At 49.2% G+C, this 138,782-nt stretch overlaps 7 protein-coding genes across 19 annotated transcripts in view; 4 read left to right on the top strand and 3 right to left on the bottom strand.

The window, feature by feature from the left end:
- Positions 1-15,536, top strand: part of TIE1 (tyrosine kinase with immunoglobulin like and EGF like domains 1) — an 18,139-nt gene extending 2,603 nt beyond the window's left edge. Inside the window, exons 2-23 of one of the 3 annotated variants that reach the window (XM_081056610.1) lie at positions 438-755; positions 872-982; positions 2,424-2,579; positions 2,743-2,874; positions 3,031-3,171; positions 3,393-3,521; positions 4,327-4,472; positions 4,716-4,860; positions 5,995-6,150; positions 6,331-6,468; positions 6,666-6,962; positions 7,409-7,699; positions 8,019-8,209; positions 10,528-10,738; positions 10,889-10,999; positions 11,212-11,402; positions 12,380-12,493; positions 12,600-12,670; positions 13,688-13,728; positions 13,813-13,909; positions 13,993-14,092; positions 15,065-15,536. In XM_081056610.1, coding sequence (XP_080912736.1) covers positions 438-755; positions 872-982; positions 2,424-2,579; positions 2,743-2,874; positions 3,031-3,171; positions 3,393-3,521; positions 4,327-4,472; positions 4,716-4,860; positions 5,995-6,150; positions 6,331-6,468; positions 6,666-6,962; positions 7,409-7,699; positions 8,019-8,209; positions 10,528-10,738; positions 10,889-10,999; positions 11,212-11,402; positions 12,380-12,493; positions 12,600-12,670; positions 13,688-13,728; positions 13,813-13,909; positions 13,993-14,092; positions 15,065-15,136 — 3,359 coding nt within the window. In that variant the 3' untranslated portion in view covers positions 15,137-15,536. The remainder of the gene's footprint in view (positions 1-437; positions 756-871; positions 983-2,423; positions 2,580-2,742; positions 2,875-3,030; positions 3,172-3,392; positions 3,522-4,326; positions 4,473-4,715; positions 4,861-5,994; positions 6,151-6,330; positions 6,469-6,665; positions 6,963-7,408; positions 7,700-8,018; positions 8,210-10,527; positions 10,739-10,888; positions 11,000-11,211; positions 11,403-12,379; positions 12,494-12,599; positions 12,671-13,687; positions 13,729-13,812; positions 13,910-13,992; positions 14,093-15,064) is intronic. The other 2 variants (XR_013993820.1, XR_013993819.1) reach the window with 2 other exon arrangements.
- Positions 15,537-27,060: 11,524 nt separating this feature from the next.
- Positions 27,061-40,029, top strand: MPL (MPL proto-oncogene, thrombopoietin receptor; the record flags this gene model as incomplete). Of its 2 annotated transcripts, XM_081056682.1 has the most annotated exons (12): positions 27,061-27,181; positions 27,330-27,462; positions 27,754-27,932; positions 28,410-28,708; positions 29,096-29,258; positions 29,489-29,615; positions 33,493-33,674; positions 33,835-33,977; positions 36,352-36,511; positions 36,704-36,800; positions 39,073-39,160; positions 39,368-40,029. In XM_081056682.1, the coding sequence occupies 12 exons, from the start codon at positions 27,103-27,105 to the stop codon at positions 39,653-39,655; spliced, it is 1,938 nt and encodes a 645-aa protein (XP_080912808.1). The 2 variants fall into 2 exon arrangements, with proteins under 2 accessions (XP_080912808.1, XP_080912809.1); XM_081056683.1 differs by lacking the exons at positions 36,352-36,511; positions 36,704-36,800; positions 39,368-40,029 and having other exon boundaries at positions 27,103-27,181; positions 39,073-39,138.
- Positions 40,030-44,142: 4,113 nt separating this feature from the next.
- CDC20 (cell division cycle 20) lies at positions 44,143-48,121 on the top strand. Its single transcript, XM_081057936.1, has 10 exons — positions 44,143-44,615; positions 44,729-44,877; positions 44,960-45,056; positions 45,240-45,368; positions 45,467-45,663; positions 45,763-45,857; positions 46,006-46,234; positions 46,392-46,517; positions 47,416-47,533; positions 47,872-48,121. The coding sequence occupies exons 1-10, from the start codon at positions 44,435-44,437 to the stop codon at positions 48,048-48,050; spliced, it is 1,500 nt and encodes a 499-aa protein (XP_080914062.1). The 5' UTR covers positions 44,143-44,434; the 3' UTR covers positions 48,051-48,121.
- On the bottom strand, positions 47,571-54,829 carry ELOVL1 (ELOVL fatty acid elongase 1). 3 transcript variants are annotated; one of them, XM_081057942.1, is made up of 10 exons: positions 54,459-54,579; positions 54,071-54,229; positions 53,168-53,979; positions 50,452-50,511; positions 50,076-50,266; positions 49,816-49,896; positions 49,624-49,680; positions 49,428-49,533; positions 49,203-49,339; positions 47,571-49,030 (listed from the first exon to the last, which is right to left on the bottom strand). In XM_081057942.1, the coding sequence occupies exons 4-10, from the start codon at positions 50,495-50,497 to the stop codon at positions 48,809-48,811; spliced, it is 840 nt and encodes a 279-aa protein (XP_080914068.1). In that variant the 5' UTR covers positions 50,498-50,511; positions 53,168-53,979; positions 54,071-54,229; positions 54,459-54,579; the 3' UTR covers positions 47,571-48,808. The 3 variants fall into 3 exon arrangements, with proteins under 3 accessions (XP_080914068.1, XP_080914069.1, XP_080914067.1); XM_081057943.1 differs by having other exon boundaries at positions 53,168-53,373; XM_081057941.1 differs by lacking the exons at positions 53,168-53,979; positions 54,071-54,229 and adding an exon at positions 54,691-54,829.
- Positions 54,830-59,417: 4,588 nt separating this feature from the next.
- On the bottom strand, positions 59,418-70,322 carry MED8 (mediator complex subunit 8). Of its 4 annotated transcripts, none has more exons than XM_081057938.1 (8): positions 70,268-70,322; positions 68,804-68,922; positions 67,982-68,126; positions 67,547-67,687; positions 67,268-67,349; positions 66,659-66,907; positions 65,763-65,823; positions 59,418-59,735 (listed from the first exon to the last, which is right to left on the bottom strand). In XM_081057938.1, exons 1-8 carry the CDS (start codon positions 70,271-70,273, stop codon positions 59,564-59,566), a joined length of 975 nt encoding a protein of 324 aa, XP_080914064.1. In that variant the 5' UTR covers positions 70,274-70,322; the 3' UTR covers positions 59,418-59,563. The 4 variants fall into 4 exon arrangements, with proteins under 4 accessions (XP_080914064.1, XP_080914063.1, XP_080914066.1 ...); XM_081057937.1 differs by lacking the exon at positions 70,268-70,322 and adding an exon at positions 70,133-70,247; XM_081057940.1 differs by lacking the exon at positions 59,418-59,735 and adding an exon at positions 64,613-65,254.
- Positions 70,323-70,406: 84 nt separating this feature from the next.
- On the top strand, positions 70,407-119,837 carry SZT2 (SZT2 subunit of KICSTOR complex). 2 transcript variants are annotated; one of them, XM_081055256.1, is made up of 72 exons: positions 70,407-70,505; positions 79,209-79,334; positions 79,630-79,803; positions 80,101-80,271; positions 84,260-84,391; positions 85,136-85,277; positions 85,692-85,798; positions 89,435-89,645; positions 89,839-90,009; positions 90,451-90,685; positions 90,866-90,995; positions 91,779-91,921; positions 92,180-92,332; positions 92,475-92,589; positions 92,768-92,985; positions 93,086-93,301; positions 93,697-93,775; positions 94,018-94,112; positions 94,381-94,549; positions 94,733-94,847; positions 94,960-95,073; positions 95,297-95,461; positions 95,631-95,722; positions 95,960-96,083; positions 96,189-96,368; positions 96,710-96,914; positions 97,168-97,283; positions 97,389-97,635; positions 98,537-98,678; positions 98,831-98,923; positions 99,080-99,158; positions 99,262-99,555; positions 99,724-99,865; positions 100,040-100,147; positions 100,235-100,298; positions 100,525-100,710; positions 101,076-101,243; positions 101,331-101,418; positions 101,541-101,612; positions 101,795-101,996; positions 102,833-102,932; positions 103,645-103,774; positions 105,585-105,737; positions 105,820-105,922; positions 106,012-106,117; positions 106,207-106,318; positions 106,947-107,065; positions 107,178-107,342; positions 107,621-107,705; positions 107,856-108,020; positions 108,108-108,275; positions 108,660-108,793; positions 109,230-109,396; positions 109,521-109,618; positions 109,708-109,840; positions 109,962-110,092; positions 110,223-110,323; positions 110,397-110,573; positions 110,772-111,039; positions 111,126-111,205; positions 111,291-111,416; positions 111,543-111,742; positions 113,574-113,664; positions 113,899-113,979; positions 114,059-114,133; positions 116,412-116,625; positions 116,989-117,142; positions 117,284-117,406; positions 117,504-117,909; positions 118,038-118,154; positions 118,785-118,853; positions 118,956-119,837. In XM_081055256.1, exons 1-72 carry the CDS (start codon positions 70,479-70,481, stop codon positions 119,097-119,099), a joined length of 10,305 nt encoding a protein of 3,434 aa, XP_080911382.1. In that variant the 5' UTR covers positions 70,407-70,478; the 3' UTR covers positions 119,100-119,837. The 2 variants fall into 2 exon arrangements, with proteins under 2 accessions (XP_080911382.1, XP_080911381.1); XM_081055255.1 differs by having other exon boundaries at positions 95,291-95,461.
- Positions 117,228-122,539, bottom strand: HYI (hydroxypyruvate isomerase (putative); the record flags this gene model as incomplete). 4 transcript variants are annotated; one of them, XM_081055259.1, is made up of 8 exons in its annotated part: positions 117,228-118,589; positions 120,097-120,231; positions 120,371-120,440; positions 120,543-120,592; positions 120,682-120,760; positions 120,971-121,085; positions 122,096-122,207; positions 122,285-122,539. In XM_081055259.1, 8 exons carry the CDS (start codon positions 122,481-122,483, stop codon positions 118,567-118,569), a joined length of 783 nt encoding a protein of 260 aa, XP_080911385.1. In that variant the 3' UTR covers positions 117,228-118,566. The 4 variants fall into 4 exon arrangements, with proteins under 4 accessions (XP_080911385.1, XP_080911384.1, XP_080911383.1 ...); XM_081055258.1 differs by lacking the exon at positions 117,228-118,589 and adding an exon at positions 119,831-119,990 and having other exon boundaries at positions 122,285-122,511; XM_081055257.1 differs by lacking the exon at positions 117,228-118,589 and having other exon boundaries at positions 119,867-120,231; positions 122,285-122,511.
- Between the last annotated feature and the right edge of the window lie 16,243 nt (positions 122,540-138,782).

The following is a 138,782-nucleotide window of genomic DNA, read 5'->3' as shown; positions in this document are numbered from 1 at the left end:
AGGGAGGGGTTCCTCCAAGGCACTCTAATGTCCGTGGCTTTCCCAGCCTGCACCCTCGTGGTGGGGAGCAGGGAGAGGGACTTCCCTTGGCAGAGCAGTTTGGGAGACAGATCGGGAAAAGGGGACTAACAGGCAATAAAAAGGAAACGGAGACAGTGAGCATAGATCATTCTTTCCAAAGCTGGGCGGCAAAGGGAAGCCATCTGGCAGGAGAAGGGGAGGGGACCAGGCCAGAGAAGGGGCTTTGTTTTTGTTTTTGTTCTTTTAGGATTGAAGAGGGAAAGGGGCCAGTGCACCGGGAAGGGGAAAGGGGCAGGAAGGGAGGAGGACGGAAATGCCTGCTCAAGTGCAGAGCCTGGAGATGGAATGGAGGGGGAGGGGAACGAGGGGGGAAGTCTGGGGACCCGTCAGATCAGAGGACTGCTGTCCCGTGCCAGGCGCAGCATCGGACCTGACGCTGCTGGCCGACCTGCGCCGCACGGAGCCGCAGCGGTTCTTCCTGACCTGCGTGTCTGGGGAGGCCGGCGCTGGCAGGGGCGCAGACGCCTGGGGCCCGGCTCTGCAGCTGGAGAAGGACGACCGCATCGTGCGCACGCCCCGGCCCTGGCCGCCCCCGCAGTTGGCCCGCAATGGCTCGCAGCGCATCACGCTGCGCGGCTTCTCCAGGCCCTCGGATCTGGTGGGCGTCTTCTCCTGCGTGGGCGGCGCGGGGGCGCGGCGCACGAGCGTCCTCTACGTGCACAACAGCCCAGGAGGTGAGTCTGGCCCACAGGTCCGCAGGGAGAAGAGGGACTGCCCTTGACCTCTGACATCATCTTCCATCCAACCCTTAGTCCTTAACCTCTGACCCCACCCTCCGTCCACCCCGCAGCCCACCTGCTCCCTGACCAGGTCACACACACAGTGAACAAAGGCGACACAGCTGTGCTTTCGGCGCGTGTGTCCAAAGAGAAGCAGACAGATGTGATCTGGAAGAGCAATGGTGAGAGGGGCTCTGGGCTGGTTGGGCAGAGAAACACATAGATCGGACACCTGGACTCCTCCATGGCCATAGGCATCCCCAACTTTGGCCCCTTACACACCTGTCACTCTCATACACCTCTTACTCCCCTGGCCAATCTCCAGGGTCCCCTTTGTTCTGGACCAGGTGCGTGGGAAGCACCTGCATCCATCTCTAGCTCTGAGCTGTCCCCCTACTGTACCCAGAGGACCAGCAGCCTCATGGTTAGCTACCTCCTTCCCTGTCACCCGCAAATCAGCACCATGTTAAGCCCTCATCTTTGACTCTCCTCTGGGACCTAGCAGGTGCCGTCACACAGCCCACACAGCGGGGAGCAGCAGTCCCCAAGGGGAAGAGAACTGGTAACAGAGTCCTGGCACAGATAGGGAAGGTCTAGCCTCTTCTGGAGATCTTTCCAGATGTGTGCTGGGGCCTGGCCAAACTTGGGGAGCTCAGCCACCCTATGGGAGAAAGCTGTTTATTCTGTGGCCCCAAAGAGTCCTGCCTCAGCCCTCAGACCCACAGCCCTTTGCTTTCCTCTTGCGTCCCTCGGATCCTGAGGGAGGAGAACCCTTCCCTTGGGCCAAGGAGTTTGCCTCCTGAGCTCCAGGCCCACTGAACTGATGAGGGATGTGGATAGTCAGGTAGACCTGAGCTCCTTAGAGTCTCTGTTAAGTCCTAGGCAGAGGCAAGCAGCGGGAGGGGCAGGAACAGAGACGCTTGTGTAATATTAGGGGCTGCAGGTCCCTGCCTCTGGGGGCAGAGGCTTCTGGGAGAAATCTCAAAGTACATGACATCTGAACTGCACCCAGAAGGAGGCATTGAAATTAGCCAGATGAAGAAGAGCAAAGACAGAAAGCTCTGAAATACTGTGCAGTTGTTTCTGGAAGAGAAACCAGCCATTCAGGAATTCAGGAATGTTGGGAGGGAGGCAGGGTGTGGAGAGGTATGGGGCCAGAGGGCTATGCAGTGGCCAAACTGGTGCAAACGATGCGCAGGAGTTGGACGTGGTCCTGAGGGCAGTGGAGAACTACTGAAGAGGTTAGGCGGGAGCTGCAGGGGAGTCTGCTGCAGAACAACACACTGGCTGCTGAGTGGAGGGCGCATGGGGACGTAGGAGACTGGAAGCAAAGAGGCTGAGACCTGGGTGGCAGGTGGCAGTAGGTGTGAAGAGAAGAGGATGCTTTAGGAGATGACAGGAGCTAGAATGAGCAGGGCCTGTGATTTACTGAGTGGCTGGTAGAACATGGACAGAGGGTGCTTCCCAGCTGTCTGGCTTGGGTACAAACACTTGAAGGTGCCTTCCCCCAGGTCCAATCACAATGCATGCTGCACACTGATGTGACCTGGGCAGAGGTGAGCAGAGGGAGGGGACACCAGCTCTCACATGGTGCTGAGGCCCCTGACCCACTTATGCCCCCAGGATCCTACTTCTATACCCTGGACAGGCATGAGGCCCAGGATGGGCGGTTCCTGCTGAGGCTCCCAAATGTGCAGCCATCATCAAGCGGCATCTACAGTGCCACCTACCTGGAAGCCAGTCCCCTGGGCAGCGCCTTCTTTCGGCTCATCGTGCGGGGTTAGGGGCAGAGAGCAGAGGTGGTGGGTGGTATGGGAGGCGGGGAGCCCTGTGGGTGCTTCCTGTGGGTCCCTTGGATCCCCTGGGTCCCCAGGGCTGCCCCAGTCCTCAGCAGCAGTGGTGAGGTAGATGAGGGCCAGCTGCTGAACGCGTATTCCTCCAGGATGTAGGGCAGGGCGCTGGGGACCAGGCTGTTCCAAGGAATGTCCAGGTTGCCTGCATGGAGGTGTCTGCCATGACCAGGACGGCGAGTGTGTATGCCCCCCTGGATTCACTGGTACCCGCTGCGAGCAGGGTAAGAAGGGGGAGCTAGGACCTCGGCAGGAAAGGATGCCTAACTCAGGGAATACCCTTAAACCATGGGGATGGAGCTTGGAGGGTGAGAGTGCCAAGTAGGTCCCGGACCCTGGGGCCCAAAAGAGGCCCCTATACCCGTGTGCCCTCTTTCTAGCCTGCAGAGAGGGCCGTTTTGGGCAGAGCTGCCAGGAGCAGTGCCCAAGCACAGCAGGCTGCCGTGGCCTCACCTTCTGCCTCCCAGACCCCTATGGCTGTTCTTGTGGATCTGGCTGGAGAGGAAGCCAGTGCCAGGAAGGTATGCATTAACCCACTCTTCACGGTCCCTGACGCAAAGAGCCAGCCACAAGCTTGACCTGGACCCTTTATTCTGGCCCTAACTTGCACACCAAGCCTTCCACAGTCACCTGCTCACCTGACCAGTGCCCTCTCCACCCAGCCTGTCGTTACCCAGGACGCAGCTGTGCCCTTGTTGCCCCCTGACCTGTGCCTCTCTAACCATACCCTATCTGTTCCCAGCCTGTGCCCCTGGTCATTTTGGGGCTGATTGCCGCCTCCAGTGCCAGTGTCAGAATGGCGGCACGTGTGACCGCTTCAGCGGCTGTGTCTGCCCCTCCGGGTGGCATGGAGTGTACTGTGAGAAGTCAGGTATGAACACAAGGGTCTCAGACCCCTCACGACAAGCCAACCTTCACCAGACACATCTCCCTGTTCATGCTCTAAGTCCTGCCCTGAGGAATCTCATGGTTTGGAAGTTCCCATCACCCAGTCCACACCATCCATTCAGAGATGGGCAGCAGCCCAAAGTGGGTGGGAGGCCAGAGGACGCCCTGAGCAGTCTCTGGACGCCCTGACCAGAAAGGGCTTCTGGGAAGAGACAAGATCTGAGATGGGTTGTGAAAGACGAGAGAGATGGCTGCGGAAAGGGCATTGACCAAGGCTCAGGTACCGGGACAGTGGAGTAAAGGGAGCCTGGGGAGTGGTCAGCGGAGGTCACATCTTGGGGACTTTGAATGGCAGGCCAAATTAAGTTTGCGCTTAATATGATAGGGGCAGGAAGGAGTTATTGGAGAGGCACACAGTGGTCAGATCTGTGTTTGAAAAAGAAGGACTCGAGCTGCTGGGTGGCGGGAGGAACAGGGGACCCCAGATGACTTGTGACAGGGCCACAGTGAGGCCTGAACTTGTTCTGGCCACGAGGCTGAGGCTGATAAGGGCCCGAGTTTCCGTCTGACTGGATCTTAGGAGGTGAGGGTTGCAGGAACTAGACTCTGCCACTGATCAGAACTGGGGCGAGTCTTCGAGGACTCGCACAGGACTTTGCTGGCTTTCAGGCTTGAGTGGGCACATGGCAGTGCCTCCACTGAGATGCATGACACAGGATGAGGGGCACTTTGGTGGTCACGTGTCCGCCCCGTGGCAGCTCCAGGATGAGTGTCCTTTCTTTCCCTAGACCGGATCCCCCAGATCCTGGACATGGCCTCAGAACTGGAGTTCAACTTGGAGACGACGCCCCGGATCAGCTGTGCAGCTGCAGGGAACCCTTTCCCAGTACGAGGCAGCATGGAGCTCCGCAAGCCAGATGGCACCGTCCTCCTGGTCAGCCCCATGACCCTGACCCAGGACCCCTGACTGCCAGCTTCACAGCTGCTCCCTCAGACCCCTGGCCCTTCAGGGTTTCCTTCCAGCTCTACCCACTGGCCTGACCACAGCTCACAGGGGGTCGGACCGATTATTGAAGGGCTGCCTCCTGGTTTCTGTCCCCTCATCGGTCCAGATAGATGTGTATCTGCCACATAGATGTATGTTGTCTGTGGTATGTCCTCTTTCTCTGTCTCTTAGTCCACCAAGGCCATTGTGGAGCCAGATAGGACTACAGCCGAGTTCGAGGTGCCACGCTTGGCTCTCGGGGACAGTGGGATCTGGGAATGCCGTGTCTCCACATCTGGTGGTCAAGACAGCCGGCGCTTCAAGGTCAATGTCAAAGGTCAGTGATGTCCTGGGGCCATGGAAGATGGACAGCAGGCAGAGTGGGCACCAGCCAGTGCTGCTCAGACTGGGCATTGTAACAGGAAAGGCAAGGGCATCTAAGGTCACTCCCAACACCTGGCAAAGACGAAGGGATGTGGTCATCCAGAGGTCTGGACTGGGGGGTGTCAGGGTGGGAGTACTGCTCAGTCCCATCTGGAAAGGACATCCCGTGATCCAGAAATGGGACACCCTCAGGCCTCACCCAGCCTCCTGTCCGGCCATGCTTGCCTACTCCACCCCCCCACATAGACACACAAAGTGGCCTTTAACTCTGCCTGTGGGATGCTGCTTCCCCCCGAGTCACACCACAGTGCACTCAGTGCCAGCACAGGGGAGCTCAGAGGCTGACCCGCAGCGTCCCAGAGGTGCTGCACAGGTGAATGAGGAGGGAGCGGTCAGCACCCGCGTGCTCCGAGCAGAGCATGCCCATCCAGTGCAGGTGTCCCTTCACCTTCTCAGCACCATAAGCCTTGGCTAGTCACATCTCCTGGCTCCTCTTCCCCTCTGTTCCCAGCACTCCCCCTCCCCACATAAGCCCAGACCTCTCTTACTTCCTCTTTCTCACTCTTCCTACCTGTTCACCATCCCCCTCCCACCACTCTGCAGCGCCTGCCACTACCAGGAAATAGAAATGTGGGCCTTGGGCTCCACCTCCAGCCTTTCTCTTCTCACACTCCCCAGGCTTTGGACCCACACAGCCCGGGTTCTAATCCTCACTCAACAGTAAATTCCTAGCTCCATCACATTAAGCAAGTTACTTAGCCTCTCCTAGCTTGTTTCTCTCTGTAAAATGAGGGTATCAGCACTCCCCTGATAGGGTTGCCGGGAAGAGTAAATGAGATGAGCATTTAAAGATGTATCAGAGGGCCACACCCTTGTGCCCCAAGCTGACCAGGGGGCAGAACTCTGTCCTCCTTGGGCCCTGGCCACTCTGGTCATCTGTTGAACTTGGTCTCTTCCCAGCCCAGAAGGTCCCCAGGTCCAAACCGAGACCCCAGGTGTCTTTGTTGGTCAAAGCACAGAATCCTCTCAGGTTTCTGAGGACTGGGTAGGCTTTCTGGGCCAGGCCTTACCCTGAGTCTCCTGGCAGTGCCCCCGGTGCCCCTGACTGCTCCTAGGCTCCTGGCCAAGCAGAGCCGCCAGCTCGTGGTGTCCCCGCTGGTCTCCTTCTCTGGGGACGGACCCATTGCCTCTGTCCGCCTGCACTACCAGCCCCAGGACAGCATGGCCTGGTCTGCCATTGTGGGTGAGTGTGGAGAGAGCTGGGGTGAGATGGGGGCTGGGGCAGGACAGGGGTAATAATAAGGGGAGAAAGGGAGAATGGAGGCGGAGGGAGAGTGGTGTAAGAAGAGAGGGGCTGAGGGAGAATGGCAGCTTCTGGAAGAGGTTGGGACTGAATGATGTATGCTGTGCACCCCACCCCCAGTGGACCCCAGTGAGAACGTGACATTAATGAACCTGAGGCCCAAGACAGGATACAATGTCCGTGTGCAGCTGAGCCGGCCGGGGGAAGGCGGGGAGGGGGCCTGGGGGCCTCCCACCCTCATGACCACAGACTGTCCCGGTGAGAGACCAACAGTCATCCCTTCCTGTCCCCCGAGGGGCTACTGTCCTGTGCACTCAGGGGTTATCATGTCTTGTCCACCCCAGGGTCCCTTGCCTTTCCCACTGGAGGTTGCCCCTCCCTATCCCCTGGGGATCACTGTCCCTTCCAGACCCAAGTACCACTGGGCAATTCTGACCCCTGACCTCTGGCCCCAGAGCCCTTGTTGCAGCCATGGCTGGATAGCTGGCATGTGGAGGGCCCTGACCGGTTGCGACTGAGCTGGTCCTTACCCTCGGCACCTGGGCCACTGGTGGGCGATGGTTTCCTGCTGCGCCTATGGGACGGGTCACGGGGACAGGAGCGGCGGGAGAACATCTCGTCCCCCCAGGCCCGTACCGCCCTCCTGACTGGACTCACGCCTGGCACCCACTACCAGCTGGATGTGCGCCTCTACCACTGTACCCTTTTGGGCCCTGCCTCGCCCCCCGCACGTGTGCTTCTGCCCCCAAGTGGTATGCTCTGGAAGGGGGAATAGGCTTGGAATGAGGGGAGGACAGGGGACTCATGAGACCCGAAAAAACATGAGGGGTTACGGGAGACTGGATGGACATAGAGAGAACCCAGGGCATGTGGAAAAAAATGGGCATAGGAGGACCTAGGGCATCAGGTGGACGCATACACAGGAAGGGCATGGAATGGGGAACACAGGGCATAGGGGGGACATGGGGAGGACCTAGGATACTGGGAGGATCTGGGAGAATAAGGGGAAGCAGAAGTTCAGGGGTGAAGGAGGCCATAGGCAGAGGAATTCAGCCCAGGAGGAAAGGAGGAGGTTGTCAGGTAGCTCCCATTCTGGGGTCCTTAGAGCAGGGGACACCCCTAGAGCAGATCTGTTTGACGCCACAGCTCCATAACTTGGTCCTGTCTAAGCCCTGCCTTCCCATCCCCATCTCCCCAGGGCCCCCTGCCCCCCGACACCTCCATGCCCAGGCTCTCTCAGATTCTGAGATCCAGTTGACGTGGCAATGCCCAGAGGCCCCAGCTGGGCCTATATCCAAGTACATCGTGGAGATGCAGGTGGCTGGGGGCTCAGGAGACCCACTGTGGATGGACGTAGACAGGCCTGAGGAGACAAGCACCACTGTCCGCGGCCTCAATGCCAGCACGCGCTACCTCTTCCGTGTGCGGGCCAGCGTCCAGGGTCCCGGAGACTGGAGCAACATGGTAGAAGAGTCCACCCTGGGCAACGGTGAGAGGGCAAGGTCCATGGGGACTCCTGGGCCCTGCGGTCAGTCTCAGTAAGCCCTCCTGCCATGTGACCCCCTGCCTTGGAGCGAGGGCATCCCACACCCCCATTAACAAGTGACAGGAGCCCTGGTACTCGTCCCCTTCTTGGGATTTGCTAGCCTAGTGCTGGGAAAATCATGTCACCCGCTGGCCCTGGACCTGACAGCCCTGGTGCCTCCCTGATGGTGGGGTCTCTGACCTGTCCCTCTGTGTGATCCCATGGTGGCCTCTGGGTTCCGTACCCTAGGTGTCCCCAGGATCTGCCTATCTTATGTGTCTAGGGCTGCAGAGCGAGGGCCCAGTCCAAGAGATCCGGGCAGCAGAAGAGGGCCTAGATCGGCAGCTGATCCTGGCTGTGGTGGGCTCCGTGTCTGCCACCTGCCTCACCATCCTGGCTGCCCTCTTAACCCTGGTGTGCATCCGCAGGAGCTGCCTGCACCGCAGACGTACCTTCACCTACCAGTCAGGATCGGCAAGTGACCTGTCCCAGCCCCAGATGTGTGCGTGTGTGTGCGTGTTTACAGCACAGGTGTAAGGGCCAAACTCAGTGACACGCAAGGGCGTAACATAATTTTCTTTATTTCACTAGAACTGAACTCAGCCCACGAGCCATTGAGATTAGTGGTGAAATATTTAATATTCCCAGTTCAGAAGAATTCGGTTATGTCCATATTTCACCATGGTCAATTGAGGATTCTCCTCCTCGTCCCTGGGGGTGACCTAAGCCGAGGGAGCATGGTGACATCATGGAGGGGCGCCTGGCTTCATGCTGGCCTGTCCTCACAGGCCCTCCTGGACCTGGGAGCCAGTTTCCATCTGCAATGTCTATGGCTGATGGCCTCAGGCCCTCTGTGGCCTCCTGCCAACAGACCACTCATTCTGGGAGCTCCTCATCCCATCTTCCTTCCTTGCAAATCCCAGGGCCTCCTTGGGGAGATTTAAGTACTCGGGGGTGCTTCCCTGTACCCTGGGGAGGGCAGCATATCCTCTGGCCCTCAGACCCATTGCTACCACCCCTCATACAGCTGTTTCTACCACGCTAGAGCTGCCCGAGGCGTGCAGCCTCATCCATCGCTCCTGCAAACCTGTCCGACTTTTCTGTCCTTTTGTAGTCCATGCCCCTCCCGCCTGTAGGAGCTACTTACTGAAGGGTGGGGGTGGGGTGCTGGCGCATCTTGCGGGACCCAGCATGAGCTCATCTTGTCGCTCCTCCAAGCTCTCTCTCCTACCCATTGCTCCTGTCTCCTCTGAGATCTTCCCCACAGTTGCAACTGATGACCTGAACTCTGTCCTTGGTCCTCACGCCTGGGCTCTTGATACTTACAACCAAGCTTGGGCATGTCAAAAAAAAAACAACACAAAAAAAACCCTCTTTTCTCTCAAGGGCTGGTTCTTGTGATAGAAAGCCTAGTGTCCACAGCTATTGTCTCTGCCATGCCTTTAAAAACTCCCTTCAGAGATTCAATTGGCTTCTTTGTTCAGGCTGGGTTGGCCCTCCCTCTGTGGTCAGCACTTACAGAAGCCACCACTGTGTGGTGGGGGAGGGTAATGGGTACAAATGTTAGGGAAGGAGGTGGGGAAGCAGCCTTTAGCGTATATGTTATGCTGATATTAGTGGTGAAATATTTACTATTCCCAGTTCAGAAGAATTCGGTTATGTCCGTATTTCACCACGGTCAATTCAGGATTCTCCTCCTCGTCCCCCTCGTCATATATCAAGATATACGCCTGCTACATGGGCCTGCGTGTGGGTGTGCACGTGTGTGTGCTGTGTGTGTGTGCACGTGCACATGCCCTGTGGGAACCCCCGTGAGTGTGTCCCTGTGTCCCTGACACACGTCTCCCTCTACATGGACTCCTCCATGCGCTCACGTCTGTGTGGACCTCTGCACGGATGCAGCTGCATGTAGTGCCTCCACTAGAACACACGTGTGCGTGCTGGTGTGTGCCTTCAGCTGTCCGTCTCAGGCAAATCCATGTGACCCGTGTCCCCAACCCTTCCCCATTAAGCTGGGTTCCGGCTCACTTAGGGAGCCCCACCATCAGGACTATCTTAACCCTTCCGCCAGTTCTCATAGTGGCAGCTCCCTTGTCCTGTTCCACTGTTTCCTTTTCCTTCCATTAGCCCTGCCCAAGTGGCCCAGCTCCTACTCAGTCGGGGGAGTGGACATTCCTCTTTGTTAAGATCTTTCCATCGTCAGGCCCCATGGTGGCTTTAGAACTATGTACGGACGCCAAGTGAGTGGACGGTGGCAATCTGTGCTTCGGCTGCTGTGGAGAAGAACCCCCACCTGGCACCCAGCAGCTCTGGGCCTGGCCTGTAGTAGGTGCTCAGGAAACAAACCCTAACCCACTGCCCATTTTCTGGAATCCTTTCCAGAACATCCCTGCTGACAAAAAAGCCTGGTTGTAGGATCAGCTCACTACTTCCCATCACAGCTCGTTCCAATTCTTTTCCGTTTTAAATGTTAGAAGTCTGACCCTCCCATGGACTCAGGCCCTGGCTTCTAGCGACTTTGCCCACTCCTTATTCTCCCATAGCCCCACACCCCTGACCCCCAGGCTGCAGCCTCCATCCGTGAACATCCACCAGATGGCCCACCCATGGCTCCTTCTCCTATGGTTCTGTCTCAGTCTGAGCCCTCTATCTGTGTGTCTGTCCCCAGCTGACCACCAGGCTGCCTCTGTCTCGGTCTCTGTCCATGTGTCTAACTACGCTTTGTCTGACTATCTGTGCCTCACACATGGCTCTCGTGTGAACTTTCTGCCCACTTGTCCTATCCTGTGAAGGGTGAGGAGACCATCCTGCAGTTCAGCTCAGGCACCTTGACACTCACCCGCCGCCCAAAACCACAGCCCGAGCCCCTGAGTTACCCAGTGCTGGAATGGGAGGACATCACCTTTGAGGACCTCATCGGAGAGGGGAACTTTGGCCAAGTCATCCGGGCCATGATCAAGAAGGACGGGCTCAAAATGAATGCAGCCATCAAGATGCTGAAAGGTCCACTGGGATTGACCCCTGACCCTCTCCTTTGTCTCACGGATCCCAGGCCCCACCTGCTCCCTCCAATAACTGACCCCAGTCCTCACCAGCCCATACCCTTTCTCCAGAATCATTTCGGACAAAAATGACACTGGATTCTTTACACAGAGTATGCCTCTGAAAATGACCATCGTGACTTTGCGGGAGAACTGGAAGTTCTGTGCAAATTGGGGCATCACCCCAATATCATCAACCTCTTGGGAGCCTGTGAGAACCGAGGTGAGCCCCCAACTCATCACCGACCCCATCTTTGAAACGCCCATCATCAGCCGTCCCCTCCTCCAGATCAGTAGCTCGCTGGGAGCTTCAGGTTACCTAAACAGCACTACTGATTCTCCTTCACGCTCAGGCTCCCTGTCTACTCCCATTGGGTACCTGCTGCTACCAGGTTGCCTTGGATGTAAACCACCATGTATCTCCCCACCTCGCAGGTTACTTGTATATCGCTATTGAATATGCCCCCTATGGGAACCTGCTAGATTTTCTGCGGAAGAGCCGGGTCCTGGAAACGGACCCAGCTTTTGCCCGAGAACATGGAACGGCCTCCACCCTCAGCTCCCGGCAGCTGCTGCGTTTCGCCAGTGATGCTGCCAATGGCATGCAGTACCTGAGTGAAAAGCAGGTGTGTGCGAGTGTGTGAGTGCAGGGAAGGAAGGTGTGCTAGAGGGAAGAAGGGAGCCCACTGGGCTGACCTCAGGAGAGAAAATCAGCGGCTCTCATGGGACGTGGGATTGAGAACTCGAGAGAGGGACATGACCCCGAGGTGCTGGCTTGGGCGGGCGGGTGAGAGGACAAGAAGCAGGTGTGGAGGAAGTATTGTGTTTGAAGCATCCAGGGGACATCTTGGTGGAGGTGTTGAGTTAGCAGTTGTAGATGGTAGCCTACACCCCTCCTAGAGAGACAACAATCTGCAAGCTGTCACCCTACCGATGGGACACTAATGGTGAGGGAGTGGGTGAGACCCACCAGAAGAGGGTAAAGGGAAGAGCAGAGAGTGGAGGCCCGAGCCCAAGTGCAGAGACACCCTGCCTGAACGAAAAGAGAGAGGGACAGCGGCAGTAGGGAACATGAGACTGAGGAAAGGCATTTTAAAGGTAGTAAAGTTTTGAGTAATTTTAAAAGTGGGGGGGGGCACAGAGGGAAGGGTTGATGGAAAGAGGTCTCTGAAAAAAGTGGAGGGCTAAGTAGGAAGAACTGGCAACTCAAGGGAAAGGGTCGCTCTGGCAACAGAAGGGCCTTCCCCACTCATCAATGAGGGGAGAGAAAAGGTCGGGAGAGAAGGGGTAGGGAGAATGCAAAGAGGGGAAGGTACAATGAGGTCACCAGGGAAAAGCCCACCATTTTCCCAGGAAGAGGGATACACCTGAGCGCGGCCATGGGCAGATCACAGCAAGGAAGGGATGACAGCCAGCACTGTGGTTTTTCTTACACAGGAGTTGCTCACCCAGGAGGAGGCCTGGGTGGGTGGGAAGAAAAGTAAGGGGCTACTAAAGGCATGGAGGGTGGCCACGAAGACTGGGACTGGCCTTGGGGTCAGACCCTTCCCTGGCCCAGGAGTCCTGGGCTCGCTTCTCCTGACCATTCTGACCATGCCTGCAGTTCATCCACAGGGACCTGGCTGCCCGAAATGTGCTGGTCGGAGAGAATCTGGCTTCCAAGATTGCTGACTTTGGCCTTTCTCGTGGGGAGGAAGTTTATGTGAAGAAGACAATGGTAAGTCCCAGGCCTCCCCCTCAGGTTCCATCCCTGGCCCTGCTTCCCAGAACCACCTCACGGGCCCTTTCTCCTCACCCAACCCCTCAAACCTACTGTCTCCCAGGGGCGTCTCCCCGTACGTTGGATGGCCATTGAGTCTCTGAACTACAGTGTCTATACGACCAAGAGTGACGTGTGAGTGTGGGGGTTGGAAGGGGCAAGAGGGTTTGGTCCCCCAAAGATGCACACAGGCATAACTAGGACACATCTCAACATGTCTCAGGTGGTCCAAGGCATGACTTAGATGTCCCTAAGGTGTGTTCCAGGTATGACACAGGTGTGCCTTGGCTATACCTTGGTGATACTTAGCATCATAGTGGGAAGGTAGGGGAGCTAGCTGGAAGGAAGTTTTATCTTAGAAGGCGTTTCAGGGGTAGGATTGAGGTAGGGGTAGTTTAGGGCAGGGTTTGTCTAAGAGACTGGGGGATGCCTTGGAGAAGTCTTGGGGTTCTGGTGAATAATGCCCAGGTGGATGGAGTGATCATTCAAGGAATGCTCTCACCTTCCTCTCTAAAGGGCAGGGTCATCCCCACCTGAGGACCTAACCAGAACATGACCCCCAAGAGTCCTTCTCTGTGCTCCCCACCCCCAGACAACCGTCTTGGCACACTCCTGCCCCTCTCTCTAGCCTGCCCAGCCCTGGCTCTGCCCATTTGTCCCAAGCCCTTTGGCCTGGCCTGCCTACCACATGATTGCTCCCCTGACCACCACTCACTCACTTCCTGCGTCTGCTCCCAAAACCCCTAATTCCCTCCCCCTGCTAGGACTCCCACCCTGGCCTCACCTGACTCTCACATGCACAGAGGCTGTTATAGTATAAGAGCAAGGGCTTTGGGGTCATATTGCCAGGGTTGGAATCCTAGCTTTCACATTTACTAGCTATGTGACCTCGGGTAAGCTAGCTAACCTCTCAATGCCTCAGTGTCTCCTTCTATAAAATGGGGATAATGATCGTACCTATATCATAGGGTTGGTGTGCAGGTTAAATGTATACATTAAATGATCAGTGCCTGGGTTTCAGTGGAATAGAGACAACAGCTGGCCAAGGCTGATGCTTGCAGAGTAGACACATGCAGGGGCTGGGATGGGCTGCACTCCTGGGGTAGGTAGACACTCAACTGCTGGGCCCTCAGTGCACCCTCCTCATTTCAGCTGGTCCTTTGGGGTCCTCCTCTGGGAGATCGTGAGCCTTGGTGAGTCCCCAACCCCCATTCCCCAGGGTGCCCCCACTTCCCCCTCTGGGGCCCTGGGCTAAAGAGCTTTGTCCCCTCCTACAGGGGGCACACCCTACTGTGGCATGACCTGTGCTGAGCTCTATGAGAAGCTGCCTCAGGGCTACCGCATGGAGCAGCCTCGGAACTGTGATGATGAAGTGTGAGTCACTTCAGCCTTGAACCCTGCGACCCCATCAATCCAGTTGGCCCTGACCACTCATCTCAGCAATGCCCTTTCTGCAGGTACGAGCTGATGCGTCAGTGCTGGCGGGACCGTCCATACGAGCGACCCCCCTTTGCCCAGATCGCGCTGCAGCTGGGCCGAATGCTGGAAGCCAGGAAGGTGAGGAGACTGGAGGGGATGAGGACTGGGGCTTCCTAGGCTCATAGGATTGCCCTCTTGTAGGAGCCAGCGGTAGCCTCTGGGTCCCTCTCCCCACCACTAGTTGCCACCACAGCTAGGCCGGGACCCAGGATGCAGCCCCCTTTCCAGCTCTCAATGGATTGGACATTAGGCCCTTCTAAACTTTTCCAAGGCCACTGCTAACCCCAGCAGAAATCCCTCCCGAGGTTCCAGGTCCCAGGTCCCAGACTGCTTGCCTGTCCTCCTCTGCTGGGACCATCAGCCCATTCTCATCAGGAACATCTTTCCTCACCTGGCACAGAGCCAGAGTGCAGTATATGAATGGTCAACTAACCAAATGGATGGATGGATGGATGGATGGTACAGTAACTCAATGAATGAATGAATGAATAGAATTAGTGGATGGATGATACAATCACATGATATGATCATAGGAATACACACAATTAAATAACTGAATCTAATAACCATGTGAATAAATGAATTATCCAATAAAAAGAAATGAAGAAATATGTCAAAATAAATGTAATGCATTTGTAAATGCAAAAAGAGTTCTTCATATGAATTAATGACTAAATAGCTACAGGAATTAGTAAACTATGTTAAGAATGAAAGAATGATCAAATAACCACATAAATGGATAAATCATTAAAAATAGTTTTGTAAATAGATGAGTAAGTGAATGAATGAGTAAGCAAACAATTCATTGGATGAGTACATGAGACACTTCCTATCTAACCGTTGTGTCAGGGGCCTCGCACCTGGGCCCCCAACTGTCTGCTGCCCTTGCCGTTCTGGGCTGGCGAGGGCCCCCCTTGGCTATGGGGCCATCCTGAGTCCCCAGAACAAATCGGTGTCTCTTCACATACCCCAACCACATGGAAGTCAAGGCCCTCCAGGCTCTGGTTACCCTCCTCCCTGAACCCCACTAATTCTTGCTCTGCTCCGCAGGCCTACGTGAACATGTCGCTGTTCGAGAACTTCACTTACGCAGGCATCGATGCTACGGCTGAGGAGGCCTGAGGCGCCGTCCAGCCAGAACCAGGCTCTGCTGGCCAGAGCAAACTGTTCTCCAAGCTGTGACTTCTGATCCTTGTAGCCTCTGACCTGCGCTGCCTCAAGGAATTTTTTTCAACTTGAGGAAGAAAAGAGGAGATCCAGGGATGGGGTGGGCTATGGGGAATTGGGTCTTTCTTCTTGGCAGTCGCTCCCATGCTTCCTGCAGTTACTCTTACAGCTCCCTTCACGTCCTTCCTTCTCATTCAGCTGCCCCACACATGTGCTCCTCTTCTACTGCCCACACTCAAACCCCGACTTCTCTTCCCCCCAAGCCAGCACTCACACCACTAACATGCCCTGTTCGGCTATTGCCTCCTCCCGGCCTCGTAATCAGGAAAAATAAATGCTCTCAGAAGCTCCATCCAATGCCTGCCTTTTACTCTGCCAATCCCAGGGAAAAGTTGAACCAAAGACAGAGAAACTGGACTTTTCAGGAAAAGAAACGCTGTGCCTATTACTGTTGTAGGCAAAACCCCTCTGTTGGGGGTGCGTCTCCATAATGGGAGATGTTCCGGCAGAGCCATTTTACATCTGCACCAGCCCATTTCTGTCATAACGAAAAGCGCAGATTTCCTCTGGTCTCTTCCTTACTCTCCAGCCCCATCACCAACAAGTCTGCCTATAGCTCCAGGGAGCTGCCAGCCTAGCATTTTTTGCTCTGTCCAAACAGTCCCCAGAATCAGCTGTAGCCTAGCCTCGGCTCAAACTGCCACCTCAGCACCAGAGAGATCCGGCCTGTGAGGAGCTCCCACTTTTCCTTAAGTCTCAGCGTGGCCTTTCCTGGCATGCGAGGCACTTTATTGCCCAGCTTGTGGGCACCAAATGAGGAAGGCAGGGGTCAGTCCCATCTTCTGCCAACCTGGTGAGATTCTTTTGCCTTCCTCAGGGTCTCTTGGTGTGCCGGGAGGTGCTCCCTGTCCTGAAAGCCAGTCCCATGTCCTACCCCCTGCTGCCTGGCCTTCAGGTTTGCCTAGTGTCGGAGCCTGCCGACGAGACGAACAGTCCCTGGAAGGGGGAGCGGGAATGAAAAAAGAGACACACACACATATGATGATGCTGCAGGTCTCCAGTGATGCTGGAGGTCTCCAGTGATGCTGGAGCAATGATTTAATCACCTTCACCAATATATATACCCTATGGGTACGTGCAGTTTAACAATAACATGGGTGCATTACCTCAAGCAAAATAAATTTTTAACTTTTACACAGAAACTACAGAATCATCACAAAGTTTCCTAGTCATAATTATTATAGAAAAGAGACTACTAAAATGTCATGATAGCCACCAGTTATCTGTGTCTGGGAAACCGGCCAGTTCCATCCCATTCCTTAGCAACTTGTAAACATTCTCAAGGTTTTTTACCTTAGAAGCTAAGACAAGTTAACTATATATTAGCCAGCTCACAAGGTTTCTGAGAAACAAGAAATCATGGCTCCCCACAGCCTAGCCTTTGGGTGTGTCTGGCCTCTGATTTCTCTCCCACTGGTCCTTAGGAAACACTTGTCTTGCTTCACACATTTTTTTCCAGCGACTAAGATAGGACTGAAGAATACATGGCGCGGTATGGCGTTGTAGTCAAGGGCACACACCCTGCATTCACACAGGCCCGTGTCCGAGTCCCTGCCATATCACTGACTGTCTGTGTGACCTTGGTCAAGTCACTTGACTTCTCTGCAAAATGGGGTTAGTGATAGCTGCGTCACTGTTGTTAGCACTAAATGGGATCACACGGGTACATTTTTCACAGCCTGGTACATAGTAAGTACTCGGTAAGTGTCAGCCAATACCACTTACAAATGCAGGAAGCTGGGGGGAGTGGGGGTAAAGATGGCGTTTATCAAAATCTGTGTTCCAGAAAGAAATCTGTGTTTGTGAATGATGGGTGTGTGGGGCTGAATTTAAGAGGAAACTAACTGGAGTAAATGGGAGGCTGTGTAGGATGAGGGAGATGAGATTTGCTAAAAAGAAATGTCATTTCAGATCCGCTACAGGGTCATTGCCAGGTCCATGATGGGATTAAAACGTCCCTGATGGGGACCGATATATAAACAAAGACGTCCCTGTGGGGTGACAGATATGTAAACAAATAATAAAATAGAAGTGTACGCTATAAGAGAGAGAGGGCACCTGGGTAACACATAGAAAGGAGATGGAGTCAGGAAGCTTTTCCGGAGAAAGTGACCTTTTAATCTGGGCCGTGAAGAAGTGGGGGCTTGCCAGAGGAAAAGCTCCTGGCAGAGGGAAAAGCACCTGTGACGTGGTATGTTCAGGAGCGGCAAAGATTTCCAAGTGTCTGGAACAAAGGAATAACCCAGCTCCGCGAGGGTGATGAACCAGCTCATGCTGGACCTTACAGCAGCGTTAAGGATACGAATCTCTATCCTAAGGGCAGAGAGCAGCCATGGAAGAGCTGGGCACAGGGGTGTGTCATGATCGGATTTGCATTTTTAAAAGGTCACTGTGACTACTGTGTGGAGACTGGATTACAGAGGAGCAAGAGGGAAGGTGGGGAGTATGCCCATGAATTACACACCTTCGATGAAATGGACACATTCTTAGAAAAAGGAACCACCGAAATTGACTAAAGAAAAAATATGCAATCTGAATAGACTTATAACAAAGAGATTAAATTAGTAATTAAAAAACAACAGCAACAACAAAACCAACAACAAAAAGCCCATGCCCAGATGGCTTCACTGGTAAATTCTACCAAACATTTAAATAAGAGTAAATACAAATTCTTCACAAACTCTTCCAAAGAATAGGAGAGAATAGTTCTCACTTTATTCTGTAAGGTCAATATTACCCTGATACTTTGAGCAGAAAAAGACATCACAAGAAAAGAAAACTACAGACCAATATGTCTTATGAATAGGCACACAAAAATTCTCAAGAAAATGCTATCAAACAGAATCTAGCAGCATATAAAAAAGATTATATACCATAATCAAGTGGAATTTATCCCAGAAATGCCAGGTTGGTTTAACATCCAAAAGTCAATAAATGTAACACATATCAACAGCAAAAATAAACAAAAACTACATAATCATCTCAACAGACACCAAAAAAGCATTTTACAAAATCCAAATCCAACACCCTTTCGTGATTAAACATACCGAATAGGAATAGAAGGAATCCTCATTGACTTGATCCAGGACATTTAACAAAAACCCACAGTGAACGTCATAGTGAAAAAGTGAATGCTTTCACCCGAAGAACAGAAACAAGACAAGAATGTCTGTTCTCCCCATTTCTATTCAACACTGTACTGGAGCGTCTAGCCAGGACACTTGGACATGAAAAGAAAACAGCCCAGACTGGAAAGGAAGAAGTAAAACCATATTTTCAGATAACATGATTATGTATATACAAAATCCTAAGGAATCAACTAAAAAACTATTAGAACTAATAAATGAATTCAGCAAGATTGCAGAACACAAGATCAATATTCAAAAAGCAGTTTTCATGGATGGACCTAGAAAACATTATGTTAAGTGAAATAAGTCAGACAGAGAAAGACAAATACCATATGATCTCACTTACATGTGGAATCTAAAGAAAAGAATAAGTGAATGAACTAATCAGAAACAGTCAGAGACATAGAGCAAAAAACTGAGGGTTCCTAGATGGGTGGGAGAGTGGGAATGAGGGGGGAGGTGAGGGGATTAGAAAGCACAATTGGTAACCACAGAATGCCACAGGGATACGAAAGTCAATTTGGGGAATGTAATCAATAATGTTGTAAAGATTGTGTAGGGTATCCGATGGACACTTGCCTCATTAGGGAGACCACCTCAGGGATGATGTAGATGCCTGATCACTGCAGTGTACACCTGAAGCTGAAGCTGAACAATAATGAATGCCAACTGCAAGTTTATATGTTATGTATATAGTTACAAGAAGCGGAGTACAGCATCAGGAATAGAGACAGTGGAAATGTAATGGCTGTGTGATGGCAGAGGGGTAGTGGATGGGGGAGGGGGGTGGACACAGTGTGAGGGATATACATGATAAATATCTAACTATTACATTGTTTTGTGCACCTGAAACTAATTTTTTTTAAAAGCAGTTTTCTTCTAAACACTTGCAATGAAGAATTTGAAAATAAAAATAAGAAAACAATTCCACTTATAGCATTAAAAAGAATAAAATACTTAGGAATAAATTTAACAAATAATGTAAAACTTATACTCTGAAAACCACAAAACATCACTGAAAGAAATTAAAGCAGATCTAAATAAATGCCAAAGCATCTCATGTTCATGAATTGGAAGATTTAGGTGATAATACTTCCCAAGTTGATCTACAGATTCAATGAAATCCTTATCAGAATCCCAAGTGGATTCTTTGTAGAAACTGACAAGCTGATTCTAAAATCCATATGGAATTGTGAGGGACCTAGATATCTAAAACAATTGTGAAAAAGAAGAACAAAGTTTGCAGACTCACACTTCCCAATTTCAAAACTAACCAGAAAGCAACAAAAATCAAGACAGTGTGGTACTGACATAAGGATAAATAAATCAATAGGATAGAATTGAGAGTCCAGAAATAAACCCATGTGTCTATGGTCAACTAATTTGCAACAAAAGTGCCAAGACCATTCAATGGGAAAAGAATAGTCTTCAACAAATGATGCTGGAACAACTGAATAGCCACATGCAAAAGAATGAAGTTGGATCTCTACCCAAACACTAAATACAAAGTTAACTCAAAACTAGGATGAAAGACCTAAATGTAAGATCAAAAATGATAAAACCCTTAAAAAAGAACATAGGGGTAAATTTTCATCACTTCACGTTTGATAATGGATTCTTAGATATGACATCAAAGTACAAGTAACAAAATAAAAAACAGATAAATTGGACTTTATCAAAATTGAAAACTTTTGTGCATCAAAGGACACTATCGAGAAGGTGAAAAGACAACCCACAGAATGGGAGAAAATATTTGCAAATCACGTATCTGATAAGGGACTTGTATCTAAAATACATAAAGAAGTCTTACAACTCAATAATAAAGAGTTAACCCAATTCTTAAATGAGTAAAGGATCTGAATAAATCATTTCTCCATAGAAGATGTACAAATGGCCAATAACCACATGAAAAGATGTTCATGTGACATGGATTAGTCATCAGGGGAATGCAAGTCAAAACCACAAAGAGATACAACTTCATACCCACTAGGATGGCTATAATCAAAAAGCCAGATAATAACAAGTGTCAGAAGGAGAAATCAGAAGCCTCATACACCGCTTGTGGGAACGTAAAATTGTGCACCCTGTCTGGAAAACAGTCTGGCAGTTCCTCAATTCAACACAGAGTTCCCATAAGACCCAGCAATTCCACTCCTAGGTATATAACCAAGGGAAATAAAAACATGTGTCCACACAAAAACTTGGCCACAAATGTTTATAGCAGCATTATTCATGATGTTAAAAAGTGGGAATAACCCAAATGTCTATCAATGGATGAATGGGTAAACAAAATGTAGTATATTCAGTCATTAAAAGGAAATGAAGTATTGCTACACACTATACCACACATGAACATTGAAAATACCATGCTACGTGAAAGAAGCTAGTCACAAATGACTACATGTTATATTTGTATTTCATTTATATGAAATGTCCAGAATAGGCAAATCTATAGAGATAGAAAGTATATTAGTGGCTGCGTAAGGTTGGGAGGAAGTTGGGGGATAGGAGGGCAAACGCTAAAAGACATGGATTTCTTTTGAGGTGATAAAAAAGGTCTAAAAATTGACTGTGGTTGCATACATCTGTGAATATACTAAAAACCACTGAAATGTACACTTTAAGTGGGTGAATTATATCTCAAAAAAGCTATTAAAGAAAGAGAGTGAAGGCAGGAGATCAATGAGAAACTATTCCAGCAGTACATGTGAGAAATGATGGCATGATGGTGAAGTGGAAGAAACACATGGGGGAAAGAATGGACAGGGGTTGAATATAGGAGTGGAAGGAAAGGGCAGAGTCTAGGATGACTGTCAAGCCTCTGTTTAGATGACTGGGTTGACGGAGATACCAGTCGCTAAAAGGACAAAAACAGCTAACACTTACATGGCACTTAATTGCCAGCCACTCTGCCAAGCACTTTGTACATATTTAATAAGTACTATTATTATCATCCCCATTTTACAGAAGAGAAAACAAGCTCAGAGAGGTGAAGTAACTTAGCCAAAGTCTGAGAACTAGTAAATGGCAGAGCTGGGATTCACACTTAGATATTCTGACTTCAGTGTCCCTTCTTAGCCATAATGCTATGCTGCTTCTCTGACACAGTGATAAGGGGTCACACTGGGGTACAATACAACTTCCAAATTCAATACAAATACACCGCTCTCATGCTGCATGCTAGGTCCTGGGCTAAGGGCAGGCCCCAAGGGCACCCTCCTCCAACAGAAGATCCCCACATTTCCACTGTCATCCCATAGTACCCAAAGCCCCACTACAAATGCAACAAACTGCAGGTACAGAGCACCTAGGTACTCAGCCTCACCTACCCCACACACCTGTCTAGCTTCAATTCTCACTGCTTTTCTCTACAGCTATATCCTCACAGGGGGTGGCTTAGGTTGGTCAGGGGTTGCAGCAAGAGACCAGTCCAGCAGCACAAACTTCTTTCCAGAGACATAACAGAAAAGGGAAGAGGAAAGACCAAGACACACCTCTCACAGCCCCATTAGGCAGGCAGCTGGGGAAGGGGAACCTGACCACACTATCCAATAAGCCACACACCAACCCGTCCTGGCCACAGAAACGGAACTCCCACCAGTGCAGCCCTGAGTCATTCCCTCTTGGCCCCCAAGGAAAGACTGATTTCCTGCATGGCCCTCTGGCCAGCTCAGGCTCCTCCCATGGGCTTTGCATCCTCCTATCTAACCCTGGGCCCCCCACTGGGGTGGGGCAGGCTAACGAGAGTCTGGCTGTAATAGGCTCAACCTCATGTTTCCTCAGCAGGACTCCAAAAGGTCTGCCTTGAGGACATTTAGTTTGCATGCATACAACCTGTCGTTCTTCTGAGTCCCCTGAAATGTTGTGCTTCTGTTGAGGTGCTATCATATGTAAACAGCCATGTGATGCCTCCACCTTAGCTAGACAAGATGCGAACCCTGCCATGTGGGGACTGGCGTCTTAACTCACTCCTCCTGGGTAAAAGTTGGGTGGGAGTGGGCCTCCTTCTTGCTCCCTGATTCATTATCCTACCAGCTACCATTAATGAACACGTGATATTTGCCAGCACTGTGCTAACACACGTCTTATTTAATCACACAACGTTTCTGTTAGGTGCCCTTTTCCTTACATTATAGAAGGGAAAATAGAGGCTGAGATGGATTAAATGAGTTGTCTCAAGTCATTATTAAGGAGCAGAGCTGAGATTTGAATTCAGGTCTGTTTGACTCTGAAGTCTGTTCTTTTAACCACTACATGTACACCTCTTAACAAGAATTCTGATTCCTGTATTTTATTCATTTATTTACTATTATATGCCATTGATATCCAATTAAAACAACTCAGTCCTTATTCACATTCTCAGGGAAGTCCACGCCCTCCTCTGTTTTCACTAGGACTCTGCAAGGTTTTACACCCTCATGATCACCTCTCAATCTGAATCCTGCTATGGCTAAATTCTAGATCATCAGGTCACTCACTTTCCATGGCTGCAATCCTTTCTTGACTCCACAGGTAATGGGGAAGGTATTATTTCTCCCTTTGTCCCCAAACCACCATGAATGAATATCAGGTTTTGTGTGTAGGACACCTTTACCGAATGTCCTTACCGAATGTATAAGGAAGCTAAGCATTCACAGAACAGGGTGTAAACTTAAAACTGAGTAGTAGGCATCACGGTTTTAAAATTTTCCTCAGACAGTCCTTCTACTGGAATTTGTCACTGTGATAGCTTTCTTCTCCTCTGGTTGCTGTCTTTCACTTACTTTATCTCTGGAGTTAGCACAGAACGTGCCAAAATTCCCATCAGATTCAGCAGATTTAATTCTCTAATGCCTCCCTATCAAGGCCATGCCCAAATGCTCACCAAGTTCTTTCTGATCACAAAAGAGCTAGGAAGCCTCTGAAAGGAATCTGAAATTGCACTGCTCTTTTTAAATTAGCTCCCCCCACCCCCCAATTACATATAGTTGGGAGATAAGAATAGACTCCTCAAGAAATAGTGACCTGGGGACAGATCTTGAATCACAAAGAAAGTTCCAGCAGGCTAAGGTTTGGAGGGTTCTGTGCCTGGGGAAGCAAGCAAACAAGGCTCTGTGGTAGGGTGGGGGTTGGGTTTGGGAAGTAGTGAAGGGAGCATCACGAGCGAGACACGCCAAGAATGGGAAGATGAAAGGTATGAAAACTTGTGTTTCAGCATCAAGAGATGAGATTTGGTTCAAAGGATCATGTGGACCCATGAAAGGGTTTTAAGCAGAGAAAGAATAAAGGCAAATTTGAAGTTCAGAAAAAGCACTGAGGAAGGAGATACTATCTGTCAACTATCAGAATGGCAAGCTTGAAACAACATTGACAAAGCTGTGGGGAAAATATAGTGCTCTCACACACTGCTAGAAGTATAAATGGAAAACAATTTTGGAGAGAAGTTTGGCAATGTGGGGAGAGATGGGGAGATGGGACTCCAAGTGCCTGGAGCTACTGTTTGGGAGTTTCTGACCAGATAAAAATGCAGGTGTTAGAAATCTGGGAAAAGAGAGAGACAGTTACAGGTTCATGAGAGACAGTTCTCTTCCCAATCACTGTTCAGCGACATCTTGTTGGTAGCTTGAAATTGGCCATGGTGGGGTATTTACACCTCAAGAAGCAGCAAATGCTACAAAACAAGCCTCCTCCTCCCCCACCCAACCCTCAGAGAGTAGTTTAACAGCAGCTTCTACCGGAGCCAATGATCATCCAGCAACCTCTTGAGTTCTCTCAGCAGTGGCTGCACAGAGATCAGACACGGGCTTTTACCTTATAAGCCAAGGCTTCAGCCTTACATCCCAACAGGAAAGCCCAGACCTGCTGACCTGGGCTGGACCTTAAGGAGCCTACTGGACTCTCTGGCCAAAGAGGAGGCAAACCTAAGTGGTTTCCTTCCCCGAAGGCCTATTCCACTTCCTGCTTGATATTCTAAAGACATAAAGGACTGGGGAAGGCACCTCTTCCCAGTTGTGTGGAAGCAGAGAAAAATGGGAAAATGACAAGGACAGGTAGCTGGACCTTTCCGCATGCAGGAGCAGAAAGCCCTCATGTCAACTCTCCCACAGTCATAGAGATAAGCCCCTTGTCTTGTGGGCTCTGCACCCTAAACCACTATTATACTGCCTCCCTGCAGAAGTCACAGGATTTGGTAAAACTCAGATGCAAGGATGGAAGGAGAATGAAGATTTGATAACTGTTAGGCTTCAGGCTTAGATGTCCAGGTGGCCAATGATGAGATGCAAACATAAGAAGAGAAGATCCAAAAGGGTGTATGAGAGTTATTATATCAATAGTTCTGTTTGGGAATTGGTGAGTTGAAGTCCCTTTGGCACAACAAAAAGGGATGTCCAAAAAGTAACTGAGAATTTTAAGTTCAAGAGAGTGATAAAGACTTGGGAGTTACTGCTATGTAGGTGGAATTAAAACCATGAGATCAGAAAGAGAAGAAAGAAAGAAACTGGGAGGAAATGTTACAGGAATAAGAGGAAATGGGGAGAATGTGATACACTGTAGAACCCAAGGAAGGAAAAGAATATCAAATGTTGCAGAAAGGTTGAGTATGATAAGGAGTAAGATGACAGGCACAGTGAGGTTATTGTGGCTGGTCCAGAGTGACGAGGACAGTGATAGGAGATGAGATTTAAGTAGGGTGGGGCTAGGGCAGGCAAGAGCTTGTGTGCCATAAGGAGGTGTCTGGATTTTATCCTAAGTGTGGTAGGAAATCATTAGAGAATTGTAAGCAAGGGAGTGAAGAAATCTGATTTGCACTTGAAACATATCACGCTGTTATGTGAAGGATGGACTGACGTGGGGTAAGAGTGGAGGCAGTTAGGAGACTACTGCAGCGACCCAGACTTGACCTGGAATGGTAGGAGTGGACGTGGTAAAAAGTGTTCAGATTCAGGGTACATTTTGAAAAGCTATCTGATTGAATATAGAATAAGAGAAAGATAGGAACCAAGGAGTACTGAGGGTTTTGGTTTGAACAGTTGAGTAGATGGTGGTGCCATTTACAGAGGTGAGTAAAACTCGAGAAGGAAGAAAACAGGTTTAGGGGTGGGAAACAGAGTTTTATTTTAGCCACCTTGAGTATATAAGATGCTCATTAGACATGCAAACGGAAATGCCAAGTAGGCAGTTGGTGATCCAAACCGTGAACCTGGGGGGAAGGGGGAAATATTAATTTTAAATCATCAGCATATACATAGCATCAAAGCCATGGGCCTATATGAACATTCAAGCTGTGGTTCCTTTCTCATTTGACCTGACAGAGGTCGGTTGGCCCCTGGTTGGGGGCTGGGAGAAGGACCCAAAGTCATCCCCATTGGGCAGAGGAAGCTGGTGGTCCTTTTAACCTGAAAGCAGAACAAGAATCAGGACAAACCTGGCTCAGGGACTTCTTGCAGAGAAACGGTGCCAGAGAAACTAAGACCTCACAGGAGGGCTGAAGGATTTCCATTTCCTCCCTCCTCCCACCTCCCATAATTTTCTCTGTTAGTAACATCAATTCAGGAGGAAGAGAAAAAGGGGATATTGAGGACCCTAGTCTGTAGAGCCAGCAGTAAGAGCTCTAGCAGAGGCCAGGGGGATAAATGTAGGAATTTATGCAGCACGCATTCCCCCCACCCTGCCCACCCACCCAGCAAGAGTCAAAGCTCCTGAGCGTTGGCATAAAAGCCACCCACAGTTACAGCACTCCCGGGGAGGAGACCTGGGCTTCAGGCAAGGGGTCATACCCACTATTCTGATACTAATGTGAAGAAGATGAGCACGAGCTGATGAGCTGAGACCAACCATCCCCTGATTCTGAGCCAACCAGATAAAAATACTGAAGACCAGTGTTTCTCTAACTTTAATATGTATTCAAATTATTTAGGGATTTTGGTAAAACGTAGATTCTGTTTTAGTACATCTGGGGCAGGGCCTAAGATTATGTATTTCCAACAAGCTCCCAGGTAATACTTTTGTTGCTGGTACAGATCACACTTTGGGTAGCAAAGGATTAGAGGCAGCTATTGAGCTACCCACAATGGAGAGGGCATGTCCAGTTCCAGGGAGAATGTGTTCATTGTACACAAAGTCCCAAAACCTATTAAAGTTGAAATGGCCACCATTTTATCATGGCTGTGAGGCAGAAGGTCATTTCGTGGCAGGTTACCCCTTCCAGGAGCATTGCATGGTTGTTAAGCACTTGGGTTCCTAAGCTTTACCTCTTAGTAGGGATGTGATCTGAGGTAAATATTTAACTTCTCTGCATCTCAGTTTCCTCATCTCTATAATGGGAATAATAAGACTATTGTGAGGATTAGGTGAGTCAATAGATACAAAGTGCTTAACACATAGCAGCATAGTAAGTGCTCTCAACAAATGGTGCTATTCTTGTTGATAATGTACCCTTCTACGATAGTTGACATAGACACACATAGAGGCTTAGTCTCCTTTTGGTACATGGTCAAAAATATAAGCCCCATCTCCCTTCCACCAAGGCCTATATCCTCTCTTTCAAATTCCTTCTAGCCTCCTGCCCTGTCCCACTCCCCCTTCTCTGGCCCCTGGCCCCAGTGTGGTCTGCATGGGCCCCACAGGGGCAGAGACAGGGACAGGACGTGGGGCTGTATCTGACAGGAACCTGAGGGGTTGGCCCGGGAGGGGATTGGGGCCCGGCTTCCTGAAGGGAGGATGGGCTAAGGCAGGCACACAGTGCCGGAGAAGATGCCCTCCTGGGGCCTCTTGGTGGTCACCTCCTGCCTCCTCCTGGACCCCCAAAACCTGGCACAAGTCACCAACCAAGGTGAGGTGTGTGGAGGGTGGAGATCACCTATACTCAGAAGAGGGAGTCCTGGGAAGGGTGCAAGGTAGGAGAGTCCCACTGGTCCCCTACTCTTGCCCATAAACATGCCTGGAAGGACCCAGAGCTCAACTCACCAGCTGTTCCTCAGATGCTTCCTTGCTGGCCTCAGACTCAGAGACCCTGAACTGTTTTACTCGAACATTTGAGGACCTCACCTGCTTCTGGGATGAGGAAGAGGCAGCGCCCAGTGGAATATACCAGCTGCTGTACGCCTACCCAGGGTATGTGCTGGGCTGTGCCCCACACCCCTATCTGTCCTGTCCTTGTCTCAGCTGAGCCCTACCCCAGTAGCTTCCCTGCCTTTGGCCCTACCAGACAATTACTCCAAGTACCTGCCCTAAGTAGCCACTTAACGAATAGATGTGCTTTGGAAAAACCCAGCTCCAGGCCTATCCCAGGCACTGAGAAAAAAAGGCAGTAATGGAAATAGAAGGAGGGCTTGGGCCTGCCTGGGTCCTGAGGGCTGGGCATGGTGGCCATGTAGGTAGGATGGACTTCTCCTGTGCCCACAGGGAGGAGCCCCGTGCCTGCCCCCTGAGTTCACAGAGTGTGCCCCCCTTTGGAACCCGATATGTGTGCCAGTTTCCAGCCCAGGATGAAGTTCGCCTCTTCTTTCCACTGCACCTCTGGGTAAAGAACACATTCCTGAACCAGAACCTGAGCCAGCGGGTGCTCTTTGTGGACAGTGTGGGTAAGCGCCCTCCTCCGGTCACCCCGGCCCCTCTATTTGCTGCCCTTGGGCCAGACCCTAGAGTCAGACTGCTCTGTGCTTTTGCAGGACAACACGGATGCCCGCCATTACTAGGCCCCAGAGGTACCTCAAGACCCCCTTAGCATTCCTTCCAGCCTTGGCATCCAGAGCTAGACTTCATTTCACCTCAGAGACACCCTGGTCCTCCCATCACTAACCTATTCATTTACACACACATCCAACAGTCACAGAATATCGAGTGTGTGCCAGGCACTGTGCTAGGTGACAGGATATGGAGACAAGAAGAGATCCCTGCTCTTGAGGAGCACTGAGTCTAGCTAACCTGCCATGAGGTCACTGTTCTCATGAGGAAAAGAGGATGGGATAAGGAGCCTCCCTGTCCCGGCCTCCTCACCCCTCTCTTCAGTCCATGAGGGGAACCATAGACTGTGGCACTCAGAAAGTTCTTGCCCTCAGGCCTGCCAGCTCCCCCCAGTATCATCAAGGCCATGAGTGGGAGCCAGCCAGGGGAGCTTCAGATCAGCTGGGAGGCCCCAGCTCCCGAAATCAGTGGTTTCCTGAGGCACCAACTCCGCTATGGCCCCAAGGATCCCAGGAACTCCACTGGTACCACAGTCATACAGCTGCTGTCCACTGAAACCTGCTGCCCAGCTCTGCGGAGGCCAAACCCAGCCCCAGCTCTGGACGAGCCTGCATGTGCTCAGCCCACGATGTCCCAACAGGATGGACCAGAGCAGACCTCCCCAACTAGAGAAGTATCCTACCCTTCTTGTGCCCCATCTCCTATCTCCTAGAAAAGACAGGCCATACTGTGGGAATTCCAGATGGGATTGGTCCCTGGGGAGTTAGTACGAGTTCTGATTAGTCCTCAGGAACCATGTCTGTTTAGGGATCTCTCACTTAGGTCATTCACACTGACAAAATTGAGAGCTTCAGGCCTGCAAATTAATGGGAATTTTCCTAAAAACCCCTGAACACTACCTGAAATCCACCAACCTGACCCCCAGTCTGTGAACAGATCTATCCCGTAAGGAACTAAGGGTCTCCCCACAGGTATGCTGTGGGGCTTCAAATGTAAGAGATGAAGACTGTCTGGGCTGAGAGACAGAGCTAGATTCTGAGGCTGAGATTCTTCTCCCAAGGCTCCATCTCTGACAGTGATGGATGGAAGCTGCCTCATCTCAGGGCTCCAGCCTGGGAACTCCTACCGGCTCCAGCTGCGCAGCCAACCTGATGGGGTCTCCCTCCGTGGCTCCTGGGGACCCTGGTCCCCCCCTGTAACCATGGACCTGCCTGAGGATGCAGGTGAGTCAATAAAGGAATAGGGAGATAAGAAGGAAATAGGAAGATCTCTAGGGAGGACTGGGCTGGACATGGTCGTTCTTGATGACCTCAAACTGGACAGAGTGAACTATGTTCAGAGAGAAAACAACGAAAAGGAATAAATGTTCCAAGTTATGTATGTAAAGATGATCTGGATACCCTATAGAGTAGGAGCTTGTGGGTCCTGATGGGACTTCCTTCTCTGACTTCAGTGGATATTGGACTGCAATGCTTTACCCGGGACTTGAAGAACGTTACCTGTCAGTGGCAGCAACAGGACCATGCTCGTTCCCAAGGCTTCTTCTATCACAGCAGGCCATGGTGCTGCCCCAGAAACAGGTGAGAGTTGAACTACTGATTGAGCTTAATGTTATGGGAGACACAATATTGAAGAAAGAGGGGAGAGATTGTTCTTGGTCCTCTTCACTCCTCTCCCTGTCACAAAACCAAATGGCCTCCAGGCTCTCATCCTCCAGTGAGTGTTTTATTCTCTCAACCTCTCTCCATTCCCACCGGGAATGCCTTGGTTCAGTTCAGCTTTCATCATGTCACCTGGACCACTGCAACAGCCTATATTCCCATTCGCCTCCACTGTATCCTCCACGCTGCTGACAGAGTGACCTTTGTTAAACTCAAATGTTCCCCTCCACGGATATGTACTGTAATTCCACTGTCTATCAAATCCAATCCAAACTTCGCCTGGTCTGCAAGAATTTCCACCGAACACCTCCCAGATCTGTCGTCCCCACCATATCCAATCTATAACCAAGTCTTGCTGATTTTCCTAACACATATGTCTGACATCTGCCCACCTTTGTTCACCATTATCCCGGTATGGGCCATCATCATCTCTCACTTGGGTCACAGAGAATACTCATTAACTGATCACCTCTTGAATCTTCCAAATCATTCTCCACATAGGAGCTGGAGTAATCTTTTAAAACTGCAAAAATGAACACAACATTCCCTGCTTAAAACTTTTCAATAGCTTTCCATTGATCTTAGGATAAAGAAAAAGAACTCTATCATGGCCTTATTACGTCCTGAAATACTCAGCCCCTACCTATGCCTTCAGCCTCATCCTACACTAACTATACTGCCCTTTGCTCTCCGTGCTCCAGTATGGGCCTTCTCTAGTTCCCTCCTACCTGCCACATTCCCTCCTGCCTCTGCACATGCTGTTTACCCAGCCCTCCTGTCTTTACTTAACTTCTGCTCCCCTTCAGATCTCAACGCAAATGTTACCACCTCCGGGAACCCTCCCCTGACCTTCCAATAGCACTACTATACATCTCTGTGGTACCATGTACCTCTCATTCTTAAAGACTTATCATAGTTACAATTTTACATTTATAGTTTACATGATTATTTAAATGAGTAACAATAAAATTTTCTCCCAGAATTCCAGTTGAAAAAGGCTAATCTTGACTATACATGATCCATGAGGGCAAAGTCAATGTCTGTTCTTACTAACCAACATATTCTCACCTACCATAGTGCCTGGAACATAGTAGGTGCTTATTAAAAAAAATTACTGAAAGAATGAATAGTGGAAAAAAACCACTATTCACAGTTTTAATGTATTCTTCCAGTTTTTCTACGCATTTATATGTATATCTATACATATTTAATTTTCAATATAAATGGGATCACTATATATACACATACATGTGTACACCTATGTGGTTTGTTAACTTACTTTGTTACTTAAAAATATGTCTTGGAGATCATTACAAAAATGTGACTCATTCTGTTTAATAACTGCACAGATTTCCCTAGTATAAGCGGTGCCTTCAATGATTAAAGGGTGGCAAAAAGGAAGTCATTATTTCCTCTACCTGCTCCTCTTCTTATTGTCCTCCATCCTACCATCAGCGCAGTTTCCCAGCATTGAAAAATGGAAATCACCCTGGACTTCTGCCATTCCTACACCTCCAGACCCAATCAGAAACAGTCTTGTCATTTCTACCTCTTCAATAGCCCTCGAACCCATCGTTTTCCCTCTACCCGCACTGCCACAGCCCTTTTTTCAGATCCTTGTCACTTTGCATACGGAAGAGCATAAGTGTCCTAATGGATTTCTCTCCTTCTAGTCCACCCTCACCAATCCTTTCTCACAAGCTGAAGTGAGAGTGATCTTCCAAAAGTACAAGGCTAATTGTGACAATTCCCTGTTTAAAATCTTTAAATGTCTCCATAATTACTACAAGATTAAGTTCCAACTGCTCAGAAAGGCCACAGGATCATCCAAGACCTTGATCTGCTGTCTCACATTCCCCACTCACCACCAGGCCCTCTGTGCTAAAAGCATTCTGCACCACTCAGAATTTCCCCCACAGCCCCATAGCTCTTATCTGTGCCCACGCATGTGCCTGGGGGGCCTGTTTGTCCCCTTTGCCTCCTATTTATAGTCCGAGACTCAGTCTAAGCACTGCCTGTCCAGGAAGTATTCTCTGACCCTCCCAGTCTGGGTTGGATGACCTTCCCTGATACTCCCCAACCAGCCGATGCTCATCATAGAAAAATACCGTCTATTTATTTTTCTGCCTCTCCCACTGAAATGAGAACTCCCTGGAGATTATTCCTCTGTGCATGCATAGGGCCTGGCACATAGTATCAATTATTTGTTGAATAAAGGAGTAAACATATACACGTAAATACATAAAATGATAAATAACTTCAGTAATAGCTAGCCATTTATGGGACATAATCAGGAAGGAGACACAATTCATTTGTTCAATAAATAATTATCAAAGGTGACTGTGTGCCAGGCACTGGGGATAGAATGACAAATAAAACAGAAAAGGCTCCAGCATTGTTGGGGGCTTACATTTTAGAGGGGTGAAAGGATGGGGCAACAAACAAGAAATAAAGGAAAAAGCTTATATGATGGAGACTAAGTGTGAGGATGGGGGGTGCTAATTTAGAGCGAAGGGTTAGAGAAAGCCTCACCCAGGAGGTGACAGGCAAGCTGAGACCTAAGTGGGGAGAAGGAATAAGTCACGAGAAAATCTAGAGTCAGAGCAATCCACAGCAAGGTTAAGCGCAAAGACAGTGCGTTTGGCATACTTGTAGCACAGAAAGAAGGCCTGCTTGGATGAAGGATGGTAAATTGATGTGAGAATTGCAGGAGATGAAAATGGTGAGGTAGGGAGGAACTAAATCATATGGAGACCTCTAAGCCCTGGATTTGAGTTTGGATTTTATTCCAGGTGGGATGGGGAGCTATTAAAGGATTTTAAGCAGAAGAGTGGCATGATGTGATTTACATTTTAAAAAGATATGTTTCTCTGTGAAATTAGAAAGTGGTAAGAGTAGAAGGAGGATCATCAGTTAGAAATTTGCCTCAATCCAGGCAAGAGATAATAGTGGCTTCATCTAATGTGGCAGAGGTCAAGATCAAAATAAATGGACACATTTGTGATATATTCTGGACATTATCTGATCAACATTTTAGAAACAAATTCTGGTAACTGTGTGGAGAACAAATTGAAGGGAGGGGCAAAAATTGAGGCAGGAAAGCCAGTTAGAAGCCTGTTGTAATAATCTAATAGTAAAATAAAATATAGAAGTGACTAAGAAGGCTGCTGTATGAGAACAGATTAAAAACATAAGAATGTTTTCCTACAGAAAAATGAAGTCTCTTTAATCTTTGAAACAATCCCGTGAAGTAGGTATTATTAACCCATTCTATAAATGAGGAAACTGTGGAAGAGAGAAATCAAGTAAGAGAGAAAGAAGTAATTTGCCCGGATTTATATACCACATTCCCCCGAAAATAAGATCTAGCCGGGCCACCAACTCTAATGTGTCTTCTGGAGCAAAAATTAATATAAGACTCGGTCTTATTTTACTATAAGGCAGGGTAATATAATACAATACTGGGTCTTATGTTAATTTTTGCTCCAAAAGACATATTAGTGCTGATGGTCCAGCTAGGTCTTATTTTCGGGGAAACACGGTACCAATAAGCCAAACCTGAACTCTATAGCCTGTGCTATTTTCATGTATCATCTAGCTCCTTTGTTAAGAGGAAAAGGCTGGACACCAAAACAAACTTCAGAAAATAAAACATTATGGCATGAACACAGAGAGAAAGTCCTGGAGGCCCATCCAAGAGAGGAGTTAGATTATAATCCTTGCAGCCCCTGTGGGATGGGGAGTATCAGTCTCCGAGGCAGGCCTGATTCAATGACTCTATGGGGCTGATTCTTAGGGACCCCATCTGGGAAAAGTGTGAAGAGGAGGAGAAAAATCCAGGATTACAGCCCTCCCAGTTCTCCCGCTGCCACTTCAAATCACGAAATGACAGTATTATTCACATCCTGGTGGAGGTGACCACAGCCCAGGGTGCTTTTCACAGCTACCTGGGCTCCCCTTTCTGGATCCACCAGGCTGGTAAGAACTTTCTTCCCTTCTCCTCCCACATAGCTCCTCCCCTACTGCATCTCACCCCATGTCAGAATCACCAACTCTGACAGTTCTGATGCATGGCCCTGGTGGCATGACGTCTCATGCACAGAAGGGCTTAGGCCAGTCCCCGATGACATCCCTGTAGTGCTTATCCCCACTCCAAACCTGCACTGGAGTGAGGTCTCCAGTGGGCAGCTGGAATTGGAATGGCAGCACCCATCATCCTGGGCAGCCCAAGAAACCTGCTATCAGCTCCGATACATAGGAGAAGGCCATCAAGACTGGAAGGTAAGGTCAAGGAACAAACGCCACAGACCCCACCACACAGGGTGTTATCAGGGGTGAAGGTGTCCGTGTCTGGGCATGCATATCTATGTTTATGTGATTCAATGGGTATCTTAACCCCTCTTTGGCGTCTGACACTGCTGACTACTCCCATTTAAAATGTTCTCTTCCCTTTGCCTTTGGGATATCACTCTCTCCTGATTCTCATGCCACCTCTGTGACAAACCTTCCAACTCGTCTTTCTTTGGCTTCTCCTATTCCACTCTTCCCTGATATATTGTGCTTCCCATAGTCCCATCCTAGATTCTTTTCTCCTCTAGATAAATATATATGCTCTCCCTAGGTGAGTGTTTCAACTCCATGGTTTTAACGACCATACATTAACCATCCCAAACTTCCCATAAGGCAAGGAACTTCTATACCATAGGAAAATTACCTAAACTTTTGAAGTTCCAATTTCCTCATTGGTAAAATCAGCAGAGTTACAGTAAAAATTAATTTTATAAATATCTAGCATACTACCTGGCAGATAGAAGGTACACATATGCATTAGTTAAATCTTAGTTTCTTTCTCTACTTTTATTCTCACTTACCACATATACAGTACATACAACTTCTTACCAGATAACTCTACCTAAAAGCCCCCAGGGGCATTTTAGACTCAATGCAGCAGTCCTCTCTTATCTGTGGGGGATACATCCCAAGACTCCCAGTGGATGTCTGAAACCATGGATAGTATTGAACCCTATGTATACTATGTTTTTCCCCACACATACATGTACTATACGTGTTCCCTTTGGCACATTCAAATTGCCAGCATCACTACTCTTGCTCTTTGGAGCCATTATTAAGTAAAATGAGGGTTACTTGAAAACAAGCACCACGATACCTTGACAGTCAAGATAATGGAGACAGCCACTGAGCGACTAACAGAGAGGCAAAGGGATGATTCGTTGTCCAGGTAGGATGGAATGGACTGACGTGAGTGCTCATCATGCTACTCAGAACAGCACACAATTTAAAACTTACCAATTATATATTTCTGTAATTTTCCACTTAATATTTTCGTGATTGACCACAAGTAACTGAAGCGGTGGAAAGCAAAACTGCAGTTAAGAGGGGACTACTATATATTCAAAACTTAACTCATCTACAGTAAAGTGCGCAAATTTTAAGTATACAGTTGATTAATTTGTACATGTGTATACACCCATGTTACCATTATTCAGATCAAAATATAGGTTATTTATAGCACCCCAGAACTTCCTCATGCCCCCTACAGTTACGTACCTCCCTTCCAAGGTAACCACGATTCCAACATTACCACTAAGTTTTGACTGTTGTTAAACTTAATAAAATGGAACCATACAGTATTTCTTCCTCAAACTTACTTCTCTGTTCCCTGTGTCTGACAATGGCACAACCACTCACCCAGTTACCCAAGCATGGAATCCTCCTTGACTTTTCTTCCTTTTCCCTTGTCTCTTCCCCCTGTTGATCAACAAATAAGTTGAGTTTATTGCACTAACAGTCCTCAGATCTCTCCTACCACCGCCTTAGCCTCATCTTTCACCACCAAGCCTACCCACCCATGCTCTTTGCACACTAAACTATTCTGTAGCCCCCAACCAAGCAACTCAGGCAGCACTAAACGCTTTTCAAGCTCCTGATGCCTTACTTAACTCATCATCATAGGAGCACTAATTCCTTGTAATTATTTACTTGTTTGTATGTCTTCCACATTAGACTGGTGAGAGACCATGTTTTATTTACCTTTTTCCTTAGTGCCTAGCCCAATGCTTGGCTTATCACAAGCAGTTCATAAATGCTTGTTAAAGTATTAATAAAGCCTCCTTGCTTGTACAAACGATGCTTGGTCCCTCTGCTTGGAATCTGTCCTTGTACCCCCAGCATCTAGCACAATTCTGGGAATCCGCTGCTGAATGTGTGTCATTTGCAAATGCCTTTGTGGCCCTGAGTATCTGATTGTGTCTGGGGTTTTCATCGCCGGACCTGGAGTTCTGGCTTCTGGAAAGATGTCTGTGTGTCCTGGTCGTGTGAGTGCACCGGGATCTCGGTCGGGGTGTGTCGTGTGTATTTGTACCAGGATGAGCAGGTCACAGCGCAGATGAGGTCTGTGTGTCAGTGAGCGTTTCTCTCGGGGCTGCACATGCCTCGGGCAGGGCGAGGCCGCTCAGGGGGAGGCGCTCTGCGTTCTGTATTCCAAGTTTCCGCCACGATGCGTATTCTGCCAGTGAGCATCTTTGGGGAGAACCCCTGGGATCCAGAGCGGTAGGATTTTGGTCCAACAGGTGCCCGTCCATCGAAGCCCTCGCACGGGCACTGGGAGCCTGACCCCCCGCTCGCTTCTCGGCAGGTACTGGAGCCACCTCTCGGGGCCCAGGGAGAGATCCTGGAGCTACGCCCGCGCTCCCGCTACCGTTTGCAGCTGCGCGCCAGGCTCCATGGGCCCACCTACCAAGGCCCCTGGAGCACTTGGTCAGACCCAGTTAGGGTGGAGACCGCCTCCGAGACAGGTGAGAGCCCGTCGGGGAAAGGCGGTCCGCGGCGGAGCGGAGCGAGGCCCGCCGGGGCAGGGGGCGGGGTCCGGCCGCACCGGTCTGCGGCTGCGCACACGTGCGCGGGGGCCCGGGCTGGCGAGGGCCGGCCGCACCCGGGGCGGAACGCGGGCAGTGGGCGGCCGAGGCCTGACTGTTTTTGTCCCACAGCCTGGATCTCCCTGGTGACCGCTCTGCTCCTCGTGCTGGGCCTCAGCGCCCTCCTGGGCCTGCTGCTGCTGAGGTGGCAGTTTGTTGCGCACTACAGGTACCACTCTGGTCAGGCGGGAGACGGCGGTAGCCAGGGCCGAGCTGGGGGCCTCTAAACAAGCATCCCACGCGCTCTCTCTGGCACGTGGTCTCTAGACAACTTCAGGTCCACCCCGGTGGCTTCAGCCGCTTCCTGGGGGCCGCACCAGCTCCTTACACTCTAACATGCCCGCTAGACTGAACACCTCCAACAGCCTTGGCTCCTCATCTCAATAACAAGGCCAACACAGTTAGGCACCTCACTCCTCATCCAGTCTGGTCTGCTCAGGTTGGTCCACCTCCCAAACCCCGCTCAAAGAATGGCCCCTTTTCTCTAGCCCTACACTACCTGACTGGCTGAAACACTGCCTCTTTCCCCTCCAATCCAGCCTCGCTCAGTCACCAGAAAAATCTTTCTAAAACGCACACATTAATTTATCACTCACCTCCTTAAATCTCATTCTTAGCTCCCCAGGACAGAGTCCACATTCTAGAATGATACGCGAGGCTCCGCAAAATTCCATCCTTCCCCCCGCTGCGCATCCCCCTTGCCAAACTGTTGTTGATTTCCTCCAGGAGTCAAGTGGTTTTACTTCTCACTGCCTTTGCACATAATGTCCTCTCTATCAGGAATATCCTCCCTGAATGACTAATACCCATTTTCCTTTAAATAACTTTCTTCAACTCCTGGGAACCCTTTCCTAACCCTCCCCTATTGCCTTCTCTCTTCGTGCCTCTGTACAGACTTCTGTCATAGTACCAGGAGCATTTTACTAAACAGTGGTACCTTCGTTTTCAAACCTAATCCATTCCGGAAGACCGTTAAAGTTCTGAAACGTTCAAAACCCGAGGCACAGTTTCCCCATAGCAAGTAGTGCAAAATGGATTAATCCGTTCCAGACCTTTAAAATCAATCCTTAAGACTGTAAATTTAGCATGAATTTTACTATCTATGATACCATAGATCCATAAAATTTACGGCCTTTGTAAACTGAAATGTTCATCAGTGGAGATGTTTGAAAACCGAGGTACCACTGGATTTATTTATGTGTGTTCCTATTCCTTACTTGGTCATCTTTAAATCCTCAAGACAGTGCCTGCCAAATAGCATGCCTTTAAATAAACGTTATTAATAAATGACTCATTTATGTGGGAAGTCTAAGACTGAGGAGAAATGTCACTGGATGTTATAAACAGAAGGGATAGAATCCATACCACCTCTGTCCTTCAATTGGTAACATCTCTTAATTCTTGAAGACTCAGCTCAGAAGGCAGCTCCTCCAGGCAGCTTCTTTTGATGGCCAATGGCTAGGTTAGATGCCTCTCTTCTGGGTTCCCATCTCTCTGTGAACATGTCTGTCTTTGAACTTTTAATCTGCTCGTGTATATAAGCAGACTGAAGTGTAGACTCTATGCAGGTAGCAGATCCAACAAAAAAGTCGGGGGGAAATAAGGAGGTAGTGCTGCTGAACCAGACATACTCAGTTGCTTTTCCCTGAATTACCAGATGTTACTCCTCCTCCCCTGGAGAGACATGAGTGAGGTCACAGAAGAGGCCTGAAATGTTGTCCAGCTAAAGTCCCTCCATGTGGAAATATGAACCTAAAGAATTGGCAGTTCTGCCAGCATACCTTAATCCATACTCTTCCCAGATAGATCACCTTCCCTAGTAACTTAATAATAAGCCCCACTGGCTCATTCATTCATTCATTCATTCATCCAGCTAATTTCTTCACCTATGATGGGCCAGACACTCTTCTATACCCTGGAGATACAGGAGTAAGCAAATAGGCAAATTCTTTGCTTTCATGGGGCTCACATTCTAGTGGGGTGAAACAGACAAAAATAAATATACAATAAGTCAAGCGCTATCAAGAAAAATAAAGACGAGCGTGAGATAGAGAGTGATGCGGAAGGGAGATGGTACTATTTTAGACAGGGTAGTCAGGGAAGGCCTCTCTGTCAGAATGGAATTTGAGCAGAGACCTAAATGAAGTGAGGAAATAAATCGAGTGTTCCAGAGAGAAAAGAAAGGGCAAAGACCCCGAAGCAAGAATGTTTGAGGACACTCTGTACCACACCTTTTTTGAACCTCTCCAACACTGACTTCCCTCCCCAACCTGAAGTTTCCTTTTCACCTCTGCAACTCTATCTTATTTTATTGCCTTGACTACACTCTTCCCTCTCTAAGTTTTATTTGCCCACTTCACTGCCTCCCCCACTACCCCACCCGTGTTCTCCCTCCCAACACATTCTCATGACCCAGCCTCCTTCTCTACCTTCTCCCCAAGGAGCCTGAGGCATGCCCTGTGGCCCTCACTGCCGGACCTACACCGGGTCGTAGGCCAGTACCTTAGGGATACCGCAGCTCTGAGTCCGGTGAGTGCACTCCTTCCCCAGTACCCACCACTGTCCCTACCGGAGCTGGATCCTTGCCCCCACAACAAACCTTTTTCAAGGCCCTGACCCTCCAGAATTCCCTGTCTGGGCCTTACCCCTAGCCAAAGCCTCATTCCTGCACAGCCCCGGTCCTCCTCCTACAGGACCTGCTCTAATCCAGACCTCTTTCCCTCCCATCTCTCCCAGCCCAAGGCTGCAGTCTCAAATGCCTGTGAGGAAGTGGAACCCAGCCTCCTTGAAATTCTACCTAAATCCTCAGAGAAGACTCCCTTGCCCCTATGTTCTTCCCAGGCCCAGATGGACTACCGAGGATTGCAGCACTCTTGCCTGGGGACCATGCCCCTGTCTGTGTGCCCACCCATGGCTGAGTCAGGGTCCTACTGTACCACTCACATTGCCAACCACTCCTACTTACCACTAACCTGTTGGCAGGCCCCTCACTCCCAGTACCCTGGACACATCCAAACCCTCTAGACCTTTCTCCCTGGCCTGTCTTCCCACCCCACCCCATCCCCACACTATAAATATCTCAGACCTCTCTTCCATCCCCCTTCTTGACCATCATAGCTGGGCTTCACAACACTGATTTTTCAGTACTGCTGCTGACTCTTTCCTCAGACAATCACTCCCAAGTTCTTGTCTCCAGCGCAGACTTCAACCATAGCACCTGTGATGCCTTATGCAAGTAACTGTTTACACGTCTGTCTCCTTGCTACTAGATTGTGAGTTCCCTTGAGGGCAAGGGCCGTGATTTGTCTTTAGCCACCCCCCCCCTCACCCCCCTCACCCGACACCTAGAGTAATGCTTGGTGCATGGTAGTAGGCCTTCAATAAATGTTTTCTAAATGAATGAAATATTTCTGGATACCACCACCTTAACTTCATGCCAACCTTCCTCATCCTCTAAGCAATTCATATGCAGCAGTAAATGTGCTCAGGCCGTTCTGGCTATGGATTCCCCTGACCCATTCAAATTCTCAAACAAATGTTTTGTTTTGTTTAGTTTTTGTTTTTCTGCTGGCTCTAAACATACCTACTGTATTTTGGCAGAAATCCATGGCATACTCAAACTAGGTATCTTTTTTTTTTTCTTAATTGGGGAACAGTGTGTACTTCCAGGACTTTTTTTCCAAGTCAAGTTGTTGTCCTTTCAATCTTAGTTGTGGAGGGCGCAGCTCAGCTTCAAGTTGTTGTCCTTTCAATCTTAGTTGTGGAGAGTGCCGTTCAGCTTCAAGTTGTTGTCTTTTCAGTCTTAGTTGTGGAGGGCGCAGCTCAGCTCCAGTTCCAGTTGCCATTGCTAGTTGCAGGGGGCGCAGCCCACCATCCCTTGCGGGACTCGGGGGATTGAACTGGCAACCTTGTGGTTGAGAGCCCACTGGCCCATGTGGGAATCGAACAAGCAGCCTTCAGAGTTAGGAGCACGGAGCTCTAACCGCCTGAGCCACCGGGCCGGCCCCTCAAACTAGGTACCTTGATGAGAATTTAATAAAGGGCATATTTCTAAAGATGAGGCAGGATTTAGGAAAACCATCATGGAATAGTGCAGGACCCCAGGGCTAACAACAGCTGGGAGCTGGTTCCACCCCTAGGCGTTAAGGGGTGAGGGGAGAGAGTGGTTACTAGACCTGGAGATAGTAGCTGTAGAGAGGGCTATCTGGCAGGAGCTGTGGCCTTAGACAGAGAGATACAGCCAACCTGGGAGGTTGTGGCAGGGAGAGAGCCAGGGGAATAAATAGCTCAAGCTCACTATTCTCCCATCCTCTGATCTCTATATTAGTTTACTAGTGCTGACAACAAATTACTACAACCTTGGTGGCTTAAACAACAGAAATTGATTGTCTCACAGTGCTGGAGGCTAGGAGATCAAGGTGTGTCAGCACGGTTAGGAAGAATCTGTTCCATGCCTCCTCCCTAGATTCTGGTGGTTTCCTGGCAATCTTTGGTGGTCCTTGGCTTGGTAGAAGCATCACCCTTATCTCTGCCTTCATCTTCATATGGTGCTCTCCCTGTGTATGCCTATGCCTAAATTTCCCCATTTTATAAAGACACCAGTCATTGGACACACACCCAAATGACCTCATGTTAACTAATTACACCTGCGATGAACCTATTGCCAAATCAGGATACACTCTGAAGTATTGGTGCTTAGGAATTAGACATATGAATTTTGGGGAGACACATTTCAAAATATCTTCCCGTTGGTGGAAGCCAAAATAAAGAACAGAGCCCAAGGGAATCCACTGATGCAGGCCCAATGAATCAGCCTCACAGGGTACAGGGCAGGGTAGAGAAGGATGAAAGTTAGGTCTGAATGGGACAAATGGATGACATCTAGTATACTCATTTTTCCCCATAATTCCTTCCCAGTCATCTTTAAGTCTCTGACTCTACGCGTAGGGACTCAAGACGGATTGAAACCCAAACCACTGAACCTCTCACCTTTATACCCACTCAGCCATCATGTCCTGATCACTTCTACTTCTACTTCCTAAATTCCCTCTCCTCTATCTCCACTGAACTACCGTTTCCCTCAAAATAAGACCTAGCTGGACAATCAATTCTAATGCGTCTTTTGGAGCAAAAATCAATGTAGTAAAAATCAATTATAGTAAAATAAGACTGGGTCTAATGTAATATAATATATTAATTTTTGCTCCAAAAGACACATTGGAGCTGATTGTCCGGCTAGGTCTTATTTTTGGGGAAACGCGGTACTACTATAGCCTTCTAATTAATATCTCTGCCTCCAGTCTCTCCCTTTATATCTCTCCAGTCTCAACCTGTATGTTGCCTCCAGATCAATATTCCTATTCATCTCACTCCTGATTTCTTTCTCTTTCACTGTTTCTCTATGCGAGGATTAAAAGTGTTAACACAATGCCAATCATATAGTGAATACTCAGTGTTTATTGAGCTATTTTTATTGTTGGCCCAATTAAGTTGTCCCACCCCCTGAATATCACCTATATTTTATTCCTTCCATGCCCTTTACCTCCCTAGATTCAAGTCCTTCAGGTGGGAGTTCCCATCTAACCAGCTCCTCACCCTCTAATTATCCATCTCTAAAGCCTTGCTCTCCTTCCCTCCAGCCTAAGGGGAAATGATCTATCTTTCCTGAATTGGAAAAGCTCCCTGTGTTTTCTATCCCATTTCTTCCTGGGGAAGTACCCTGGCCCCTTGTTCTACCAGCTGGACCTTGCCTAGCCTCTTTCACTTCCCCTGACTCTTTTGTCTTCACCTTGAAATAGGCACAGGCCTCTTGATGCTAGTATTCCCTCAAGCTCCCATGCACTGACCCTTTCTCACTCCCCGATTTCTCACACAAGTAGCTTGTGCTTGCTGCTTCCACATTCTCCCCACTCTTTTTTCTGCAACCCTTTCAAATGCAACCCAAGCACCCACTCTCCTGATCCCACACTCTCCAGGGTCACTGATGATTTGTGTCTCAATGGCCAAAGCTGACCTCTTCTGTCATCATCCTGCTTGATCATTGTACGCATTAGAATTCCTCCCATTTCAAGGTCCATGTCAGTATAATCTGGCTTCTTTCATTATTCTAAAATATATGAATTCCCTAAGGTTATACCTGTATTTACCCTATCCTTTTTTTTTCTGCAGTCAACCCATACCCAAGAAGCTGCAAACTGCTGGCCATGTCCCACCCTCAGGCATGTTTTGTTAGGCCCTTCCCTGCACAGAAACTCGCACTGATTCTATAAGGCCTAGCAGATAAGGTCCAAACTCCTTAGCTTAACATTTAAGGCCATGATCAGCCTGACTCTAAACTGCATTTTCTATGTTCTCTGGGGTTCAGGGACTCCCCATTTAAAACTCCAGGACATCGAACTCCTTGTTTCCCTAGGTAATTGGAAAGAGAGAACATAAACACTTCAAAATCAAAGATAATACCGATATTAAATTTGGGCTAAGGGCCCAGATTTTTCTCTGTCATCAGAGTTCACTACTTATTATTATTGGCTGTGTGCCTTTGGCCAAGTTTCTAACTTCTTTCCCAGTTTCTTTTCCTATAAAAGGATAGAGTGTCTGTCCGCCTTATGGGAGCAAGGATTCAACTCAATAATGCATGTAAACTGTTTAAACACAGTTGTTAGCAGATAGCCGGTAAATAGTACCCATTGTTATCATTGCTGCTTCAATTCTAAGCATATTCACACAGTTCATTCCAGTCATTGTTAGAGCACTGGATAGAATGGGGGTCAGACCTGGACCCCCAATTTGTGTGCCCTCGGGCACATCCCTTCCCCCGGCCTCCGCTTCTTCATCTGCAAAACACGTTGCCAGGATGGGGAGGGCGCCACTACAGATTAAACTGGTGGGTCTCTAAAATTCCTGACACCTGATCCTTTTTCTTGACTATGTGGAATTCACCTCTCTTTCGGCCTCATTTTCCCTGTTTGTAAAACAACAACAAACAAAACAGGTTTTAAAGACAAACACATGGACTATGTACTTCCTTCCTAGCAGTGTTGCTACAGGCACCACGCAAATAGCAGATGCACCCTAACTACTAGCTCTGGCCTTCTTTCTGTTCCTAAATTTCTCAGCCCTTTCCCCCGTCTCACCCTGGCCCGCCGGCCGGCCACCCGCTGCCTTTCCTTTCTCTAAACGGCTCAAGTGCTTTATTTAGGTCGCTCCACCGAGCTCTGCACTTAGGTATCGTAAACACGATCCACAAACAGGGCTTTCCGTGCAAAGGGCGGGTCAGGGGGAGCGGAGAAATGAATGGAAGCGACTCGGGAAGGCGGAGGCAGCGCAGGCCCCGCCCCCGATGCTCCGCGTCCCTCCCTCTCGCTTTCCGACACGAGTTCTCTGGGACCCGCCTTACGCCTCTCTCTTACCCTTCAAATCACGCTCCACAGCTGGACTCTCGTGAGATCTGTGACTTGCCCCGGAAGACCCGCCCCCAGTGCCACAGAGGCCAATGGGAGAGGGCGACGGTTGCGACGGTTGGGTTTTGAAAGAACCAATGAGTACTCAGAGCGGAGAGTTCAAGAAGCGTAAGCCGGCATTTGTAGGGCCGGTCCGGGATCGGAACCTGCTCCGAGCTGACGGTGTGAAGCAGCTGGGCCCAGCCGAGGTGGGACTGCGGCCGGAGGTGCCGGGCTGAGAGGAGCTGTCGCTGGTGTGGCCCTGACTGCGTGGCCGGCCTTCCCCGAGCCCAGTCGCCTGTCTTCCTCCAGGGTTCGGCAGGAACCCCCTCCGAGGGCCCCTCCCCCCAGGCGCTCGGCTCCCATGGCGCAGTTCGTGTTCGAGAGTGACCTGCAGTCGCTGCTGCAGCTGGACACACCCATCCCCAATGCACCCCCCGCGCGCTGGCAGCGCAAAGCTAAGGAAGCCTCGGGGCCGGGCCCCTCACCCATGCGGGCCGCCAACCGATCCCACAGCGCCGGCAGGACCCCGGGCCGAACTCCCGGTTAGTGGGGCGTGGAGGGACGTGGGCGGGGAGAGGGAACGGCGGGGAGCAGCCTACACGCCCCTCCCTCGGGAACCTGGTCGGACCGTCTGGCTTCCCTCTCCCCGCCCCAGGCAAGTCCAGCTCCAAGGTGCAGACCACTCCCAGCAAACCTGGCGGTGACCGCTATATCCCCCATCGCAGTGCCTCCCAGATGGAAGTGGCCAACTTCCTCCTGAGCAAAGAGAACCACTCTGAAAACAGCCAGACGCCCACTAAGAAGGTACGTGTGGCGGAGGGACTTACGGCAAGGCTGTGTACTTTGCGTAATGCCATCCGGCCTCACCACCTTCCTTGTGTGCCAGGAACATCAGAAAGCCTGGGCTTTGAACCTGAATGGTTTTGATGTGGAGGAAGCCAAGATCCTTCGGCTCAGTGGAAAACCACAAAAAGTCCCAGAGGGTAAGACCTGAAGTTTTTGGCTTTTGGAGAGAGGTGTCAGCCCCAACCCAGGGCTGAGTTGAGATGGCTGTCTGCTCTTCCCACCCAAGACTGGGAGAGAGGAAGTGTTTATCTGGCCTTCCAGGCTGGGGACCGGGAGAGGTGTCATTTCTTCCAGTGTCTAGACTCACCCCGTTGCCACAGGTTACCAGAACAGACTGAAAGTCCTCTATAGCCAGAAGGCCACGCCTGGCTCCACCCGGAAGACCTGCCGCTACATTCCTTCCCTGCCAGACCGTATCTTGGATGCCCCTGAAATCCGGAATGACTACTGTAAGTGCAGCCTGCTCCTTGCTGGGTGAATGGAGAAAAGAGGGCCTGGGACCCGGCAAACAAGGAAGCTCACGCTCTTCTCTTTGCCCCTCTGGCAGACCTGAACCTGGTGGATTGGAGCTCTGGGAATGTATTGGCTGTGGCTTTGGACAACAGTGTGTACTTGTGGAGCGCTAGCTCTGGTGACATCCTGCAGCTGCTGCAGATGGAGCAGCCCGGGGACTATGTATCTTCCGTGTCCTGGATCAAAGAGGGAAACTACCTGGCTGTGGGCACCAGCAGTGCTGAGGTGCAGGTGAGACTTGTCCCTGTGCTACAGCTCTATTGTCCCCCAGCAGGAGGATGTTAATGCCAAGGCCCAATCTCTGACCATAGTGGTCCTCTCTCTCTCTAGCTATGGGACGTGCAACAGCAGAAGCGGCTTCGAAACATGACCAGTCATTCTGCCCGAGTGGGCTCCCTATGTTGGAATAGCTATATCCTGTCCAGGTCAGTGGTTTTTGCTAGTCTGTGTAAAATCAGGCTATAATCTTTGTCCACTCTTCCCAGACTGTACACCTCTGAACTGAAGCAGCTCTGGCCTGCTGGTGGCATTTAGTGCTGCCATAGAACCTGATTCCCTTCTTCCTTCTTGCAGTGGCTCACGCTCTGGCCACATCCATCACCATGATGTTCGTGTAGCAGACCACCATGTGGCCACACTGAGCGGTCACAGCCAGGAAGTGTGTGGGCTACGCTGGGCCCCAGATGGACGACATTTGGCCAGTGGTGGCAATGATAACTTGGTCAATGTGTGGCCTAGTGCCCCTGGAGAGGGTGGCTGGGTTCCCCTGCAGACATTCACCCAGCATCAAGGGGCTGTCAAGGTGAGAATGGGGCTGGGCTGGGGCCTCTGCAGACTCTTACCCAGAACCTGGGAAATATTATGGGGCGATGGGATGGTGGGATTGGACTGAGTTATCTGTGACCACTATAGCTCCTTGTCTGGTGCCTGCTGACCCGCCCCCCTTTAATCCCATCTAGGCTGTAGCTTGGTGTCCCTGGCAGTCCAATATCCTGGCAACTGGAGGGGGCACCAGTGATCGACACATTCGCATCTGGAATGTCTGCTCTGGGGCCTGTCTGAATGCTGTGGATGCCCACTCCCAGGTAGTCTTTTCCCTATTACAGCCTCTTACCCCCAGGTGTATTCTTAGTCTTTCTAGTCTTCCTGTGCCGCCATGTCCCCTCCAGTGGCTTTCCTAACTCTGTACCCTGATGATTTCCACACTTCGAAATCGGCTCTCCAGACCCATATTTCCAATACCCTGTGGCTTATCACCAATCCCGTGTCCTATAGATGGTACCACCCTAATATCTCCCAAGTTAAACTTGTTACTTCCCTTTGCCTCCCTGAAATGTATTCCTCCTCCTCCTCTTATATTACTTGAGACAGAACCTACTCAGAAATCTGAAGAAGCCTCTAGAATCTTTCATCCTCCTCACCGAATCACCAAGCTATATCAGTTTTGCCGCAGAATATCATTTATATGTGTCCCCTCCCTTCAGACTCATCCTCTTCCCAGCAGAAGCCCACTGCACTGGTCTCTGCATTCTTATCTCCTCCTATCTGTCCTATGTACTGTGGTCTGAGTGGCCTTTTATTGTCTTTAAATCCTGCGATGGCTCCCCATCACCTATAGCATATAATCCAAATCCATTAGAATTTGAGGCTCTTGCTGGTTGGTCTCTGCAACCACTCCAGCTTCCTCTCCTTCCCCCGCCCCCATGCCCCCCTGCATCCTTCATTCTGCATTGAGGCTTTGGAGCCAGAATTTAAATTCTGGCTCTGTCACCTACTAACTTGCATGTGATCTCAGGCAACTTGCTGATCTTCCTTTTGCTCGATTCCTCATTTGTGAAATGGATAACAGTTGTAACTCTCAAAAGGATATGGTCATTCAAGTCTGAGTCCGTAGCTCCTGGCAGGGTGCCTCCCACTAGAATGGACTTAGTTCTGATTTGAGTAACGTTGGCTCTGTCGTGCCCAACCATCCCCTCTCCACAGGTGTGCTCCATCCTTTGGTCTTCCCACTACAAGGAACTCATCTCAGGCCATGGCTTCGCCCAGAACCAGCTGGTTATTTGGAAGTACCCAACCATGGCTAAGGTGGCTGAACTCAAAGGTAGGTGCTAAATGACAGAAGCCAGACACAAAAGGCTACATCTTGTATGACTATTTATATGAAATATCCAGAAGAGACAAATGAGGAGTGACTTTCTTTATGGAATGATGAAAGTGCTCTGGAATTATTGTGATGGTTGCACAACTTTGTGAATATATTAAAAATCAATGAATTGTACACTTTAATAAGAAAAATTTTATGGTATGTGAATTATTGAATTATCTCAAAGTTGTTATAAAAGCAAAAACCAAAAAAGGTAGGTGACCCTCAAAACTGGAGGGCTGTATAGTACATTTACATTCATATGTGCTGCTCTCACTTTTTCCCTCATGCCCCAGGTCACACGGCCCGGGTCCTAAGTCTGACCATGAGTCCAGATGGGGCCACGGTCGCATCAGCAGCAGCAGATGAGACCCTACGGCTATGGCGCTGCTTTGAGTTGGACCCTGCACGGCGGCGGGAACGGGAGAAGGCCAGTGCAGCCAAAAGCAGCCTCATCCATCAAGGCATCCGCTGAGGACCAATCATTACCTCAGTTTTTTTTTTTGTTTTTTTTTTATTTTTCTAATAAAGTCATGTCTCCCTCTTATCCTTGTATGACCTCTGTCCCAGTGGCCTTCCCAAGAGGCTCCTCTGTGTGATCAAAGAGCTAGAAACGTCCATCCTGTGGGAGCCTTGACCATCCCTCCTGTTCGTAGACAGAGCTAGCAGGCTTTGTACCCCACCTCCTCCATTCACGCACGTTACACACACAGCCTCAGTGGTGTCCTCTGTCACTTTTAATGAAGACATAGTGAGTGAGCAGCCTTCACAGGCTGTATTCCCAGGCCTCCCACCCACTCTGACCTTTGGCCAAAGAAGCTCCTGCTTTGCTGTGGGGTGGAAAAGGAAGGAGCCTGGGTCCACAGTGACAGATTATTGCTGACCTCTTCATTGTGAGGAAAAAGGCCACAGGACCCTGGTGGGGGCCAGCCCTGAGTGCTCCTCTCCCAAGTTTAAGGCAGGGAGGGGGAAGTAAGTGTCCAGCCCTTTCAGCCCCCAGCTCTAGACTGGCAGAGGGCAATCAGGCCACGTCCCTGGGGCCGGCCTGGAGGAGTGGGTGAGGAACGGAAGCAGTGGTCCCTGTACCAGCTGTGGGGAGGGGAGGGCCTGTCCCCTGCTCAGTCCTGACCACAGAAGCCCTGGTCACAGGTGTAGGTGGGGAGGACAATGACGGATGCTGCCCAAGGTGCAGTCCTGAGGCACTTAGGTGGGCGCCTAGCTAGAGCATGTTTCTCAGTTGGCCTTGATTTTGGTGGTACCTGGAGCTCCATTTTGCTGAGCTGAACGGGGCAGCCGTTTGCCTTTGGTGTAAGAATGATACCAGAAATTGGAGAAGAGCATGAAGAAGATGGTGCCGTACATCCAGATGAGGTGGATGATGACTGGGTACTGGTAGTTACAGCTGGGCATGAAGTAGTACTGGGAGATGTGCAGCGAGACCAGGACGAACTGGATCTAGGACAGAAAGGCAAAGGTCAGAGGGAAGAAGACTGGAAGGAAGGGGGGCGGGGGTAGAGCAAGACTGAACATTGAGTGGGAAGGATGGGGTCAAAGATGAGAGGTTGGATAAAGCATCCAGACTAGGAATGTTGGGGTAATGGTTATAGGCCAGGTCCAGGCCCCTCACCAGCTGGATGGCTGTCATGTGCTTTTTCCACCAAAGGTAGGGTTGAGCCACAGGGCCGAGGGCAGACAATCCATAGTACAAGTACATGACGACATGCACAGAGGAGTTTATCATGGCATGGAAAGAGCCCATTCCTCCTGTGAGGGGCAATGAAGAGGGTCAGGAGAGACGAGCCTCTGCTTCCCAGGGCCTGCCCCTCTTCTCCCAGTGGACTTCACCACTCACCTGGGGCAATTCTTATCCCCCACCACCAGCTCCAGGGAAGCACTGAGTGGTGAAAGACATGTAGGAAGGTCACCTGTCCATCTTTTTTCCGGAGAATAAAGATCACCTGAGAGAAGGGTGGGGAAAGGGGTTTCAGAGCCAGGGCCTCTCACTCCTGCCTCCCCACCCCTAGTTCTCACATTTCATATACTCTCACCGTGTCCATCAACTCAATAAACTTGGAGAAGAGGAAGAGCCACGCCACTCGAACCATCTGCAAGAAGTCAATGCAGCCTTAGAACCCCCACACTACTCCAAGAGCCTCCCTAAACTGGCCCCTGAGCACAGGTCACACCCAACCTGCTCCTGTCCCCAGGCTGCTTATGACCTAGCCCCTGCCCCTACTTACCCTCAGTGCCTCCGGGTTGTTGGAAAAATCCACAGGGTCACAGCGCCAGGTGTAACTACTTAGCCAGCCAGACATCAGGAACTAGGAAGGGATGTGAATTAGACCACCAGAGTTGTCTCCCCCACTCCCCCAATCCCTCCTGTTTTCTAGTTGAAGAGATGGATCTGAGCCTCTCTGGGAGGAAGATGCCATGCTCTGGATCTAGGCCTGCCCCTTTTCCTGCCAACAGGAATTAAAGCCTAGGCATCCCAGGGGCCCACCTCATAGACAATGTAGAGGGACAGTGCCACCAGTGAGAAGTTGTAGACAACCATGAAGCCACGTAGCTGGAAGGGCTTCCGATTGGCCATGATGCGAGGCCCAAGTGAGAGAACGAAGTACACGTAAGTCAGGAGGATGGAGGTCATTAGCAGGGGTGACCCCATCAGAGGGTAGCTCTGGATCCGGGAATCTGTGAATAAGTGCCAAAGGAGTCAGGAGGGTTCCACAGGGTTCAAAGGATCCCCACCAGGTGTACAGATAAGAGGTCAGGTCACAAAGGGTCAAGGGGTGTATAGGGACTTTCCATGAGGAGATAGTCCTAGATTCAGGGATCTCAGGGTCAGAGGGAGGAAGGGCAGGTGCACAGCGTCTTACCTCCGTACTTCATCATCTCCTGGTACAAATTCACAACAGCCTCCATCCTGGCTAAAGACTCTGGGGAGGTAGGAAGGGTGCGTGTCAGCCAGGGCTGACTGTGCCCCCGCCATCCCAGCCCTGACCCACAGACAGGACACAGACCAGACCAGACAACTGCAGATGCTTCATGGCAAAAAAGGACATTAACCGTGAGAGGAAGGAATTGCTGGGGACCAGGGGCAGGAGGAGGCAATTTGGCGGGGGCCTCTGCTTCCCACACATCCTGCCTGCCTGGGAAGGGCTGTTCCGCCCTTCCTCTCCACACCTTCCTCTCCTCTCCTCACTCTCTGCTCTTCTCTGGAGATTTTCACTTCACAACCTCCCCTCCCTTCTTCCTCCACAAGAGAACTCTTCAATTTCGGTCTCTTTCTGGAAAGTCTTATGCTCTCACCAATAGGGAACTCATCTCCACAATGAACCACCTCTCTCCTTTCGTCACCAAAGTCTCAATTCTCCAGCTCTGGGTCCTTCTTCTCTCCTGGGATCCTCTCTCTCCTTCAACCTCTCCTGTCCCATTGTAGGATGCTCATCTCCTGGGACTGTCCCTTCCGGGACTCTCACTCCCAGTCCTTCCTGTCCCTTCCAGGACTCTCCTTTCCCCAGGGTCCCCCCTCCCCTCTGCTGGGACTCTCACTTCTCGGCCCCTCCAGTCCCTTCCGGGACTCTCACCTCCCCGGCCCTCCAGCCCCTTCCTCCCCTCCTCTACTGGGACACTCCTCCTGGGCTCTCACCTCTGTCTCCTCTCTGGTGCGTTCCTCTCACCCTTCCTCTCTGGGAGCCTGGCTCTTTGAGACTCCTGCCCCAGTGGCTCCACCTGTCTGACTAGATCTGGCAGCAGCTCCGCCCTCCAACCACCCCCGCTGCACTGTACATGGGGTGGAGGGTGGGTCCAGGCCACAGGTCAGTGCCTGGAGGAGCAGGACCCACGAGGATTGAGAAAGCCAAGTAAAGCCATACTCAACCACCCACCCACCATAGACCAGCCAGATGGGCTAAGGTTCTAGGTTTTGAGCCACAACCTCTGGGGGCTCCAGCCCCAGCCCAAACCTTGATCCAAAGAGAACTGAAGAAAACCCACACCCAGCATCTTCTAATCTAGCCATAAATTCTCAGTTTGTCCTACTTCAGAATGGGTACAATTACCCTTCTCTCTCAGGGAGGGGCAGGGAAGCCAGTGGCATGTGAGGAGGTGGGGGAGTGGGGGAGGTCTCAGGAATCTTCCCCTCCCTCAGGGAGGGGTCTAATAAGCTAGGCCCTCTCCCCCTCAGAGCCTGAAGGAATGTCGGGGGAGGGCCAGGGGGAGGGCTCACAGCGGCTCCCAGGGAGACAAAAGCTGGCTGGAGGGGAGCCTGGGGCTCTGAGGCAGTCCCAGAGGGACACGGCAGTCCCTGAACAGCCAGGGCAGCAGATGCTCTGTGAGCTGTCTGGAGTCTAGTCAGCCAGGTTCCTTCTCCTCAGAGAACAACCTGTGCAGGTACCGAGTGGAGAACATGCCTGACATCCATGGAGGCTGTACACAGGCCCCTCACACACTATCACTGGGTACACATCTCACAGACGTTCCCCCGGCCCCGTCAACCCCCAACTGCCCCATCACAGTTAGGCCCAAGTCCTCCCATACACCCAGCCTGTCACACAGCTCTCTCCTCCCCACCCCCACCCAATGACAGACTCACCAGTGGCTAGCACACATATGTACACAGAGCCCGCACACCTGCTGGCAGTCACTGCCCTCCTCTGACACACCACCCAAACAAGCTTCCTCGGATTCTGACGTGCGTCGTGCCTAATAACTCAGACTTGCTCCAAACTACATTCACACTGACGAACACACCTGAGACACTCACACATCCTCCCTTACAGGTCCCGTGCAAACGCTGATGCTCACACGCAGGTGTACTCACACATATGTGAGTCAGAGATAAATGCGGTCACATACATAAACTCATACAGCCCACTTAGAGGGGAATGAATACAAAATCACCCATACCACGTGCGGACACACGCCTGCCCTTGGTCATACACACAGATCTCTCTTCACAGATGACAACCATCATTCATTCATTCATTCATTCACAATCGGATTGTTGGTTGCCTATTCTGTGGTAGGGCCTACCCCACAAGGCACAGCATGCGCTTTAACACACAGTTCCTCCCTGACCCATGTGAGTTTGCCAGCTTGTTATCTCTCTCAACCACCACCCCCAAGTTCACCACACACATGCACACACGCATGCACCCTGGAGGTCAGGAGTGGCTCAAGGCTTCTGGAAAGGACCTCTCTCAGAGCTAGAGAATCTGGGTGTGTCTCCGGTAGGGGAGCTCAGTCCCGTCCTTCCTTCCTTTAAGATGGATGGAAGGGAAGAGGAGACAGGCAAAGAAAGGGGGAGGGGAAGAAAGGGAGGGGAGGGGAGAGAAGGGAAGGGCGGGGACAAGAAAGGAGAAGGGTAAGACCAGGAGGTGGTAGAGGAAGGCCTAGGTTTGAGTAAATGGGGGCCGGGACGGGAGGGAGGTTGTCGGAGAGGCCCAGCCCCAGAGAGCTGGGACCTCCCACCCACTCCCCCCAGGAACAGCCTCGCCCACAGCCTGGGCACGAGAGGGCAGGGCTGGGCCGGGCCAGCCAGGCAGGGGGCCCGGGCAAATGGAGCGCCCGCCCAGGACAGTCCAGACTCACCAGTCGGGTGCCAGGCGGGCAGCAATGGAGGGCTCGGAGGGTGCAGGGCCAGAGAGAAGTCCCCAGGGCCAGCCTGCCTGCCACTTCCTCATCTGCTGGGCCGACTTTCTGTCACCAGAGGGGGAGGGGGCGGGCCGGGTGGGGGGGTTGCCTGCTGATTGGGCCTCGGGCTGAGGCAGGAGGGGCCGTCGGTCCCCGACTGGGCTCTGCGGGAGGGGCGGGAGCAGGGGCGGGCCGTCTGATCCCGGGGCAGGAAGCACGCCCAGCCCCGACTCCCCACCCCTTCCCTCCGCATCTCTCAGCCTGCCGCTGTCAGGTGGCGCGGCCTGGCCCGGGCCGCCGGAGTTGCACCCTGCTTCTCCCTGACATTCAGCCCCTGGATGACCTCATTCTGGGTCCTCTGGTGATTAATCCAGCACAGCCAACATATCTTCTGTTTGTGGCAGGCCCACCCAACTTAGGACCCTGGGAAAAGTTCCAAGACTTAGCCCTTCCCTCAAAATAGCCCCTTCTTGGGAGGGTGAGACCGTAGAGATGGGCAGGAGTAGCAGAGAGGTCTCTGTCCGAGGGAGCGGCTGGGCATGGAAGCCCTCTCTACGAGCCCATAAACCTGGATGAGCCCTAGCATTAGGAAGAGCTGAGAGAATTTCTGGCATGGAGGTGGGAAAATAAAGTGGCCTGGGGCAGATACAGTGAGTGAATCACAGTCTACACTGGCCCTCAAGGTAGTGAAAGGGAAAAAGGGAAGTGAAGCTAGCTGTGGCTGAATGTAGCAGGTCTTGAAGGCCAAACGGGGGCAGTTTGATTTTATTCTGGAAGCAGAGGAGAAACAGTGAAGATTTTTTGAGGCTACAATCAGATTTGTATTTTCAAATAGTCATCAAATATTTATTGACCACCTACCATGTGCAAGACTGTGTTAAGTACTGGTGACACATCAATGAACAAGGCAGAGCTGTCCCTCTATGGGTTTGCCATCTAGCTGAATCACTTTCCTCTGGCAGCCAGTATGAAGAGGGCATTGCAGGGAAACCAGTGAGAGAGACAGCCTGGCTTTGGAAACTGATGGGAATGGAGAGGGAGGCAGACACTGTGGAGATTTCCATGAGTCAGCTGGAGAAAACACACACACACACACACACACACACACACACGTCTATCCCGCTTCCCCACCTGCACACACTCATCATGGGTCATCCCATGTACCCACCTGTACCACATTGGCAAATGACATTGCAAGCCCTCAATAAGTGTTGGTTGGCTACATGAATGAACACGCCTAAAGACTCACTTCTTTCTGTTCTTGTCCCGGTTCTGGCAGAAAGCATCTTCAAATATTTGCTATAGACCACCTAGGCCCAGGTCCTAGCAAACGGCACCCCCATGGCAATGGAGTTCCTGTAAAACACAGTCTAGTGGAGAAGACAGACATATAAATGAACAGTTAGAGTAGCACGTGTTGAGTATTCCCATAGAGATAAAACCAGAGGGTTATGGACGCACAGGGGTGGGCGGCACCTTACCTCAAGGTGGGGGTTTGTTCTTGAAGGCTTCACAGAAATGACACCTAGGCTGAGCATTAAAGGACAGCTTCTAGAAAGCAGGGAAAGGCATTCCAGGCAGAGGGAAGCAAGTGTGTGAAGGCATAGCAGCTTGACATGTTGCAGGTTTGGAGAGCTCTAGGTAGTCTGGTGTGGCTCCAGCTCAGAGGGCATATAGGTAAGGGCAGGAAACACAGGCAGGAGTCAGTTTATGAAGAGCCCTGGATGCCATGGTTTGGATTTTGTTGTTTATCTTTTTCAGCCCTGGCTGCACACTAGAATTACCTGGGGAGCTTTTAAAGTATCAATGCCTGGCTCTCACCTCCAGATTGATTCTAATGGTTGTTTTGATGGGAAGAGGCTTAAGTGTGTTTATGTGCTGTGTGGAAGGAAACAATGGGCTCCAGCATACACACTGGAAGGATTAGCCTTTGACTAAGGGGAACTCCTCACAGACTGAAATGTGTGGAAAAGAAGAGTGAGTTTGTCAATGGACTGGGAGGAAACGGAACCATTTGAGACCCGCAGGGAAGTGGTGGAGGGCCTTGGACCGGGTCAGAGAGGTCAGTGAAGGCTCCCCACACGAGGGGCAGGCTGATAAACTGGCGAAACTGGAGGGGTCCAGGCACTCACAGTCTGAAGAAGGATGAAGGTCCGGTGTGGCGGCAAAAGAATATCTGGTCCAACAGCTAAAATTCCCCCTTCTTTATGGAGCTTTTCTGACTAACAGGAAATGAGGTGACAACTTCCTCCAAGTCCCGCCCTGTCTGACTCATTCCTCACTCACTGCTCTCTAATGGGCCGTTCTCCATCCTTTCTCCCCAGAAGGCACTGATTTCCTTTCTCCGAGGGTTTAGTCTGAAAACCACCACCCATATAAGCGCTAACAACTCTATTCCCCTAATTATTTGAGGTTTTATCCGTTTCAGCAAAAAAATTAAAGGAAAGGGGGATCGAAGAAGCAGGAATGGGAATGGGTGAAAAGTGGACTAAGGTATGCCTGTTTGTGAGTGAGTGAGTGAGCAGGGGCATCCGTGGAGGGACTAGAGTACAGGAGACATGGAATCGGCTAAGAACAACAGGAACCGAGGATCTAGGCTGAGGGACGACAGGAGTGGCAGGCAGAGATGAAAGCAGCCTTCTAGGGGCTGTGTCAAGCTTCCCCCATCCCCATCCTGCAAAGGACAAAGGGCACTTTCTGCACAGTGCTCACACAGTGGAGGTGAAAGGAGGGCTGAGTCCACGAGGACAGGCAAGTGAAGATGAGGGTGAAGGATTTGTCAGTTAATCATTCTGCATGTCCCTGGGCCTTAGCCAGCTAGCTGGTGTCTTCTGCCTACGGCTGAGACCTTGGCTGAAGAAACTGAAGCTGGAAAAACATCCGGTCGTCAGAAGGGAGACTGTATGCAAACACTTATCATATCATCCAGAATTTGGGGGTTTGCCTGGACTCCTGAGAGGTCAGAGATAAGAGTGGGTATCGTTCAGTGTTTGCTGAAGTGAACTAAAGAAACTCAGGTCGGAGGAGCAATGATAGAACCTGCAGGAAGAGCTCTGGAGAGAGAAAAAGGGAGGCTTTTGGTTAGTGGACAAATCAGGGGAGGTTATCAAGATGGAGGAAAGAGAGTTAGCAAGATCTGGAAGATGTGCAAGAAGGGTCAAAAGGGGAAAAGAGGAAATGTAGCTTAGTATTCAATACTTTCTCTGGCAAGCCTGGGGCCAGTTGCTTTCCATATGATCTCATGGTTCAATCCTGCAAGGTAAGTACTATTATCACCACTTACCAGATGAAAAACATGGAATAAGAAAAGGTAAAGGATTTTTCTCAAGGTCACATAGCAAGTAAGGTGGAAGCAACATAGGTGTTCCAGGCTGAGAAGAAAGTGTGGACGAAAGGATGAATGGAGGAAAAGTACAGGACAGGTGTAGGGAACTGCAAGTGATTCCGTTTGGCTAACGGATTGGGTGAATGAAAAGCCCACATATGACAGAAGGAAAGTTAAAAAGTAAGTTGGCTCCATATCATGAAGCATTTTGAATGAAAGAATGAGGAATTTCATTTGTATTGGGGGTATCCCAGAAGATTTTTAAGAAAGTGGTTGGTATGGTCCCCATTGTTCTTTACAAAGACAAACTTGGCGACAGTAAGCTATATTGTCAAGAGGAAAAAGAGGGAGACCAACTGAGAGACCAGCTCAGAGGCACAGGTGTAATGCAGTGAAGGCCTGACCTAGAGCAATGAGAGTGAGAAGAAGAAGGGATAGAACAGAAAGAGGACGCAGAACTGACTGCAAAGTTAAGCAGGTAAAGCAGGATGAAGGAAAGGAATACAGTTTTGACATCCTAAGTTCAAGGTAAGACATTCAGCAGGCAATTTGAGACACAGTACTGTAAGTTTAGGAAAAAGGATGGGGCTCAAAAAAAAAACACAAGGATTTTCTATACAGAAGAAACCATACAAAGTGGACCATGGTAGCTCTAGTTTGGGTTGTAGTCATACACTTTCCCATTCCCCTGCTTTCATCTCCTCTAAGGAATTCCTGCCCCACCCCACCTGTCCATTAATCATGGTAGTCTGATGGCACAGAATCCAGGCAAGAACAATTAGAGTTCTTCCACAGGTGAGCTAACTGCTCAAAAGTAGAGAAATGCAGAGGCAGCTGGATGGCTCAGGTGGTTAGAGTGCGAGCTCTGAACAGCAGGGTTGCCCGTTCGATTCCCACATGGGCCAGTGAGCTGCACCCTCCACAACTAGATTGAAAACAACGAGCTGCCGCTGAGCTTCCAGAGAGGCAGCCGGATGGCTCAGCTGGTTAGCGCACGAGCTCTTAACAAACAAGGTTGCCCGTTCAATTCCCCCATGGGATGGTGGGCTGTGCCCCCTGCAACTAAAGATTGAAACAGCAGCTGGACTTGGAGCTGAGCTGCGCGCTCCACAACTAGATTGAAGGACAATGGCTTGACTTGGAGCTGATGAGCCCTGGAGAAACACACTGTTCCCCGATAAAATTTTAAAAAATAAGAGTATAGAAATGCAGAGTTTAGACAACATTGGAGCCCCTGAGCCCGCCTAGAGCCAGTCACTTTTCACTCCATGTCTGCATAATACAAATCAACTGGGTACCCTGTTTTTGGTTACGCTAGTTTAATTGTAACGTGTTGCAATCAAAACAGTCTATATACCATTCAATAGAAATGAGATTGCTCAGGGGAGTAGAGGAAGAGGGAAATAGTAGTTAGCATTTGAGGGCTGACTATATGCCTGAAGAGTCTCATACACCTTTCTAAGAAGCTTGGACTTTTGTCCTGTAGAAAATTAAGATTTAAATTTATTTTAAATATGCTCAGTTGAATGTAGCCTTTGAGGTCAATGCTATCTATAATCCTATATTACAGAGGTGGAAACAAATGCTTGAAAGTGAAGTAACTTGCCTAAGGCCACACAATAGATAAGTGTCCTGGTCAGGATTTGAACTTGTAAGTAAATAAACTGCAATGGCATTACACGTACTATAATGGAGGTGTGTAGAAGGTACAGGAGAGGTATAATTCAAGAATGGTCATGTACAGGAGAGGAGCTAGTACAAACTTTACAGGACTAGGTAACACCTGAACTGGAAGCATGAGTTGTTCAATGGGTGAACAAGGGGGTTGGAGCAGGACAAAGAGGGCAGACATTCCAAGTAGAGGGTAGAGCACGTGCAAGCCATGGAGGTGTGAAACAGCACCTGAGCCCCAGGTATTTCTTCATGGCTATAGGTGAGAGTAGTTATAGTTTAGTGGGAAGAAGTGGAGTTTGCCTTGACAGAACAAGGCCTCAAGGACTGGTGGTAAGTGTGAAGGGAAGAGAGGCATGCGTGGAGCTCTGGTTTGTGATACCCAGTGAATTATACACAGCCACCCATGAAGGCCTGAGCCCCGACCTAGTAAGGACAATCAAGGAGAGAACTGATCACAGCTGCACGGAGAGATCTATGAGTGGTGCAGGCCCCCTTTCGGGACAGAATGTAGGCAGACTAGGGAACCGAGTATTTAGCTGCTTTGGACTTGGAACAGATACAGTATTGGAGGGATGAAAAAGAGCATTTCAGGTGAGGGAGCTTGTCATTTGATCTCAAATGAAAAGCACACAATTTAATAGACCAAACTGGGCTTTAATGGAAGAGTATAGGTGACGACTAAGTGGGAGAAAGAAAATTCACAAAATTAGATTCAAAAGTGACTTGTCATATCAAGCAAGATGGTGTAAACATGTTTCAGTGCCTAGGAACTAAGCAGACACTATGGGGGATGAAATGGGCACAAAGGGTGTTTCCTGCGGCCAAGCTCCTGATATGTGAGCATCGACAAGCTGCAGAGGCAGGAAGCGGTTACCTCCTTAGAGATATTGATCAATCACTGATTTAAGCAACAATTACTGAGAGGAGCATTCTAGACACTACCTTGAAGATAGGTAATATTTGTTGCGCTTCTACTATCGTCAGACACTATTCTAAGCACTTAGTGTATTAATCTATTTAAACTTCACAATAATCCTATGAAGTAGCCATTATTATCATCATCCGCAAGGAGGATGGTAATCTGAGGCACAAAGAAGTAAATAACTTGCCTAAAGGCACATGGCAAGTGGCACAGCTCGGACTTGAACCCAGGCAGTCTGACACTAGAACCTGCTCTTTTAACTCAAACGCTACCTTATACTATCTCTCTAATGTCAACTAAGTAATAATAAGAAGAAGAACAGTGACCATTTCTAGTGTTTCTGATGGGCCGGATGCTGCAGTATGCCAGACACACACATTATCTTACCAAGGATCACACAACTCTCAGGTGGAAGGACACTGGGATCCAAATTCTAACAGTTTAGGGTGCTTGAACTTGGGGGACAACAAAGGGCAGCAAGAGCTAGTTTGTACAAAGTACAAATGTGGAGCATAAAAGAGGAGGTGACTGACCTTACCTGGCGGGAGTGGCACTGAGATGAGAACAGACTGGAAACCTTCCCAGAGGAGTGACTCGTGAGCTGACTTTTGAAGGATGATTGGGTGTTCATCAAACAGAATGATGGGGCAAAGTGTTCCAAGCAGAGGGACCAGTGGGAATAAAGGAATGGAGGCCTGTTACATTCAGGAAACTTCAAGCAGTTTGTACAGCTTGGGAATAGATTGGGTGGCAGGACAACATAGAAGTCAGGTGAAGAAATCAGGGGGCTAGATCACACAGACTCTTATTTGCCTTTCCAGGAAATTTGAGCTGTTTTTCAAGCTTTTCTAGTGAAGTAATGTAATGGCAAAACAACAACAACAACAAAGGGAAAGAAAAAAGTAAATAAATATTCCCAGGGAATCCGGTGACTTCAGACTGCAGCCATGCACCACGTAACAAAGTCTTGGTCGATGACAGACTGTGTGTACAATGATGGTCCCATAAGATTAAAATGGAGCCGAAAAGTTCCTATCGCCTAGTGATGTCGTAGCTGTCATAATGTCGTAGTGCAATGCATTACTCAAATGTTTGTGGTGGTACTGGTGTACAGTGTTTACAAAATCTACAGCTGTGCGGTGTCCTAAGCTTTCACTTTCACTCACCACTCATCCATTGACTCAGCAAGTCCCACTTCTGCAGGCTGCGTTCATGGTAAATGCTCTGTGCAAGTGTACCATTTTTTATCTTTTATACTGTATTTTTACTGTGTCTTTCCTGTGTTTATATACACAAATACTTACCATCGTGTTACAATTGCCTACCATATTTAGTACAGTAACATGTTATGTAGTTTTGCAGTCTAGGAGCAAAAGGCTGTACCATACAGTCCAGCTGTGTAGAGGGCTGTACCATCTAGGTTTGTGTAAGTGCACTCTATGATGTTTACACAACAAAATCACCTAATGACACATTTCTTAGAATATATCCTTGTCATTAAGCAATGCATGTCTATAGTAGAAATTCTTTGAAGTCTATTTTCTCTCAATAATGCATGAATGATAATTTTGCATTCTCTATTTTAAATTATTTACTCTCAAGTAAAATGGATGGTCCAGGATGATTTTATCCTCTCAGTATGCCCGGTACTGCCCCTACCAACCTGCCAGGTACGTGAACCTGTTTGAGAAACATGGGAACTGTCAAAGGGATTTTAATGAAGGGAGTAACGTAGTCAGGCCTGAAATTCAGAAAGAGCTATGTGGCAGCCATGTGGAGGATGAGTTGGAGTGGGCAAGGCTGGACACAGGGAGTCTGAATAATATTTCCAGGGTGAGAGGCCCAGGCCCTAAACTGCAGGGCAGAATGGATGGATATTGGGAAAAGAGAATTGACAGAATTTGGTATCTGATTGGGTATGGTGGCTGGGGACGTGGAGGAGAAAGAGTTTAGAGTGGCTTCCATAGACCTGGCTTGGGTCACACCGACGAAAACTCGAAAAGAAACAGGGTTGGAGGGAAGGATGATTGGATTTAGAGCTGTGGTACCTGTGGATCATACGAGTAGAGATGCCCAAAAGTCATCTGCAGCTCAGCAAAAGAGGTCTAGACTGAAAGTAAAACTGAGTCATGTACCTAAAAGTGGTGATCACAGACAGCAGGAAGAATTGGAAGAAAAGAGGGTTCAAGACAGTCCTGGAAAGTGACAACATTCAAGAAGCAAGCAGAGGGACATAAGGCCAAACACTACAGAGAAGGAATGGTCACAGAAATAGGAGCCATTCCTTCTCCTATTGAGGGGGAAATTGAGAAGGAAATGGTCAGCACCGTTAAACACTGTGGAGATCAAATAAGACGAGGATTGAAAAAAAACACCTGGATTTAGCCATTAGGTTAATGACAGAGTAGTTCTAGAGGAATGGTAGAAGGAGAAGCCCATTGCAGGTGGAAGAGTGAATGGGACTCTTCTGGAAGACACAGTGATTGCAGACTCTTTATTTCAAGAGCATGGCTGTGAGTCAATGATTGGGGGTGTGGGGTCAAGAAAGATTAACATAGAAGAGACACTAAAAGGGCAACAACCAGGGCCATGAAAATGAGGGAAGCCCAGATAAATTAGTAAAAAGAACAAAGATGGTCTCCATGTGGGGTGTGGGCAAGAGAAGAATAATCAAAATGACCACCAACTAGGGAAATTTGCGTGAGAGGAGGGAAGGGAGTGGAATGGCAGAGGGAAAGTAGGAAGGGGAGTAGCCAGGGCTCTTTAGATTGATTCAGCAGGGAAGGTTCTCATCACATGGAAGAAGCATAATTTACTGCTTGTACTGGAGGAGTCTCTCTGCACATATATCTTACGCAAGGGAGAGAGAGGGATGCCTGAGAGTGGAAAAGTGACGTCTAATATACAATACATGTATCTCTGTGGTAACTTACCACCTCTTAGATGACTTTTCATTACAGAACTAGTGCAAGCTAGAAAACAATTTTAGGGTGGTGCTCTAGAAGGGTGTTGGCATGCTAAGTTGCAGGTGACACAGAGGGAACTTTAAGAACAGTCTGTAGGGGTTCGAGGGATTTGGGGACTGATCTAGGAAAAAATTGGCCTATTTTATATCACACAGTCATACAGTGAGGAAAAGAAAAAAGAATCGTTGGTGGAGACTTTGGAGCTAGGAAGGATCACTGGGATCACCCAGGTGGATAAACGGAGGCCCAGGGAAGTCAGGCGCCTTGTCCGTGATGCACTTGTGAAAGATGCCATGTCCAAATGGTAGGTGACACGCTGAGAGCGTGTGAACCCATCAAGAGACCACAATAGGGGTCTAGGAGCTGCCACAGTGACACACAGGAGCTCAAGAACAAGAGAGCGGTTAAAGGGAAGGAGAGAGGAAGTTTGCCTTGTGGGACAGAACACATGTTGAAGTGATGGGGTGCTATGGCCCTGTCAGATGGAGGGTCTGCCTTCTGTTCCAATTAGAAAGCCCCATCTACAGGGTGGCAAATCCCTTCCAAATGTTAGCCCCTGTGTGTTCAAGGCTGTCAAGCCAGAGCCACATCAAGCCTCCAGTTAGGCACGGCGAACCCTCAGGACTGAACCAAAAAAGGGACCAAAGCCTCTGGCCCTACTCCTAGCCTGTCGCTAAACTTCAATCGGCTATCCTCCCCAGTCTGAAGCAAATGGAAGAAAATATACATCCTTTAGTAGTTTCTCTAGACAGTAATCAGAAGTTGACCCAGGGTGGGCATTGGAAGGATTCAGCCTCCGTCCTGCCTGGTGCTGGGATCAGCTCACACGGCTCCTATGTCCACAGGACACAGAGAATACATTGTCCATAAGGAGGATTATTCTGTACAAGAAGCTCAGACAAAGGGAGAGGTTGTTCCCAGCTGCCTGGGGGAGGTAAGAAGGGGGTGGGAAAAGGGACCAGCCTTGCACTAGGGCATTCCTGCCGAGTTCAGCTTCTTTTCTCCAGCAACAGGACAGGAGGTGGGCAATACACCCCCCTCCAGCTCAGTCCTAATGCCAGGACCCATTATTGAGTTGGAAGGAGCATTTAGCTACAACCTATCTATCTTGGCTGTTTCCCAAGAAAGTACAAAGTTAACTGAAGTTAAGTTAGCTAGGTAGGAAAACAAGACACCAGAAAGAGAAAATGGGGCAACTGTGGCAATGAGCAAAGGGAGGTTCAACAATAACATCCCAATCCTGGCCTCGGGGCAGAGCTGGAGAGGGAAAGGTGCTAGGCAATGGGTGTCATGCAGACACTGATTCAGTAAGCTGCCGCCTTCAGCAGGATGAACTCTGTAGCAAGATCTCGAGATTTCACAGCTGCTGCTTCCTTCTCCATCCAAGACATAAACCTGGAAGGCAACAGCCTAATCTCGTCCTTCAGGGGCCCCAAGAGTAGGAGAAAGCAGTTCCCAGGTAAAACAGAGCAGTCAGAAACGGAAGACCATTACCAGAGCGGGGCAAGCAAGCTATCTTTTGCAAATCCTAAATCTGAGCAAGTAAGCAGGTCACGTCTTCTTCAACAAAGGAAACTCCATAATATTGTCTTCTGAGGGAAAGAGAGTTAGGGATGGGAGATACATACTCTCCACTGAGGTGATTACTGGGTTGTGTGTTCCAGAGGATTTGGGGGTGGAGGGTGGGCTTGGAAAGGACAGCATGTGCTCCCAGAGTAAAGAATATAGATGTGAGTGCCTGCAGAATAAGCAGTGTTTGCTTACGGGCACAAGATGTAAGGGAGGTCCTACACTGGGGCAAGAGGACATTTCCGTTCCTGGAGGACAAGGAATCCATTTCAAATAATATGGTGGGAATGAAATCAGTATTAACCTTGGACAACCAAGAAACCTGGGTGTGGTGCCTTTTAAGAGGAAGGCATCTTTTGGTGGAATAAAGAACAGCAGTTGCTAAGAGATGCTCCAGAGATTTTAGCAAAGCACCCTAGGCAATATGACAGCTTTGACATCACCAGTAGGAAGGGACCTGATCAGAAGATAAAGAACACCTGAATGAACTGACAGCAGTGCAGCAGAACCGCTGAAATGGGGGAAAGGTCTGGCATTGCCTCAGAGCTGATGACAGGACTCCCGGGGCTATTGTGCACTATGGTCACTGTGCTTTCTGGGTACCACTGCATGTCCTGACAGAACAGAAATGGATGTGACATCTCAGACCACTCTTCCCGTCCTTTACTGCCACAGTCTGGCAGAATTCTGCCTGGCACTGAACAAATGCCAGAGTACTAGCGTGTGACGAAAGAGAACAGAAACAAAGCAGCTGGAAGGGGTGAGCAGGTTGTCCTCATACCTCTCAGGACTTTTAGATCACAGCTAATCCAAGATAAGACAACTTTTTATGGAGAGCAAATTAGAACTGCCTTGGAGCAACCTTGACAGTCTCTGATACATGATCTCTGACCCCTATAGAGCTCTCTCATAAACTGCTGTGAGATAAGCCTGACACAACGACCATCAAAATTTCAATAACTTTATTCAGAGAAACCCTTTGGTCCACTTCTGCTGACTCAACCCCTGCCCTCACCCACAACGGAATGCTGAGAGAGGCCGCTTAGGCTGGAGACCCAAACTCACTCTGCTCTTAAGCGTTATACAAGCAGGCAGAGTACTGACAGCTGCCCCTTCCCACCATCGATCTGGCACTTATTTGAGCCACAGGCTCTGTGGACTGGAGGAAAGCCGTCCTGGCTGGAGTCCAGGAACTAGGCATATGGGGAGGATAACTAAACCCTGATGAAAGATGGTGTGAGGTGAAATCCCCCTCGCCCTCCAACATAAGAAAAATGAGTCCAGGGAAGGGGCTTTTTCATATGCTAAGAAAAACCTTTTCCCACACAGTCCTGCCTGACAGAGCCACTTCCTGAGAAGCCCCCACCTACTGGATCTTCGACAGCTTCCTCCATCTGTACAGGGTGGGGGAAAGGACAGGAGGCTTTGTGACTGTTTCCCAGGAAAGAGCTGGATTGGCTTCTCAGAGGATGGAGAGCAGAGCAGGCCCAAGCTTCACCAGGGTTACAGGTAGACAGTTTATCTTAGCCCAAAAGCCTCGTCGCCCACAGTGTGGAGAGATGGCCAGGATGGAACCTGGGCAGGAGGGCCTGCAGAGAGTGTGCCTGTCAGGACACAGAGGCTGCCATAGTTTCTGGCAGCACAAAATAAGCACAGGGTTTCAAACAGAACAGAGTGGTCCATGATCTTGTGTCCATCCACTCACCACTGACATGCAGCGGTATCAGATGAGGGTCAGTTCTGGATCGAAGATTAAGGAGGACAGCGGGGAGAAGTGGCTGTAGAAACTATCATTTATTGAATACCCATTACTTCATATACTGTGCTAAGTGTTTTACATTCATTTTCTTATTTCAATCCTCACAAAAACCTTATGAAGTAGGTATCAACATCATTTACAAATAAGAAAACAGGCTCAGAAAAACCAGGTCACTTGCCCAAGGTCACACAGCTCGTCAGTGGAGAGCTGGGGTTTGTCTGTGGCTGAAAGCCCATGTTTTTTATTGTACCCATCTAGGTCAGCTTTGGGCAAAAGGCAATTTCACTGCCCGCCTCTGCCAAGAGCACCTGGGAGTGGAGGGTGCCGGCCACACTCACCGCTGGTAGGGATGCATTGAAGCTGACTTGATGTTGGTTTTTATTCCACTTGGCATTTTCCCTAAAAGGAACATGAAGGAAGACACCTGAAGCATGGTAAGAGTGGCACAATAAATCAGAAATGTGGTCTTCTGCCACCCCTCCATCATCTAAGAATCTCTGTGGCATCTGCCCCTGGGTGACAAAGATCAGTGATGTGGTTCCTCACCAGCTCTCTCCCTAAAGGTGTCAAGGAAGAAAGGACTGATGGGTGGGGGGTAGGTTGGGGGAAGGGTACCGGGAAGGTCAGTCTCCTGCTCATCTATTCCAGGATAAGACAGCAAAACCTGTGTGACCCCCATTTATTGTCACAGGTAAAAGAATATGTTCTCTCTTATTTTAATTGTCCCTTTCCCTACACAGCTTGGAAGAAAATATTTCTTCTAGCTATTTGCATCTGAACTCCTCCAGACTATTCTCATCATTACTAAAAGTGAGCAGGAGACAGGATACAAAGAAAAGGATACAGGTAGCACTGGGAAACTTGCCTGCTTGTCAATTTCCAACCCACCTACCACATAGTTTTAATTAAAGTCTGACCATTGGTTTCTCTAAGAAAAGACTCGGACAACACACCTACTATCCAGAGTAAATAGGACAGAAGGGTAGCTGAGACAGAGGTCTGCGATGGGGGTGGAAGGCCAAAGCAGTTTCTGCAATTCAAAATTGTTGCTCATTCTCTGGTGTTTGTTAAGAGTCTCAAATGAGATTTTACCCCTAAAAATCGTTTTCTGGGTCACAGTCTAAGAGAACAGGAGAAATTCTCCAGCTCTGGGGATGCTGGAGGCTCAGACAATTCAGCTTATTCCCCCTTCCCTGCTTAAGGTCTGCCACCATCTCAATCCCCGCCACCTTACCTGGTTGACCTGCTTGGGCCATTTGTACCCCACTGAGCATTGACTGCTGCTGGTTTGGAGCTCCTGTCATCTGCACCTGCTGTAATCCTGAGGCTCCTGCAAGGATTGTCCCAGTTCCTGGCTGGCCTGTCTGGCCAGGTCCACTGCTGCCTGAAGGTCTCCAATTAGACAGCCCTTTCCCAAAGGCAACAGCTGCCACCAAAGCATTGGTGTCTGCAGGGTTAAAGGTCTGCTTGTTCGGCCGGAGACCTGAAGAAAAAGGTAGGTAAGGACCCTGAGGTATGCCTCTGGCACTGGACTGAACCTAGCAGCAGGAAGAGTAGTCTGAGTACCAGGGCTTGCAGTTCTTACATCAGCAGCATCTAGGCTCCCTGGCAGCCCAGAGGAAGAGCCAGAGGACCCTCACAACTAGCTCAGGATTCTCCATTTTCATTTTGCCCATTTTCTCCACCTGCTCCAGGGCTGGTCTTAAATACAAAAGGCTAACAGAATGGATGTAACCCTTTTCTGAGCAGTTCATTCTTACATCTTTCTTACCAAAACCACTATTCCTATAACACCGATCTTATCCTTCTTTCCTTCTCCACTTTGCCACCGATCCCTCCGTACCTCCACTCTCTGATTCTCGTTCCTCTTTGCTGATTTTCTCTAGAAGGTTTGAGCACATTTTATTCAAGCTCTGGATCTGCTTCTGTAACACACATAAATTGGTTCAGAGATTAGGGCAAGCAAGAAATTATGTGGGGAACTTTTTTCCTTGTGCTCTTCTAGGGGCAACTTACGTGTAACCAACTATACATCCCTACCAGACAGCAATGGTAACGCCTAGCTTCTCATGACGGGACTCGGGGAATGGGGGACGGCAGCAGGACAGTGACTCAGTCCAACCTGAGCTGCATCAGCACCAATGCGGGCAGCATCTGTTGTCAGTTGTTTCTCTTGCTCTTCAACTTCAGGGTCAGGCTTGGTTCTCAGATGGTCGGGGACCACCTCATGGCTGAAAACAGGCACGCGTCCTTCAGTCTGCCGCTGTAAAATACAGATTTTATTGATCCTTCTAGGCACTCCAAGAAGATTCAGTTTGGCCTGACATATAGTTCTTGCCACAGGCAAACCGTGCATTTTCAGGGAAAACACAGCTTAAGACTTACAATATTTAGCTTCCTAGGACACCGAAATGCAGCCGTCACTTTTTATTGCCACACGCTTTTTATTGCCACACACTACGCCACATTCAGAACTTCCAGAATAACCAACCAACAATTGTGCTCTAGGTCATCAAAGAATTTAATTTCCCAAGTTGCAGCCTTCTCCTCCTCTTACCATGAGATCTTCATCACGGTCTGGGGACAACACCAGTGGAATGATGACCTGGTTACGGAACAGTGGTGTCTTTTCATGCTTCAAGACCTTGTTCAGAGTGTTCAACTGTCCAGACAGCAAGGCAAAGCTGTCCAGGACAGAGGGCCTGGTGGTGGTAAGAAGGTGTCAGAATGCTCCAAGTAGCCTCGAAGGGGGTCTTTCAGATTAGGAATACTTGGACTTACCCCAAAAAGACAGCCCATGGCTGGACTGGGTGGGAACCAGACTGGCTTACAGGGATTGTGGGGTTAGGAAAGAGGGGCACGCTTTCAGTTTCTGACACAGATGGAGAAAAAAGGCAGCTCATTATTTGAATGGGGTGAGGACAGTGGCAAAATAGGAGCCATGGCTACACTGTTACCACTGAAAATTCAGAAACTGAGTAAAAGCCTCCTTTCTGGCCTGGAAATAGGATCAACACTTCCAGAAGAGGTTGTACCTAAAGGACTCAGCAACACCTGTGGTAAAAGATCCAGTATGACCACTGCATGCCTACTGCAGTGGGAGGACACACGGAGGGAGGACTTCTTCCCAGAGAAGTCAAAGGGCGAGAATCAAAAGCCAGGAAGAACCTAGGTTGGGAAACTGGGCATTTCTCTACTTCCTTGCCATGGAGGCCCTAAGCTAAACTTCATTTGTTAAACGTTGGGAAAGCCAGCTCTTTCCAAATCAAAAGATGTTTGCAAATTGATAAATGGTTACATCACTGGAGATGTCCCATCCGCCAGGAGGCCTGCCCTGCCACCCATGGAGTCTTCCCCAGATCGCCCTGGCAACCCTTACCAGGTCAGCCGGTCATACTCGTTTTCCAGCTTGTAAATGAAACTCCCCAGTGAGTTCTTTAGATCGGCTACTTGACTCAGCAGTGCATCTAACGATGCCTCCAGCTGCTTCTCCTCCCTCTGCACCAATAGGAACATGTTGGTTATCCCAATGGGTGTAAATACGACACACACAGAAGAAGGCTGGAAAGCCAGGGTGACAGGTGTGCAACACTAGTCAAGTGACATAGGATCTCACCGGCATACGAGAGCCACGTTGTTTTCTACCTGTGGTATTTGGGTTACGGAGAGCCGTCAACCCTTAGACCTTTCAACCCATTCACCTGACCTCAATTCCTCCTACCGACTGACTCTTTCTCTCGTCTCCTCCTAATCCATGCCTGTTTTTTCTCTGGATTAGGTACACTCTATGCTCTCTCATTGAGAAATTTTCACCAGACCTAACACCTGGGTTCCTTATCTTTTGTGTCCCCCTGCAGCATACGTACTCCGCTGCCCTAGAACCTGCCTGGTGAGCCCGGCGGCTCTTGTCAATGGCACACAAGCTCTGGGAACTCTACCTACACACGCAAGGTTCTCAGCGTAGGGCCTTGCACCACACACACACACACACACACACTCACTCACTCTTCATTTGCCCTCAGCATTTGCTGTTTCAACCTCCTCCTCACGAAATTAACCTGCACTCGTTTTACCTGTGCCAGTATTCTTGTGCCCCTTTCACAAACTTAATCAACCTATACACGCTGACTGACCGACTACCAGGCGTAAGAAACTAAACGACAAATGACAAACAGAAAAAAGGCATACGTCCTAAGCACTAGACAGTTGTAAATGCCGGGGGGGGGGGTCTGCAAAGCCATTCCTGTCCGTCTACGGTCTCCAGTTTTGCCTCATTCCTTCACCCTTAACAACCCCAGGCACAGGCTGGGAACGCGTCCTGCAGACACGCCAAGGTGTAGGGCAGGGCCCTTGGTCCTGGACTCTACCCACGGCCTCAGATTCATTAACTTAGCTGTTGGCCACCGCGGCCCCACCATCCCGGCACCCCTCGGGCTTCTCTCCAACTACCGATGCCCTCTGACGTCTGCATCCCGCAGCTCGCAGCCCGGGCCGGGTCCTGAGCCAGTCGGCCCCTTTCCTGAGCTGCCTTCCTTGGATTGCATCTCAGCCTTCCCCAATCACAACCTGATCCTTCCCCACACGCCAGCACTCAGTCAGAGCTGCCTTCTCCCTCCCGACGTAGCCGCAGTCTCTGTCTCCTGTCAGCGGGGCTCCCAACCCATCTCTCAGCTCCGCCTCTCCCTCTCCAGTAGGCCTCGTCCCTCACCCCACTGTCCCCAGCCATCAGCCGCGGGCTCTGCCCCTTCCTCTCAGCCCCAACTCCATGTCTCTTCGGCTTGCTCCCTCTCGGCCCCGTTACTCGAACTTAGCTGGCGATCAGCAGTCCCGGCCGGGCTCTCACCTGCATAGCGGCGGCAGTAGCGGCCGCAACGACCTCCTCTACCGGTTTCCAAGTCGGCGAGTCACTGTGACAGGGCTTCGCCCACCAATCAGAGAGCTCAGAACTCGGCCCGCCCATTGACTTCCGGCTCCTGCGGGGTGCGAGGTAGCCGGGTCAGGGGTCACGAGTGGAACGCCGTCTCTGGCCTGGGCCGGCGCAGGAGGGCTGTGTGATGGCCTCGGAGCGCCCGGAGCCGGAGGTGAGGGGCGGGCGGGCGCAGCGCTGGTTCCTGAGATCCGAGGGGGCGGGTACGGCGGCCACGCGCTGCCGTGGCCTCCTCCGGGTCTGGGGGCGACCTGCACGTGTAGTCTGGGCCGGGGACCGGCCCAGCTTCTAAGGCCCGACATTGAACCTCCCCGTGGTCCGCAGTTTCTTCGGGGGGTTTGAGGAGAGACCCGTCGCTTTGTTTTGTTTACTGAAACTTCATGCACGTCCCCGACTCTAGGGCTCTCGGGTTCTTTGACCGAATAATGGTATTAACAAAAACTGTATTTTGATTTTTCTGTTGCAGTTTCGGCGGGCAACAGGGCAATATATACTTGGCCGGTTTCTGCATTTCTCCAAACATTGTAGTCCCATAAACAGCATGAATTAATTTAGTTCTAGCGCTCATGCTGTGGGAAAGCAGCTTTGGTTTCCTGAAAAATATTTTTGACCCGGAGTGAAGCCTCGTTCCAATATTGGCGCTGCTATTTAGCTATCTGTGCAACTTTGAGCAAGTTTTGACTTCCCAGAGCCTGTTTCCTTCATAAAATGCCTATCTTATGGTGTGTTGTGAGGATCGCATGTGTTCAACCAGAAAAGGCACATGAGGTATCCATCAGGTGCGAAGGGACCACGCAAGGAATTTCATATACATTGTGTTATTCGTACTTGTGCAAGGACGGTGGCAGTAGCAATTCTCATTTACAGATAAGGAAACTGAAAAGTGAAAGAGGATACGTACCTTACCTAAGTGCTACTCAGCTGGGGAGTAGCAAGAGTTTTGGAGTTGGAAGTTCTGAGCATAATATCGCTGAGATTCGGAAGGAACATCACTAGGAGAGGTGTCCAGTATTACAAGAGAATATATGAATACGTGGGAAGGGTGAGGGGTGTATACAATGACACAAATAGTGGTTATTACTTATTGAATGTTTACCGCGTACCATTCTAAGCACTTCACCAATACTAACTAATGTGCTCAACCCCTATGAAGTAGGCACTATTATCATCCCCATTTTTCAGTTGTGGAAACTGAGGCACACAGATTCAGAGCAATAAAAATACAGCTAGTAAGTAGTAGAGCCAGGACTCCGAAACGGGTGGCCTGGCTCCAGATCTTGTGTTCGTAACCATAATGGTTGTAATGTAAATAAGAAAGTAGGTATGGGATAGTAAATTTCCAGTTCATTGGGATTTGATATGACGAGGCCCAAGATTAAGTAAGAAACTATGTCTTGTTTAAAATAATCAGACCTGTTCACAGGGATGGTAGAATAGCCCATGCATCAGAAATATCAGTATTGAGAAAAACCATTTGGAGTTCTGTTTTGCTATGGATTCAAATGGGGGAAATACAGGTATTTTGCGGGGAAATACAACATGCCTTATAGGCAGATAGTCTAAAACAGCACTACCCAATAGAAGTTGAATGTGTGCCATATATGTAAATTTTCTAGTAGCCACATTCAAAAAGATAAAAAGAAATAGGTGAAGATTTTAGTAATACATTTATTTAACCCCGTATTTCTAAAATATTACAATTTCAACGTGTAGTAAGTATTTTAAAATTATAAGACATTTAACATTCTTTGTTTTGTATCATGTCTTTAAAATCCAGTAGGTATTTTATATTGCAGCACATCTTATTTTAGACAAGCACCATTTCAGTCTTCAGTGGCCCCATGTGGTAGGGGACACCGAATACATTGAACATTACAGCTCTAAAGTAAGTTGGAGTCAAGACACATGCACCTGGGGGTCTCATTCAGCTAAAAGCTAAGCATTTCTTAATTTTTTGATTTGTATTTCTGAAAATTTTATGGTACAAGGTAAAGGGAGTGAAGAGTTCTTCTGCCCCTGGGCAGAAAAGTGACTGACTTTTTTGAGTTTGTTACAATCTCAAGAGACAAAGATTGGGCATAGTCAGATTTAAGAAATCATTCATTCATCAAATACTTAAAATATTTATGAGTGCTACTATGGACTCAGAATTGTGCTAATTATCAGGGTGGATGCGGAGCAGCGTAAGACTGACACCTTTCCTATTTTAATGGAACAAACAAACATCGAGTTATGATAAGGGCTGCAAAGGAAAAATACAGAGTGAAATGAGTGTGTAACAGGGGCTCTTAACCTACTTTATTAAGAAGTGGTGGAGGCAGGGTGGATCAGGAAGCCGCCACAGAGGAATGACATTTAAGCCTGAAGAATGAGTAGAAGTTGGCTATGAGAGGAGGCAGAGTGAGTAGTGTAAATCCTGATATGAGAAGGAGCTTAGACCCTTTAGAGAACTGAGAAGAAGCAGCTGCTAGTATGGTTGCAGTGTGGCAATGAGAATAGCTAACACAGAGTGCTTACCAAATAATCATCTAATAGTCCTAAAATCCCCATGAAATGGATACTATTAGTATCTCTATTTCACAGATGAGGAACTTAAGGCACAGACAGTTTAAGTAACTTCACTAATACGCAGCAGAACCAGTGTTTGCTCCTAGGGACTACAGGGGTGATGGGTGAGAGAGGCTGGAGAAGAAGGTTCAGGTTGAGGCCGTGCTAGAGTTTCAAGACTTTGGCATATGAATAGTGGTAAGGAGGCTTCAGACAGTTCAAGGTGGGGAAATCTACATTATCTCATGGGTCTCTGTTAACAGAAAGCAGCACAAGGGTTGGAAAAGCCTCAAAACATAATTTATACCTTAACCACAAAGGGACAGGTGCAAAAAACAACAAATAAATGAGATGGGGATGTTTCCTTGAGGCTGGTATACATGGTATGCAGCACAGCACCTGATGATGTTTCATTCATCTTGTTATAACTGGTATGTATGTAGGCCTCAATAAATGATCCAAACAATGATAGGCTTCCTCTATGATTGTTCTGACTCTCCTGTTTAATTGCAATAACATCCTTTTGAAGTAGATATCCGCATGTTATCAATAAAGAAACTGAGGCCTGGAAAACTTACGTAACTTGTCCAAGCTCACCTAGATAGCAAGTAGTAGAACCACATTTGATTCCAGTTCTCTTAACTCCAAACCCTTGCTCTCTCTTTGCCAGACTACAAGAGTCATAGTTCAGACTCGGGGATTAAAGATTAGGGACTTGAAGCTCCCTGTGAGTGAGTGTGGATGCTGTGAGAACACAACTAATTCAGGGATTGTCAAACATTAAAGTGGCAGAATCACTTGGGGGGGTTTGTTAAATGCAGATTCCCGAGCCCTCTCAATGCTAATTCAGTTTGTCTGGGGTGGTGCCCTGGAATCTGCATTTTAATAAGCACCCCAGGTAATTCTGATGCAGCTGGTCCTTGGAGCACACTTTGAGAAATACCATTGTAGCTGGTTAAATTAATTCTGAAGTCTAATGGTTTTGATAAATTACATCTTGAATGTGAAGATAACTTAGAGATGATGATTTGAAAACGTGGTTGTTGACTTTGAAGGATCAGGTATAAGGGGGAATGTTGTGAGCAAGCTCGAGTTAGGCAAATGTTCCTAGTGTCGAGAGTAGATTCTATAAGAACTGATTGATGAACTAGACTTCAGTGTGGCCTTGGATAGCCAGTCCATCATTCAAAATTACTTTTGAGATAAGATGGAGAAGTGGAAGATGTACAGTTGTATAATTAAGCAGCCTACTAACTAATAACCTGAAGGAAGTTTTCTAATAGCACAGTGCTCGTCTACACTGTCCAGCTGGTTTATCCCCCTTTCCCTCCTCACTTAGCACACCCTGCTCAACCTTCAGAGTTCCTTTCTCCTAAGACTCTAGCCTAGGTCACGTTACTTGGTTACACGCTATCATAGAACCACATTCTTACCCTTTGATGTACGTACTCAGTTTGTAATAATATAATAATTAGAGTGATTACTTGATTAATATTTTTCTCCATGGGTGAAAATTTTGTGAGAGCAGAGAATGCCAGTTTTGGCTTTCCATTATATCTTTAGGACCCAGCCCAGTGCTAGCATGTAGCAGGCTCTCCATAAGTTTGTTGGCTGATGAATGAGTACACGCTCACCTTGCCTTTGTCCTCTTTGGACTTGGATGAGGACTTAATGGCACCCTGATCACATTAGCAGGGAAATTAAGCTGGAAAGAGATTTACTAGAAAACAGCCCTCTATGCTTCATAATAGAATAATAAACTGAATTTATCCAATGTAATAAGACTAATTGAATAATTGTATGTCCCAAAAAGCCAGCTGCATGAGGATAGAATGGGGGATGTGTCTTAACAGCACAAGTAGGAAAATCATAGAGGTTTCCCAAGTAACAGTATGGTAAAGCTTCCAAAAAAGTAAATGGAACCTAGGAGACTGAATCTGTGACCTCACCTGGGTCCATTCTGGCTCCCACATTTTAAGTTAAAAAGTAGACCAGCCAGAGTTTATTCAGAGGCATATGATATAATGAAATTTGAAGCCATGCCATTTGAGACATACTTAAAGAAGGTGGAGATGTTTATTATGGAGTAACAGAGACTGGAGGCTGTCATCAGATGTTTGATAGACTCAGAGAAGCAACTGATTGATGGTTTACTTGTCATACTGATATTACAATTATACTTACACCATTGGGGTAGATAGTGGTATTTCATAGAGGAGGCACTTAAAGCTCGAGCCCGGAGTCTCATTTATCAAATCACAATTTCTTTCAAAACAAATCTATTAGAACCCACACCAGAACTCCCTACCCAAATTCCTAGAACAGCAAAAAAGAAGGTAATACTAGAAAAGAACATACTAGTAAAAAACTGGTTAAAAAAAAAAAAAACTTTCATAGAAGCAAAGGAAAAATCCAAACAATAGAATGAGTTAGTTTTTCTATAAAGTGGCTGAGGAAGGATGGAAACTCTTGAACAACAAAGAGCAGATGTTGATAAAAATGAAAAATTAATAATAAATAGTAAGAAATTGATTGTGAGAGTAATTTCCCTTTCATGTATTTCAACAAATATTTGAACACCTAGTGTGTCTTGGTACTGTGCTAGTTGCTAGGGATACAACAAAGAACAATATATAGACACAGCCCCTACCTTCCTAGAGATTCTAGATTTATAGGGGAAATAAGCATTAAAAAGTACACAAATCCTTTATTATAAACTGTAGTGGCAGCTATGAAGAACTATAGGCTGTTTTGTGAATGCCCAGCAGGGGTACCTAATAGTGCAGGGAATCATGGAAAGATTTATTTATTATACCCAAAATTGCCAAGATTTAGTCTCAGAGATAGAGTGACCAAGTGTCTCCAACTATGCTTATGTTGTTGACCTGTGGACATGTGCTCTATGCCCTTTAACCCTGGCTCAATATGGGCCCAAACTCCTCCTTGGTGTTTCCTTGCCTAGCTGAAATAGGCTGGCATTTGAAAACAGTCCTTACTAACTACCAAAGAAGAAAAAGAACATAGTGTCCAGACAAGTGTTAAGATTGTCTCACCCTGAGAACAATTGTACTGATTATGATTAGTTTTAAATCTTGAGTTTGCTTTGCTTATGTAAGTATAGTGAATTCATTTACTATGTTTCCCCGAAAATAAGACCTAGCCAGACAATCAGCTCTAATGCGTCTTTTGGAGCAAAAATTAATACAAGACCGGGTCTTACGTTATATAAGACCCAGTCTTACATCATAGTAAAATAAGGCTGGGTCTTATATTAATTATTGCTCCAAAAGACACGTTAGAGCTGATTGTCCGGCTGGGTCTTATTTTTGGGGAAACACAGTATTTGTTAAAATTGTGTTGAGCATCCTATGTGCCAGGCACTGCACTAGGCGCCGGGGATAGAGTGAAAAACAGAAAGGACTGCTAAATTGGGATATCCTTCCTGTTCTGATAATATTCTGAGCCCCAACCTGTCCTTTTTTAGATAAGAACCTTGTTAGGGATCCGGCATAGTGAACGCCCAGACGAGCGGTCACTAATATCCCACCCACACCAGCTCAGTCAATCCCGAGGGAGAGGTTGCCTGATTTATGAGTATCCCACCCTGAGACCCTGGACCAGAGAAATGGCAAGTAATTGCTGCACTTTCCTTCTTTGCCAGTAGACCCATTTTCTGTTTTTAGGAGCTTGACAATAAGACTATAATTTGATGGGAACTTTGGAGGGGGTTGGTGGTTGGTGGTTAGAAATGATGGTAAATAACTATATCAATTTTTTTTAGCTAACCTGGAACTCATTCTGCCACTACTGGTTTCCGATGCTACCTTAGTGGTCCTTGACACCTTTTTGTTACTTTTCTCCTCACTTCCAATTAAACACCAGTTCTTATCTGTCTTATTCTAAAGGCGACTTAACATGCAGCTAAGGTCACTTGTCTTAAAGGTTAGTTCAAGCTGATATTTGTTTGTTTGTTTCTTCATTACAAGACTTTCTCAATGAAAGTGGTGGTTTTACCTTGTAGCACAACTCCTCTTGTCGGGGACCAGTCTCAAATAGTTCACAGAATGGCTACTTAGAGTAGGTCTGGTCTAGGCCACTATTCCCCTGGTCAGTAGGGGATCTTTCTGAATCACATGGTAGCCAAAGGGAAGTTTTTAAAATGTAAACATATTACTGCCTTGCTAAAAAAAGAAAAAACAGTTCGGTAGCTAGACCTAATTTTTAGGATAACAGCCAAAATCCTAGCCAGGGCCTGCCTGCCTCAGCCCAGTGAATGGAAGCAGTAGAATAGAGACTAGGATTTCCCAAAGTGTGATCTTTGAAGATGTAGAGACATGACACAATAATATTGAACCACATCATATCATTGTGTGAATTGTTTCTTTGTCTTTCTGATTATGCCAGAGTATCCTTTCTACTTGTGAATGTCCCATCATGTTCCTTCCTGTGACCACTTTAAATCTTTTCTGTTCTCAAGTCCCGAGTTTTATCCATTTATTACTCTCAGTAAATGGGCTTTGCAGCTTACCAGGCCTGGGTTTCACTTCTGTCCCTATACCTATTAATCATGTTAAGTCACTTCACTTTTTTGGTCCTTGGTTTTCTTCTGTTAAATGTTTTATGTGAAGACTGAATGAGCCTACCTATGTAAAGACCCTAGTGTTGTGCGTCTGCTAATAACCAGCAGTAACATCCATTGTATTCTTACTAAGTGCCAGGCACTGCTGAGCACGTCACATGCATGATTTCACTTAGTCCACATGACAGCACTATTAGATTGGTATTAACATCATCTCCATTTTACAGATGAGAACACTGAGGTTTAAAGAGGTTAAATGCCTTTTCTACAATCTCACAGCTAATCAGTGCCTAAATTGGGATTCCAACTTAGGCTTCTGACTGAAATTCCTGCACTTAACCTTGAATATACTTGTACTATTGAATATACTTTAGGTGCTCAATAAATATGAGTTCCTTTCTTCTTCTGGCCTTCTGCTTTCATCCCTGCCATTTCCCAGTATCTGTTTCTATATCTTTTTATGCTTACCTTCTGTCTTGGAGAAGAAGAAAGACTCTTCATTTTCAGTCATTGCATCTCTGCTCTCCACATTCTTCTCTGACATTAAGCACCTTATATTATTGCTTTTCCAGGGCTATTTCAATCTGTTCTCCATGCATATTTCCCCATCTTTTGGGGGGAAAACACTTCACTTCCTTTCAACACCACATTTCTCAACAGGCAGTCATTGACTTCTGTTCATTTCTCCACTCTGTCTTCAATCCTCACAGCCTGGCGTTTTCCTCCTTACTAGTCAGGGACACCAGGGGAGAAATTTGCAATTTGTCTAGAACAGGAAGAGAGTAATGTTTTCCTCTGAGGCAAATGTAAGGGAGTAAAGGAATGTTACAGATAAAGATTACTTACGAAGAAACATTGGGGAGTTCAGAGCAGTTGGCCCTTATTTTCTCTGTGAAACAGTAGGTGTTTTTACCTGCTGGGGCTGTGAGGGTTGAGGGATTGGAAAACCTTCTGAGGGGAATAGGAAAGGTTGCTGGCCAGGCAGAAGTAAAAGGACTGGTAAAGGCCTGCTAGAGGTGGCAAGTTTCTTTTTGTCAAAGTGCAGCTGGCATGCTATGTGTATGAATAAGGGAGAATGTCAACCTCACCCTGAGCTACGATTTGTCAGGGCTTAATGTTGTAGAAGGACAGGGACATGGGCAAGGGAGCTGATGTGTCAGGACATTGTTGAACCGACTGCCCATGAGGCAATGGAGGGAAAGAACTAGTGTTGATAACTGACGAGTGTGGGGCTGGGAGATTACGATCCACAGAAGTTTGACTTTGAGATATTCAGCAGGTGTGCCATTCACCCAGTGCAGATTCCTTTAGTCCCGCCATTGTTAAGGGTGATTAGGAGGCATTATGGCATTATTGAGTGTCTGCTCTATTTTAAACAATGTGCCAAGCACAGGGACACAAAAATAGAACAAGATACAATCATTGCCCTCACGGAACTTATTGTAGTTTATTGCAGAAACTCACATAAACATTTGATGATGTGTAAACTCACGTAAACGTTTGATAATATGTAAAGGTCACTTCATCTACATAGAGGTCTACAGCGGGGAACGGGAGCAGGGAGCTGAGAATTGAATCCTGGGGAACACCTTGCTTGGAGGTGGAGGTAACCGTTTCACCTCTGCTGCCTTGCCTCTTACTTATGGATGGTGAGCTCCTGGGTCAAGTTACTTGCACAGTGATTTATGTACACGAATTTTTATAAATTTGTTCATGTCTCTTTGTCCCCAGGTGGAAGAAGCTGGGCAGGTGTTCCTGTTGATGAAAAAGGATTATCGAATCTCCCGAAATGTTCGCCTGGCTTGGTTCCTCAATCACCTGCATCAAACTGTGCAGGCCACGCCCCAGGAGATGTTGGTGAGGCCCAGAGACATACAGGATGCGAGGGGCTGGCTCAGAGGGTACTGGAAAGAGAAGGGAGGGGAGACTAAGTCTGAGGGCTCTGATTCTAGGAGGGGCAAGTGAGTTGGCCCACAAGGTGATTCCACAGGGGAAATTTGATTCAATGATTTTCCAGATAGAAGAGTGTTTGGTTGGGTTGCGGGAAGTGGAGCCAATGGTGTGTCATTTTGGAGATAGAAGATCTCCAAAATGGAAAGAAAAGGGTGACTCTTCCCTGACCCTTTCCTTTTCTCTTCATCCTAATTGTCAGCTTCAGTCTGAGCAAGAGTTGGAAGTCCTTAGTGTCCTGCCCCCTGGGTGGCAGCCAGATGAACCAGTGGTCCCCAGGCCATTCCTCCTTGTACCTTCCACCCGAGTCACCTTCCTGGCTTGGCAGTATCGGTTTGTCATTGAGCTGGACCTTAGCCCGTCTACTGGCATTGTGGTAAGGGGCTGTGGGGAGACGGTGCGAAGAAAGGGTGTGGTGTGGGTGAGGAGGAGACGGAGAAACCTGGAAGAAGTGAAAAATGATTCCAGTCTATCGTTGTAGAAAAGGAGACAGGCTATAAAGGAATGAGGGGTGTTTTAAGTCAGGTCCCTTACCATCTATGGCACTGTATTTGGGGGTGTGATCAACCTGAAAATAAGAGTCCCACTGACCCACGGAAGCTACTTGTTTCTGCCATCTGCTCAGGGCTGTCTTTGCTTACCCTTAAGAGATCTTTGTCTGCATTGCCCTCAGGATGATTCCACAGGGGAGATCTTGTTTGATGAAGTTTTCCATGCCCTCTCCCGCTGCCTAGGCGGGCTGCTTCGGCCCTTCCGAGTGCCTGGATCTTGCATCGACTTCCAGCCTGAGATCTACGTAACTATCCAGGCCTACTCCTCAATCATCGGTCTGCAGTCCCACCAGGTATTGTATCCTTTCTCCTAGTTTGTATTCCAAGACCTCATTTCTGATAGTCCTCTGACTATCCCATCTCTACTACCTGTGCCCAAAGTCCCCAGCTCGCTGGCTTCTTGAAACTGTTTCCCAGTCATCTCTGTGAGTCTCTCCTCTTGAAAAGAATCAGTTCCTCTGGTCTCAAAGAGCCTTCCCATATGCTTTAGGTTAGCATTGATTGGACAAATGTCTCTCTTCCTCCTATAAGTTTCTTGTTCTGGCCACTGGATGTCTACTTTCTCTGTTTCTCCCCTCCTCCATCAGAAGGTTTATTGGTGTCCTATCTCCTGGTTCTACCTCCAGAAGATGGTCTCTGGGAATAGTTTTATGATTTTAAAGTATAACAAATACCCAGAACCATAATTTCTTCCCAGGACAGAGGTGGGTCATTTTCTCTGAGGGCCCTGTGAAGTGTCAGGCATAATGGTGACCGTACAGATAATACAGGGCTTATCTAACACCCAAGCTGGCTATCAGAAGACACTCCTTTTGGAAAATGGCCAAGTCTGTTACTGGAATATCTGTTATTGGCTTAGCTAAGCCTGGCCCAGTTTCCCCTCACAAGCTCTTAGTCACCCTCAACTCATTGGTAGGGCCTTAACCCTGAAACTGTCCCTGATGGCTACATTGTCACCTTGGCTATCAAACTGACTTTGAGAAACAGGGATGCAAGGAAAAGCATCTGAGGGTCTGAAAGACACAACAAGGCAACTCTGGATCCCAGCCCTCTGCTCTGGATTAAAGTGCTCTTCTAGTGCAGCTGGGAGGACTGCCGGCTGTGGGCTCCGTCCCGAGACCAGGCTTTGTAGGTGCTGACAGCCAAGGCAGAGAAAGCATGATGTTAGGTTATCACTCAACACTTGGTTTGGTTTGGCAAACACTTACTGGAGCCTGATCTATGCCAGGCCTGGGCTAGATCCTGGAGACACAAACGATTCGGACACTGTCCCTATACTGATGGGAGGAGTTGAGAGTTTAATGGGGGGGGGGACTGATACTGAAGGAGGTAATTTCAGTTAAACATGATAAGGGCGCTGATAACTTAATGACTCAGGTGCTGTGGGAGCACCGAGAGGGCGGAGCCAAGCCTGGGGCAGAGACAGGGAAGACTTTGTGACAAAGGGGGTTTGAACTATGTCTTGAAGGAAGAATTGAGGATAATCATTCAAAGACAGGGAAACGGACTTTCCAGAAAGAGGGGCTGGCAAATCCAAAGACAGCTGTGAAACTGCTCAGTCACAAGTATTCTAGGGAACCGCATGTTATTCAGTTTGACACAGTCAAGTTTGAATGTGGTGGGGTGGGGGGAGTGATAAAGAGGAGACTGGAGAGGTAAGTGGGGGCAGGATTATGAAAGGCCTTGAATGTCATGGCTGAGAACTTGTGCTCTATTCCGTCAGGGAGTTGAGTGTGGTGGTGCAGAGCTCTGGATCTGGAATCACAGTGTCTGTATTTATCGCTTACTGGCTGTGTGCCCCTATGCAATTTATTTAATGTCTTTATAGGGCTGTGCTTTTCTCCAAAATGGGGATATTAACAGTACCAGTATTATATGGTGATTGGGTTAATACATGTCAAGCACTTAAAACAGTGCCTACCACATAGAAAACAATGCAAATGTTAGCTGTGAGAACTATTAGCCATAGGTAGCAGGGAAACCTTTGAAGGTTTTAAGCGGATGGTAACAGGATCAGAATTGTACATTAGGAAGCTCACACTTGTTTGTGGCCTTTGAGGGCAATAGATTAGGGGATAAATTCTGGATTAGGGAGAACAGAAGATTACAGCATGGGAGAGGAGATGAAGTCTGAATAAGGACAGCAGCTGTGGAGGGAAGAGGACTTAGTTAAGCCCCCAGGGCCACTTGTCAGCCCTGAGCCAGCTTCCTCGCTCTCTCTATAGCTCCCTCAAGATGTATCTTCCTGCTCTTTAAAAGCAGGAATATATATATATATTTAACTGTTTTCTTCTTTTTTAAAAAAGAAAAGAACAGTTAAATCATATTTATAACACATGTCCATTGAAGGAGATTTGAAAATACAGAAAAGAAAAAAAAGGCTCACCCATAATATACGTACGATCCAGAAATAACTACTATTCACATTTTATGGAATTTCCTTCTCGTCTTTGAGTCTGTGTTCAGCCTCCCTCACCACCATCGCTCATCCAAAGAGAGGAGAAATATCAAACTCATTCCAGACCCAGTTTTACTTCCTGTTTTTTAAATGTATAATATGGGTGTTTTTCATGTCACTAGATATTCTTTGAAAGCATGACTTTTAATGGCTGCTTGACTTTATCGCATTTTATTATTATGTTTTTAGCCAAACCCTTATTGTTAAACCCTTGGATTGACCAAATTTCACTCTTCTAAACAATACAGCTATAAAGTAAACAGAAATAGTCTCAGAGAGATAGAAGAAAAACTGATGGTTGCTAGCAGGGCGGGGGGTGGGGAAGAGGGAGAAGGGGAAGGGATTAGACAGCGTAAATTGGTAACCACAATATTGCCACGGGGATATGAAAGACAGTTGGGAGAATATAATCAACAATGTTATAAAGATTTTGTTGGGTATCCGATGGGCACATGTCTTATTAGGGAGACCACTTCATGGACGGTGTAGATGTTTGACCACTGCACTGTACACCTGAAGCTGAAGCTGAATAATACTGTATGTCAACTGTAATATATATAGCCACAGGATATGGAGTATAGCGTAGGGAATAGAGTCAATGGAATTGTAATAGATATATATGATGTCAGAGGGGCAATAGATGGGGGGAGGGGAGTTATGAGGGGTGAAATGTCTATTGCATTGTTTTGTACACCTGAAACTAATAAAAAAAACAAAGCAATACAGCTATGACGTCTTTCTCTTTTTATAGCCTCAGTCCCTACTATTCCTCTGATTCTGTCTTGCTTCTCAGGGTCCAGCCTGTAGAGTGGTACAGAGACCCCCACCCCTCGTCTGCCTGTGCTCACCCCTCCCCTAGTTCTGAATAGGGAGTGAAGAAGTAGCGTTGCACAGGAGGTGGGGGTTAGAGAGAAGTGGACATGTGAGACAGGTTGTGCGAGTCTGATAGGGAGAGAGAGGAGAGATCCCGAGGGTCACCACAAGGGCCACCAGGCCTGTATAACATTGTTAGGATGGGGGCACTTATTTATGGTGGAAGTAGAAGGAAAGGAATCCCATGGAGAGAGAATGAATATATTAGAGACAAAAGGTCCAAGACTAGAAGGAGAGATTCGCTTTAGGGAAAAAGAGGAGGATGAGGAATCTTTTCTTCGGAGCCTCAGAGGAGGTACAAGAACACAGATTTAAATATCTAGCAAACACTGAGGGTGTTTTCTGTGGGTTGGAGAGTAGTATACCCGCAGGGTTAGGGTTAGCGGGGAGTTCCTGTTGACTGGTTTCCTTTCTCTGTGAAGAGGAGGGGGAGTTATCACTGAGAGTAAAGGGAAGGAAGGAGTATTCACTGGAGGAATAAGAGGGTTTTGAGCTTAAAAAAGAGAAAAGTTCCAGACAGCCTCGGAGTGCAGTGCTCAAAAATCAACAAGAGAACGAAAAAGGCTTTGCCGAGCTGAGGTAGGGCAGCTTCTAGACAACTGGTAGCCTAAGATGGAAGGAGCTGGAGGACGTTATGGCGCCCCCATGTGGGCACCTGGGGAACCCAGTGTGGAGGACCATAAACCGAGGAAGATTGTGAACCCAGATTAGGGTGACTGATGACCTGGGGTCCCTGAGCAGGGATACGGTGGACCTGTGCTGAGGACTGATGGAGTAGATGATCTGAGGAGGGAGGAACTGGCTATGGAATTGGCCAGCCTCAGGTCCTGCATGGGTAGGAAGTGAGAATCACCTAGAGGGAGCTGTGGAGAATAAACAGGGAGACCAGAAGGGTACTGCCCTGTGTCGCCCTGACCCTCATGTCTTGCTCTTTCCCTTGTACTTCTCAGGTGCTGGTCCAGGGCTGCCTTTTGGACCCTTCCCAGCGGGAAGTGTTCCTGCAGCAGGTATATGAGCAGCTCTGTCTCTTTGAAGATAAGGTGGCCACCATGCTGCAGCAGCAGTCTGACCCCCAGAGCCAGGTATGTGGGAGAGAAAGAGGGTAGAGACCACTTAGAAAGAGGAGCTTTTAAGGGACAGAGGGAGAGAGGAGGGACAAGACTAATACAGAGGGAAAAGTGGTAAAAGGGCAGGAAAAAGAGCTAAGAGCCAGAGGAGGCAGAGTGAGCCAGGGGTAGAAATGCTAGTTGGGGGAGGGTTCGGATACTCTCCTCAAGATACAGAGTCTTGCTGGGAGAAGATGTGAAGGCCATTTGCATGTGGTTATTTTAGTCCTGCGTCTTCTCCCCCAATGGAGCTGGCAAGGTGATCATGGGTGGTTTTGATCTCTAGTCAGTATTTTATACAATCAGGGATAAAGCTGCTTGGATTCACTAGGATACACTCTGTCATACTTTTCGATACTCTGGAAGTAGCCAGCAAGTGGCAGCTCTATATGTCTGCAGACATAATTTCATTGATGTGTAAAATACATCATAATGGCAATGGAAAAATCTGGAAAAGGGGCCCTATTGACAAAAGGTAGGGAAGCCCTGCTCCAGTACAATCTAGTCTGGTACCAGACTTCCTGCCTGTCGGAGGGTCAGTGTCTGAACACACACTGGGGGATGGAGCACAGGCAGGGTTCGGCTGCGTAGTCAGGGGGCTGGGGCCCTCACAGGATTAGGCCTTTCTGGCCTTGGCATTGCTAGGCTATGAATTCCTGCTTTGCTGTGGATTGGGCAATGCCATCTGTCCCATTCTGTCTTTTCTGTAACTTGTGCCAGGCAGAGGATCAATCCCCAGACTTGGGGGAGCCTCCAGGCCGGAAAGTGGGAGTCTCCATGGTGACAGCTGATCTTGGGCTGGTCAGTATGATTCGTCAGGGCATCTTGGCGCTGCAGTTGCTCCCCTCAAACTCTAGTGCAGGTCAGTAGAAGGACTGTTGGTGGGATTGGGGAAATAGGAGGACCCGGGGGTGAGGGGGTTGTTGTGGGGCCATTATCAGCAACGATAGAGGCTCCAGGGGGTCAGTGGTCCCCAGAGAAGAGGATCTGTTTCCTTGTTTGTAAGAGGTAAGTGTGTATCTCAAGTACCCCCAGCTCTGACAACCATCAAGAGCCCTAGTGGGAAGGAGTAGAGCTCTAAGGCCATCACTTAGGAGGAGATGGATCCAGCCCGCAAGAGGAAGAAGCAGGAGGGAAGGGAGAGGAGAGGTACTTGAGGCTTATAAAGCACCTTGGTGGGCAGACACTGAGGTCTTCGGGGCCCCCTAACTGAGTGCCTCCCTGTGCTTTGACTGGTCAGTGTCCCTGGGTGTGAGTCTGATGTTTCCTGCTCCAGGTATCATTGTGATCACGGATGGGGTGACCAGTGTCCCTGATGTTGCTGTCTGTGAGACACTGCTGAACCAGCTTCGCAGTGGCACTGTGGCTTGTTCCTTTGTGCAGGTGAGGACTTTCTAGGAAGGGGAAGAGGGAAGTGCGGCATCTCACAAGGTGGGTAGGGCTAGTTATTTTCTTGAGGCAATGATTTCCCAGGTAAAACCAATAGCAGAATTATATGTATGTGGTGGGGAGAGGTGTCATGTCTAGAATAGGGTAGGTGGCAGTGAGAAGACAGCACTCTCGTCTTTGTCCTTTCCTTACGAGGTGGGAGACAGCATGTTATAGTAAAAAGAATGCAGAATTGGAAATCTGGCAGTCAGTTCCAATCCCACCTCCCTCGTTAGATTAGTTATTAATGTTTCGTTTGTAAACCCAGTTCAAACTAGCTTATGCAAAGGAGGGAAGTGGCATATTCAGGGAACCACAGCCAATTTGGAGTGATGGACTACAGGGTAGGAGGCAAAGAGCTGTGGGAAACAAGGCTGGCCATAGGCCAGAGCATGAAAAGCTGGTTCTGCTCTATTAAGGAGTTGCAGCATAATTCTGTGGGTGATGAGGATAAATAGAAGGAAAGTCTCTAGTTGGGTTTATGTTTTATAAAGGCCACTCTTGATGCTGAGTAAAGGCAGGAATGAAGGCAAGGAGGTTATTAATTGCCGTGGTCAGGTGAGAGGATTAGTGCTTAAATTAGGGGACTTAGGGTAAAAGAGAAGGGGCTAGGATTGAGAAAATGAAGAGGTAGAGTCAACATGACTTATGATTAGCAAGGTGTGAGGGGTGAGGAAGAAAGAAGAGTTAAGGATGTGTCCAGGTTTCTGACCTCAGTGCTGACTGAGTAGCTGGCAGAGCAAACAGGAAGAGAAGCACTTGGGATGAGCGTAGCAAGGACCCGATGACGAATCTAGGTGTATGCGTGTTGTGGTTGATGGGTCAACAGGATAGCAGTTAAGAACATCGCCTTTGGAGTCAGGCTTGCCTGGCCTGAATCCTGGCTCCAGCTCATTAGCTGTGTGACACGGCACATCACTTCACTTCTTGGTTGGATTCATATGTAGATGGAGATTGTGGTAGTACCTACCTTACTAGGTGAGAGGATGCATTTAAAGTGCTTAACGCAGTGCATAATTACTTGATAAATGGCTGCTGTTCATAGCAGTTAGCAGTTGGATATGCAGAGCTGATACTCAGGAGACAGCATAGTTGAGAGAGAGTTAGGATTTGTCAGCCTACAGATGGTAAATGAGAAGAGATGAGGGTCGCAGAAGAACCCTGGGGAACACTAATGTTTAAAGGTCTCCTAGGAAGAGGGCCCAGCTTAGAATGAAGGGAAATAATCAGACAAGAACCAAGAGATTCTGGTGTCAGAGAATTCAGAGTTTTGGGAAGAAAGGAGTAGTTAACGGTGTGAGATCTAGCAGAAGGATTATGTAAAATGAGGAATGAAAAGTGCCCTTTGGATTTGGTGATTAGGAGGTCACGGGGATCATTTTCAGGCCATGTTAGTGAAGAGGTGGTGAGGGGAATGATTGCAATGGACTGACGAGTGGATAGACGAGAAGGAAGTAGAGAGAAGTGTTGACACAAGGAATTTGGCTGTTCAGATCAAGTAGGGAGCGAGAGAGAATGGTAGCCAAAGGGAAATAGAAGGAGAGGGGTGTTTTTCTGTTTTGTTTCTTAAGCTGGAGACAGACTTAAGCATGGTTTTAAGGAGCCATGGTGAAGCAGAGTTTGAAAATAGGGGAGAGAAAAGGAAGCCTGATGAAATAAAGTCCCTAAATTAACAGGAGGACGTTGGCTTAAGAAACAGATTGGGGGACTCTTTGGAACAGGATAGTGTCACATCTTTCTTTGAGACAAGAAGGATAGAAGTGAAGAGGTAGACACATTCTACCAAGGGCCTGTGATTTCTCTTTGAAGGAAAAGGTAAGGATGAGCCCTGTAAGGGAGGCAGGACAGAGTTGGGACGACGGCACAGGATTGAGGATAGATAGCATTGAAGGATGAGTTGGGTTGGGTGGCGTCTGTTTGGATGCAGTACCAACGTACCCAACTGTGCAGTTTTCTCTATTTGGGGTCCAGTGGGATCTCATTGGGAGCCAGGTGTAAAGGTTGTCATCCTAGTTGGGGTTTTGATGTGGAAGCAGGGAAAAGTGAAGAGGGTCAGGGAGTTGAGAATGATGTTTATGAAGTTGCTGGAATACAGGGTCCAGGCTGGGTTGAGAAAGGACAGTGAGGAGACTGCTGGTAGATTTGGAGAGAGCGGAGGTTGAAGGCCTGGCAGTCTTACTAAGGTCAGGAGCAGCAAGAGAAGGAGGATGGAAAGAACCTAAAGCGATAAGATTGTATGTAATCAGTGGGATGTGGCCATTGAAATTGCAAAGGTAAAGTATAGCAGTCCCCCCTTATCTGCAGGGATACGTTCCAAGATCCCCAATGGATGACTGAAACCGTAGACAGTACTGAACCCTATATGTACTATTTTTTTCTGTACATACACATATATATCTTTTCACTTAAAGGAAGCTCTTTACAGCTTCTCTTGGACATGTCCGAATTGCCAGCATCACTACTCTCGCACTTTGGGGCCATTATTAAATAAAATAAGGGTTACTCGAACCAAGCACTGTGATACTGTGACAATCGATCTGATAACCAAGACAGCTACTAAGTGACTCATGGGTGGAGTATATGCAGCGTGGAGACACTGGACAAAGGGATGATTCACGTCCTGGGCGGGATGGAGCAGGATGATGCCCATATTTCATCACTCTACTCAGAATGGCACGCAATTTAAAACTTCAGAATTATTTATTTCTGGAATATCCCATTTAATATTTTCGGGCCATGATTGATCATGGGTAACTGAAACCATGGAAAGTAAAACCACGGACAAGGGGAATACTATAGTTCCAGGTAGAGCCAAGGGCCAGCATGTAGCCAGCAGGCAGGTGAGTGGAATAGAGCAAGTTTCTGGAGATGAGGGTTAAGGAACCAGAGAATTGAATGAATCATCTAGAATAGGTCTGCAAACATTTTCTGTAAAGGGCCAGCTAGAGAGTTTTTTAAGCTTTGTGGGCCATATGGTTGTCACAGCTACTCAGCTCTGCTCTTGTAGTGTGAAAGCAGCCATAGATAATATGAAAATAAATGGGCATGGCTGTGTTCCAATAAAACTTTATTTATAAAAATAGCTGATGGGCTAAATTTGGCCTACAGGTTATACATAGTTTACCAATCTCTGATCTGCAGCTTGGTGTTCAAAATATGGTCCAAAGACCAGCATTAGCATCACCAGGGCACTTGTTAGAAATGCAGAATCTCAGGCCCCACCCAAGGCCTACTGCATTTTAACAAAATCCCCGGGTATTTTGTATTCACCCTAAATTTGAGAAGCACTTTGTTAGAGAGACACTGAAGTCTGTCAGGATGATGACAGGAAGCCAGTGAACCAGTTGCCAAAATCTTTTGAACGGGAACAAGCTGGTGTTTGATGGTGAGGAAGAAGGATGTGACCAGATGGCACAGGCTTCAGACAGAAGAGGTAGGGAAGGAAAGTTGCAGAGCAGTGGTCTGTCCTGGGAGAACGCTGGCCCACTTCCCACTCTGTGGTCCAGGAGCTACCCAGTCTCTTCCTCTCTTTGTACTCCCTTCTCCCGTGCCACTTTGGGAGTGAGGTCTCCAATTGCTCACTTTCTCCAGGTGGGAGGAGTTTACTCTTATGACTGCAGTTTTGGCCACGTGCCCAATGTGGAATTGATGAAGTTCATCGCAATGGCAACATTTGGCTCCTACCTGTCCACTTGTCCCGAGCCCGAGCCAGGCAACCTGGGTCTGACCGTCTACCACCGGGCATTTCTCCTCTACTCCTTCCTGCGCAGTGGGGAAGCCTTGAACCCTGAATATTATTGTGGTGAGAGGCAGACTGGGGTGGTTGTGGGAACTGGGCAGTGTAGCATGGGCTAGGATTTGGGTCCCGGGGGGGACTGAAAGTATAACGGGCTGACACTCTGGCACTGTTCTGTCCCCATGATTTCAGTGTAGCCCCTCCCCCTGTGTCTCTGTCAGCTAACAGATAACCGTGTCCCCTCCCCCACCCTCACTAGGCTCTCAGCACCGCCTGTTTAATGAGCACCTGGTCTCCGCCAGCAGCAACCCTGCCTTGGCTCTGCGACGGAAGAAGCACACTGAGAAGGAGGTGCCAGCCGACTTGGTCAGCACCGTGTCTGTGCGGCTTCGAGAGGGCTACAGCGTCCGAGAGGTCACACTGGCCAAAGGTAAGGGTCACTAGGCCCTGCTATATCCCACGGGTCTCTTAGACTTTGCGTGTGGACACACGCAGTGGAACAAAGCAGAGGACACACACGCAAGTGTCACAGTGAAAGATTCGCCTTGTCATTTGAAACAAGTAGGTTCTGAGTTGCCTTCAGGGCTTAGCTTTCTTAGCATTTAGCCGTTGGATTCCATCTCCTTTTGCCCAAAGTGAGTTCCCTGAGGGTGCTGTGGGGTCCTGAACTACTTGGCTTTGTTTCAGATTACTGCAAAATTCTGTTTTGTGTCAGTTGGCAGGCTGTGGGCCTGAAATCTATGGAACCATGCTTGGAACCTTTGGCCAGGCTAGAGTTCCATGAGGTAGGTGGGGGATTCGGATAGGACTCAGTCCCAGGCCCGGAGTCCTCTGCCTGTTTCCCTAACTAGCCCTCCTGCTTCCCCTGAAGGAGGGTCCCAGCTGGAGGTGAAGCTGGTACTGCTGTGGAAACACAACATGCGTATCGAATATGTGGCTGTGGCACCCTGGCCCCTGGAGCCGGAAGGCCCTCGAGGAACTCGGGTGGAAGTGACGATGGAAGGGGGCTATGACATTCTGCATGATGTGTCCTGTGCACTAAGGCAACCCATTCGCTCGTTGTATCGTACACACGTTATCCGGCGGTTCTGGAACACATTGCAGAGGTGAGTGAGGTCACCGCTCAGTAGTGATGCCCCATTTATTGTGTGAAGGGACAGATGTGTGAAGCTGAGAGCTGGAGAGAGTCACTCTGAGGACCAGGCTTGTGTCCAGGGTCTCCTGTCCCCTTGGGGCTTGTACCCACCAGAGTCAGGTGTGGCTCAGGGTTTGGCTCTGTCCTACAGTATTAACCAGACGGACCAGATGCTAGCCCACCTTCAGTCCTTCTCTTCAGTCCCAGAACATTTCACGCTTCCGGATAGCACCAAGAGCGGGGTGCCACTCTTCTACATCCCTCCTGGCTCCACCACCCCGGTGAGTGGCTCTGACGCTCGTTATCCGCATTTCATGCCCACCCAGACTTGGACTGACATGGCACTGGAGCCCAGAACCACCACCTTTTTCCTTCCCACTCAAGTCTGAGGCACCTGAATTAGAACTCTTGAGCTCCGAGAGCAATTCCCCACCCCTTCCGAGCCCCCGGGGGAAGAGAAGGATCTGTAGAGAGAGGCTGTGGCTGTGCTCAGCAGACCGCAGGGGTCAGAGGTAAAGACTTGCAGAATGTAGGTGGTATCCCAGCCTCCTGCAAGACCCTTCACCCCCTCTCCCATGGCATACTCTGGCCTCCACCCTCTCCACACCTTCACCCATTTCCCACCAGTGCCAACCACTATGAGCTGTGCACTTCCTGGAAACCGTAGCTTCCTTTGTCCTGTGCTTTCTTCACACTTGGCCCCCGCCTGTCAGCCTCGCATTGCCAGGCAGGGAGCTTATGCTGATGAGCAGTGGCCTCATCTGAGGTCCTGCCATCACTCTGCAGCTTACTTCTAAAGTCCGTGATAGAAGCGTGGCAAGTCCCATCTTTTGCTTGGATTCAGCTTTAAAAGGCCACACTGTCTGTTCCTGGGCTCATTTACCCTAATCTAGCTTTAGTATTGGAGACAGTTTTGGCCTCTGTCCCAGGCTGGGCTGTGAGTGCCTTTAGCTTTAAACCCCTGCCATCTCTGATCCCCGATCCCTGTGGTTCTGTGTGCTGTTTGGAGGTGATACCCTGGTTCTCCACAAATGCTCCTATAGGGCTGTACTTCCTGTCCCCAGGTGCTCTCTCTTCAACACAGTGGGTCTGACTCATCCCATGCCCAGTTTGCTGCCTACTGGAAGCCAGTGCTGTCCATGGATGCGAATTCATGGCAGCGTTGGCTACACATGCATCGCCTCGTGCTAATCCTGGAGCACGACACGTGGGTATCGTGGGTATCCTTCGCGGGCCCTAGTTGCGATGGAGGAGCAGGGGTGAGGCGGCAGGGGTTGATAGGAAAGGGGAGCAACAGATGAGCCCTTACCAACCTTGGCCAAGAAAATCTGTGACCCTTCCCTAGTCTTCCTGCTCATCAACCCCCATATCCTCAGACAGGGCCTAGAAGAGAGGTAGCAATCTGTTCTATCCGCCCAAGATTGGGGCTGGGAGGTCTGACCTCGACGTGCACCCCTCTTCCCAGACCAATCCCCAAGCACTTGCACACCCCGGGTAGCAATGGGCGCTACAGCACCGTCCAGTGCAGGATCTCACACTCCTCGCTGACCTCTCTGCTTCGGGACTGGAGCAGCTTCGTGCTAGTGGAGGGCTATTCCTATGTGAAGCTGCTGTCCAGGTGGGCAAAGTGCTGTCCCCTCACTCCTTTCCTGCCACCTCATCCTATGTCTCCTCCTCTAACCTCAGACCTCGTCCCTACTTGCTCCTAAACTCACTGACTCGCAACCTAGGCCCGCTCGCTGACTCCCGTTTCTCCTCAGTGCCCCAAACCAGCCCCCGTCCTCCTTCTACATGGTCCGCATCATCTCCAAGGCCCCGTGCATGGTTCTTCGCCTGGGGTTCCCCATTGGCACGCCAGCACAGGCTCGGCACAAGGTGAGCGGGGCCCTGACTGACTCCTAGCCCAGGGAGCCTGGAGTATAGATTGGCTCCCCCCAAACCCACAGGCCAGTAGAGAGAGGAGCTCCCAGATTAAGAAACTTTGTATGTGGGCCCGTTCTTCCAGATCTGTAGGAGATAGGAGTTGAAGGGTCTGATCACATTTTCCCCTCAGATTGTGTCGGACTTGCGGGAAGAGATTCTGCGGCTGCGTTTCCCCCACCGAGTACAAAGCAAGGAGCTAACACCCAAAGTGAAACGAAAAGGGCTAGGGGGTGTTGGTGGGGGCAACTCTCCCTCCAAGTCCCCCCCCATGCTGGGGCCACAACAGGCCCTGTCTGACCGGCCCTGCCTTGTGGTCCTACATAAGCCATTGGACAAGCTACTCATCAGGTGGGTACAGAGGGTGGGGTTGGGGCTGGGAGCACGTGGGAGGCCTGTGGCTTAGCTGGGTTTGAGTATCAATCAACTGGGAGTCGCTCCTGTTTCCCAGGTATGAGAAGCTGCCCCTGGACTACCGGGCACCTTTCTTGCTTGTACTGGAGCCACCAGGGCCCCTGCCCTTGGTATCAGGCCGCTCAGCCTCTTCTAGCCTGGCGTCGCTGTCCCGCTACCTCTACCATCAGCGCTGGCTCTGGAGTGTCCCATCAGGACTGGCGCCTGCACTGCCACTCAGCGCTATTGCCCAGCTGCTCTCCATCCTCACTGAGTACGTCCCCTGAGCCCACCAGGCAACCTGGGGCAGGAAGAGAACTAGTGTAGATTCTGGGTTTGGACACTGGCAGAAAGCCCAAGCCAGACACGGCCCCTCTCTAAGCCCCAGTCTGTGTGCTGCTGTTGTTATGCAAAGTGTCCAGAACAGAGCAGCACATGGCACCACCGTCCCCTCCTCGTCTTCCTTACTCTACTTATTTTGGCCTCTGGTCCTAATTGGACCTGTTATACCCGAGGGACCGATAGTCTGAGCAGGGCCACCAGGGCACCTGTCTGCCTGGATGGCTGCTGGAAGGTGGGTACAGAAGTGGCGTGGAGGGCGGGGGTGTGTACTCTCAGTGTCTCTCCCTCACTTCATTCTGCCCCTCCCCCACCTTTATGGGGCTCCAGAGTCCGACTCTCTGAAGGGTTCCACTTCGCCTGCAGCGGGGAAGGAATCATCAACATGGTACTGGAACTTCCAATTCAGGTAAGTGCCGTCCCTCATGACACCTCCTACCAAGGTCCATCATCCCAGGGACACTTGCCTCTGAGGTGGGTGGGGACTACTGGAAACTGCCTCACAGGGTCCCTGTGGCCACAGGACCCAAGGCCTGAGGCCCGTCCCAGGACGGTGTGGCGAGGGGACTAAAGTTCTGAGGGCCAGAGCTGGGCAGGGCCAGATCTCCTTCTGGGCTGGGGTTTGCCTACGATCTCCTGCTCTCCCTTCAGAACGAGCCTCCAGGGCAGGCTGCCGTGGAAGAGAGGCACACGTGCGTTGTGCAGTACGTCCTCTTCCCCCCACACTCCACCTCCACCAAGGACAGGTGAGCTCTGGCCCCTCTCGGACAGCCATCTCTCTGCTTGTTCACCCTTCTCCCTGCTTCTCCTCTGAAGTTGTGTCTCCCATACCCAAGGGAGTGGCAGGGCCATTGTTTTCAGATGCTTCAGGCAGGCACAGGTCTAGAAAGGCCACGTGCAGCTTGTGGCTGTCCTTTGTGTCCACCACCTTCCTGCTTCCTTGGACTGAGTCCTGCCATGTGGTTGTGGATTGGACTCTCCTCTCTCCCAGGCTCAGCGCCGTTCCTCCTTTAGCTTCTCAACAGATGATGACAACGACGTGGAGGTGGAGGCCCTGGAGGGAGACTCGGAGCTCAACCTGGTCACCGAGGTGTGGGTAGAGCCGCAGTATGGGCGAGTAGGACCAGGGCCCGAGAGCTGGAAGCACCTCCAGGACTTGACATACTCTGAGATCCCTCGAGCTGTGAGTGACCTCAGAAGTCCCCCACCCCTTACCAGGTTGGGTGCCATCCCTTGGGGAGTACCACAGCCTGTGGGCTGCCGTATCCCTCTGAATATCTGGTTGTGTGGGCTTCCTTGAGAGCCAGAGGCCAAGGTCTCTGGGCTCGGAAGGGCTGACCCTTGACTTTTGCTGTTCCTCCCTTAGCTTCACCCTCGGGATGCTGCCTGCATAGGCTCCCTCCTGAGCTTTGAATACCTGATACAGCTGTGCCAAAGCAAAGAATGGGGTCCCCTGTCCCCAGACCCGAGAGTCTCTGATGGTCAGTGGGGAAATGTTCTCTGGGGTGGAGCAGGCGAGTGGGTGGGGAGAAGGCAGCCACAGACCGAAAAGTGGTCTCGCCGTGTTTCCTGTCTTCCTTCTCTCCCTCCTAGGATTAGACCAGGGAGGAGACACCTGTGTCCATGAGATCCCTTTCCGTTTTGACCTAATGGGACTGTTGCCTCAGTGCCAGCAGCTCCAGATGTTCTTCCTTCTGCTTTCCAGAGGTGGGTGAACTTTGTACCCACTTGCCCCACAGCTAGAGGGCCAGTGGGCCCAGGCATATTAGAGCGTCAAGAGCAGATGAGTCAGCTCACCAGCAGAGGAGTGATGGGGGTGGAGGAGGCTTGCAGGCTGAAGGAGGGAGGGGCTGTGCTGTCAGGGCTGAGCCAGGCACTGGGCAGCAGGAGGCTCTCGGTGCTGAGCGGAGTGTGTGTCGGGCAGAGCCAGAGGGCGCCCCTGTCGCCGAGGGGCCCTGTCCCGCCAACGACATGGTGCTGTGCCTGCTGCACAGCTGCCTGGGGCAGGAGTTGAGTGACCGGGAGATCCCGCTGAGCACAGCCGACCAGGCCACCTTCTTGAGTGAGGTGCTGCGGCGTACCTACCACAGTCCAGGTGAGCGCCCATCTCTTTTCCTAACACCAGATTCTAGCCCAGCCCCTTTTCACCCCCTCCCCACAGGGTGGTTTCTGTCTTTGGGTTTTGGTCTCCCTCTCTCTTCACCTCAGAGCCCTGCCTCTCTGCTGGCCCTGCCCTCTTCCACCCATCTGTACCCACATTGTAGGTCCAGGGAGGCCACCAGAGGAGGTCCATGGGATCCTGAAGGATCAGTCAGTCAGCACTCAGGCGACTGAAGACTCGGCTCTTCCTACCTTGGTCAGCACTGATTCATCTCCTTGAGTCCTTTTTCATACTGACCTCCGTCCATCATCACATACTCGTACCCCAGCTTTCCATCACAGGATACTAAAGGCCATCTGCCAAAGACAGAATACTGTTGTTCCCCTTTGCTCTGGATCTTGCAAACTATATACCCTCTAGGGTGGAGGAAGGGAGCAGGGGTTGGACGGTCCTATATAGATTGATTGCTCTAATTGTGCGTCTCTCTTACAGAGTGCAGGCCCTCCTGAAACTCTCAAGCCTCTCATCTCGGGCCAGCCAATTCAGTGGCGCTGCTATGCAAGGCTTATGACCCCCCAGCATGTGTTTCTGACTTTCCTCCCCGCTACCTTCTCAGGTACCAACCACAGACCTTCTTCATTAGTCCTTCAGATACGCACCCCTGAGCTCCCTCACTGGGTCACCAGGCAGCTCTGATTTATGTCTTTCTTTTTCTCTTCAGATGTCCAGCATCTGGCTGTCTATGGCCTGGAGGGACCCTCTCAAGAGGGACCTTCTCAAGAGGGGCCAAAGCCTAAGTTTGGAGATTGGAGTGGGGTCTCCAGCCAGAAAGATCTGGGAGGAACTGGGGTCAGGGCTACAAAGGCCCAGGTCCCCATCCTCAATGTCACCCCAGCCGGTGGTAAGGCTGCTGATTCTTTTCTTTTCTTTTATTTTATTGGGGGAATGTTGGAGAACAGTGTGTTTCTCCAGGGCCCAATCAACTCCAAGTCGTTGTCCTTCAATCTAGTTGTAGAGGGCGCAGCTCAGCTCCAAGTCGAATCGCCGTTTTTAATCTTTAGTTGCAGGGGTGCAACCCACCATCCCATGTGGGAATTGAACCGGCAGCCTTGTTGAGAGCTCACACTCTAACCAACTGAGCCATCCAGCTGCCCAAGGCTTCTGACTCTTAAGTCAGTTACACAGAAGTGGGAATGAGAACCTATAGAGGGCTTGAAGATCATGTGACACCTCTTCCCACAGACAGTGCCCAGAATCCAGGAGAGCTGAGCCCACCCTTCCGTCAGGACTTACAGGCTTACTCTGGGCGTCAGGCTCCACAGACAGAGGGTGCAGATGGGCCCCGGACCCGGTGTCCTGTCTTCATCTACAGCTGTGCCCTGGAAGCGCTGAGGGAGCAAATGGTTGGCATACAGCCTCCTCAGGCGCCCCGAGACCTCATCTTCCAGTGAGTTCCCTCATGGTTGACCCAGGGTCCCCCAGCGAGGGCTCAGGTACACACTCGGGTGTGGACAGACAGGTTGATGGTCAGTGGCAGGAACTCAGCTGCTTAGCCTGTCCTGCCAGCTCCTTGCTGGGCTTCCTTCAGCAAATCAGCTGAACTTGCTGGGCCGTGAATACATTCAGTGGGGACCTATGGATTGTGGGTGGGTGGTGAGGGAGGTATCACAGGGAAGGTGGCCAAGCTCCCTCATTCCTAGGACTCAGTTCCTCGACCAGCCCTCCCCCTCCTCAGCCTGGATGGAGCCCAGGTCCAAGGAGGCAGCCAACCATTGCGCCTTGCTGCAGGAGCACGCTCAGCGATGCTACGTCCGTGGTGAGTGGGGGGCCACAGGCAGGAGTGTCAGGGAGGAGACGTGGGGACTGGGCTGGGGAGGCCGTGCCAGAGCTTGACCCTCGTGGCCCTTTCCACTTCTGTCAGGCCTGTTCCGGAGTTTGCAGCAAGCACAGAGCGTGACCTCCCAGGACTTGCTGATGGCGGTGGATGCCTGTGAGGAGCTACTGCAAGAAGTAGACATCACGCCTTTTCTGCTCGCACTGTGTGGACACACTCGGGCTTTGCCTCACGCGCCCCCAAGCCCGGGTCCTCTCAGCCCTGGGCCCTTCAGCAGCAGCATCGAGGAGGGCCCCGAGCCTCGGGAACGAGCTGTCCTGGCTTCCGAGTCCAGGTTAGCATTGTCCCAGAATAAGGTGGACGGGGGCACACAGAGTCCACCTCAACTGGGATCGTCTGAGCCCAGGGACTGGCCCTGCAAGGTAGCACCCAAACACCAGAGAGGGCAGTAGTGCTTCGTTGCTGGCTTCCTGCGTCCCACCCAGACTTCTTTCTCTCATTTGGCATGGGGAGCAGTCTCCCTCCTGGCTTTCCCTGTCTCTTCTGTTCTGCTGTGAAGTATTGTGATGGGTTGGGGTAGGGAGTTGCCATTTGCCATCAGTGAAAGTAGAAGCTTGTTCTGAGAACATTCATATAATAGGAATGATCCCCCGAACTAATATGTGAGGCAAAAACTGTACTTTTGCGCACTGCAGAGTCCCCTGCTCACCTGAGGGGCCCAGCATGTCCCTGCAGCGGGAGGCGGGGAGGAAAGCAAGCAGGCAGACAGCTGTGTGTCTGGTGTCTGCAGTATGTGGCATTGGGGAAACAGAAGAGGCAGAGGTTTGAGTGCTGATGATGCCCAGATCCAAACTCCAGCCCAGCTTCCTCTCTGGAGCTCTAAATCCCCCACCTTTCATGTCTCCCGAATGAATGCATTTTCTTCCCACCCAATCTTGTTTCTCCATCTGTGTTCCCCATCCACGGTGAATGATACCCTCCACCCAGTGGTCCAAGTCAGAAAACTGGGAGTCAACCTTACTTCTGCCTCTGTTTCACAGCAATGTCCTGCCTTAAGAAACATGGAGGTTCGAGCCCAAGTGGGTGGGTTGGTTCTCCTTGCCTCTTCCACTGTCCTAAGCACCCTTCCTAGAGACAAAGATAGACAGGTGTGTGCTGCTCCCAGTTGGGGAGCAGGCTCCTCTAGGACTTAGTGGTTTGTAACACTTCAACACCCCCACCCCCTAACAACTCAGCATAGAGACCGAAGACCTAAGCGAACCTGAGTTTCAAAGCACCCGTGTCCCTGGCAACCCGGACCCTGGCCTGGAGATCTCGCTGACAGACGTCTGCCAGCTCAGAGGAGAGGCACATGATGCCCTTCATAGCCTCATCCAGGTGGGAAGCCTGGTGAGGGTGGAAGGGGGTAGAGTCCTGCCTGCACAGGGGGCAATGTTCTCTCCTGGGTTGAGGGTATGTAGAGATGTCTGTTCTAGAGTAGCAGTGTTCTGAGGAGTGATTGACATAGCCTCCTTCTAACCCCCAAACAGGAGAAGTTCCTGGAAATCAGTGGTCTCCACTTCCGCACAGTGCCCTCCAATCCCCACTACTTCTTCTATTGCCCTCCATCCAGCAGGCGAGAGGTGAGCGGCTTCTATCCTTGCCTCCCTCCTTCCCCCAACCTGTAGCCCTAGAGGTCCCTCTTGGCCCACCTGGATCCTCTTGACTCTTGGTTCCCTGAGGCTTGGATGTGGCTCTTGTCCTGTCTTGGATCAAGCTGTCTCTTTTTTTTTGCCCAGGATGAAGGCCTCCGGGACACAATAGACAGAAAAGTCAGTGACCTGGAGTTTTCAGAGGCTGAGCTCATGGGAGAAGAAGGTGTGTGGACAAGTGTCCAGAGGTGGGGAAGGCTGCTTCAAGCCAGGATTCAGGAGCCTTTACTGCCCACCTCTCCCACTGACCATGCCACATGTATGTCTAGGAGACACATCTGCCTGCTGTGTGGTCACTGAGAGTGACCCAGAGCTGGAGGTGGAATACCGAGAGAGCCGGGAGCCAGACATGGGGCCTGCGGGGTTGGACTCCGCCTCGCTGTCAGATGCAGACACGGTGAACCCTGACGAAGACTCCTTCAGCGTCCTCGGGGGCGACTCTCCCACGGGGCCTGAGAGCCTCGTGCATGACCTGCCGCCGCTCTTCCTGCACCTCACGTGCTCCGTGCGGCTGCGTGGGCAGCACAGCTCAGTACCCGTGTGCAGCCTGCCCACCTGCCTGGGTGAGTTTGGGGGTGCCCAGAGGAGGGCCACAGGCCCCAGTACAGCCTGCCTGCCTGCCTTTCTGGTGGTGGGGGAGAGTCTATGGGTGTAACTCTTTAGCACTGAGAACTTGGAATCTATGCTTGTCCCGGGGCCTCCAGCAACCCCTAATTTTTCCCCTGTCCCAGGCCAGGTGCTTTCTAGTCTGGAGGGCCCCCCCATTGGGGGCCGAGTGCCCCTGAGGGACCTCAGTGTCACTTTGGATGTCTTTGTGCTGACCTTGCCGCTGGAAGTGGAGCTCCCCCCGACCTCGGACCCTCAGCACCACCGGTGTGGCAGCAAGTTTGGTGGGGGGACCTGGGGCCTTGTTGGGGTAGGGGGACCATTAAGGAATCTAGGGGCACTTTGGGACTAAGGGCACCTGAAGTATTCTAAGAAAGGAGTGCTGAGGAGGTCTTAGGAGATTAGCTGCTGACCTTTGACCTTTGCTTCCACCCTATTCAGGTCAACATCTGAGAGCAGTGCTTCATTCCCAAGATCTCCAGGGCAACCATCATCTTTAAGGTCAGATGATGGCCTGGGGCCCCCACTGCCACCCCCGGAAGAAGATAGGTATTTTCTTTTCTCCCTGTCAGAGTTCCTTGCCCCACCTCAGTTTTATTTTCTGGAAACCAGTTTCTAAACCTTTCTTCCAATTAGGCATCCAGGATTGTCCAGTTTGGCCACACCCCACAGACTGGCTATCGAGACCACCATGAGTGAGGTAAGGGCCTTCCCTACCCCAACCTAAGTGACAGCCCCTCAACACTGTACATGATACCATTTCCATCATATCAGTGAGGTAAGGCGGCACCCCTTTTATTCTGAGATGGAAGTGAGACCTGTGAGGCCTACTATTTTCTAGTATCTTCTAGTCTAGGAGTGAGGTGATGCCCCAGTCAGCAAGGGAAGTGCCCTTTGCCATTTCCTGGATTGCCCTCTGACTGTAGATCCGCTGGTTGCTGGAGGATGAGATGGTGGGGGCACTCCGAAGAGGGGGCATCCCCCAGAGCCCTGCCCTGCACCGTGCGGCTGCCCACATCCATAGCTCTCCTGGACGCTCCACCTGCCTTCGCCAAACTCTGCCACTGAGTTTTGTGTTTGGGCCAGAGCGTTCCCTCACACAGTTCAAGGAGGTATGCTTCTCTTAGAATACTCCCTGGGCCTCTTGGGGCCCGTCCTTCGCTGGACTCCAGGTACAGAACTGGAAGGCCCTCTCTTGGTTTGAGACCCTAAAATTATTCTCCTGCCCAGCTCTTCCGCACATTGTCTCTCACGCCATGCCTGGCAGCCCAACTAAGTGGGAAGAGACCCAGTTCTTAGCCTTGCCACTAGCCCGTTGAACCTTAGGCAAGTCACAGAACCTTACCAAACCTCAGCAGTGGGGATGCTGGGGTCTGCTTCATGAAGTAGTTGTTAGGGCCTGAGGAGGGAGTATGGGGTCCCACAAATAAGGAGAGCTGCTCCTGCCTAAATTGTGACCTTGGCTCCTGCTCCCCAGGAGTTCCGCCGGCTTCACCTCCCTGGCCATGTTCTTCTTGAGGACCCTGACAGTGGCTTCTTCTTTGTGGCAGTTGGCCAACAGCCGGATGGGTCCCATGAGGTGCCCCCTTCAGCGACCTGGGCTTGGCACAGTCATGAGGACAGGGCTGAAGCCATCGAAGGGGAGGTGAGTCTTTTCTGGGCTGACCTGGAAATGGCAGGGGTGGTGGTGGATGTGTGGGGCCTGTACTCAGTCATAACTTCCTCCCTTCAGGCCCTGACAGCCAGCCCCCGAGCCCCTGGCTCCCCAGAGGATTCTGAGGGCCCCTCCCTCATCAGTCTTCCCAGCCTGCCACCAGGAGGTAAGAGAGGACTTGGGCAGCAAGGTCTGGGGCCAAGACCCGGGACTTGACACCCTTTTTGGAGGGTGGTCCTAAGTGGGAATGAGAGAGACTCCGGGCATTTATTTCTCTTCTCTTCCCAGGAAGCCAGTCTGGGCCCAGCCGGGGACTAAGCCTTATGTCCAGTCAAGGCAGTGTGGACTCAGACCACCTGGGTAAGTTGGGGCAAGGGGTGAAGGACTCTGAGCTGATGGGAAGTGTACTTAGTACTGCACAGCGAAAGGCCTGGGCAGGGGACATCAGAAGGGACTAACCTGGAGGAGCCCATTGAGCCTGATGCATTTGGAGGCTCAGATGAGCCTAAAGACGGAGTTGAACTTCAGCACATTTGACACAGGTTATGATGGTGGCAGCAGTGGCTCAGACAGTGAAGGTCCCAATGAGACCCTGGGTGAGAAGGCCCCCTTCACGTTGCGGACCCCGCCTGGGCCGGCACCTGCACAGCCCTCGCTCCCAGGCCTCCCTAGACCCTGCCTGCCTGACTTCTGGCTCATCGTACGGATCCTGCAGGATCGTGTGGAAGTGTGTGCACACGCACGGTACGTAGAAGCCAGGGCCCTGCATCCCGATTGATGTTAGCTCAGCTTCCCTTGTTCCACAACACCCTTCTTGAATGTTATTAGAAAGGACAACATGGGACTGAAGATTTGGATTGGGGTCTGACTTGTATTCTAAGGTTGGGGGCTCCTGAACACTTTCCACTGGTTGTAGCAAGGCATGTCACTCTACTTACCTAAAGGACTTGAAAAGCTGATGGGGCTTTTGGCTTCTAGCTGAGTATTAAGGACATCTGCAGTTCAGTGCAGCTTCAGAAGCTGATATATAAAAATAAGGAATAATGGGCACTATTTAACAAGTACTTACGTATAGGTGGTAGGCACTGTTCTAAGCATTTTACCTGGATCAGCTCATGTAATCGATATAACTGCTCTACAAAGTATTATTATCCTTATGGGATGAATGAGGAAACTCAGGCACAAGCAAGGTAAGTACTTTGCCGAGGTCACAGTTAGAAAGTAGCAAAGCCGGGGTTCATACCTAGGCATCTGGTTAAATAGTGCTCTATCTCAGGGATGGGGTGGGGTTGAGAGAAGGGAAGACCACCAGTCTGATAAGAAGATCTGAGAATAAAAAGGTGAACTGCATGATGGAAGCCGCAGTGTGGTGCCCACATGGATGCTGGAGAGGCAAGCAGGGAGCCTAGGCTTCCAGAATTGCTATTGAGAATTTCTTCTTTCCCACTTCCCATCGTATTTACTCCCCTTTGTCTAGTCCTACTTCCTTTCCATGCTTCCTCTTGGCTACCGCTCCCATGACCTCCTCCAACTCCCTCCCCACTGCAGTTCTGTATCTGATCTATATTCCTCCTTCCTAGGAGCCTCATTCGAGAGGATGGGGGGCCAGGCACTGAGTGTCGCCATCTGCAGCAGCTCCTGGTGCGGCGAGTTGGGGAGATCTGCAGGGAGGTCAACCAGGTAAGGGACAGCAGGGCAGGGCTGTCTAGGCATGGGGCACAGTCCAGATGAGGAAGCAGTTTCTAGGAACTCTACATTTCCATGCTCTACATTTTCTTTGACCCTGAAGTTACTGGGATGCTATTACTCGTCACTCCCCACAAACTAGGGAATTCTCCCTAACCCACCCCCAGCACTGTGGGTTCTTCTCATACCGTCCCAGGAACTATGAGGTGTTCCCTCTCATTGCATTGCGCTGGCATTAGGGATATAATGGTGAACAGAGGGAAACCCTGACTCTGGAGCTTGTGTCCAGTGCAGGAGATAGACATTAAACAACTAAATCACACAAATTATTTTGATTTCAATTGTGAAGAGTTCTACAGAGGAAAAGTGGAGACTGCTGTGAGAGCATGTAACAGGATCTGACCACCTCAAGTGTCAGGGAGCGCTTCTTAGAAGAAGTGATTTTTAAGCTGAGACCTGAAGGATGGTGAGCAGATTCTGGCAAAGAGGAGGGACGAGAGTTCCTAACTGGTTCAGCGCTCAGAGCCCCAAGCCCAGTGACTGTCAGACACGGTCTCAGACCTCCCAGTGATTACTGATGCTCTTTTTGACCTCTGACCCCAGTGATAATGGGCATTCTCTCTGGCCTTTGATCGCCTCTCACCACCACGACCAATTTATGAGGAAATATTCCAGGTCCCTGATACCTTGCTCCTCCTTCTCCCAGCGGCTGCTTCTTCAGGACCTTCATGACACTCACGTGTGTAATTCTCTCCTCGTGGCCGAGAGTGAAGAAGATCTGTGGCGCAGTGAGACCCCCTTCCACTCCCGTCAGCGGGCACCACTGCCCAGTGATGGTGAGATCCCACCCAGGAGCCTCCCTCACCAAGGGGGTGCTGTTGCCCTTTCTTTTATGGAAGACTGGTGAGAAGCTGAGGGGAGGGTCACCATTACTTTGTCATCAGTGGCAAGTAATACAGGGAGAGCAAGGAGGTGAGGACACAAAAGGATCATTGGATTTGGCTGTTTCAAGTTCATCAGTGACTTTAGTGAACGTACTTTCAGTGGAGAGATGGAAATGGCGCATCAGAGGAAATTAAAAAGTAAAAGGATGTTAGATAGGTGGGGCAGAGCTACTCTGTCTACTCTTTCTAGAGGCTTGGCAGTGAAGGGAGAGACAAAAATAGATATGGCAGGAACTAAAGGAAATGGAGGGCAAGGCAGGAATTGTAAAATGAGGTAAGACTTGAGCACATTTATGTTCCACATCGAAAGATCCAGCAGAGAGGGAGAGGTTGAAGAATACAGGAGACGTCATGGAAGGGGCACCGGTTGTAACCGTCTTCCTAAGGTCATGCCTCTGCCTGGCCCTGCCTTGTTTTCCAAAGTGACCATCTTTCCTCTGAGGGTGATAGACAGGCCCGAAGGGGAGCTGGGTGGCCGAGTAGGCCAGTTCCTAGGTGAGAGAAGCCCAGAGGGGAACCTGAGGCCCCGGGGGAGGATTTGCCATGTGATTGGCTGTCTCTTCTGACAGGCAGGCAGAGGACCCCGTGGGGATTTCTGAGATTTCTGGTCATGGTTAGGAAACATGCTGATCTCCTCGAGAGGGTAATTAAAGTCCCCACACTTCTGTTCCCTTCTCTCACCCCGGATGACCTCTTGCCCCAACTCATAGAGGAAAGCCAAATCATGCCATTCCTTTGCAGTTCTCCCTTCTGGTTTACAAGTAAAATCAGACCACTCCTTAATTTTACCATTCTCAGCAAGTCTGTAGGTGAACGTTCCTGACAGCTCCTGAGAGTGCCTCTCTCAGCACATCCAGGGATGTATGCCACATCAAAGCAGAAGCCCCATAATTAGCGGGCTTCCGGAGTTTTGATGGCTTCTTCTGCAAATTGAGCATGAGCTAGGACAGCCCGGCACCTTTTCTTTACAATGATTTTCAGCAGGCTGAGATGTAAGACCAGTCAGAACCCAGACACAGCCCTTCCTCAGTTTAGTCTCCATGTCTTTTTGCTGAAACCCTTAGCAACCAGCGTTCCATTCCAGACTCTGCAGCCTCTTGGGTTTCCTATACGCTGCTCACATCTGTCAGCAGCTTCTCTGGGAAACCAAATTGCCACCTTTAGACAACTGGAAGGTTTCTTGTCAACCTGGAAAGGGTTGACCAAGGCATTGGAGTGTGGCTGTGGGTGCTTGCATACTGCCATGCTACCCTTTGGATTCTTTGGGATAGCTGTCCTCCAAAGCACAGGACGTAGTTTCTGCACTCTACAGTGGGTGCATGTAAGTAAGCAGTTACACTTTTTGGTTTAAGGGGTTGTTGTAACTCCCAACAGATGGGGTATATATGTGATGATATTGTGACTGGATCAGTGTTTTGGCAGTATCTTCAGGATTTTCTCATGCTTTGCCTTTCCTGACACTTATTCTTAGTTCCTTCACTACATCTCCGAGATAGTTCTGAAAACCTTTGTGCTATGACTTGCCTTCCAAGAGCATGGTCCTGCCTTGTTACCCAAAATGACCGTTTTTCCCCTACAGGATAATAGGCAGGGCTGAGGAGCCAGGGGAATGAGGATGAGTAGGCCAGTTCACAGGTGAGACATCCGTGAGGGCAGAGGGCTGTGTCCTGTTTCTGATCCACTGTCTCCCTTCCCTCATCAGATTATGCTGCTGATGAGAGCTGTGCACCCCGAGGGTACCTGGCAGCCACAATGCAGTTTGTCCCTGGCCATTTCTCTTGTGACGTTGTGTGGGGAACTGTGATTCGAGTCCATTCACGCCTCAAAATGGGGCCCAGCATGGGCGTCTCTCGGGGTATGTGATGGCACGAGAGGTCTGGTGGAGTGTGGAGGGGATCTGGAGAAGGCAGTTTCCTGAGCCTCCATTGCTCCCACAGCCATCCAGGCCCTGCGCTCTGTGCTCAATGCCTTCTCCGTGGTTAACCGGAAGAATATGTTTGTTTACCAGGAGCGAGCCACAAAGGCTGTGTACTACCTTCGGTACGTGTGCCCGGGGACGACGGGGTAAAGCACGGGTTAAGGATGGCCCGGGAGGAGGTACGTCCAAAGACCTTGCCACTCTTTCGCAGGCTCCTGGAGACATCCTGCAGTGAGCGGCCATGGGAAGGCGATACTCTGCCCCCCTCCCTAGCTCTGTCCCGGAGCCAGGAGCCCATCTACTCTGAGGAAGCCTCGGCATGTATCCCCCTGCTCCCCCATTCCTTGTACATACTCCCTCAGACTTCACTCCCTGGTGTTGGGCCCTGACCACAGTTTCCCTGCAGGGTCCTCGTTCTCCCCTGGACATGGCTTCTAGCCGCAGTTCAGACGCTGCTCGCCCGGTGGGCCAGGTGGACAGACATATCCAGCTGCTGGTGCATGGCGTAGGGCAGGCAGGTGAGGATTGCAGGGGCCGAGGGTAGGAGAGTGACCAGATGAGTTTCTAGAATCCTGTGGTACTTCTCTTGGAGCCTTCCTACTCCAGGTCATGCTATGCTCTGGGCTTCCCTCAAGTAGGAGCTGTGTGGGAAGGCACACCCAGGCAGTAAGGCCTATAGCTGATTAAAATGCAGCTTGGAGAAGAGAGGTCACTAAAGTTGACACTCAGGTATCTAGCCTGGATGACCATGTGGATTGATGGTGGTCCCACTGGCTGGATACCAGAGGTGGGTTTGTGGTGAAGATGGTAGGTTCGATTTGAGACAGGTTAAGCGTAAGGTGTCTGTTAGGCAACTGGATTTTGCAGCTGATACTTGTGGCTCAGTTAATGTGTACTAGGTCTTGGGCTAAGATTGTTACATCTGAGGTAGCTGCTGTTATTGCTATTGTATGGCTGAGGGCACTGCGGCTTTGAGAGGTGAGATTCACTTGTCCACAGTCATACAGTGAGCAGGTTAGCAGAACTAGAACCCAGTGCTGGCTGCTCTAGTGTATGAGAGAATGTGTGAGCCTGGGGTTTAAGGGTGGTTTGGGGTAGCTGGATCCTTTGCCAGTGTCTCTACCTTCCTACCATGTCTGTGTCAAGGTCCCGAGATCACAGACGAGCTAGTGCGGGTTCTGCGTCGGCGCCTAGATGAGGCCACTCTGGATGTCATCACAGTCATGCTTGTTCGGAACTGCAAGCTGACACCAGCTGATGTGGAGGTCAGCTCCCTCCCACACTCCAGCATCCGTCCATGGCAAAGCCACAGGCATAGGGACAGTCTCAGCCAGAACCTGCTCATTCAGCTCCGACTCCCCTTCCCACTCTCTGCAGTTCATCCAGCCCCCCGGAAGTCTGCCCTCAGAGGTGCTGCATCTGGCCCTACCCACCTCCTGCAGGCCCTGGCTTCCTGCCCTGGCCTGGTACCTGCGGCAGAACCTGCTCATCTTCCTGCACTCTCCCAAGTACACAGACAGCAACAGCCGGAACCACTTCCAGGTGAGATTTCACCTACCTCTCTCTACACCCACGTGCACCCAGGCCTCCCTGCTCCACACAGACACACCCTTACTGTGTAACTGTTTTCTACAGATGCCCCATGTGTACCTTTGCCCCCATACTGTGTACACTCATGCCCCCCCACACACCCCTTTATTACCTAACTGTGTCTTGCTATGCTCCTTTGTGTCCCTGTCCCCCATTCCCCACTGTGGACACCCATTCCCTGATGGCTTTTCTCCATTTGCCTAGTCTTAATGTGGCTGTTCTCTCCCCAGCATCCACTCCCACCACAGGGCAGCCTCCCTGACTTGGACATCTACTTGTATAACAAGCCTGGTGGACAGGGCACTGGGGGCAAAGGTACAGTGTACGGCACTGCGAGGGCTGGTGCCTTTCCGGTTTCGTGGCTGAAAGGGCCTTGCCCAGCCTTGCAGCTGAGGGGGATCTGAGGGAGAGGAAGCGGGAGTCTGGAAGTCCCAGACCTGAGTCTTCCTATGGATTTCTACCCAGGAGTTGCCTGCATCACTCTAGCTTTTGTGGATGAGGAAGGAGCCCCCATCTCACTGGCATCATGGCCCCCCTCTTATCCGGGGCCCCCAGACCTAACACAAGAGGAAAAATTTGAACAGCTGACCCAGGTCACCCGCTGCTCTGTCGTGCCGGACCATTCTTCAGGTGGGTCAGCTTGGTCAGAGGAAGGGGGTTCAGTTAGTGCTGTGGGAACTAGGTGCACCCTCCAATGACCCCCTTTCTTTCCTTCAGCTCAGAGTGGAGCCCCACGGCTTCGCCTGGATGTGTGGGAAAAGGGGAACATCAGTATTGTGCAGCTGGAGGAGAAACTCCGAGGAGCAGCTCGTCAGGCCCTGGCTGATGCCATCATGGAGCTGCTGCTACTGCCAGCCTCGTTATGCACAGAGGACATGTCCCCAGGTATGTGGGGGCCAGAGAACATCACAGATCCAGGCAAGATGGTGTTTCAGGTAAGAGTGCAATATGGGGGAAGCCCTCACAGAGGCCTTATCTGAAGTACACACTCAGTGTATTTCAGTGTCCATTCCCTTGCCTGCAGCAGCAAGGTGATAGATACACTGGCAGAAACATCTGCATGCTTAGGGGTACCTGCTTAGAGGGGGGACTCTCATCAGGAACTCCCTTCACACAAACACAAGCAGCCATGTACTATCACTTACATATACCGTCATTCACTAACAGGTGGAGTAAGTGGTAAGTCACTGCCATAGCAGTCTTGGGGCTAGGTTGTCTGGAATGGGGATTGATGGCTACTGACAGGAGTCTGTAATGTCTGGCCCACAGGAAGTCTCAGGAGCGGGTCGTTGGAAACCAAGAGCCCTGCAGGCCGTGCCAGCACCTTTCCCCCTGGCCCTGGCCCTGGGGAGCCTGTGACTCCCCCCAGCAAAGCTAGCCGGCGTAGCTTCTGGGATATGCTGGTAATGGGAGAATGGGAGGAAGTGGTGAAGCTGACATCTGCTTTCTTGCATGCCTCCCAGCTCCCCCTAAACCCCCCTATAGGCCTTGCCTCAGATCACCTGTTATGTAAAACCACTCTGTCCCTTGGGTAGGCATTTGCAGAAGGTGGCAAGTTCTCAGTGATATAGAGAGAGCCTCAGTGTATAAGTGCCTTCACCTCCACTTTTCTTGTCAGATCCTCGCAGCCTTCAGGACAAGCAGGGCTTTTACCAGGGAGGCATCCGGGGCTCAGGAATGTTGAGTAGCCTGCGCAAGGCTGCTAAGCCCCTCTTGAAGCCAGGGCCTGAACCCGGGCTTCCCAGTCCTCTGGACTGTTCTTACCCTTCCACGATGCCTCCATCCTCTACCCCCTTCCCCTTTCCAATAACCCCTTCTCACTCACTGCATTGCCCCCAGAGTAAAACAGAATCTGGGGACTTGGGTTCCCCCAAAACAACTGATGACATTGTCTTGGATCGACCAGAAGACACTCGGGGCCGGAGGCGTCACAAAACTGAAAATGTTTGGACTCCTGGTGGAACTGAGCGGGTACCAGGCCCAGATTCTGGAGCCCAGAGACAAAGGTATGTACGTGTGTTGTGTCATGGAGGTGAGGTGTGAAGTCACGGGGGGGGGGGGGGTATTGGGTTTATGTAAACACACATGTCATGTATGGATGCAAGGTTCTTACTGCTGCTGTGTCTTCAGACGCCGGACCATGCAGCTAGAGGAGGGCGAGGTGGGGACCCTGCAGCCTGTATTTGCTCACGTTATTCAGTGCTGGATGGAGTTCATGATTCAAATTGGTGAGACCCAGCCCCCATCTCCCATCACGAACCCCGTGGCCTGGGCCCCATCCCAGAGCCTCACTGTGACTTCTCTGCCCTGGATCCAGGGTGCGCCTCCGTGTCCAGGAGCTCCACCTACGTGGTGTCCCGCTTCCTCCTTCCATCCGTCTTGTCTGAGTTCACCAATCTGGTCACCTCAATGGCTGGAGACACTAGTGTCCGCGTCTTTGAGCAGCATTTGTGAGTTTGGGGTCTCGTGAAGGCTGAGCTAGTAGCGGTGGGGGCCTAGACCCAGAGAAGTGATGGCCAGTGCATGGCGCCATAGATAGTCTGCGTTCTGTGTGTCCCTCCCTCCCACTAGGGGTTCACAGCCAGACGTCTTCAGTCCTTGTTCACTTGGACAACTGGGCCCAACGCCCCGCCCAGCAGCTGAGCGGCATCTGCTGCTTCTGGGAAGGAACTTCATGCAGTGGAGGAGACCAACCCAGCAGGGTGAGGGCATGGCCTAGGGAAGGCTGGGTTTAGAGTGACTGATGGGCTAGCCTCTGACGCTGCAAGGCCAGGGTGGAATTGAGGGGGAATCTGCCTCCAGACCCCATTGTTCCTGTCCCCCACCCTGTAGCTGCCAAAGCCCTGCAGCGCTTCGAGCCAGGAGGTGATGGGAGCTCAGGGCGAAATGCTCCACGGCAGAGGTTCTTGCTGTTAGAGGTCGTGGACAAGAAGGTAGATGTGGGGCCAGAGGCTGGGTGGGAGAAGGGGTTCTGTGATCTCACTGACCCTGACCCCTGACTCCTAGCTACAGCTGCTGACTTACAACTGGGCTCCAGACCTGGGGGCAGCGTTGGGCCGAGCGCTGGTTCGCCTCGTGCAGTGGCAGAATGCACGCGCCCATCTCATCTTCTGCCTCCTCAGCCAGAAGCTTGGACTCTTCCATCATTATGGCCAGTTGGACTTCCCAGTGCGGGATGAAAAGGTGCCTGCTGCTCAGGATCTCTCCTCTAGTTCTGGCTCCTAAGGGGTCAGTTTAAGGAAGTACCAGCCCTGTAACAGGGAAGAAGGGACAGACTGAGGGCAGAGGTAGTGGGGAGGGAGAGTCTGAGAGGAGGCCATGGGGTGGGACAGGTCTGAGGGCAAAGGCCATGAACCCATTGTGAGGCTCCATCTCTCTCAGGAGCCAAACCCATTTCTGCTGCCAACCATGGAAGCAGAGACCCTCATCCGGAGTGCGAGCCCCCCTCTGAGCCGTGAGCAAGGCCGGTTGAGTGGGTCTTCTCGGGGTGGGGGTTCCCTTCCCCTGGACACCTTCCCCTTCGATGAGGCCCTGAGGGATATCACAGCTGCCCGTCCCAGCTCCTCACTCGGCCCTGTGCCCAGACCTCCCGATCCCGTCACCTACCATGGACAGCAGTTCCTGGAGATCAAGATGACAGAGCGCAGAGGTGAGGACACTGGGTCGGACATTGGGCAGGGGCAATCTGTGAATCTGGCAGGTCGTGGGGGCCACTGCTAATACCTCTAACCCCAGAGCTGGAGCGCCAGATGAAGATGGAGAACCTGTTTGTGACCTGGCAGCAGCGTTCTGCCCCAGCCAGCATGCCCATCAGTGTGAGTGGCCCAAACCTGCACCCTCCAGGAGCGTCCTGGGACCCTTCCCTGATCAGCACTAGTGTTCACTGCCACATTTCCTCAGGCTGGGGAGCTGGAGACCCTGAAGCAGTCGTCCCGCCTGGTGCATTACTGTGCAACAGCCCTGCTCTTCGATCCAGCTGCCTGGCTGCATGGGCCCCCGGAGACCTGTGGGCCACCTGAGGGGCAGGTGAGGCTCAGGACTCCTGGATTTCTCCCCTGGGGCTTCCCTTTAACCCACAGTGACCTCAGTTCCTCCACCCCCAGTAGGGTGGTTGGCAGTGGGTAGAGCCTGCCTTATTCTCCACTCCCACAGCGGCGCCATCGCCCTGAATCAGGGTCTGCGAGCCGGGAGGCCTCCGCAAGCTGTGAGTCGTTGGAGGTGCCTCCGCCAGGCGCCCGTGAGGAGCCCTGGCTGAAGGAGCTGAGCCTGGCTTTCCTGCAGCAGTACGTGCAGTATCTGCAGAGCATGGGCTTTGCGTTGGTGCCACTGCGGCCCCCCTCGCCCGCCCGCAGGTGAGGCCACACTGCCCTTCCTGTCTTCACATGGGTCCCACATGGGTGGACAGCTCAGGCCTTGGGCACGTTCATCTCACTAGGCCAGCACACGTGAGGATCTTAGACGCTTCCATGCAGCCCTCACTCACATCTCGTGGACTCACACATCTGTGTCCGTTCTCACAGAGCTCATGCCCACGTACGTCTTTCATCCAGTCCACACACGTGCATCTGATACACACACCCAAGCTTCTGGACCAGGCTCTTAACCATTGCTGTCCTGATCACCCCACTGACACCACTGACCCCTCCTGAGATTTGACATGGTTCCTGGCCCAGGAAATCCTTTCCTCGCCGAGGTTAGGTGTCTTTCTCGCCAAGGACCCCTGCACTGGGCCTACTTGCAACATTGTCCTCTGGCCTCTTGGTCATGTTCGCTCACTGGCCAGTAGTGACAGGTCTGAGTCTTAGAAAATAGGCAGCCCCTCTGTCACCACCTTCCATCTCCCCAGAGCTCAGTGACAAGTCCACAACCACCTTTTCCTCCTGTATCAAATCTCAAATTCTCAGTTGTGTGGCCCTGCTCTACACCTTTCTCAAATATGAACCTCCAGATTCTGTGTTCCCAGCCTCTTCCCAATTCCTGCTGGGAAAGTATCTGTTCACGTTACACAGAGTTCCTTTCATGTCTCTGGATTTGTGAGTTTGTTTTCTCCCTTCTCTCTATTTTTAGTTTGATGCCTTTTCAAACTAGTAAATGTAATTGTACTTCCTTACTCAAGACACCACCTTGGCCCAGAAAGCCAGTTCTGATTCCTTAGTGTTTTCGTGCCAGCTCTGCACCGCCCAGGCCTCCCCCTCTTTTCCAGGCCTCAGGAAGAGAGGACAGGCCTGTGCCTCCAGGACCCCACCCCTCGTCTCTCGCCCTGAGGAGCTGGCCCGCTTGCTGCCTGTGGCAACCAGGTCCCAGCTGTCGGAGCTTTTCTGAGAGACTTTCATTTGCTTACTTTCCATTCAGTTACGGTCTTCTCAGAAATCTGAATTCCTTTTTAAAACAAAAAACACATTAGATTAAAACATGTCTCGAGAGCAAAATTTAAAGTCAGGCCTTTCTCTGTCACCAGTCTTTAACCATCACCAATCACTAGTTAGGTCTTATCCCTATTTCACTGAGGAGTAAATGGGACATTTAGTCTCACCAGAGGCTTAGACCCCTCCAGCAAGAGTTCTGGCAGGTTATACCCCCTAAGTGTAATGAGTGGGTCCCTCTGGCCCTTTCTGTTTTGTCCTTGTTCGCGGTACCTTCGCTGCTTCTCTTCTCCCCTTGCCGCTGAGTTGAGAAATGAACAGGAGGCTTGTGGAATGCTGAAAGTGCCGTTCCCCAGTCAGGAGAGAACCTCTTTTCCCTTTCAGAGAAAAGTCCCTAACCAGGGAATCAAGCATGTCCTTGAACTTGCCTAATGAAACCTCAGACATACATCACCCTCTCCCCTCTCACCCTCTCCTGCTACCCCCCGTAAGCCAACACCTCCATCCCCTCATGGGTGTCCTCCATAGTTTCAGCAGCCTCTCTAGCCCTACCTTCATGCTCTCACTGGTAGAGAGAGGCCTGCTCGCCTCCCCACTGAGCACTGCTCCCACGTCCCCTTAAAGCAGCAGCTGCTGTGTAGAGAGCCCTGCCCCGCAGTCTAGGCCTGGCCTGCAGTGTGGTACCTCGGGCAGGTTCTTGCCCTCTCCAGTCCTGTCTCCTCCAAAACAATTCCACATGAAACAGGTGGTGAGTCTGATAGCCATAATCCTTCATCCCACTGGCCTGTCTCATCCTCTTGTCCCTCTTCCTTTCCTGCAGCACCAGCCGTCTGCGGGCCATGGCTATCCTTGGAACAGAGGGTCGGGGCTCCTTCTCCTGCCCTAAAACCAAGACTGATGGGAGCCCCAAGGTAACACGCCATCATGTACCTTCCCCGACAGTGATTCAGTGATGCCCCAGACACCAGTGTCATTAAGCCTGAATTACTTCCCCAGGTCCTAAGGTCAGTGAGCCTGGGTGATGACTGAGGTTGTTGATCCCAGCCTGACACCATTAAAGTCAATGATCCAAGGGACTTCCTGCTGGCCCGAGGCTGGGGAACCCCCAACCCTTGCCTCTGAACCCATCTTTTTCCTTTCTTCAGAGCACTGGCTCTCCAGTCACCACATACCACCTGCAACGGGCACTGCCTGGGGGCATCATCCTCATGGAGCTGACTTTCCAGGTGAGCAGGAGGGGTACTGGGTGCGTAGAGCCAGTACCCCGTCACTGCACTCCTGCCCTCATTTTCACCCTCTCCCCAGGGCTGTTACTTCTGTGTCAAACAGTTTGCTCTGGAGTGTTCCCGAATCCCCATGGGGCAAGCCGTCAACTCTCAGGTATGTGGAAGGGACAGAGGAATGTGATCTCTCAGGCATAGTAAGTCCATCCTCAGGGTGCTGTGACCAGTAAAAGCAATGCATAGGCAGTCTGGCCCAGGGGCGATCTGGTGCTGTGGCTGGCTAGGTCGGGGGTCATTCTGGTCACTGGACTGTCCACCAGTCTCACTCTGCAGCTGGTCCAGAGCTGTATTCAGCTGTAGCAAGAGGGCAGAAGGCAGCCACAAGTGGCTGGTCTGGCCTGGGGTCATTCTGGTACTGACAATAGCCTAGCACTGTGGTCCATCCAGAACCATAGATGGTTAGACAGTGAGGACATCTGAGCATCGTGGGTAATCTGACACATGGGGACGTGGGAGCCCTGGGCATTCCTGGCCTAATCTAGAGCTGGAGACAGCCTGGCATTGTCAGTGTGGTGACTAACACTTAGAACGTGGCCTAGAGTTCCCACCCGCGCAGCGTACCTGTCCCTTAGTTGTTATTTATGCCTCTGTACCCCATTAGGGCCAAGGACTCAGGATGCTCAGAATGAGTGCGAGGGTTGAGTGAGGTCAGGGACCTGAAGCCCGCTGTACTTGAGTGAGTTCAGCTCCGTCAGGTTGTCACACGTGTCATGTGAGGGCCTGTTACCTCTTTGCGCCTCACACGTAGTTTCTGAGAGACCATGATCTGCCTGGGTCCAGTCTGTCGCCGTCCAGTCCAGACAGCAGACTCCTCTCCTATCTGGTCAGCTGGTTGGCTTTGACTTGGGTGTGGACACCTAATCCAGGCATCACAGGGTAATGTGATCCAGAAAAGCTGGGTGACTATATGCAGGAACCTACTCAGGCCAGAGTGTTCAGAAGGGAGCTATGGATAGGCAAGTCCTTTTTCCATGCATGGCTATAGCATTTGCGGGAAGGACCCACCCCCATTATTCTTTTGAGCTTCCTGAAGTCCTTTTGGCTTCTCTTCCCCGATCCCCATCCAGCGAGGCTCTCTCTGCTCCCACTTACCTAATCTCTAACCCTACTTAGAATTCTGGATTGCTGTATTATTGCTGTTGTTTATGAAGTGCTGAGTATATATACTAAGTGAAGAGTTTTACTCCTGCTGTACAGATCAGGAAACAGGTGCCTCGCCGATGAGGAATTTGCCTCAGGACACAAAGCTAGTCAGGGGGCCAGTACTGGGTCTCTGACTCTGAGGCTCATCCTTGGTTACTGCAGTTTATTACCCTGCCTCTAACTTTATGAAGACCTTTACTTCATCTCCATGTTAGATAAGGAAACTGAATCAGAGTGTGACTTACCCAGGGTCATGCAGCTACTTAGACTCCTAGGCTATCGCTTCTTCTACAGTTTTATTTCCTTTCCTGTTAACTCTTAGGCCCAATGCCCCCCAGGAAATGGTCATGTAGATTCTGCCATTCCAGCACCACAGATCCAGTTGTTAATACACTTTCAGTAACGGTGATTTTCACCAAGAGAAGCGTCAGCTCCATCTGTTCCTTCCTTTCTTCCTGCGTCAATGGTTCATTCATCCATTCATTCGCAGATCAGTTAGAGGAGGCCCAGCCTGGCCTAGCCTTGGCAGGATATCCCCGATGAAGCTGTATGAATGAGGAGTTAGCCAGGTTTGGGGATCAGGGAGCGCAGCATGCCAGGCAAAGAAATAGCACGTACAAAAGTGTAGAGAGAATATGTGATGTACGTGGGAAGAGCACGCAGTTTGATGGGAAAATAAAGCTGGAGAGAAGGGAAGGGGTGAGGAAAAACTTCCTGATAGTAAATACACATCTGCCTACTCTGACCACCTGTTTAAAACAGCAACTGCTTTACTACTGGATTTTTCCATAACACCACCTTCTTGCATGCTCTGTACTTATATACTGCCTAATGTTTATTGTCTTATCTCCCCACTACTTGGATGTCAGCTCCTTGAGGGAAGGGGTTTATTTCTATGTCCCAGTGGATATCCCCAGCACCTAGAACAGTATCAGCAGGCACTCGAGGACTTGTCGCATCAGTGAATCTGTGCCAGACGTTAGTGGAATCTGGAATACGGAGTAAAAAGACCCATCTTCTCAAGGGGTCAGTTTCATGTAAACAGAGTTACAGTACAGTATAAAACAGAGAGTATAGTGAGGAGGGCTTCCCAGAGAAGCGCGTCTGGCGGAGGGGAGGCCCCAGCAACAGGGTGAATTTTGAGCTGTCTTTTCCCAGGCGAGAGGGAGGGAAATGGGAGTGCTGTGCAGCCTGTGCCACCGCCTCCTAACCCAGCGTCTCCGCCTCCCCAGCTGTCCATGCTGTTCACGGAGGAGTGTGACAAGGTGCGGGACCTGATGCACGTGCATTCATTCAGCTATGACTTCCACCTGCGCCTTGTGCACCAACACGTGCTGGGCGCCCACCTGGTGCTGAGGCACGGTTATCACCTCACCACCTTCCTGCGACACTTCCTGGCCCACCACCCTGATGGGCCCCACTTCGGCCGTAATCACATTTACCAAGGTCAGTGCCCAGGGGCAAGCCAGTGAACCTGGAAAAGAACAGGCCACAAACTGTCTCCAGGCCATGGCCACTGGGACCACTTCCCAGGGCCAGACCTCGTCTCTCTATCCCATATTGTTAATCGCCTCATAGCATTTGGCCCCTGTCCCCATGTCTCTGTCTTCTTCACAGTCTGTTTCATATCAGTTTAGACTTTGTATACCCTGCCCTCTGTCTGTCCTGAGCCACTTTGTCCCATCTCAATGTTCCACAGGACCTCAGAAGCTCCCCAGAAAGGCAGAGCCTTCAGGACTCTCACCGTTCAACCCCCCCAGATAAGTGTGCCTATCCCAGGCTCATTGTCTCCTGTAACTTGCCTCTTAGGGACACTGGAGCTCCCCACCCCACTCATTGCTGCCCACCAGCTGTACAACTATGTGGCTGACCATGCCAGCTCCTACCACATGAAGCCATTGCGGATGGCCCGGCCAGGGGGCCCAGAACATAATGAATACGCCCTGGTGTCGGCCTGGCACAGGTAAGGCGGACAGGGGACATCTACACGCACTCTGATGGAACTGTGGTCAGGGCCGTCCTCGCAGTAGGGAGACTCGTGCTTTCTTGGGTGAGTTTGGCTTTATTAGAATCTCAGGGTTGACATCTCATCCCCATCGCACAGCTCAGGCTCCTACCTGGACTCTGAAGGACTTCGTCACCAGGATGACTTTGATGTGTCTCTGCTTGTCTGTCACTGTGCTGCACCCTTTGAAGAACAAGGAGAGGCAGAGCGGCATGTTCTACGGTCAGCAGATCCCCCACCTTGAACGTGCCTGTTGCCCCCTGCCCCCTGCCCTTGCTGTGTGTCTCCTCCTGCAGCCACCACACTCTTGTCACCGCAGGCTGCAGTTCTTCGTGGTGCTTACCAGCCAACGAGAGCTCTTCCCCCGACTCACTGCTGACCTGCGCCGGTTCCGGAAGCCGCCCAGACTGCCCCCTGAGCCAGAGGCTCCTGGGAGCTCAGCTGGTAGCCCTAGGGAGGCCTCGGGGATTGGTCTGGCCCCCGGACCAGCTCCTCTGTTCCCCCCGCTGGCTGCAGAGGTGGGCGTGGCCCGGGCACGGCTGGCTCAACTGGTACGGCTAGCAGGAGGTCACTGCCGCCGGGACACCCTATGGAAGCGCCTCTTCTTACTGGAGCCACCAGGACCTGATCGGCTGCGGCTTGGGGGGCGCTTGGCCCTGGCCGAGCTGGAAGAGCTCCTAGAAGCAGTCCATGCCAAGTCCATTGGGGACATCGACCCCCAGCTGGTAAGGCTGTGGGTTCCAAGAGGGTTTGAGATGTTGTTAGGAACTCCGTGGGCAGCCAGGGTGAAGGGTGCAAGGGTCTCAGAAGTGGCTCTGGGACAGCAGATCCAGGCCTGTCGACCCTCCCCCAGGACTGCTTCCTGTCTATGACCGTCTCCTGGTATCAGAGTCTGATCAAGGTTCTCCTAAGCCGCTTTCCTCAGAGCTGTCGCCATTTCCAGAGCCCAGATTTGGGAACTCAGTATCTGGTAAGTCCCCTCACCCTCCTCAGAATGGGTAGACTCAGCAGAAATCCTCATCAGAGAGTGACAGGTGTCCCCTCAAGGAGCTCCAGCCTGACCAAACAAGCTCTGCTCTGGAGAGAGGCCTAGATGGGATGGGACTGCAGATACACATAAAACCCTGTGAGCCCTGAGCATCGAGCCACGCATGTGATTTCCTGAGGACAACCCAGAGCTCTGCAAAGCTGAGCGTTAGGGACAGACATGAGAGCACGGTCCCAGGGGAGATCAGAGAGATACAAGATCCGGACAGGAGAGGAAGCAAGGAGGGGTCGTGTCGAGGGTGAGAACTCTCCTTCATTGCTGGGCTTCAGTGCCAGCTTTGTGCGGGGCCTCTAGATAGATGACTTCAGGAACCTTCCAGTCGAGCTCCCCAGCTTCATTCTGATGAGGCTAAACAGGCTGCCAGGGAGGATGAAAACCGAGGTTCAATTTGGAGATGAGGTTCTGGGTGACGAGAGCAGGTGGGGTCAGGTTTGGTGATGGAAGCAGGCCTTCCTCAGACTGGTCCCACTTCCAGGATGCTGTCAAGGAGGGTCTTTGCCTCCTTAGGTCACACACACCTTACTCCCCATCTCATTTTTGTCTTTTGCACAGGTTGTGCTGAATCAGAAGTTCACTGACTGTTTTGTTCTTGTGTTTTTGGATTCCCACTTGGGAAAGACGGTAAGAACCGGGTGAGGTGAGGGGTTTTGTATCAGCCTAGTGGGAGGCTGTACCCCAAATGCTCCACCTCTCACCACTGTACCCCGACTGTATTCCCCACAGTCTCTGACAGTGGTTTTCCGAGAGCCCTTCCCAGTACAGCCCCAGGACAGCGAGAGCCCCCCTGCCCAGCTGGTGTCCACCTACCACCACCTTGAGTCCGTCATCAACACAGCCTGTTTCACCCTCTGGACCCGTCTCCTCTGAGGAATGGACTACTGAATGTGACTGTTCCTCGAATCGTGGACCTCTAAGACTGTCCACTTGAAGCAGACTGACCAGCCTTTCTGTGCCCCAGTGCAAACCCACACACAGCAGCTTTGTGAATATATCTGGGATGGGGGGGTCTGTAGCCTAGCCTGGCAGCAGGGGCCCCCCTCCCAAAACACTCACAGCTTCTGACCAACCCAGAGCTCCAGGGGGTGAGGTGAACTCGCTGAGGTGCCCATCTCCTCTTAGGACTCTGGACCTTTCCAGATGGGGAGTCCTTCTTCCCACTCACCTAATGGAGTCCCAGCAATTCTTCACACCACGCGGCAAGCACTCACCCGAGAGCTCCTGTGTCTGAATCCTGCCTCCAAGTCTTTGATTACTGTCAGCCACCTGCCTCCCACGTTGAGCCCTCTGGTCTTCATTTCCCACTGGGACATCGCTGCTGGACATTGCCACTGAGCTAAGATACCTTGGTTCCAATCCCAGCTCTACCTTTGAAGCTCCAGTGACAATGGGCAAATCCCTTTATTCTCGGACCCCTGGTGTCTCGTTTATACATGAGGAGGTGGGCTCAAAGCTCTCCCATCTCCATAGCAACACTGACACAAACTGGAAGACTTGAGCATGAGCTGTGTCCCTTCTCAATAGGAGGGAAGTGACCCCGAGAAACTGAAGTGTTAGACACTGTGTGTCACTCACCCGTCTCCAATAACATACACATAGGAAAATGTTAAGCAGGTTGTCTTTAATTCAGAGACTCGGGATGCTCAACTCACTGTCCCCAAAAAGCACGTGGACGGAGGGCAGGACCTCACTGGCCAGCCTGTGGGTGGCCCCTCCTATCCCAGTAGGAGCGTAGCCAACTCAAGCCCTCCACTGTGTCTCCTGAGGGGAGAGGGAGGCAGTGGCATCTCAACCCATGAGGAGGAAAACAGCCCTTGTCCGATACCTGCCCCTCCACTGCTCCCTTCGCCCAGGGCCCACCCCTCACCTTGAGGCTGGTACTCGCAGCCTATGAAGCCTTTGTAGCCTTCATCTTCCAGCAGTTGGAATAGATAGGGGAAGTTCAGCTCTCCAGGGCTGCCAGGATCCCCCCGGCCTGGCACCTGTGCCACCTGCACGTGCCCTGGGGACAGATAAGGGCAGATGTGGGGCCCAGGCTCCTGCGAAGGCTGGAAGGACAGATTGTAGGGGGTTGGAAGAGTGGGAAGACAGAAACAGCAGCATAGCAGACAAGGAAGGAGCAAAGAAAGGGACCCTCTCACCAACAATGGGCAGGAACTCCCGGATGTTTCCTGTCAGGTTCCCATCCATGATCTGCCAGTGGAATATGTCCTGGGGCAGAGATTACTAGTCAGAGAACCCTCAGGCCCCACCATTCTTCCCAGATTTGGAGAACAAGGGCTCTCTGGGAGGCACTCCCTCTCTTGCACTTACCATTTGTAACTGGAGGTTGGGTCTTCCCACCTTCTGTAAGATAGCTGCCGCTGGGAAGGAAAACAAGAGGGGGCCATGACACTCAAGGAGAGCACAAGAATCAACGAGACAGGAGGTGGCACCAGGCTAAGGGTCCTACCCTGCTGGGGCGTATCCAGGAAGTACTGGGCGTCAGTGATGCGGGTGTTAATGGGCTCCAGCAGTCCCACGAGGTTCTCCTAGCACCATGGTGGATCCATGAATAGAGCTCTTCTCCCCAGGTTTGTCCCCCACCTTTCAGCTGGTCAAGCCCCTCACCAGTCCCTCTGACCTGGGCCAGAGGCCAGCCTTGTGCCTCACTGCTCTCCACACTGGGCAACCCCTCTGCACACACTCAGACACACGTTCGTGTAAGTATGCGTGTCTATGTGTTTTCACTGCCATCTCACCCGAGCCAAAACCTCAGCTGCATGTCTCAGGTTATCCAGAAAAACTGCCTCCATTTCACCCCTGACTGCTGCTCGATCAGCACCCTGGGGTACTCGGCCGGCCATCAGGTGAATCCTGTGGGGGAAATGGGACTGGAGTGGGCCGTGGAGTCCATCACAGAAGCACCTCCTTCCAGCTGTCCTCCGACCATGCCAACCCTCCCACCCCGCAGGTGTCTAGTCCATACCACCTGGCCCTGACCGAGCACCCTCAGACACTCGTGTGTCAGCCTAAGGCCAAGCCCTTTCCCACAGCCCTTCTGAGACCTCACCTGCCTCACAGACCTGTCCCTCACTTGGTCCCTCCTGTGCTTTCAACCTCTCCTTTCCCGTGGCCTTAGTCCTCAGCCAATAAACATGCTTGTCTCTCCTTTCAGAAATTATTTTGACCTTTACCCTTCTCAAGAATTCCATGCTGCTTGTCTCTGCTTCTTATATCTGTCTTTGCTTCTTCCCATCTGATTTCTGCCCCCTTCCCCCCAATAATGACTGCTTGTTGCCAGTTCCTTCTCAGCGTATTTGCTCTGCAGGATTTGACATTCGAGCAGCCCCACTTTGAGCTTTCACCTTCTGCCAGCACCACCTGATCTTTCTCAGCCACATCCTGGACAAGTTACCTCTCCAGTCTCATGATCTCTGCTGAACACACCAATCCTCTTCCTGCCTCTGGCCACTGCATCCCTTTCTGGAATGCTCCTTACATCAAACAAATGTCCACTCCTTAAAACCCAGTTCAACACCAGTACACCTGTAGGAAGCCTTCTCCGATCCCAGACAGGTGCCTGCTCCGCTCCCACAACCACAGTGAATTGACCGGTCCTCAAAAGGATCCCTCCACCGTTTATGTTTACTTTGCTATGTCCCTGGTCAGACTGAGCTCCCAGCAGGAGAGGAGCATGAAGGAGTTGCCAACTGATAAGAACATACAACACAAAATACACCAGGACCGCGACTGCAGGGGTGAAGCAGAGCCAATGTGCTCAGACACCTGAGCCTCTCAACACCTGATGTCGTCTTCTCTCAGACCCCAAACCACGTGCGGCAGGGTGTTGGGTCATAGATGGGGAGGAGGACAGAATTAGATACCTGGGACAGTCCAGAGCCTTGGCGTACAGCACAGCCTGCTCCAGCCCCTCTCGGAAGGCCGCCTGCTTCCCGGGAACGGCCCCCAGCCCATTTTCCCCCTTCTCTCGGTCTCCTGCGGAGAGAATGGACCTTAGCCCCCGGCTAGGACTCCTGGCTCCCCAGCTCCCTGGCCGGGCCCCCATGGCGCACCGGGGGGCGTGTTGATCAGCACCAGCTGTAGCCCTGCTTCTCGCGCCGCGCGCGCTAGCGCCTCGGGCGTCTCGGCGTAAGGCCAGCCGATTTCCGCGGCCTTGAAGCCCGAGTTGCCCGCAGCCCGGAGCCGCGCGGGGAGGCCGGGGAGTTCGGGGAACAGCCACGACACATTGGCCGAGAAGCGCAGCGGAGCCATGGCCCAGTAAGAGCGAGGGTGCAGTTCAGAGTCCGAAGCGCCGGAAGGCGGAAGCGGGCGGGGAGCCGGGGAGGGCGCGTTGGCCGCTCGCGCAGGAGCCAGGCCCAGGTCCCCCGGCTGGGGGCGCGCTGGGGCTGCGAGTCAGGCCAGGAGCTCTCTTACGGGCCTTTTTTGGTGAGAAAAGCAGCATGTTGTAAAAACTGTGGACAGCCCAGAAAAGTGAAATACAGAACGTGCCAAAAAATGTATACACATTTTAAGAAAGGAAAAAACTGTAAAAATTACATTGATGGTAACCACTTTGAGCACTTCTTGTAATTGCAGACATCAAATGGTCACTTGTATTCATCTTTTGTTATCAGTATATATTGAGTATTATGATTTTAATAGTTTTTTTCCTTTCTTAAAATGTGTATACATTTTTTTGGCACCCTCTGTATTTCAAACGAGGAGAAGCGAGAGGGCCAAGCAAGGACAGTTTATCCCGGGTGTAAGCAGGAAGGTGAGGAGCCCAGGCACCCTTTTGGCTGAGGCTGGGGTGACGAGAAAGAGCTGGCCTGCCTCCAAGGCCCAGTTAAAATGAAGGAATGGGACTTTAACAGATACTTAGTATTTTTATAAAAATGGCATCCATTCATCATGGAACATTTGAAAGCTGTATGACCAAGTAAAGAACATTTAAACCAATACTTATCACACCACTCACCCTTTAACTTTCCCTTACAGATTAAAAAATAAATGTGCAGGGTTTTTTCTTAGAAAATTCTAATTATACTGTATATGTGGTTTTATGGCCTGCTTTTCATTTAATATTATTGTGTGAGCATTTCCCTATTTTAAAACATAAAATTCAACTAAGTATATATGAGGAACTAATTGGCTTTATTAAAAGATTCATGAGGGCGGCTGGATGGCTCAGTTGGTTAGAGCAGGAGCTCTGAACAACAGAGTTGCTGGTTCTTATTCCCACATGGGCCCGTGCGCTGTGCCCTCCACAACTAGATTGAAGATCAGGAGATTGCTGCTGAGCTGCTGTGAGCTGCCGATGAGCTGCCCGTAGGGGAGCCAGATGGCTCAGTTGGTTAGAGCACAAGCTCTCAACAGCAAGGTTGCCGGTTCAATCCCCACATGGGATGGTGGGCTGCGCCCCTTGCAACTAAAGATTGAAAAGGGCAACTGGACTTGGAGCTGAGCTGCGCCCTCCACAACTAGATTGAAGGATGACTACTTGGATCTGATGGGCCCTGGGCAAACACAATGTTCCCCAATAAAATTTATTTAAAAAACAAAGTTTCATGAATCAGGCAACATCTCATCTGGCAAGCAGAGATACCCAGAGGAGTTTTACAAGATGGAAGGCTTTTATAGAAAAGAGGGTGGGACAAGGAAGTGTTGACTCCAAGAAGAACATATCTGCCAAAAAGGACTCTTCTTAGTTAATTGGGCTCAAATTCACATGCAGAGCACACTGCACTTCAGGGAAATTGCACAGACCCCACTAGCAAACCTGCACCATGCTCCTACATGAGTCAAGAAAGCTCCTAGGATCGAAATTCAACCAATAGAACTGAGATTTTCCTCATCCAATTGGAGCTGTGTAGCTATAGTCTCATTTGCATCTTTACTGACCAATCAGAATGGCTCTATTCTGTTCAATCAGGACTTGCTTTTTGGACCAATCAAACGGTGAGGAATTAGAGTCCTCATTTCCATGAGAACAGACCAATCAGGGCCTGGGAGCAGGAACTCTTTACTGTATATGCCACCTTCTCGTCTGTTTCCCCGGAATATGCTTTCAGTTTCCCTTGAAGGTTGCTTTTTACCCTGTTGAGTTGCAACACCAGAGTTGTAACACCTGAGCTGGCTCAGAGCTGTGCTGCTTCATGATTGAACTGTTTTCACTGAATAAAGTCTCTCTTCCCTCACCACACCTCAAATTGGGGACTCCTGTTGGTGTTGAATTGGTGATGACGACCTACAGTTGACAAAAGTCACTAGCAAAAGGAAAATGAAAGTTCATCGAAAGAAAGAGTTCAGGGTGGCCATGACCTCTCATTGGCTGAGTTGTGGCCTTTCCCACTGGCTGGGCTTGTTGCTGAGCAAGAAGAAAATCTTCCTCCTGAAAGGGTAGTAAAGTAGATACACCTTCCTGTTGGAGATGCAAGGTATGTCTTTTCCTATTTGGAATAATTGACAATGAGTGTTAGGGGGTGAGAGCTTCCTCTATTGGCCTTCCTGACTCCAGTTTTAGCTGAGGTTTCCTTAATTTTTATGCCCGTGTTCTTCAATATTCTTCAAAGTCATTACATTAGCTGCTTATTGTTCCACACCTGGACAGCCCAGAACTTATCGTACCACCCTGTTGAAGGACATTAGGGTTTTTTCAACGTGTGTGGACGCACAACAAAAACACTTTAATGCACCTCTCAATCCCATTTCTGAATCGGTTTCTTCAATTCCTTTTGTAGAGATGTCCATTACAGTGTTTGCCTGCCCAACGTCTGTTACAGTCATGTGCCACATAACGATGTTTAGTCACTGAGGGACCACATATATGACAGTGGTCCCATAAGATTGTAATGGATTATAAACAAGTTAGTTCGCGATGTTGAAAGAACATGTCAGACCCAACTACAATGTTGAAGTTATCTACTAGCTCTTGGTGACACGAGGCGGTTCAGCATGCTGTCCACCCCCACGCACCCTCCTGAAGCTGGGGCCAGAGTTGGCAAGAGAATGAGGGCAGAGGGCTGTGGTGGAAGAGGGGGATTCAGGAGGAGAGGGGTTGGGAGCCCACCACCACAGCGGCCACCACGGCCACCTACCCACACCGGCCACACCGCTCCTTGCACGCGGGCACACGCTTGCACAAAAGCACTTCCCTTTCCTCCATTTCTCTTTATCGCTCTTTCCTCCTGGTCTGGTCCCATTTCTCACTCCCCTCCCTCACCCCCATTGGGCAGATTCCTAAGGTTGGAATTACATGGTCCAAAAATAGAAACATGTTTAAATTCTTCATGGCTGCACTAAATTGCTTTTCAAAAATGTTGTAAGTTTATACTTCAATAAAACATGAGTAGAACTCATCTTGGTCTATTTTCTGTGCTAGCTTTGACAGAAGAAAGATCAAATTGCATCATCAGGAGCACCCAAGCTTTCACTGTTGTCACTGCTAGCCTCCATCCCAAGTTTGCCAAGGCAGGCAAACTCAGACACCTGGGGGCCAGGCTGCCCTCATAGTTTATCCAAGTGCTTGGCATGTCCCGTTTCTCTAGCTCCGCCTCTAGTAACAGGCCACCACCAGCTATTACATATAGATCACCTGATTTCTTGCCTGTTTGCAGCTGGCATTATACTTGGAACTTTGACTTGTCCTAGAACATGTTTCTTGGATGTTGTCCAATCAGGATGTGATCTTACTAAATTTAACAATTTAATCAATCCCAACTTCAGCGTGTTTACAATACAATGTTGACCATACAGAGTAACATCTAAGGGAAGTGATTCCTTTAATACTTCACTGTAAATCTCTATGCAAATTCTATTTAAGACTTCAAAAGCACCATCTGCTGGGGTTTGTACAATGAACAAAATTTGTCCGACCCCCAATGGTCCACTCCTTCTTTTCTTGTATACCCTTTAGGGCAGGAGAGATGGTGTATAAACTAGATGTGCAGGATTCACTTTTCCCCTTAATTCCCTTCCCATACTTTCACTTAATATATCAAAATAAATACAAAAGGAGAACAATGCCCATGAAAATTATTTTCTTTACTCACCATTTGACTGTCTACCTTATGACACTTTGCAACATAGGCGTTACACTAAGTTATTACAAATCTTGATTCTTTGCATTTAACTCTTAACCAAAAAATGTGTACAAGTATGACAGTTAAGGTCGCAATAATTTGTGAATAATTACTTGGATAACGGCTACCACATGAGTGTGGAGTTCAGTGTCTCATTTGATCATTGGATTGCGTTTGTCAATGTGGTAAAAATAATAATAATAATAATAATAATAATAGCTCATATGTGAAATGCAAATCAAAACCTCAGTGAAATTCCAGATTGGCAAAATTTTTTAACTCAGACAATATCAAATTTAGGTTTGGAAACAACTAGAATATTTATTTATTGGTGATAGAAGTGTAAATCACTACAGCCACTTTGGAAAACAATATGACATTATCTCCTAAAAGTTGAACATTCATACACCTTTGATCCAGCAGTTCCTTTCCTAGGTGTATTCCCTGGAGAAACTTTTGCACAAGTGTACCAGGAAAAGGTTCAGCGATGTTCATAGCAGCACTATTTATATAGCAAAAATGTGGAACTAACACAAATTACATATAGATGAGTTGGAGTATAGCCATACGTTTTATATAAAAGTGAAGAGAAAGTTGGTAGCTCAAATGATAAAATTAAGTTTACTCTTGTAGTAGAGTAATATACAAAGAGCTTAGTGAAGTTTGGATCAAATTGAAAACATCATTGTGAACACATCAAATGGATAAATCTCGGAAACATAATCTTGAGTGAAAGAAGCAAATCACAGAGAAATACATACAGTATGATTCCACTTATATTAAGTCAAAAGCAGGGAAAATCAAACAATATCTGTGTAAGATGTTTGAAAGATACAAATATCTGTGGTAAAACTATGAAGAAGAGCAAGTGAATGATGATCACAAAATTCAGGATGATGGTGACCTCTGGAAGGGAAAAGATGGGGGTAATATTGGAAACTTCAAAAGTAATGGTCTTCCCCTTTCTCTTACACTAATTGGTGTGGTCATGTATTTTCATTTTATCACTATTCTTTATATCTTACATATATTAACATATTTTGTATCTGTTACATATTTAATAAAAAAAATTTTTAACCTTCTGTATGCATTACCACCATCTGTTATCACATTTTATAACATCCTCATTGTAGTATCATCATAATCTCAAGGATTTTCTACAGACTCAGCGTGTTTATATTAAACTGTAATTACCACATTTTAGATTCAACGCGTTACTGCTCAGTGTTGCGGTCTTTTGTTACATTACCTGCTCAGAACCGATGGTAGGCAGCCTGTAAAATGGTCCCCAATGACCTCTACCTCCTGATTGTCATGCCTCCACCCTTTGAATGTGAACTGGACCTAGTGACTCACTTCTCACAAATAGAATACAGCAAAAGTGGTACAATGTCACCTCAGAGATTAGGTTACAGAAATGTTGTGGCTTCTCTCTTGGGTGCCCTCTCTCACTCGTTCACTCACTTGCTCTGAGGAAAACCAACTGCCATATTGTGAGCTGCCTGCCCTGTTCTAAGACCTACGTGTCAGGGCGCTGATGTTTCTGGCCAACAGCCAGCAAGGACCTGAGGCTAGCCAACAGCCATGTCAGTGAACTTGGAAGCAGATCCACTCCTATTCAATCTCAAGATGATTGTACCCTGGCCAGCAGCACCTTGATTGCAGCCTTGTGACAGACAAGGTTTGAGTCAGAAACAGCTAAGCCACACCCAGATTCCCGACCTATAGAAACTCTTCAATAGTAAATGTTTGTTGTTTCAAGCTACCGAGTTTTGAGGTAAATTGTTAGCAGCAATAGATAAGTAATAGAGGGTCTCTTTTCCTGGAAACAGTTCCCTTGTTTAGGGGAACTATATCACTTTCACCACTTCTTCACCTTATTTACTTAATAAGGTATAAATTAGTGCTGCCATCTTATAAGATTGTCTCTTCGGAGCCAGTGATTGGTCAATGAATGGGCACGTGACCCAAGCTGAACCAACCATGGTACCTATTATAGATATTGTAAGTTCCCTACCCAACATCTGTTCCCTCTTCTCCTTCTTAATAGAACCATACCTCGTGGGGACAGTCAGCCAGAGAGAATAAAACTAATGGACGAATGCAGTGGCAAAGAAAACCGGGAGAAGCATTGTGTTCAGCCCTTGGAACTTCCGTAAGGGAACCAACCAGCTGGCCTTCATTGCTTCATCTTAACTTGTTCCAAAAATAAGATGTCCCAGAACTAACTTGCTTTTCCCATTCCAAGATCCAGCATTATGCACATTTCAAGAAACACTTGGTTCTCTTGGCAAAACTACAATTTAGAGAACTGAACCCTGGGCACTGGGGCTATGTATTTATATCATTTCATGAATTTATATAATTTCATAAAGCTTGTAGTGATATGCTGGATGACCCCACAGCAACCAGGGATTTCAGTGTCTAAGAGGGCATCTTTATGTTTTAAAGTCATGAGTTTATGCTGATGTTTTTTATTTCATCCAATTTTCATTAAGTCTTTCCTACCTTGTTCTAATACAAGAGCATCTTCATTTCTATTTAACTTTCTTTTTTGAGCTACCAGTCTTTTTATCACTTTTGTACAGCATGTTCAAATCAGATTTTATATATCATGTTATATATTTTTCACATCCAACCATGTGTTCAGTTACAGCTGCCTTGATTTAAGAATATCAACATTCAAGTGTCACTCTATCTTTTTGTTTTTTTGAGCCATTGAGCCTGCATTTCTAACGCTTCAGAATTTAACTTTCCTACTTTACTCAGTTTTACCAGTAATAGTCCATATCACATGGATTCATGAGAGCTTGTAACTGTGCCAAAAAGGAAACTAAATCTTTGGTTAAACTTTTCTTTCAGAGGTTTCTATTGTATTCAAGCATGTATAAAGGAATATCTGTGATACATCTGCATTAACGCTGTATAACTAAAATTTCAGCACATTTAAACAGAATCATCTCACACGTACAGTATATTGAATAACATCATTATACAAAACAGTATTGAATCACTTTACAAAATTTGTGTTTGCATGAGCGATCATCTACATTCTTGGAAGAATATAATATTTGCCGTTCTGTGTAATACACCCTTATCTTTAAAAGGAGGTGCCTAGAACTGGCACTTTATCTTTAGTTTCTATTCTATTACTGAGTGGTTGGATGGCATCCAGAAACTCTTCTTGTGCCCCTCCCTTATATAAGCATGCTGTTAGCGACACAAGAAGGATCTTGCAGTCTTAACTAATGGAGTGTTAACTAATTACACACCCATCCACATGCAAACTTTAAACTTAGTTAAATACAACCAGTGTATGTATAACTCAAAGGGTGAATATGTGAATATTCAAACTTTTTATTTTTACATTTGGAATTTTGAAAAATTTCAGTAAACCTGACTACAGAAGCTTATTCTTCACTTGTTTAATTTTTACACTCATGAATTCTACCCAGCATATTATGTATATATTTTTTGCGACTTGCTTTTTTTCATATAACAATATATGTAGTGACATATATATCTTTCCTTGGAAAAAAATATTTATGTAAACTCAATCATCTCCTGTTCTTTGACCATTCTTTTAACTACATTTTATTCCAGAATATGAAGATTTTATCATTCCCCTATTGATGGACAACAAGATTGTTTCCATTACAAACAATAAGCATCCTTATATATGCCATTTTTTGTGTGTATAAAAATATGAGTATTTCTCTAGTGTGTATCTCTAAAAGTGGATTCGTTGGGCTAAAGGATATGCACAAAGTTCTAATTCACTGCTAAATTGCCCTTCAAAAAGGCTTTATTAATTTACATTCCTACTAAAAGTCTGTGAGTGCCTGTTTATCTTCATCAACACTGGATAACATCAGTCTTCAAGATTTTTGTTAATCTGAAGGGAAAAAATATTTTAAAAAATCAAGTCTTTGATTATACTGAGGTTGAACATCTTTCTAAATGTTTATTTGCCATTAATATTCCTTTTTCTATGAATTGCTTATTTGTAGCGTTTGGCCACTTCTCAATTGGACTCTTAGTGTTTTCATTATTTGTAGGTGTTCTTTATAGAAATTCTGGATATTAAGTCTTTGGCTATTTTTGCTTTAAATTTCACTTTATTTAAAGTATCATTTGCTATTCAAAGTGTTGGCAGAGTGCCACCTTTCTATCAAGCTTCATGTTTCTGTGTGGAAGGCTCCTGGCCTCTTGCCTTCTTGGTCTTCCCCAGGGGAAAGAGAGTGACTCAAGTGGTTGGTGACTTTGGCAAAAAGGAGGAGCCAGAGTGCTCAGCTCAATCCCATCCTCCCTCCTCTCTGTGAAAAAGCACACATCCATCTCTGTTCCTCCATGCCATAAGTTTTATAGGGCAAACCCTCACAAGGCTGACCTCAGCAGTAAAATATTAGCAAGCCTGCTTCCTTAGCAGACCTCAGCCATATTGTCCAGTATCAGTTGTGGTAATAAAAGTAATATTTGTATCTCCATCTGCCACACTTCTGTGTCTATCTCTTAACAGGTTCTTGTATCAGTTAGAGTCAAAACAGAAAACAGATGGGACATTCAAATTAGAATAATTCAGAAGATTTAATAAAGAGACTATTTATGAATGTGTGGGCAGGGTGTAGGGGATATAAATGGGATAATGCAATAACCAATGGCTGGTAACAGCGCTGACCCCTCCTAGGTCTGAAAGGGTGAAGGGGGTGGGAGTGTGGTTCCTGAAATCCAGGAGGAGAGGGTCATAGAGCTAGCTGCCCTCAGGTGAAGGACACAGGCAGCTTGAGGCAGCCTGCAGGAAGAAATAAATACCCTAACCTTACTTTTCTAACCTCCTGCTTTCCCCATAGATAAGCCAACCAGAGCCAGAGGGCAAGGGAACCCATTATGTAATCAACATAGATCCTCTTGGACAGAGAGCAAGGAAGAAAAGAAATCTAGAGGGACAAACACACCAATCTCTGGTACAGTTCCCTTCTTTCCTCACTCAGTACATACACTCTTATCCTCCATGTGGGTGAAAAAGTCATGTCCCCATCAACAGGATGCACAGCGTCTCATTGGCTGTCATTTTTTCTTGAGGTAATCTCAATCCAGCATAATCCCTCCTAAAATCTAAAGCATCACTACTACTGGTGTTCTTCAAATAGGAATTGGGTAAAAGTGAGGAGAGTTATGGTAGAATTGGAAGATGGCCTCCCAAAATTCCTGCCCACGGTGTACACACACCTTCTCTCAGTTAGTCAATCAAACACGAATCTAGGTACTGCTATGAAGGGATTTTGCAGATGTAACGAAGGTCCCAAATCAGTTATGTAAGGGAGATTATGCCAGGTGAGCCTGACCTAATCAGATGAGCCCATAAAAGGGCCAGGGCTGTTCCTGGTGAAAGAGATTTAAAATTAGTGCATGAGAAGTTCTCCACTGGTGCCTTTGAAGATGGACAAGGCACGTGGATGTCCTCTAAGAGCTGAGAGCAGCCCTGGCTAACCGCCAGCAAGGATATGGAGACTTCAATCCTATGGCCACAGGGAACTAAAGTCAGTCACAACTACATGAACCTGAAAGAAGACTTTGAACTCCAGATGGAATGCAGTCCAACACCTTGATTTTAGCCCTTTGAACTTTGAGCAGAGGACCCAGCCATCTATGCTAATGCCTGCCTGGACTTCTGACCTACAGAACTGTGAGCTAATATGTACTAAATACGAACTGTGTTGTTTTAAGCTGCTAAATTTGTGATAATTTGTCACAAAGCAATAGAAACCAGTACAGGGGGCAAAAAAGTAACACAAAACACAGCTGTTACGGTACCCATTTTTGTAGCTGGTAATAGGGCCTAAATTGGTAATCACGGCTGTCTTCTTCCATCATTCAATCTAAATTCCCTTTGTCATGCAGCACCTCAGCTGGATGAGTTTCTTGACCTGGTGGAATGACTCAGACCTTCATTCCTATAGGATCTGAGTCTTTGGGGGGTTTGACACTGAGTTGTCAATTTTCCATTGACCAGAACTTGAGAACAAGAGAAGAATCAGAGGTGCCCTAAACAAAGTCCTCCTCACTCCCGTTGTGTAACAGCAGTACGATTTTCCCCTAGTGATCAGATTAGGATCAATTACCCCAGCTAAACTAGAGAACCTCTTCTCTGTTAGTTTGTTTAGTGGCAGGAGAAGCCTAAAGTGAACAGAGTAAATCTCTGTGAGCTTCTATTTCCTTGGAACCATGACCATGTTTCCTGGTGGAAGAATTACTACTGCAGACTCTAGAAACTTCAGATCCACTGATCCTAAGGTTGCAAGAATGGAAACAAAAGTTCTTCTAGTGAATGATTAGGTATAAAACCCTGTTTCCTCGAAAACAAGACCTAGCCGGACAATCAGCTCCAATGCGTCTTTTGGAGCAAAAAATTAATAAAAGGCCCGGTGTTATGTTATGTTATGTTATGTTATGTTATGTTATGTTATGTTATGTTATGTTATGTTACATTATATTATATAAGACCCAGTCTTACAGTAAAATAAGACCAGGTTTTATATTAATTTTTGCTCCAAAAGATGCATTAGAGCTGATTGTCCAGCTAGGTCTTATTTTCGGGGAAACACCGTAGTGAGAAGAACCACTTCTATCACCAGCCCTTTGTTCTTGGACCCATGCATCCTGGCTATGGGGGAGGTGGCACCATATACTGACATCTGGTTTAAAGCATATACTTTTTGGAGGATGTTGTCTTCCCACTGGCATTGTAACTGAGCCTTTGGTAATCCACTTCACCATTCTCTTAAGCTACTTGATTCTAGGTGATAGGCCACATGGTAATACCAGTCAGTGAATTTCATGGGCATGAGCCAACTGCCACACTTATGCTTTAAAATGTGCCCCCTTCTTAGAGGTGATATTGAGTTTGATACCATGGTGAAGGATAAGGCATTCTGTAAGTCTGCAAATGAAATTAGCAGAATATGTATTTATGCCATGAGAACAAAGCTCTGCTCCTTTCAAGATAGAGGGGTCCAAGGTGATCTCCCTCTAATCTCAGTATGTCTCTTTCCTTGTGTGAAATTCAAGAGGCAACAACTTAAGACGGATGCCCCAGACCACTGAGCCCCTAGAAATAGCACCTATATGATGGGCCCCTCGGCCGCAGGCTTACATGTATCTTTCAAAGGTATCTTGAGTCCTAAGCACTTCTCACTCACTAAGTCCAGGTAGCATAATACTATCCATGTAATGACCCAGGATGTCTTGTAGGATATCAAGATGATTGAGTTCCCCTCACATAATATTATGACAGCAAGAAGACTCGGTAGTGTCCTGGCACAAGATGGTAAAGGCATACTATTTGCCCTGCTGTGCAAATGTAAATTACTTCAGATTTTCCTGGAAAGAAAATGTTTTCCAGGTCAAATGCTGAATGCCAGGTGCTATGGGCTGTGTGGACTTGCCATAGTAAAAGTTCCACAATTTGGTGTTCTAGTTGTGATTGGCATTACTGACCAAGTTTGCAAACATTTACTGTCTTTCTCCATGGCCCATCGGGTTTTTGCACTAGCCAGATAAGTTAGTTAAACAGGGATGTGTTGGAAATCACCACCCTTGCATATCTCAGGTTTTTGATGGGAGCACAAATCTCTGTAATTTCTCCAAGGTTGAAGTATTGCTTTTGACTTACTTTCTTGGTGTGGTGAGGGTAGGAGTGGGAAGTTGTTTCAGGAGCTTCTGCTTTGCCCTTCTCATCATGCTAGTGTTCATTTCATGGGTGAAAGGACCAATATAAGAATGAATGCTGCCAGTTATTATATATCTGTCTTTTCACTATGTATTCTGGGAGTGGGGATAAAGCATAGAATGACCCCATAGGCCCCATGACACGGTATTAGACAGACTTTGGCTAGGTCATCACACATCAAGTGACCTTCATAAGTTCCGAGTCTCACTGGTTGGTCAAGGTGGCACCTGGGGATCAGAGTGAATTTAGAGCCAATACCTATTAACCTCAGGAAGATCTAGTGTTTTCCTTTCACTAGTTTACAGTTACCCTGGTAAATGGCTGTAAGTCATTTGGGGAAGATGCACAGTATCTGTGGCCACATTGCAGGATCTTTCCTCAGTTGAGGGTCTCTGAGTCTGTGTACTGATTTAAGTAGGTCTGGGAATTGGGTAAAAGGCTATGAGTACTCCTCCAATTTCTACCCAGAAACCTAGAATTTTTCAATTGTGTTTGTCAAATGGCACCTTCGTAGGCTGCCCAACTATTTCATTTCTAGAAATCTTTGCGTGTTTCCTACATATGACAATACGCTGTCATTCCATATCTGTAGCTCATTGTGGGCCTACCTCATCTCTGATAGTTAAGCATAGCCACCCTGCCTTTTCTGCTATTGGGATCCTGTTATTTCCATTGAGATCAAGGAACCCAATTCATTTGCATTGTCCCCAATTGTCATCTCCAGTCTATAGATGACAACCACTGCAAGCCCTTCAAGGACTCCCTAATACCTTAGCGAGCGGAGTGTCCTCCAGGCCTTCTTGAGGGCTCTGGTTAGGGAGAAGTGAGCTGGTTTGCCCGGGACAGTCACTCTCAAAGTGTGTTTCTGTTCCATGCCAGAGTTTGAGAACGACTGCTGTGGAACAGGGCCTACTGTGCATACAGATCACGTGGGAATCTTTTTAAATGTAGGATCTGATTAAGTAAGTCTGGGGTAGGGCCCACGATTCTGCATTTTCTAACAATTCCTAGATGATGCCAGTGCTTCTGATCTGAGCCCACAGCTTTGAGCAATAATGCTATAGAGGAGGGTGTGTGGAGACTCAGGAAATGGGAATATAATGGGTCTATTGTATCAGTGGTACTCAAACTATCAGATGTGTCACAATCACCTGGAGATCTTGTTAAACAAAGATTTCTGGGCCTTCCTCCCAGAGTTTATGACTCTATAGAACTGAAGTGAGGCCCAAGAATTTGAATTTCCAACATGTTCACAGGAGATGCTGATGCCATTGGTGCAGGGACCACACCTGGAGAGCCACTCGTCTAACACCCTTATAATCCACTCCCACATGTTTTCTTTAGATTCTGGACTCTACACCTTGGCAAGGTTTTGTAACTCTTTATGTAGAGGCCATCTTTTTCTGGAGCAGGCCTTATACCCCTCCATCTGGGCCTTCTTATGGGTCTGAAAGTGATAAGAGGTAAGGAGATGAGTCCTAAGGAGAATTAGCCTCAGCTCATGAGGCTATTGCCCTAGTGCAATTATTGTTAGGTTTTTATGCAGAAGAGAGCTAGTTTCTTCAGCTCGCAGAAGAGGTTTGGAGGAACATGAAGGGTCAAAATTATCAGCCCCATCAAGTCTGACCTTCGGGCATCCATGTATCCCCTTCCCTGTCCCAGAGTTCCCTGGGTATGAGAGACTTGGCAAAGTGAAGCATTTAATTGGTGCTGCAAATCTACAACCCTCACAATTAGACCCTAGACTCGGTTCCCGGCCACATTTACTCAGCAATTACTGGAAGCAAGGGACTCCTTCAATGCCACCACGGAGGTATTCTGGTTTTCCATGTGTCTTTTTAATTGTATTTCCATAGCTTTTATTTTCTCTTTTTCCCTATGTATAGTTTTTAGGGTGGTGAAAAAAAAAAATCCAGTTGGTTCCACTATTTTATAGCTACTGTTGTTGCCATAGCAATTAAGTCAGAGCTGCTTGATCTCTTTAATGCCTTACCCTCCATCTGCATTTCATCACATGCTGCCACCATTGATAATTTGAGTAACGATGATGCCACCACATGCCATGGATTACCCACGTTTAAATTCTTCCCCAGCAAGGTTATCACTGTGCTTCTCAAATATATGAGCAACTGAATTCTAGAATCCCATTTTGAGGGACTATTTCCTGATCCCACAATTACTGTATTTGTCCGAGTCCAAATAGAAAACAGATGGCACACTGAAATTAGTATAACTCAAGGAGGGTTTTATGAAGAGACTGTTTATTAAGTCTTGGGCAGTGTATAGGGGACTCACAAGGGATAATGTGGTAATCCAGAACTAATAACAGCAGAACTATTAGCACCCGTAGGCCTGAAGGGATGAGGAGAGGGAGTAGTTTCTGGAATCCAGAAGGAAATTTCTATAGAGTGGACCAATTGGAGAGAAGCAACGACTTTTGGTCAGGAGCACAGCCAGCCCAAGTGGACTTCTAAGGGAGTTGTCTTACTGAGGATCTGCATTGTCTGAACCCAAGAAGAAGCCAAAAGGTGAGGAAGCCATTAACATAGTCCATGCAGGTCAGCCCTGAGGCAAAGAGAGCAGGGTGGTAAAAGACAACAGTGGATCTGGAGAGGTTAATGTCCTACTAATTTTATTCTGACACATTTAAATCTACAATTTTGTTCATTGTTTTCTATTTGTCTCATCAAGGTTTTGTTCTTTTATTTCTCCTTTTTTGCCTTCTTTGATACTAATTTTTTTTTCCATTTCTCCCTCTCTCTTGTTAGTTTTACATTCTTTTCTTATTCTTTTAGTGGTTACCATAGAGATTGAATACATCTTCTTACATCAGTATAAACCCATGTTTAGCTTTACATAGGTGAAGATGGTCACATGTAGAAACATATATTTATAAATGTTTAGATAGACACACATATGTATGTGTGTGTGTACACAGACTACTATATAGACATATTTTTTTTGCTCTGTCAGCTGAGAGGGCCTAGAAAGAAGATACCCCATTAACAACAAGCACAGCTAGCACACAGACTTTGGTTTCTAATATGATTGTCAAATCAAAGAGACCAGGGCTCCTTGGAGAAATGGCTGACTAAAATTGGGAAAGAAAATATACACATTGAGCCTACGAGGTTGGACAATTAAGTTCACGAACTCATCCTAGAAAAAGTGCTACATACCTCATTGCTGGAGTCACCTTTGAAGTACTCCCCTTGGGAAGCTGTGCACCAATGCCAGCACCTAGTCCATCCTTCAAAGCAATTTTTGAATTCTTTTTCTGAAATGGCCATCAGAGCTGTCGTCATATTACCCTTGATGTCCTGGATGTCATCAAAATGTCTTCCTTTCAATATTTCTGTGATCTTTGGGTAAAGGAAGAAGTCATTGGGGGCCAGATGGGGTGAGTAGGGAGGGTGTTCCTATACAGTTATTTGTTTACTGGCTAAAAACTCCACACAGACAGTCTCATGTGAATTGGTGCATTGTCGTGGTGCAAGAGCCATGAATTGTTGCAAAAAGTTCAGGTTGTCTAACTTTTTCACGCAGTCTTTTCAGCATTTCCAAATACTAAACTTGGTTAACTGTTTGTCCAATTGGTACAAATTCGTAATGAATAATCCCTCTGATATGAAAAAAGGTTAGCAGCATCATTGTAATAAGTTCGTGAACTTAATCGTCACACCTCATATGTTATTTTATAATGCCAGAAAATAAAGAAATGCTTATTTAAAAAAAAGATGAGGGGATGTCAAAAAGACACAGGAATCAAAGTACTCTCAATGGCTGAAGCTGGAACAATTTGAGCAAAACAAACAAACAAGTAAGTCAAACGGTACTAGATTATAATGCAAAGTATAACATAAGTATCTATGAGTCCACACTGATATAAATAAATGAATGAAAAAATAAATAGGGGAGAAGAGAGAAATCTCCCTTGCCCGATTATTCCAAATAATTTATATAAATACTCCACCTTTAAAGCGGTGGACTGTAATTCCCCACTCCATAAGTATGGACCATAGTTATTTCCTTCCAAAGAGTATAGTATGTACACAAAGAAAAAGAGTAATTTTACAGTGGAAAAATCTGACAAACATTACCTCAGCCAGGTGACCAAGGTTATCATCAACAACAATAACTCAAGTTCCCCCTTGAAATGTGAAAAAAAGATGACACTTTACCACTGTGTTCTTCAACTCCAAGACAGAAAACTCCAATCTAATCATGAGGAAAAAATTAGACAAATCCCACTGAAGGTCATTTTACAAAATACTGACCGGTGATCCTCAGAATTGTCAAGGTCATCAAAAACAAGGAAAGTCTGAGAAACTGTCACAGCCAAGGATTGCCTAAGGACAAGTAAAGGTAATGTGGTATCCTAGGTTAAATCCTGGACAGAAAACAAAGGTATTAGGTAAAAACTAAAGAATTGTAAATAAAATTTGGACTTTAATAACATGTTCATATTGGTTCATTAATTGCAACAAACATACCAGAATGATGTCAGCTGTGAATAATAGTGGAACCTGGGTGTGGGTTATACGGGAGCTCTCTGTAGGATCTTCTCAACGTTTCTGTAAATCTAAATCTATTCTAAAATAAAAAGTGTATTTAAAAAATATGATTCTTTGGCTGACTAGAGTCTACCTTAAATTAGTACTTTTCTTACTTCCTAAACAATAAAAGAAACTTAAGACAGTTTAATTCCCTCTACTGCTTTCTCATCTCGTCTTGGGTGCAGTTTTTGTCATCCTTTTTATT

This window comes from Rhinolophus hipposideros (genome assembly GCF_964194185.1).
Source record: "Rhinolophus hipposideros genome assembly, chromosome: 8".
NCBI classification, from domain to species: Eukaryota; Metazoa; Chordata; class Mammalia; order Chiroptera; family Rhinolophidae; genus Rhinolophus; species Rhinolophus hipposideros.
The sequence above is the reverse complement of the archived record's forward strand: the minus strand, read 5'-3'. Positions and strand labels throughout refer to the sequence as shown.

Coding starts and splice junctions, on each gene's coding strand:
- CDC20 (XM_081057936.1), top strand. CDS start 44,435: ATGGCGCAGTTCGTGTTCGAGAGTGACCTGCAGTCGCTGCTGCAGCTG. Junction 44,616..44,728: donor GACCCCGGGCCGAACTCCCG/GTTAGTGGGGCG, acceptor TCCCCGCCCCAG/GCAAGTCCAGCTCCAAGGTG. Junction 45,858..46,005: donor AATAGCTATATCCTGTCCAG/GTCAGTGGTTTT, acceptor TCCTTCTTGCAG/TGGCTCACGCTCTGGCCACA.
- ELOVL1 (XM_081057941.1), bottom strand. CDS start 54,495: ATGCTTTCTGCCAGAACCGGGACAAGAACAGAAAGAA. Junction 49,534..49,623: donor TTATTGAGTTGATGGACACG/GTGAGAGTATAT, acceptor CCCTTCTCTCAG/GTGATCTTTATTCTCCGGAA. Junction 49,031..49,202: donor ACATGACAGCCATCCAGCTG/GTGAGGGGCCTG, acceptor TTTCTGTCCTAG/ATCCAGTTCGTCCTGGTCTC.
- MED8 (XM_081057937.1), bottom strand. Junction 66,908..67,267: donor ACGAGAATCAGAGAGTGGAG/GTACGGAGGGAT, acceptor CTTTTTCTTCAG/GTCTCCGGCCGAACAAGCAG. Junction 65,824..66,658: donor GGCCCAAGCAGGTCAACCAG/GTAAGGTGGCGG, acceptor TGTTCCTTTTAG/GGAAAATGCCAAGTGGAATA.
- SZT2 (XM_081055255.1), top strand. CDS start 70,479: ATGGCCTCGGAGCGCCCGGAGCCGGAG. Junction 106,319..106,946: donor GCATGGCGTAGGGCAGGCAG/GTGAGGATTGCA, acceptor GTCTGTGTCAAG/GTCCCGAGATCACAGACGAG. Junction 108,021..108,107: donor CGTGCCGGACCATTCTTCAG/GTGGGTCAGCTT, acceptor TCTTTCCTTCAG/CTCAGAGTGGAGCCCCACGG.